Source organism: Elaeis guineensis, chromosome 14 (genome assembly GCF_000442705.2).
Source record: "Elaeis guineensis isolate ETL-2024a chromosome 14, EG11, whole genome shotgun sequence".
Classification (NCBI taxonomy): Eukaryota; Viridiplantae; Streptophyta; class Magnoliopsida; order Arecales; family Arecaceae; genus Elaeis; species Elaeis guineensis.
In genome coordinates, this window is record NC_026006.2 from 51756138 (window position 1) to 51896613 (window position 140476).

General features: G+C 39.2%; 3 protein-coding genes and 1 pseudogene across 4 annotated transcripts; 2 read left to right on the plus strand and 2 right to left on the minus strand.

Annotated features, from left to right (window-relative positions):
- Nucleotides 1-7046: 7046 nt before the first annotated feature.
- Nucleotides 7047-35001, minus strand: LOC105057569 (E3 ubiquitin-protein ligase KEG). Its single transcript, XM_010940212.3, has 16 exons — nucleotides 34027-35001; nucleotides 31777-32145; nucleotides 31468-31698; nucleotides 31006-31128; nucleotides 30565-30901; nucleotides 30311-30468; nucleotides 22504-22661; nucleotides 18052-18173; nucleotides 17776-17910; nucleotides 15148-15272; nucleotides 14685-14789; nucleotides 14281-14514; nucleotides 9584-9917; nucleotides 9261-9449; nucleotides 8859-9164; nucleotides 7047-8751 (listed from the first exon to the last, which is right to left on the minus strand). Exons 1-16 carry the CDS (start codon nucleotides 34770-34772, stop codon nucleotides 7498-7500), a joined length of 4926 nt encoding a protein of 1641 aa, XP_010938514.1. The 5' UTR covers nucleotides 34773-35001; the 3' UTR covers nucleotides 7047-7497.
- A 4762-nt stretch (nucleotides 35002-39763) lies between these two features.
- On the plus strand, nucleotides 39764-41252 carry LOC109506615 (inactive beta-amylase 9-like; annotated as a pseudogene).
- Nucleotides 41253-42546: 1294 nt separating this feature from the next.
- On the minus strand, nucleotides 42547-75197 carry LOC105057570 (mannosylglycoprotein endo-beta-mannosidase). 2 transcript variants are annotated; one of them, XM_010940213.4, is made up of 11 exons: nucleotides 74833-75197; nucleotides 69626-69764; nucleotides 66604-66831; nucleotides 65889-65947; nucleotides 64024-64072; nucleotides 61192-61422; nucleotides 53966-54135; nucleotides 53651-53855; nucleotides 44004-44672; nucleotides 43672-43899; nucleotides 42547-43578 (listed from the first exon to the last, which is right to left on the minus strand). In XM_010940213.4, exons 1-11 carry the CDS (start codon nucleotides 74976-74978, stop codon nucleotides 42781-42783), a joined length of 2922 nt encoding a protein of 973 aa, XP_010938515.1. In that variant the 5' UTR covers nucleotides 74979-75197; the 3' UTR covers nucleotides 42547-42780. The 2 variants fall into 2 exon arrangements, with proteins under 2 accessions (XP_010938515.1, XP_010938516.1); XM_010940214.4 differs by lacking the exons at nucleotides 53651-53855; nucleotides 53966-54135.
- A 56120-nt stretch (nucleotides 75198-131317) lies between these two features.
- On the plus strand, nucleotides 131318-132481 carry LOC140853623 (uncharacterized). Its single transcript, XM_073248276.1, has 3 exons — nucleotides 131318-131623; nucleotides 131916-132025; nucleotides 132274-132481. Exons 1-3 carry the CDS (start codon nucleotides 131318-131320, stop codon nucleotides 132479-132481), a joined length of 624 nt encoding a protein of 207 aa, XP_073104377.1.
- Nucleotides 132482-140476: the final 7995 nt, after the last annotated feature.

A 140476-nucleotide genomic window follows, 5' to 3' on the forward strand; every position in this document is an offset into this window, starting at 1 on the left:
TTTCAATGCTTGGATGAGGGATGGGGCCTCAATCACTGATCATGTACTGTACATGATCGAGATGATTGAGCACCTGAGCAAATTGGGTTTTCCTCTGCACGAGCAGCTCGGTAAGGATGCGATCCTTAATTCCTTGTCCAAGTCCTTCCTCCCATTCCTTACTCATTTTCGAATGACAAAGCCTGCAGTAAACTACCACGGGTTGTTGGAGTTGCTGCAGAACTTTGAGAAGGATCACCAGCTCCATAAGGAGTCGGTGAATGTAGTGGGAGGGTCTTCTTCTCGTCGTCGACCCTTTGGAAAGGGGAAGAAGAACGAGAAGAACAAAAACAAGAAGGTGCAGCCTCATGCTAGGATGGTTGCACAGGGTCAGACCAAGAAGCGCAAGCCCGACCAGAGCCAGGCGGAGTGCTTCTTTTACGAGAAGCAGGGGCATTGAAAGAGGAACTGTCCTCAATACATTGCCTCCCTGGATCCGAACAGGCCGAAGAAGAAGCAAGGTAGTTATATGATAACTCCTTGCAACTTTTCCATTTGTGATACTACTGCCTGGGTATTGGATATCGGAAGTCCTTATCATATTTGTAATTCGATGCAGGATCTGTAGGTCAGTAGGAGATTTGATGAAGGTGAGAGGTTCCTGAATGTTGGAGATGGAAGTAAAGTTCCAGTTCTAGCTTTAGGAATCATGAGTCTTGTAATCAATTCTCGTAATGTAATTCTGAGTGAATGTCACTATTGTCCAAGCTTTTTATCAAATATTATTTCTGTAGGCCTTTTGGCCATGTACGATTATGATTTTTTAATAAAAAAAATATATTTACAATATCATTTTGAATGGTGTTACAATATTTGTTGGATAATTAAATAATAGAATTTACTTACTATCACAGCCTGTTAATGTGGTTCAAAACTTCGGTAAACGTCCTAGAATAGATAATGTGTCAGAAGTCTACCTTTGGCACTGTAGGCTAGGTCATATCAATAAGAACAGGATAAACAGGTTGGCTCAAGAAAGAATTCTTGAACTTGGTGATTGTGAATCACTTCCAACCTATGAGTCTTGTCTTCTTGGAAAGATGATCAAGCCACCTTTTACTGGAAAAGGTGAGCGAGCTAGTGAACTCTTGGGTCTGGTATATTCTGATGTATGTGGACCTATGAGCTCAAGTGCAAGAGGTGGATATTTCTACTTCATAACCTTCACAGACGATCTATCGAGGTATGGGTATGTCTACTTAATGAAGCATAAATCGGAGTCGTTTGAAATGTTCAAACTATTCCGAAATGAGGTAGAAAAATAAACTGGGAAGTGTATTAAAATTCTTCGATCTGATCGAGGAGGTGAATACTTTTCCAATGAGTTTCTGACATATCTAGGGGAGAATGGAATTCTCTCTCAGTGGACTCCTCCTGGAACACCACAGCATAATGGTGTGTCTGAAAGGAGGAATCAGACCTTATTGGACATGGTTCGATCCAGGATGGGGTTTGCTGGTCTGCCGATCTCCCTCTGGGGATATGCGCTTGAATCGGCTTGTTACCTTCTAAATAGAGTTCCGAATAAGTCTGTAGTCAAAACGCCATATGAGATATGGATAGGACGTAAGCCAGTACTCTCGCACCTTAGGATTTGGGGGTGTTCGGCTTATGTTAAACTTTTAATTACAGACAAGCTTGGACCTAGGTCTGACAAGTGTAATTTTATAGGGTACCCAAAAGAGATCAAAGGGTATTATTTCTACCTTGCTGATAAGCAAAAGGTGTTTGTCAGCCTTAAGGCAATCTTTTTAGAAAAGGAGTTCCTTAGTGAAGGAACTGTTGCCTCTAAGGTCGAACTTGACGAAGTTCGACAGGTGAAAAATCCGACACATGTTACTGAACCCGAACCGGATTTGATTAGATCAGATCTGGAGCCCATTGATTATGCACCCTTAAGGCGGTCTGGTAGAGTACCACATCAATCGGACAGATACTATGGTTTCTTGGTCCGAGATGACGATCCTGTCGAACTTGATAAAAATGATGAGGATCCGATCACCTACATGGATGCAATGCAGAGACCTGACTCTGAGAAATGGCTAGAGGCCATGAAATCCGAAATGGAGTCCATGAAAGTCAACGATGTGTGGACATTGGTTGACTCACCCGAAGGAGTGAAACCCATAGGGTATAAGTGGGTCTTCAAGAGGAAAAGGGGGGCAGACGGAAAGATGGAGACCTATAAAGCCCGTCTGGTTGTCAAGGGATATCGTCAACGTTATGGTATAGACTATGACGAGACATTTTCTCCTGTGGCAATGCTCAAATCCATTTGGATTATGCTTGCGATAGCTGCCCATCTAGATTATGAAATCTGGCAGATGGATGTGAAGACAGCTTTTCTAAACGGAGAGCTGGATGAAGAGGTGATATGATACAACCTGAAGGGTTCACATCCACAGATGAGTCTAAGGTATGCAAGCTACAAAGGTCCATTTATGGACTTAAGCAGGCATCTCAGAGTTGGAACATACATTTTGATAGGACAATCAAAACGTATGGCTTCGTTAAGAACGGAGAAGAGCCCTGCATTTATAAGTGGGCTAATGGTCTAGTAGTAGTATTTTTTGTATTGTATGTGGATGACATTCTCTTAATCGGGAATGATGTCCCTGCATTACAGGGAATAAAGATTTGGCTATCGTCACAGTTCTCCATGAAGGATCTGGGAGAAGCTTCCTACATCCTAGGGATGAGGATCTATAGGGATAGATCTAAAAGGTTGCTTGGCTTATCTCAGTCCGTGTACATTGATACTATACTGAAAAGGTTCAGCATGCAGAATTTCAAGAAAGGCTATCTACCGATAGGCCATGAAATTTCTCTCTCGAAAAGGGATTGTCCGACAACACCTCAAAAGAGAGAGCGTATGGGTAGGATTCCATATGCTTCGACAGTGGGATCTATCATGTACGCCATGACATGTACACGACCAGATGTGGCATACTCACTAGGGGTAGTGAGTAGATACCAATCTGATCCAGGGAGAATCACTGAAAGGTTGTTAAAACCATCCTGAAGTATTTAAGAAATACTAAGGACCAGTGGCTTGTATATGGTGAATCGAACTTGAGACTTATAGGGTTTACAGATTCTAGTTTCCAGTCTGATCGCGATCACAGCAAGAGTGTGTCAGGATTTATTTTTACCCTTAATGGTGGGGCTGTCTGCTGGAAGAGTTCCAAGTAGCACACTGTGGCTGATTCAGTATGCGAGGCAGAGTATATTGCTGCATCAGATACTGTCAAAGAAGCGGTGTGGCTGAGAAAATTCATCACAGAGCTCGGAGTAGCACCCTCCCTTGTTGGTCCAGTTTTGCTCTACTGTGACAGCTCTGGAGCCATTGCTCAGGCGAAGGAACCGAAGGCACACCAGCGGATAAAGCATATTCTGCGCCGCTACCATCTCATCCGGGAGATAGTGGATCGAGGTGACGTCGACCTTCAGAAGATTGATGGGAAGGAGAACCTGGCCGACCCATTCACTAAAGCCATTGCGGTGAAGGAGTTCAACAACTACAAGTCGAAGATGGGTATTAGATACTGCACCGATTGGCTTTAGGCCAAGTGGGAGATTGTTGGGAATAGTGTCCCTAAGCCAATCGTCAGCCTGTTGACGGTTGTGCTCCTTTTGTATTAGTACATGAATTATAAATAAATAAAAGTTATTTTGGTATTTTTTCATCACAAATGTTTCATCTTCTAATAAACTCCTGTGTTGTGGTGAAGTCCTTAGGACTATTTAGACTCGACAAAGGAGGATTTGTCGCTTAGTCCTTAAACCTGTTCACGACCAAATGATACGTTGTTACTAAGGACGACAATGTTTATCGAGCATAGGTCGTTGTGTGCCATATGGGTTGGTTGTCCTCATAACCAAGGAGTGTGAAAATACTGGTATGGCATACAGGTGAGATGTAATGGTATATCTGTACTGAACGTGACTGACTCTGGAGCTATTTCTGTTGTCAAGATTTGCTCCGATGGGATATGGGTATAAATGTCCCTCCGACCTGAGACCGCCACGGTGACTTGCAAGCAACTCACTGCACTTAGGCACTGGACTACCTGAATTTCTAATTCAGTGACGGAAGGCTGCTGGGTGTAGTCAAGTACTTGACTTGTCGGTGCGTGTGTCAAGATGGGATTGACCACTCCAGTTTAGGAGCTGTGTACAGTCGTATTTCAATTTAGCAAAATCTTGACCAGGATAGTCCTAGTGAGGAGTCACAGGACTAATTGAGTTGAGCACGATTCGGATGATCTCATCAAGGTTGACAGTTTAACCCTGAGTCATCCTAAACACATGGGTCAAAAGGGATGAATTATACGGTAACCATATTCACGTAGGTTCTGAATGTTGCAATTACGACTATTCGACCAATCCGATCGTCGGGTACCATTGCTAGATGGTCACTTCGATTAGTACAGAAATTAGTTCCTGTGCTACCGACTTAGGTTCGAACCTGCGGGGTCACACACATTAGAGGTTTCTTTCTGATCTGATGGCTGAGTATGAGTCTTATGTGTTTGGGACTCTATGATTGAGAATTAGGATTCTTTGATTATGAGTTCCACACATTTTGGGTATCGGGGTCAAAATTTTGAATTTTAAATTTTGAATTTGAAATTTGAACTCTTTGATCAAAATTTCATATCGATGGTCTCTGATGCCTAATTGCCCATCAGATTTGGACTCAATAATTATGAGAGGTTTTATTAGTGATTTGATTGCTAATTAACTCAATTTGATTGAGTAATTATTTTTGGATCAAGTCCAATTGAATTGGATTCAGTTAGGTTTTACCCGATTATGTTAAGAGTTGACCTAATCGTCGAGATGGTTTGGTCTCTGATTTGATCAGGGGTTGGGCTTAGTCAATTTCTGATTTGATTAGGATTTTATTGAGTCTAATTAAGCCTAATTAAGTTGGGTTTAATTTAGTCTAATTGTGCTTAACCTATTTTGATTAGATTGGTTCAATTAAGATCAAACTACCATTTGAATTTGAATCCCTGTACCACCTTAAATCTCTGTGCCCATTTGAATTCACGAGAAGAAACTTCTCGTGAATTTTTTCTCACGCAAAGCCCTTCTCACGCCCACTCTTGTGCACCAATATTTGGATAAAGATGATTAGTTAGCCATTCAAATTCAAAGCGTGTTTGAATTTGAATGGATAACTTATCTCTTGCGCATACATGACATTATCCACTTTAGCGCCCCACATCTCACACAAAAAAGAGTTTCTCGTGAAACCTTTCCACATACAAAGTAGACTCGCACCTTCTCTTCTCACGCCCAAGTGGATAGGGATGAGTTGGTTTTAGTTTGAATTCAAATTTGATTTGAATTCAAATGTGTAACCACCTGTCTTTATCCTCTCACGCGGATAAGACACGTTTTGAACTGTTTTAAAAGAGATAGGGAGCTGGGGCGTGCGTAGAAAAAATTCTGAGAAAGAAAGTGGGGCGTGAGGAAGCCTTGTGCGTGAGGTGAAGGTCCAAAACCTTCAGAGAGAAAAAGAAAGAAAAGAAAGAAAATTGGACGCAGGGTTTTTGGTGTGTACCCTAGAATTTCTACCTAGGGTTCGGGAAGTGAGATTTGTGTGCCACGAGTGTCGTGAGTCCACCAAATTTCAGGAAGAGATCCATCAGCCTTTCAACCAATCGTGCAAACGATTCGGAGCATCCGAGGAGTCGGCACACATCGATCGAAGGAGTTTGATCAACATCAGCCATCAAAAGGGTGAAATCACGAACTAGCATTCGTGAGGAGCCGACCCCATCTCCAGGAGCATCAGGTTGCCGATCTATATCTTGACCGCTGGCCTCATCATCAATGGTCTCCAGACATCGGACATCAATCCAGATTTTGGGTTCCAACCCCCACGTTGGCTCCGACCATAGTGTCTACCACCGATTCTCATCTCCAATGGTGCATGTGGAGAGTCGTGGAACCATGCTCTTTTCGATGTCCTTTTCTTCCGACCTCTGCTTTGATTGCCGTATTTGAAAAGTTTAACAAAAAATCCTAAAACAATCCCATTAAATCACGTCACTGCTGAAAGCAGCTAACCACCAACTAGATAAAACTGCTGCAACCGCTCCATCTCGAGAAATCAAAACAAAAATATCGAAATAATATATCCAAAATAGTCAAAGCAATCTTCAATTACTCTCCCCCATGACTCTCACCTCTATAAATAAAGCCAATAAGATATCCTCAGGATCCGCCACTCTCTCACACGCTTCTTTTCTATTCCAAATTTCTGACCTAACATCGGAAGATCTCCATCGAAACCATTCTCAATCATGAACTTGATTTAGAGATCCGATCGTCATCATCTCTATCGAACACCGCCTCACTCCAGCAATTTCAACCCATGTCAAAAATCAACCGCAACAAAAATCATTGACAATATAAACATATTTGATTCATTTTTATTTTTGTTTTTACAATGAGGGCTGGCAATGAGAGAACAAAAGGTTGGGTCCGACGATGTAGTGGAGAATATTAAAAAAAAAAACTCAATATTAGATGGAGAGAGCCCGGAAGCAATGATATTGAGGACAACATTGAGCGGAAGAAAAGAGATTAGTAGAAGATTAATGAAATTCCATTTAAAATAATAAAATTAAAAATTTTCATATTCATATTTTTTAAAAATTATAAAAATTATTTTAAAAAATTTGCAACAGATAGATTAATCAAAAATATTTTCTACAATACATTTCATATTTCTGTTTAAAAAAAGAAAGGAAAAAAAAAAAAAAGGATAGAAGAAGACAAAACATCACACAGATATCTTCCACCGCTAGAGCAACAGATCATAACTGTGCTGGGACAAAAAAGGTCGAAGAGGACAAAACATCACAGTTACCTTCATACCTCAGAACAACGGACATCATTGTTGTGCTGAAAGTGTCAAACCATTTTGTGGCAACTACTATTGGGAAAGGATCTTACCATCACCTTTTATTGCACATGGGCCACACATCAAATTCACCGAATTTTCAACTCCCAAGTCTCCGAATATAATCAAAAATATATATCACAAGACTTCAATATAAAGCTACCATATACATCATGTTTTACGCGTAATGAATGGAAAACTTTGGCATCTAAAGAAAATTGTATCCTACCACATAAAATACAAGGGACCATTTCAATTTAACACCCATGTCTAACAACCTGTACATTAGTGTAATCTAGACAAATGGTCATAAAAGCTTACAGATAATTATATGAGTACAGACCCGCCGGACACACTTGACCTCTAAACCTTCATGAATTAAAACCGGCTTTCTTATTGCCAAAACGATGTCTTTGCAGCCACGATCTGATGGATGTGCCAGGAACCTTCTAAACCAGCTCAAGGTCGAGACAACAGCCGAATTAATTTTGACAATTAAACAAGGAACAAATAGAAGAGTAAAAGAACTACTGAATTCCCTAGGAATGGCAGTCACCGATGTTGCTGGTTGTGTTTGAACTTTCATCAAGAACAATATCTGCTGGATCCCCAATCCACAACCTTCCATCCCTCCACTTAAACTTGATCCGTAGCTTCCCATTGGCATCCACCCCCATCACCTCACCCTTACTCGCAAATGTCTCCATGCCCCATCCCCACCTAGGCATTACTAGACCTGGTCTTATCCTTACCTTGTCTCCCACCTTGAACGGTCGAACCTTTCCGACCTCCCATTCTTTGCATACCCATAGCCTTTCACTGAAACAGAATGCAACCCAAAGGTCCCCATCCTCTGCTCTGTGCACTACCCCTATGCTGGCATGGCTTACATCACCCCACTGGTATGTTGGCGTGGTAACAGTTTCTCTCACCTTTACCCAGTCTCCAACACACACTTCATCTTCTTCCACCACTCTGTCCACATCTGCTGGGTCAATCATCCATGCCTTGGATCCTGCTGGTGTGTATATTCTTAGCTTTCCATCTGCATCTACGGATGATATTGTTCCTATGCTTGCATGACTATGATTCGACCATCCAAATCTGGGCTGCTTCACACATTTCTTTATCCTAACCCGTTGTCCTGCAACAAGCCTATCTACCCTTTCAAGCTGGTTGGTCAGTCCCACCCACCTTTCCTGCTCACCACAAAATGCAACATGCACAGTTCCATCCCACAAGTCACCTTCGTACCCTATTCCATGAACAACCCCAATGCTTCCAGGTTTCAAGGACTTCCAGAAGTCTGCATCATCTCTGAGCATCACCCATTCCCCGACCTCAAACATTTCCTCCTTCTCAAGGTCGGCAGGGTCTCCTCTCCATAACCCTGGTAAACCAAAAAAGGCCACTCTCACTTCTCCATCTGCATGCACACCAGTTATGATGCCTCTAGAATCGGGTCGAGCATCTCTCCAGCCCCATCTGGGCTCAACTAGACCTGCGCGAAACCGGACATGCTGACCAACTTTCAAACATGGGACCTTCTCAACATCCATATAATGAGTTATCCATTTTCCTTTCCTAAAACAGCCAGCCAATTCCAGGTAGCCAGAGTCTTGAATACTATGCACCACAGCTATACTTTCCTTCCCAATGTTGTTCCAGTCATAAGTGGGTCTAGCCCCGAGGCTTGGCTTCAGACGCACCCAGTCTCCAACCTCAAAGCCTGAAAGTTTCTCAGCATCACCTGGAGCAACTTTCCACAAGCTGCTTCTGCCAGCCACCCTAACCTGCATATAGAACATCAGTTAACTTTTCATAAGCAAAGTCAAATAAACATGCCTCTAAAATTAAACATTAATAATATAGCAAAATAGAAAAACTACGTGTAACTAACATTCAAGGTTCCATCCATGTCTATTCTTGATATTGTCCCAATAGTTGCAGCAGTTTCATTTGACCATCCAAGTCGCGGCTGAGATATAGATGGCATCACATGAATTCTTTGGCCTACTTCAAATGGCTGCACCTTCTCCGTGTCTGCTACCGAGCAACAGAAAGGCTTGCTCCTAAAGCAGAAGGCAACACCCATATCACCGCCATCTTCTAGACTATGAATTATTCCAATACTATTTCGTGTGACATCTTCCCATCCATATTTTGGAGATGGTACCGAAGCTTTTACTCTAACCCAGTCACCCACCTATATGCCAGCATTGTTGGGGAAGAAAAGACTAAGAAATGCATATCTGACATAAGACAATAACAGCAGCAGGAAAAAATGATAACAGCATCATACCTTAAAATTCTCAACCTTTTCCATATCAGAAGGATCAGCTTGCCATGTAGTTGATCGATTTGGAATGTCGACTATGAGAAGACCATCATTCTCTATGTCTATTATTTTTCCCACACTGTGATGTGTCTCACCACCCCAAGCATATCTAGGCTCTGCAACAGATCTCTTTACACATACTTGATCACCAATCTGGAAGGACCGAGGATATAATCAGAAATAGAAACAAAATCAACAGATGAATAGCAGAATGTACTGAAAGAGGCAAAATAAAAATAAAAAGAAAATAAAAAAGAAAGCAAATGATACATTATACATCTCATTACCCTGAATGGTTCAACAGGTTCAACTTCTTCAGGTTCACAATGCCATGGATTGGACAAGTAGCAAAGACCCAGCAGAAGGCTACTATCTGGTCTGATGGAATATACTATCCCAATGCTTCCAGGAGTTACAGCTTCCATACCATGTATAGCAGCTGTCAGTGCAGGGCGAACTCGGACCCAGTCACCAACCATGAATTCTTCAACTCTTTCAATCTCAGCAGGATCAGCCCTCCATCCTCTAGATGCTCCAGGAAAGCCAACCCTTAGTATCCCATCATCATCAACACAGAGAACCGTTCCAATGCTATCTCGTGATGGACCACGCCATCCATACCTGATGAAAGAATAATAAGCATTCTTTCACTTGGGAATGCAAACTCGAAAGAGAAAACCACCATTGAGAAAATCGTAGTGAAGAAGTATATTCTTTAAAGCAATTCCATCACCTCTATGTACCAATAATTAGACATAGCATATTGGAAAATGTTTAAAAGCCCTTTGATGAAAATTACAGGATCACATCTATACTTACATATAAACAAAGTGCATAAATATATATGTACATATGTACATAAAGAAGGGCCCCACTAGGGTTCTTTTGTGGAATGCATCATATGTACATGTATATGTGTGTGCAGCATGCATGTGCCTGTGTGCATCTCTCATCTGTATTACATGCATGCATGCAGACACACACACATGCATACATACAGTCACAAACTCAGTCCAAAGCTTAAGCAGTTAGGAGAAGCACTAATGTAAATTAATAAACCCTTGTGACACCCCTTTTATTAGTCAATGTGGGACTGTGACAATCTCCACCACCTAATCTCATGACACCCTCATCATGGTCAGCTGCTACTCGAGAAAGGACCCCAGCCATGGCCATTGTCCTACTTGACCTTACCAAGTCCTCCTCGACCTTGGTATCCCTTAGTGAGGGGCCCACATGACAAACAAAGGTTGTGACATGTAATAAGCATAGCTCTCATACTACTTGTCATGGACTTGCAGCCCCAAAGGTCAAACTATTGGGACGACCTCCCTAGGCTAATAAAGCCATAAGGCACCTCTTTCATTAGTCAATGTTGGATTATGACAAATATTGATGCATATATATGTGCGTGTGCATGTATGTGTGTGCATACATATATGTATTTAAGTGTAGGTGCGCATACATATGTATGCATGTACACATATTTGACAAATGAGAGATGCACAGAAGCATGCAAGCACATGCACAAACATATACATATATACAAATACATTTAATGTACATATGTATAAACATTTACACATACATATGCATATTATGTTTGTATGCTCTCACAACTTCTCTTACAGTGACTGCCACACCCTTCAACACTGATGGCACAAACCAAATAACCAAAACAAAAAAAGCATTTAAAGCTATCTTATGTAGTATCATGGCTTGAAAAACTTCTTATTTACAGATATGTATGTTATCTATGTACATACATATGTATACATGTATATCTTCAATAGGGAGAATTAGATAAACATTATCTTTTTATAAAATATTTAATGCTTCAAAATCAATTATAGACCCTCCAAATTGAAGATTCAAACTATTAATCGTGATATACAATATGAAAAATGTCTGGAAACCAAAAATTACATGTTATAATGGTCTCTAACCTATGCATCAAGTAGGTGCAAAAATTAATTGCTTCATTGACAATGACAATGTGTTGTTATAATCTAAGCATTGAAATCTATTGATTTTCAATCAATGGATGTTTTAAGAAGGACAACTTAGATGGTTTGGATATGTACAACGTAAGCCAAAGGATGCACCAATATGAAGGAGTGATTGTGATGTAGTAGGAATGGACACGATATGTCTACATCTTTCAGAAAGTGTGGCCCTAATTGAGTGGAATCGAGGAAAAGGATTCGTGTAGCTGACTCCAGCCAGTTTGGGATTAAGGCTTAGCTGAGTTGAGTTGCATGTTTTATGATGCTAAGATCATAATCACAAAGTGGATTCTCAAAATAAATGCCCTTATCATGTATTTTAGAACACTAGTACAACAGACTTGATCATAGGTTTGATATCTCTAAAAGTTGTGAATTATTAATTATAGGTATCTTTGAGCTCTACATCAATATCAATAGTACGAATTTTATGTTTGAATGACCTATTATTTTTTTGAAATCACTAAATCATTTACCAAAGGTATGCATCCATACATATGTATTTGAGTATGCTAATAGAGAAGAATTCTCATTTATGTAGGGTAAGCTTTACCTATCCTATTTGACCATTGCTAAACATCTATGCCAATGGACAATCTTACCAAATGGAAGCATCTTCAATTCTAACTAATTCTATTGGATCCATCCAAAGTATTACCCTTTCACACGATCCTCTTTTCTCACACTCCAACCTGAATATAAGACCTCATTTTCTTATCATCATTTCTGGTCTATGCCCTTCGTGATCAAATTTTAATGTTCCAAGGCATTGTTTGGTTGTTGAAATTGCGAAAACCATCTACGTCAATATTGATTTTTTTCTATGAATAGGCTTTATAACAAGTTTTTAACTATTTTTTATTTTAATTCATGTTATTATTTGCTAGGACAAGGGTTGAGACATAAAAAAACAATAACAAATTGTGTTATTTTTATTTTTATCTTCACTGAAGTTTTAGGGGTTAAGACATAAAAACACAATAACAAATTGGAAGGAAGGAAAAAAAGAAGGAAGAAGCGGATGAAGTGGACTGGAGGGGTGGGGTGCTAGGGACTGGAGGAGGTTGGAGAGGGAGTGCATGGAAGATAAGGAGAGGAAGAGGGGGTGGAACTGTGGAAGGATGAGAGACGGAAAAGAAAAGGAAGGATGGAGGAGGAGGAGGAGGTGAGGTGTGATGGGATTTTTTTGAGATGAGAATGTATGATCCAAGGATGAACAAATGGTTACTAATAAGATATGATTTGAGACCATAGTGAGAAAAGAAGAAGGGCTCCTCGGCATCACACATATTTCAATTTTTAATTTTATGAGATGCTCGTCTTATCTAACGCCTGATCTGGTATTGCACCAAATATGACTAAACAATGGAAATTTAGATTTTTTATAAAATATCGTTACCATGCATCTTAATAACCATACAACTCCATACTCCCCCTCCCCACCCACCAAACACTTCCTCTGTTCTGAAGTTTTGAATGCATCCAACTCAATTTCCTAAGCTCTACTAGGTTAATCTCTCACATATGGCCTGCTAACCAAGCAACATATGCTTAAGTAATATAATGTTGGTCTTATAGCTGACAATCTTGCACAAACACAAGGCTAAACATTCTTTCACTAAAAAAAACTCTAAATGGTAGTGGATAAAAAGAAAGCAAAGAAACGTCTCGAATATTGTTGCTTTGTAGTACCTCGTACAACATTCTCCATTTCTTTGCATTTCTTTGGTACAATAGAAGCAAGGTAAGAAAAAAAAGATGCTATATTTAAGATATCTTTGTCCCTCAGTCCAAACTCTATCCTTTATTGTTTTAATTCTTTTTCCATTACACTGCACTTTGCTGGCATTGCTTGGACCCTATTTATTTTCAAAAACTAAGCATCAGCTATATCATTTACTCATTTGGTCCAATTTATTTTTCATCTTGTGCATACACTGATACACACACACACACACATACACATATATATATGCACTAGAAAACTCCAGAATTTGCTAAAAACAATAAATTTCAAACAACTAATGTTCAATAAGAAAAGATGATCCATATATGTACATGTATGTTTATGCATGTATTATGTATGTATATGTGGATGTATGTTTACAGTATGAATTACTGGTATACTCAATGAATTTTACTTATAAGCAATATTAGCTGCAGCATAAAATTATCAAGATATACATATAAAGAATACATAACATAATACTCTAAAATGTTGCATAATAACTTTTCTTGGTTTCTTTTATTGTTCTACTATTTTCAAACTCCTTTTGAAATTTTTCTTTGGTTTTTGAACAAAACTCTGAAACTGAAGCCTATCTAATCTGATCTTTTTTTATTCCTTTCTCCTTTCATGGCACGGGCCTATCAAGGTTCTGTTTCCCTCCTTTTGTTGTTTGAGTATTCTTTATTTTGCAATGGGTGAGAGGACATGAAATCAATCTGGTTGTGGAAATCAAGGTTTTAAATCCTGTGGGATGAGACTGTTCTGGTTTTCTCATGGAACGGGATGCGCTGCCGTCCCATCCTGTCCCGTCCCGATACTTGGGATAGAGGATGTCCCAAGGCATCTTGATCAGGACACTGGGACGGTAGCGGGATGGTCCTATCCCAACACATAGGATGGTATCCCGTCCCAGTGTCCCATAGGATATCCCGTTGGGACCTAAATCCTTAGTGGAAACGGACTCCAAAAATTTGCATTTTATGATAGAGAAATTATGGCCAATCTAGTCTTGAGGAAGCTAATTACCCAATTGAAGCGCACAAACTGTTGGAAACCATTTCTCTTAATTTAAGATACAAAACAGGAAATCTTAAGAATATTTTAGGGTAAGAGAAACTACAGTTACGAACAATAATAAGATATATTAATTTATGCCAAAACATGAAAACTGAATAACAATTACACTAAAAGTTGAATGTCATCACTGAGAAAAAGTTATGAATTATGAATACAACATTCAAAAACATACCTTGGTTCTTTAATATCAGCTTTTAGCTGTACATGTTGTCCCCTGTTCAAAGGAATCACTTTTATGACTTCATTTGCCAAAACACGAGCCTCTCCAGAGCAAAATGACACAAGAAGATTGTCATTATCCATAAGATCCTGGACAAAGCCTACACTCTTGTGGCTTGCACCTTGCCAACCATATGCTGGATTTTTAACACTTCTTTTGACTTTCACCCAGTCTCCAACTACATATCTAATTACAATATTTAATTAGAGCCAGATTGATTGCACATATTTTACACTAAAGCAAATGATGAGAAATATTGAAATGAATTTTACCAAATTACTAAAAGATATGATAGCAAAAAAAATAAAAATAACAAAAGGACATGGTTTGAAGAAGATAAGAATTCTTTTGCATACATGGTTGGAGACAGATATACTCCCTTATCTGCAAGTGCTTCCATCAGCTCTTCTGAAATCCATTCTCGAGGAAGGGCCTCAAGAAAATCACACAATGTCCAGCCCCTGTCATAAATTAACATAATCTGAATTTACTCTTTCCCTACTTCCATTGGAAAAAATTTCTAAAAGTTGATACAAAATCAAGTCTTAGAATCACTTGTAGAAAATGACAACTGAGCTATTAAACCATGTAATAATCCAAATTTTAAAAGCAAGAACCTAACACATACATAAGTACATCATTGAACCATGTCACCAGCCAGAGTAGTCCATTCAGAAACTAAAAACAAATGACTAACTATGTTGTGTAGTGCTATACGATCTTCAGCTAAACAGGTCGAAAAGCCCGCTATATCTGAGATATAGTGTGATGTGCCAACAATGGAAGAGAGTACAAGAATTTAAGTGGATAAGCACTTGCCTGTGGTTTCTCACTTCAACAGCAGGTGATGGATGTTGCAACATAACAACAATCCAATTAAAATTTTCACGTATCATCTTTGCTGCATCAGCTGCTATATGAAAAGCATTATCACCATCATCATCCTGTATCCAGATAGACAAAGCCATAATATTACCAGACTAGTAGCTAATAGAGCACGTCTCACAAAAAAGGAAATTTTACAACTCAGCAAGATCATATAAAAAACTGACTAGATATTCAACTTACGCAAATTACTCAATTAAAAGAAAAAGCCACCAGGATGCCGGATAAAGACAAACAGAAGAATTGGTATATGAATAAATAAAACCTTTAAATTTGAGCACCACTGCTTGCTTGATACAGATGACAATTTAACAATTTAATGATTAGAAGCAAAGGAGAAAATAAAGGAATAAAATCATCACGATAACATGCCAATATGAAAAGTAGTCCACATAAATTAAGAAGCAAATTTATGATTAGCAACACATCTTAAAACACAAACAAACCAGGATTTAACAGCTAAAGCCTCCAAAACTTTTCATTTTTGTTTATTAGACATTTTATATGTTGTAAGTTACTACATTGTAGGTTCTAAATTTAGACAGTCAATCATGTATTTTGCATGGACAAGGATTTGAATATCCAAGCTTCGTTCTAACATATAGATGCATAAACACATATATGGGCAGATACATGCCTGAATACTCAAACGGGCACGTGTAATGCGCATTCAAATTATCAGTAGGCATATGAAATAAACCTTATATGATCAATAAATGCAATCCCTTCTTGATAGTTGTATCTCTCTCTTTCACCCACAAGTGCAACCATTAACAAGGAATATACTTATAACTCACCCAATTACCCTCTAATGATAACATAATGTGGTAGTATTTTAAGAAGTGATAATGTGACTCCAAGAGAATCCTGGAGTAAGGATTTTGAAAAATAAAGTCAACACTGTTACTCTAATATGGATCATAGTTTCTAGGATACGAAATAGACATCATCAAAAACTTTAGCCCTGAACAAAAAAATAAATAAATGCACTCATCTTGATAGTTCACTGACGTAGCTTATCAACCTCACTAAAACACAAGCCAGAGATAGTGTTACCTTCATGTGGTGTCAGGATGTTAAGGTAAGAATGAGATAGTGTTAACCCACCACAGTCCCGCCCCCCACCCCCCCTCTCCCCCAACAAAAAAAATATATACATCTATATATATATATATATATAATGAACTGAGTTCAAAATAGAAAGATACATGTATGTATGATATATGTATCACACAATCATGGAATTTGAAGTAATGGAGATCCCTATTACATTTCACAAAGGCTGCATTACATAGTGTTAGAATAAAGATATTCATTTTCAGGACCGCCTTGCTAGAAACATAAATAAACCTGCAAAAACTACTTTATCAACATCCGAGGCTTCATTTGGCATTGCTTTTAGAGGGTCAAAAGTGTTTCCTGGAGGACTAGAATCTCTTTGAGTGATTCTGAGATGTTTGGAGAAAATTTTGAAATAACTTTCTACCTCCTCCAAGAACTGAAATATCTACTACGGAAAGCTCCAAAGTTGAGCTTTTGGACAAACGCTCTACTTGAGATGTGTCAAGAAGCTTTTCTTTTTAAGACAAGAGACCAACGTTCAAATCCCAATAATAAAATTGTTAAAAATTTAATTTAAAATAATGTATAATTTAACAATCTTTATAATAGCTATTTTTGATAGTACAATGGAATAATAATATAATATAATGATATTATATTATATTGTATGACATTATAATAATATTATATTACCATCATCATTATTGTCATATTACAATAGTCATATTCTTATAATATTTACAAGAATAATATTATAATGTAATACTTTTATGATATACTAAAACAATAATATCATATTATTATATTATAATGTGACAATATTATAAAAATATTGTTGTATTTTTAAAATATATCTATTATTTATCATATTATTCAGATTAAATATCAAAATAAATAATTTATAGATTAAGAATATCTTATAATAACAATTTTTTGATAGTGTAAATAGTTAGATAATTGAAAGCACTATATAATATCCTTTATTATCATTTTCCGACACTAAGAGCACTTTCTTAGTTTGGTTAACAAATATACGTTGAAGTTCCATGGCAATTGTAGTTACCAAATAGCAACAGCCTTTTATTTAAAAACTCTACTAGAGAAAGCTATACTGCCCAAAGCTTTGCAAATAGCAACTCTATTACTAACAGCAATGCCAAAACGAGGCCTAAGTACGAACCAGAATTCATTAATAAGATCATCAAAAATGTCTAAAGTTCAGCAAAACAACAGAATATGAAGAGCATTGCATATTCTGCAACTTTTTGAAGTCTGCACCATTGACATATGAGCATGATGCCCCATGCACAATGCTGTTTATGTTAATGTGCATCTATAATTATGATCTCATAGGCATACATACGCATGGAAGTGAATAATACAGCTTCGGTATTGTCATAAAAGATGGGTAAATTACAGTTCTGCTTGGATACATACATATAGATTGTCCAAAATTTGTCGAGTAACAAGCAGCTTCAATGCTTACATAAAGGACTATACCTGCAAATTACAGTCTGCTCCAGCAGATAACAGCATACCAACACATCTGTTTGAACCTCTGTTCAATGCAACATGCAGAGGTATTGTATTTTGTGCATTTCTTACATTGACATCAGCTCCGGCTTCCAAAATGATCTAACCATAAAAAGCAACAAAACCATTACATATCAATCTGAACCTAAAAGAGAAAATATATCCACATACAGTGCTGATAAAACTGCTACCTTTAAATTAAACTGAAAACTGTTTTATTTAATTTTAATTGATCTAGATTACCTTTACTAACTCTGCATCATTAATCATTGCTGCTGTATGCAGAGCTGTTTGGAAATTAATTTCATCTTGAGCTGTTGGATCTGCACCAGCAGCAAGCAATATTCTTACCAATTCTCGGCCCTCTGTCAAAAAAGAGTCAAAGTTTTAGAATTAACAGAGCAGCAGACAAAAAGCAACTATCGTATCATAAGATAATTCTAAGCTAAGGCTAATGCTAGGTGCACATTGCAGACATCCAGGAAGGACTCTCATTTTTACAAAGGGCATTGTAAGGAAAACAAGAAGCCAGCCTCTTCATGTATAAGAAAATGTCATTTCTCTTATTCTGCAATATCTACATACATAGAGCTACAAACAATTTCCAAGAGATATAATATAAGAAGCTAGTACTCATATAGCATAATAAATAGCTTTAATCAAAACTTATGGTTCAAAAAATTAAATGTACAGTTCTTTTCTCAAAGAAGATTTTATGGCTCAATTAAAAACTAATACAGACTATGGAAAGTGAGTGAGTTGTGATACAGGCCACAAAAAAATATTGGCCTTCACTTTTTTTCTAATTTTTCATCGCATCTATCCTTTTATCCTATTACTGGTCATATATGTAGTTATATAGCCTTTTGCTTTTTGTCATTACAATTTAACGAAGTATGGATGTCTGCATACTATCTTGAAGATGAGCCATCCTACACTAGTTTCATTGCAACCCATCCTTTTATATTTATAGAGCTCAAATTCATAAAAGATGGCACAAGCTGCTGCTACACATCCAACTGAGGTGGGGCAACTCTGTGGGTGCCATGCTTAGGGCAAAGCAGCCTACACAGGCAGCCACCAAGCCCCAGTGAGAGCACCTATGGTGAGACAGCCCATTTTGGTACTGGCAAATCACAGCCGAACAGGTTGTTTAACAGGTTAGGCATCCAATAATTCAGAACCCAATGCACCCCCAAGTCAGCCCTTGGGTTTGCACAAGAGAAGAAGAAAGGGAGAGGAGAAAGTGACCATGACTGTGGTGAGTTGGAAATGTGCTAACGGTGGCGACACTTAGAGGTAACAGTTGAGACAGTAATCAGCTAAGGTATCTATCTTTTTCTTGCATGTTTTCCTTAGCTGATTACTGTCGCAACTGTTACCACTAGGTCTTGCCACCATTAGCACATTTCCAATTCACTACAGTCATGGTCACTTCCCCTCTCCCTCTCTCCTCTTGTGCAATCCCTAGTGCTGAATTGGGGGCACATTGGGTTCTGAATTATTGGATGCCTAACCTGTTAAACAACCTGTTCGGCTGCGATTTGCCAGTACCAAAAATGGGCTAGCTCATCATAGGTGCTCACATTGGGGCTAGGTGGCTGCCTGCATAGGCTGCTTTGCCCTAAGCATGACACCCACAGAGAAAAACAGAGACCAAAGCACCAGAAGCTGCTGATGTCATTCCTAGTTTACCTCCATTGGCAGTTTCTGCAACCTCACAAGCTATGAATGCCTGCATAAGACCTAGGCACAAGACAGCCCTTTGGTTGCATGCCTGCTGCCTACAGTTTTTTAAAAACATAAGCCTCCCCAAAATACCCCTAACTCCTCAAACCTTAGTTAAGACAGGATTTGAAACTAGGTCCTGCTTATCACTTACTTTTTCCGAGTTTGGTAGGCTAGGTGATGAAATAACGATCATTTATCACCTTGCTATAAGAACAAGGAGAAGTTTCAATAAGAAACATTTAAAGCATCAATGCATTACCTATCAACAACCATCTCAAACCATCCATTTTGGGATGCACCGAGCTGAACCAGTCCGTTAACAGATGGAACAGTCTTTCAATTTGGTTTGGGTTCGGTGTTAATATAAGCCTCTCACTCTTATCTCGCTAGAGATATGGTTTCATTCGTAGAATACTGTACCACCCCATACCACCTGTACCATCCATATCGTACCGATCTCATAACGGTACGCCATCTCAGAGCGTACCGATATTACCGTATCATACCGAACCATGTACCGACATAAAGCAGAATTTTATCAGTACAGAGTCCGGTACCGAAACGGCGAACCTTGGTTTCATCACTGCCACCACCACCAACAACAACGGCAACAATGACAATGACGATGATGGATCGGTATGCATCCCTCTCTCTCTCTCACCCTCTCCATTCTCTCTCTCACTGGCTTGTCTTGCTCAGCTCTCTTGCTATGGCCAGGGTTTCATCACCACCATTGCTGCCAATGACAACGACACCATGATCATGAATCTGTACTTGTCCTCTCTTAGTCTCCTTCTCTCACCCTCTTCATTCTCTCTGTTCTCTCTCACCGTTACCTCTCTTTCCTCTCTCTGCCCCACCGCCCTCCCTCTCCTTCTCCCTCTCCCTTCTCTCCCTCTTCTTGATTACCATACACCTTGGGTTGGTATGGCACATGCTAGTACCCTACTGAACCAATCGCTGGCCAGCAGATTCGAACCTTGCTAACTATAGTTGTAACCTAGCAGAAATCAATGGAGACAGGAAAAAGGATGATGACTGCCACATCTCTCTAGGAGGTCAAACTTTCCTTCCACCTGCTTCTTCCTCTTTCCCCCATTATCTCTAGGGATCAACCAACATCAAGGGCCATTTTTGGAAGTTCCAAAATTCTCCCATTGGAATATGCAGGCCTGATTGTATTGTCTAAGGTTAAAGTCCTTAATAAGACGAAAGCCTTTCTTCTTCTTTGAGCCTCGTATGTGCTATTTGCTTCCTTATTTTTCTTTGATAGTTCTATTGTTCACCATCCACTTCATTTCTAATTATCTTGGATAACTATTATAGCGATTCAAGAACAAAATAATTTTAGAACCAACCCCTTATATTCGATGAGTTCATAAAGTGAGATAATTCAGAACACAGCTTTTGAGTCCTTTCAGCCACGTAACAGTCCACTATAAAGTTATAGTGACCTAAACAGTTTCAGGCAACAATATTACATGGCCTAACAACATCATCTAAACCAATGTTTAAAATCTCCACACTGTCATGTACCAGTCAAGTGCTGGTCCAATATGATACCTGTATGTATGATACAACACAAATGCACAGTATAGTAGTTGATCTCGGCACAACCAACACTATTTCTTTTTCATTTTTGTGCACTGGTATGAAGTGCATCCCAAGTACCTGTCCAATTTGGTATGGTTGACATAGACTACTAGTCAAATTCTTGACAAAAACCATGTTTTATTTCTTGAAATGTTGAAAAAAAAAAGTCAATATATATATATATATATATATATATATGTGTGTGTGTGTGTGTGTGTGTGTGTGTGTGTGTGTGTGTGTGTGTGTGTGTTGGTGATCCTTGTTCTAAATTGATCTAAGTGCAAGGCATTAGTGTTCCCAAAAAGAAAAGGAAAGGAAAAGGACATAGAAGCCATGGCATTGCCCCAAAAACACAGTCATATCATCTCACTAAACCAAAAAAATTATTTGGGTTCTAACTTTTTGTTGCCAAAAATTCTTCTTTATAAGTAAATTAAGTAATTATACTATAGAAAAGAAAAGAAAGTTGATGGGATGATTAGTAGTAATTAGGTAATTGAACACGGCAAATACCTAGTCATAGCAATATTGGAGCAAGTCAACTGAAGGGTGGGAAGCACTAGAAAATAGGAGCTAAAGCAAGAGTGGACGCATCATTCCTGATCAAGTGTGCCACCATGTAGAAGAATCTAAGACGAAAGACAACCATATTATATATTATGTTAACTTTTATATATCTGGTAATTTCCTTTATAAGTTGTTTTGCTGGTTCTTGTTTTTTATCACTTTTCTTTTTTACCACTAATGGTGTTTATTGTTAAACTATTGCACAGACTTGGATCGTTAGAGAAACAATAATGGACACATGAATAAGATGGTTTTAATAGAAGCACTACTAATTACTACTTTACTAGGTTACAGAAGGCGTCAAAAGCTTCGAAATTCATGGTGGGAGAAACAGTAAGATTTGAAAGCAAGGAAGTAGTGCTAGTTAAAAGTTTTCAACTACTGAGATCATGGTTTTTTAAATGAGTTACTATATTTACAGATAAAAATGTGGAGTATGTCTAAGACCTACTATTTCTGTGATAATGAATCTAGAATTACGATACAAGTCTTGTCTACATATTGGTCTATGTAAACTGATTATGCTGCAGTGTTTCTTCACTTGAGAGAGGTTTAATATCAGCATAATTGCTTCATTTATCTTCTATTAGATTTCACAAAGCATCATCCTCCTAAGTGTTTTTTCTAGTCTTATCTTTCACATTTATGGTATTAATTTGGGTTATCATGTTGATCTCCTCTTACGAATCCAAACATTTACAAGTTATTCACTTAATGCCTTAGGTGTTCAACAGCACCCTCACATGCTAATTAAGTCCAAAGATTGATGAATGTATGTTCTGCAATTCTATCAATGCACATTACCATTTTCATGATCTTTTTTAAGAGCTGCAGCCATGCATAATGCCGTTCCATTTGGACCTGGTACGTCAATAGCTTCATCTATCACTTCTTGTGATGCAAGCTCCACCCATCTCTTCACCACAGCCACATTCCATGTCTCGACGCACAAATGCAGAGGTCTATGCACCATAGAAAGTTCCAGCTTCACCAGTTAGAAACCACTAGGCAAAGTTTACACCAGATGAACACACAACCAGAAAACAAAATAAAATAAGCAACCAAAGCAGACCAATTATTAGATTCAAGAGGAACATCACTGAACACCGACATCAGATTTGGAATCTCAAGTTAACACCCCACCCTGATGGAATACCTGTTGGATAACTTACCATAGTAGTCTTTGATGGTCCAATGAAACAGGCTAACACAAGAGTAACCATTTCATAGCAGTAGTAACGTACTGACATTGTTATGTTTCAATGTACAACTTTCAGCTAACAAATTCTTTCAGACCAACATGGTAGCAGAGTACACAACTTCATTCTAATGAAAAATTCAACTGGGAAATGGGGCAAGTTGATGTGGAAGTTTCCTAAAGCGCATTATCCTCTGTTTGATGAGAAACAATCCCTGTTAGCATGTGAATGTCATTTTGACAGGCAATATATTTCCCTGAGTGTTCTCCTATAGTTTCTCGTGACTGAAAAAAAGAGACACAACATTTGTTGCTCTTGAAAATTTGTGAATATTTAATAAATTCCAATTATCATCCAAATTTGCTTCTTTTTCCCTTTAGTTGGCAGAGGGAGAAGAATCATATTTGCTTCTTGGCTAACCACATTTTGAATCATATAGGCTTTAATTTAATGATTTATGTTGAGTTTTTGCTACCATTTACAGTTATTTTGCATTCATTAGCTGAAGTAAAGTTTGTCAGGAATGTAGGGCCCACCACGTTTATTCATCAATTTTCAGTTTGTGAGTATTTTAGAAATATTGGTGTGAGTGTTAAGAGCTGCACAGCATGACAATCTGAACAACTCTTAGATGCCCTTGGTGGTTGAACTCCAGCTGCACCATTTCATGAGCTAATTTCAAGACTCTGTTTTGTGCCAGCAACCAAACAGCTAGTTTTATTATTCAAGAACTAGATTCCTGTTTCAGCAATCTGCTAACCACAGGAAACCAAATAATGAGTTTGTCAAATTGTCCTTACTATGAAAGAAGGCTGTTCAATGCAGATAAGCTTTCTTTCTTTCTCACTCCTTCCTTTAATTCTCTCCCTTCATTCCCTCTACTTCTTCCCCTTCTTTTTCTTCTTGCTAATTCTTTCCACTCTTCTTCCATTTCTGTAACTCTTATCTCCACATATACATAAACTTCACTGTCTTCATCTTCTCTCCTATCTTGAACCACCATATCTTATTCTCACTCTCTTACCATCTTAACATGTTGAAGTTGAAACCCAATAAACATAATGTATGTTGCTTGTTTAGTTCAAGGATTGGAAGATTACACGTACATGCTGGGATATGCTAACACTTGGCAAAAGGTGACATGGAAAATATTAGCTAGTTTATGAGAAAGATTCACCACTAGCACATAAGAAACAGCTATTTTGTTTATTTTTTTCTTAAATACAGAAAATTTTCATCTTTAACATCTTTCTACCAGTGTATAGACATCTGTTTCAGCAAACATATACACACACACACACACACATACATATATACATATACATATACCTATATTTCCACACCTACAATCATAAATTATCCTAGCTATAGCTATTGATTGTTGTCTAATAGATGCATTGCATGTTTTTAGGTAACTTGCCATACAAAACAATGACACATTATGTAAACACATACTACCACACTACAAAAATTATGGGAAGCACATATCCTAGTACTAGAAGAAGTCCACATATTATGTATCGCCATGAACTTTTATGGGAAAAACATATACTAGCAGTACCATGGTATATGATACCAGACCAAGCTGCATGGTTTGGTTTTGGATTGTATCATACTGAACAAGAGCCATCTCATTTAATGGTCTTGGTTCGAAATGGCAACTGAACTGCCTAGTACTGGTAAGTAGTTCAGCCCAACAAGGGCCTAGTTCGAACCCTTACAACCCCTCAATAATTGAGGGAGAAAAGGTCATGATGCCCTTTTCTTCCATTGTTTCACTAGGAATTAACCATAAAAGGAGAAAAAGAGGAGAAAGAGAAAAGAGAGAGAAGTGAAAGAGAATGAACGAGTGGCAGGGTGAGCAGGGGCTCAATTAACCAAGGTTTTTTTTAGATTTGAACCATCTCATTTCAACGTCTTGATATGAAATGGCAACTGAACTACCTAGTACTGGTAAGTAGTTCAGCCCAACAAGGGCCTAGTTCGAACCCTTACAACCCCTACTCAATAATTGAGGGAGAAAAGGTCATGATACCCTTTTCTTCCATTGTTTCACTAGGAATTAACCATGAAAGGAGAAAGAGAGGAGAAAGAGAAAAGAGAGAGAAGTGAAAGAGAATGAAAGAGTGGCAGGGTGAGTAGGGACTCAATTAACCAAGTTTTTTTTAGACTTGCTCCTCCATTTTCTTTTTTTATTCGATCAACAAGCACAAATTGAAAAAAGGGGAAATCATGCCAAAACTTTGAATTTCGGCATGATCTTATTTTAATATATTTTATTTTTATAAAATATATTTTTGGATAAAAATTAATAAAAAAATAAAAGAGTTGTTAGACCCCAAAAGTCTAGCATGCTACTGGCTATTTTTTTCTATAGCAATTTTCGATACATTAATTGCATCTCATACAAAAACCTAATTTTAAAGTAATTCGTAGATTTGTTAGACTATTAGTGCTAGACTATAATAGCCATTATTAAAAATTAATATTCAAAATTTATTTAAATTAACTATTTTTAATAAAAATTAATAGAATTGTTGTTTTTTAAATTTATGAAATTTCAATAGCATGCAAAGATATTTCAAACAAGTTTTTGGAGCATCTATCATATTTTTCCAACAATCATGCAATTTATATATTTTTAATAAATTTAATATAAAAGTTAATGAAATGATAATTTACAAAAATTAGAATTATATAAATATAGTTCAGAATTACAACTAGCAATTTTTTCAGAATTTTTTGAAATTTTTCTAAATTTCTTATCTAATTTTAAGTTACAAATTAATTAACACATTCAAAATCATAGATATTTTGCAGAAGCATCATGAAAAACTGATGGAATCTTCTTCTAGGGTCGATGATGAGTGGTTTTAAAACTTTCAGGATTAGACAGTCAACAATAGAGTCAACAAGCAAGAAAAGTAAGCAACATGATATCTAGTGGCAACACCATGAGATAGTAAGTGATCATCATCACTGAAGGTGCAACTGGTGTTCCTTCGAATGGAGGGGGTGATATCACTAATTAAAGCTGCACCTAGCTAATGGGTACCCTGATGTTACAACCTAGAAGGAATATCCAAGGATGGCGGTCAACTTTTCAAATAGGCTCTTAAAGACTTTGAGCAGAAGGAGATCACAAGAAAACCAGGTCAAGTTGGATGTGAGGTCAGTAGAGCCTCTAGGGATCCAACAGATTATGAGGTCACCAACCCAGATGACATGGAGAAGACCTATATTCAGGTTATCTATGGACCAATAGGGATGAGCAACGGGGAATAAATGAGGTGGCCAAGCATAGAGCTCAATTTAGACCCTCTAGTATGTTGGGGGTTTTGAGTCCAGGTCCGTTATGCCAAATCAATATTTGAGGAGAACCTAGTCAGTCAAAAAAACCTTATTTTTACTCAAACTAAATAAAGAAAAAATAAAAATCTTAAAGAAATAAAAACAAAGAAAATGAAGATTTGTTGTACCCATATAGTTTGGTATGGTATGGTGACGATAATGGCATCATTCCGATCACCCACCAATATGCAATCGGATATCCAGATTGCATAACTTGGGTAGTACCATATAAGAAGCTTAAGTATTATATAGTCTCATTGCCGATCTGATTTCACGTATGGTGAACCATTTTTGTCTATAATTTCTTTGGATCGAGCCTTAATGTTTAAAATATTAACAAAAAAAAATGTAATTGAAAGAACATGAAATTTCTTATCTTCATTTCTCCTTGCTTTGAGTGACATATTTAAATCCATACTCATGTGCATTGACATATAAGCTATCTTTACTCTTAATAACGTTTATTACCAAAGTAACAAGAATGTGAACATCCTTCAAATCTTAATTTTTAAAAAACAAAAAGAAAAGGAAAAGGAAAAAAAATCCCCGGCAAATCTCCCTTACATGAAGAAAAGGGGGAAATGATTTAAACCATTTTGTATGGAAGAAGGGTTGTTTGCGATGGTCAGACAAGGTTTAAAAAACTAGATAGCAAAGCACAAGCTTGAATCACTACATATCCATTTCCACTGGTATACAGCTTTAAGATATGATCTGCACTGGTATCCATTTGCAGTGACACAGCTAAGCCTACTGGCATGGATATCATACTCAACCCTGTACCGTGCTGATAACCCCTTGGCATGGTATGTATATGGTACATGAAGTATGGAATGATAAGCACTTTGATCCTTTAACATACACTGAACGATCTTATTAGGGTTATGTGATCAACTTTCTTTTCCTTTTGACTCAGATTCCCATGCCTTCTTGCATCTCTTCACAAGGATGAATTCTATCATATTTGTTTTGCAATGGTTAGATTTGTTGGATGAATCAGAAAAAATTAAAACATGACTATCTGCAACTAAAAGCCAATTAATAAAATAGTACTACAGATCTATTTAAAAAGAAAAAAGATTTTCTTAGGTTTCCAATGCTTAGAGTGCCAATCGTCCAACTTTGTATAGTATCAGACAGATTGAGGTTTTGTATATTGTTTTCAACCTTTTCACCCTTGGTCAACATAGACAGAATATGTGATACTTTAGTCCTCAGTTACATAGTTTAAAAGGTCTGGAGTATGAAGTGAAGATGAAAATGATGGTGAGGTTTTTCTATATTGATGATTTTCTTCGGATAAAATAGCAGTCAAGATTCAGAATTCATTATGGGATGTTACAATCAAGACTTCTGACACCTTCCAAATGATTCATGTTGCATGCTCTATGAATTCTTCAGGCTACAAATCTAGGGTTGAAAAGAAAGAAAGCAAAAGGGAGAGCAAGAATACGAAAGAAGACATACAGAGAAAGATGAGATGTGGAAACCACCAAAAGCAAATACTTTGTTTTATTGAAAAACCAATATCCATGATACATAATTTGGATCTATCTATAAGTCTATAGCAAAACATACCCAGGACCACACTAAATCATGAGCATCTCTTATCCAACCTATTAACTAACTTGGACATTTTTGACACAGACCTACAACAAACTGTTTTCCTAACTCAAAATTCAATTGATGAAGATAAACCAAATATTCTTTTTTGCAAGAGAGTCAATAATAATATTAGCTTTATGAACACATAGAAACTCTATCACTAGCTCCAAAAGGATCATTAGCAGTATTAGAAGCAACAATCTAATAATATTACAAGAATTCCTTCCTTAAATTGCATTAATTCTCATTGTAAAAACATCCTAAACAGTGCCTCTAGTTTTACATTGTATCACTGGTAAATTTGGTGATAATGAAGTGCATCTTTTAATGTCAGTGGCCCAAGTACTCAGCATAGGATTACAAAATCATTTTTGTATCAAGCGGTATTACCATAATACAGATTGGCACTTTTGATTAAATGCTACGCTACCCAGACCCTAATCTTTTTCTAGGTAAAATTAAAGAGTAGACTATGACACCTGCAATTTAGTGTGTAACTGTGTATAAATACTAAAATAATCGCTTCAAAGAAATACTTAAATAAAACTTTAACCAAGTATTTGAATGCCAGGTTTTGCATACAATATCCATGATCCAATACATGCACACCCCCTCATAGTGATTCAGAGGCGAGCTTGCCCAAATCAACCCCAAAACCAACACCGGATCAACCCCATGCGGCTCCATACCAACTATAGGTGTTCGTACACCATTCTCCATTTCTGCTTAAAATAGTATGTAATGCATCAACCATGGCAAACCTAGCGAGAATAATGACTAAAAAATATAAATTAGAAAAGCAAAATAAAAGTAACTTGGGTGACAGAATTGAACATGCCAAAAGGCAGTGTTACATGGACACAAATGCAACATGGGTCCAAGTTTCCTACTTGGCAAGAGACAAAAAAGGAGACACTGGGATGCATAGAAACAATAATTTTAATTCAATTATATATTATTTTTAAATATTGTATAAAAAGAAAATACTATTAGTTATTGCATGTGTTTCTCAAACTTCCTAATTTGCTGAGGGTACAAGAAAAAGGATACTTTGCAAAGTTATTTAAATATCTACATTCTTGACCAATATGTAAAAAGGAAAAAGATCACTGTCTACATTATTATGGTAGGCTGAACTCATCACTAAGAGTCAAATTTTCTACCGTAAAATCAGGGTAAAAAGAAAAGTATCCAAGTGTCTGATGCGTATCAGATTCAGACTCATGTCGGACACACATTCTCGGGACCAGACAGGAGAGTCCATGTAACACAGGCTAGAAGAGTGTGCTAGCTAGTACCTGTCTCCGTATGTATGTAACACATACCCTACTGAACATACATGCCCAAAAGTTGATTTTTAGAACCTTGTCTTACTCATTATAACAAGGTTTTTCCAATAAACATTGTATGAGGTCCAAAGTAAGAGCTATTAAAGTTTGAGAACGTTTATGCTGGCTCTTAGTCTAACATCAACCCTCTAGAAAAGTAGATTTTATCTCTTTGAAAACTAATGTGGACAAAAGAATGGTTCGCAAGGAACTTGAAAGGCCACTTGGTGGGGGAGATGATCTAGATAATAGATGATGAAATATAAATATAATTTAATGCAAATCTTGAGTAATACTCAAACCTCCGATACTTAGAAAGAAGATAAACAAAGATGAAGAAAGGGAATGTTTGGTATATGGAAGTTGCTTTCACGATAAGTTAGCCATGACCCCAACACCAAGATGGAACTAAATCTTCAAATGAAGCGATAGTATACATGATAGCTAGTAAATAACAAGTATGATGTAATCATGGCTGTCCAAACTGAGGCATCATGGATTATTAAGTTAGGTAGTATGCAAATATTCTAAAATAACATGAGGATGAACTATTCAAGAAACCTTGAAACTGCAAGTTCATGGGGGCACTACTCAACAGCCAAAAACAATTCCAAACTATGCCAAGTTGAAGTATACTATGTTTCTAGAATGGACTAGTTTGTTGGGTTTATCTGGCTCAATACTGATGGTAGCGCTTTAGTCAAAATATATTTATTTATGATTTGAATCAAGGTTTTCTGTACCGATGTGTATTACCCAAGACCAGTCATACCATAGCAGCCTGTTAAGATACCAGTATGTTAGTGGAGCTCAATACAGTACAGTACTGACACATGGTACAGCTGTTGTCTTACCTCCAGCAGCATACCATGTGTCATTGGGGGTGTACCATATTGACCTATCCCATATGATAAGCTATTGATACAGGGTTTGATAATGAGACTGAAATACTTGCTCTGAAACATGCTAATTGAGCATTCATTCAAGCAAATCAATAAAGCAAGAGACAATCAAAAGAAGAGGAGGAACTAAGTTTTCTACTTCGGTGCATTTCTAAAGAACAGCCAAGTTCTTAGGCTCTTGAAAGAAAAAACTAACTTCCACAAACAAAGAATTAGAGGATCTTACGTTTTTCTCTGTACATTGAGAAAACCCATTGATCTGCAGCCTCCATTTTCCAAAATGACAATAGCGCATTCAGTGTATCTTTTGGCAATGGTTTTATGCAAAACAGATTCACCTTCACCATCCACTGCATTGGGATCAGCACCTGCTAATAGTAATTCCTGTGATCATTTAGAATACATATAAGAAAACATTGAGGAAATAGTAACAGAAGAAAAGGACTATAACATAAAAGTTAATAATATATGTTGCCCTACTCGCATGCATTCAGGCTGGCCGTGAAAAGCGCAAACATGAGTTACAAATGGACCCAAGCCCTCTCTCAGCCTAGAACTAACATTAGCAGATCTATTGATGAGAGCACGAACACATTCTGGAGAACCAGCAGATAGAGCAAACACAATTGGGGGGTCCCCATCTTTATCTAAGATATCCACATCAGCCTCTTTGTATGCCAATATAGTTTCTACAAGGTCCACAGAGCCTCGCCTGCAGGCTAAATGTAAAGCAGTGTGGCCATCAGCATTCTGCGCTTCTAAAAGAGAACAAATTAAGCTGCTGTTTGTCTCTGATGCAGCCTTTGCAAGCAGATCCCTAGCATAAACAAAAAGATGATGATTAAGTATTCAAACTACATAGGAATTGCTTCAGTGTTAAAAAGCCATATAGAGATGGAAAGTTTTGATGGTCAGACTAACCTAGCACCGGTAATATCCCCTTCAGATACAAGTCGATGTAAAACATTTGGATTATCCTGAAAAACCTCAAGAACAGATGTTGGGGATGGCTCTGCTGCATTTGTTGACGAAACCTTTAGGTCACTGCATAAAACAAATAAGGCACGATGGTTTCAATAGATATACAAAAAAAATGTTTATAAACTCATGCCAACTAAACTTAGCTTGCTATAAGGAGATAAAGAAAAGAATTCAAGCGCATCAAGTGAAATTTTATAAAAAGCCGGTCGTACAACATTCTCTACAAGGTATTTAAATAAACCTCATTCACTGGACCTTGTCTTCCTTTTTTGTAACAAATCTATTTTTCATTTATGATTTCTCTGTAGTGGGTATTTCGGCATCAGAAAAGGAAAATCCGTCGAGTAATTTGCTATAGGACCAGGTTAGCACATAGATAAATAATAAGTTCAATGAAATTACTTATCCGGACTTGCAGGAGGGCTCCGAGGTATTTCTTGCAGATGCCGAAGAAATATTGCTAGCATTGCCTGGAAAGCTGGCCTCTTTGAAGCTTTGAACTGTAAGCAGTCCCCAATCATCTTCCATAGTTCCCTAGGAATACCAACACCTACTACACTTGCATACTGAGGAGGCTGCCTACGAGCCCTGACAACAGCTTGGTAAATCTCCCCTGCACTTAATCCAGCCCATCTGCATCAAAATAGTCTTACTATATCATTCATTGTGAAGAGTTACGAATAAGCACAAGGAAAGAATTGGACCACTTACGGAACAGAACCAGTGCACATTTCAACAAGGGTACATCCAAAACTCCATGCATCTGACTCAGGAGATATTCCAATTGCATCATCCCGAAATAGATTTAAAGATTTTTTTAATGGCTCCCATGCCTCCGGAGCAGTGTAGTGAGGGCACAACATTGTACAATCCATGCACGAATGCACACTTGAAGAAAATTCCTCAGGAGAAGATTGAGCATTTCGGCATGAAGATTTCTTAAGAATTGCTGGAAGCCCATAATCAGAAACCACTGCACGGCCTTTTTCATCCAAAAGAAGATTGGACGGCTTTAGACTCATACAAACAATACCTGCTGCATGGAGTTCTGCCACTCCACGAGCAATATCTGCTCCATACCTACAATAGCAGAATCAGATATCAAGATTGAATAACCACAAACTCTTCCAAAGAAAAAATGAAAATGGACAATTTCATTACAGTACGCCAGGCTTGACACCATGTTACTTGTCTACTCCAAGTGGTCACAAAGACAAAGGAGAAAGGGCACATCATAATAATTCAGTTTTTGAATGTCTTGGTGTGACAGAACCCAAGTAGCATGCTCAACAAACAAAATTAATGTGTTGGAAAGCTGAAACCGAATCAAATCCAATAAAACAACATGCCTAAATGGAAAGTAGCTCCATGTAATGAAAATATAGGACTATATTTGGCAAAACTACAGCACTTCTCTTTAATTCCCTCTTCATTTCCTCTTGAAATGTTAAACTGGAAATGATTACACATTCAAGAGGCTGAATTAGATCCAAAATGAATAACATTAGATACGGTACCAAGAACGATTCAGTATGGTATGGGGGGTACGGTATGGTACGGTCAATATAATGCGGTATGCAACCCCGCATCGAGACAAGTTTTCGACATCTTTTTTGACTTCCAGCCATGGTACTGCCTAAAACCAGGTGGTGGAGGGCAATTCCGCTCGGTTGGACTGATACAGATCAATTTGGCCAAACCTATGGTAGACCTTCGTGTGAGAGGTATCCACACCCACTTAAGCTGTGTGTGACTATTTCATGACGATTTAAGTGATGTGGCATATCAAAAAGAATCGAAGCGACCACTCTTCATGTCAAAATTAAATACATAGATGGACTCATAAGCAGGAAACTAGGGGTTGCCAAGACACAACTTAGATAGGTTAGTCTCACAAAATCTCCATTTGGTCCTCTCTTTTCCCATCCACATTTGACTTGTTAACCTATTTAACGCATACTTCACACCCTTTTCTCCCATCCTCATCCCCCTTCCTTTCATCTTATCTCTTCTCTTCCATTTGTCACAAGCCTCCTATTCATGTTTTCCTGTTTGTTCCAAGGAACCAAAATCCCGTAAAACAGATTACATAGCTAAAGGAAAGTTAACTAACCATGCTGACCTATAGAGATCACAACTTCTCCTTGACTTTCTTCTTCTTCTAAGTTGATACTCCACCTAAGATATTGGATCCAAAGAATAAGATATCCCAATGCAGGTCCTTTAGTCATGAGGACAATGATCCACTGAAAGCACCATTTCAAGCAGTGTTTTTCTTCAAATTAGTTGTTATATTCCTTGTCCCATTATCTCGTTTCTTTCATCCTTCATCTTTCACCTCTCTTAGAGGAATTTAGCTATTATCATGGTGTTCAATTAAACTTTCAAAAAGGCCCAAATTTGAAGCACCCTATATTTATTAAGAATGAGCTCCAAAAGCTCATGTCATTACATTCTTGTACATGGTTTTAGGGGTTTTTACAATAAGACTACAAGATGGTTGGAAATTTTTTATGTCTGTTGTGAATCATAATGGCAACATGTCCTTTATCGGTTCCATAATACTTTCTTCTTTTTCCACTCTTTATGTTACGGCAGGCTCAACATCCAAAATTTAGAAACTTCCATGTCAGGATGCGTTAACAATTATTATTGGCATCTGTACTGTCGTAGACTGGTTCTTACTATCTATTAATTTTGAGTTCATACTTTTCGATCCGACAAGACAAGTGCCTTATTGTAAACATCAACAAAGTTTTATAAACTAAAGAAACAACTTTAAAAATGCATCTAGTGTCGACTTCGAACATACAAAGAACAGGAAGAAAGCACAAGCAATATATACAACATGCGTGGAATTCGTATCATGGAATCGACAAAGGTGAAAAATTAAGTGAAAGCATTATCATTCAGAGTTTGTCTCTTTTCCCAGTATGGAAGAACAATTGGGAAGATTCAAACCTGAGGATCTGCTCCAGTGTGAGGCGGCCATTGTTCTGCTCCATCGCGGACTTTATGGAGCCTTTATACCCGTCCATAACAAGGCACAGACACCCATCCGTCCTGATTGCCCCATGGAAGGTGCATACATTCCGGCACCACATCGAGGCCCGTCGCAGGCTCTCAAGCCAGCTCTGCACCCACACCACATCCATATCATCGGTGACCCCGACCTTCTTCACCACCACCTGGTGTCGGCACCTCCTGGTGACGGTGCCATTGGCGGAAGAGGCTGAGTAGGAGGAGGAGGAGCTCCTGCATAACACGGCGGACCACGTCTCCTGCCCAGCCCTGGGGCCCTCCCGGAGCCGCTTGAGAAGCTTGAGGTCCTGGTGGGTCACGAGGTCGATAGCGCAGCTGGAGGCGGTGGTAGCACTATCGAAGTAGTCCTCCTCCTCCTCGTCATCGTCGCCGTCGCCGTTCTCACCGTCGTCGTCGTCGTCGGTGAAGTCGCAGTCGAAGGAAGGGGAGGAAGGGGAGGAGGTGAGGAGGGAGAGGATGGGGAAGTTCTTGCGGAGGGCGTGGACGCTGTTGCCGACGACGGTGGGGTGGCGGCAGCGAGGGCAGGAGAGGGAGGTGTCGGCGGAGGCGGCAAACATCCGGGACAGGCACGCCTTGCAGAATCCATGGCCGCAGTGCAGCAGCAGCGGCACCCGCTCCTCCTCGTCGTAGCGGCTGTGGCACACCGAGCAGCACGGCACCTTCATCTCTCTCTTCCCACACCAAAATTGAGGGTTTTTGGAATCAAACGAAGAAAGCTCCAAAGATTGGAGAGAGCAGAAAAATGGGGGATTTCTAAGCAAGCGAGGTCAGATCCGGGGAGAGGAAAGAGGTGGGAAGTTGTGGAGGAGAGTTGGATCACTTGATCGCGAGGTGGTGATGAATTGGATTTGGGAATTTGGGGAGAGGAATGGAAGAGTGGGTATAAGAAGAAGGGGAAGGAGCAGCGGGCTAGAGAAGAGGAGAGAGAAAAAGAGCTCTGTGAACCTGCTCTCTTTTCTCGCCCCCTTTTTTTTTTGTTTTCTTTTTCTTTCTTTCGCCCGACTTCCCCCGCCCACTTTTTGTTCCGACCGTGGTGGGTGGATTTATATTTTGGGTTTCTTCTATTTTTCTTTTTTTTTAATTCTTTCCATCTGGGGGGGGGGGGGAACGATAAAAATATTTCTGAAACAAGATAAATTTATAGGCGGGAGCTGACCACAGAGTGAGACGTACCCACAGATTTTGTAGAATCTTTTATTTTCTGATTTTATGAATTATATGCATATGATCCTCCGTTTGTAATAAAAAAAAAGATAAATTTATTAATAAAGCTTTAATTATTAAATTTTAGATTTCTATTCAAATTTGAAAGTTTATTCATTTCCCTTTTTTTTATTTTGAGATGATCTTTTTTTATTTCTAAAAATAAATAAATAAACTGATCTTATACTTTAATAACGAGATTTCATATTCCTATTCAGATTTTAAAAGTTTTTGTTATTTTCTTTTTACGTCGAGGTGATTTAATATTTCTAGATATAAATATATAAAATGATCTTATATTTTAATAATAAAATTTATTTTTTTACTCAAATTTGAAACTTGATATTATTTTACTTTTTGGGCGACTTCAATTCAGAGAAATATTTTTCAACTTAAAATTTTAGAAGTTTATTTTTTTACTTTTATGGTAAAATTTTTTTTTCAAAAAAATGATTTGATATTTTCCTATGAAAAATACTGTTGAGCCTTGTTAGATTATCCGATTAATTCAAGCAAAAGTCTGGCATCAATATATTGGTTATCCAAGCATATGATTGATTTTTAGATGAATTGATCTTATCACAATCAAGATGAAAACCATACAAAGTTGAAAAAGCTGAATTATTCCAAGATTTTGACCAATATATAAAAGTTGATGTATGTGTATATATATATAATATAATATAATATAATATAAGATCGGATTAGATATGATGAGATTGTATAACATAATATAATATATATTAACCATTTATATTTTGATAAAAATCTTAATTTTATAGATTAATATCATTTCAATGGATATCTTAAACAAATCGGCTTGCATTGTTCCAGATAATTAGTTGTAGAATCATGTGTTGCACAAGATTTAATATGCATATATATAGTATATAAATGGAGATAAGTCTTGATTGAATTGCATTAGAAGAATCATAAAATATTGAAAATAATTTTTAAGATGGATTTGCAAAAAGTTGAAGTTTATTAATACGTTTTATTTTAGTTTAGTAGCCTTTCAACAAATAAATTCAGAGCTAAGAGAAATATCTTAAAGCTAGACTTACTGTAAAAGATAGGATTATAAGTTACATGAATTAAAGTTGAAAATTATCTTAAAATAGGGATTAATTAAATAAATTATCTTAAAATGAAGATTATAATTTAAATGAATTAAAGTTGGAAATCATTATATTTTTTATTCGAAAGAAAAAGATAAGATTATATTCCTTTCATACCTCACTCTTGTTGAAATATTGTCATGGAGGTATACTTTTCTTTGGTGGTAAACTCATACAAAATATATAGTAACAAAAAATGCATTATCCTTTTCTAAGAATCTAGCTAATATGAATGAAGTAACATGGCCTATATTCTTGGTTATTTGACCATCTATTGCTGTATCGTCTTAGCCCAAGCTTCGGTCACATTTGTTATACTCTCTAGATATATATATATATTTTTGTTCAACCAAATGTTGATGTGTGGAATTTTTCAAGGAAAAAATAAAAAGAAAAGAAAATGTTACTAGACTTGCTGCAAAGTTTGAAGCTGAAACTTATCTGTGTGGTCTAAAAAGAAAATAATTGGTTCTTGGGCACATATTAGAAGCATAGACCGATCAACAAAACATAGCTTCCCTAAAAGCTAAAAGAATGAAGGTTACATGGTCCTTTTTTTCTTGTTCACAGCTAGGTAATAACCCAGGAAATCTATTGCAACTTATTGGATTTTCATTTTCCAAATGTAGAGGGATGTTGTCTAACTTGGTAAAAATAAATCTAGAATTTCAGCTAAAAAAGGACCATTCATCTATGCTTGAAATAACTTATGAAACAAATGAGCTTGATATGGCTCCAACATGTATAACTGAATCCAATTTATATCATGCTTGACTTAGGGGGGCACATCCCCATCTAAAACCTTGTTCTCGTATCACTAAAAATAGCAATTACTATCAAACAGTGTATCGATATAAATTCTAAGGAACATTAGATGAATCAATTTTTCCTCTCGAATTTCACCTCATCCAAGTTCTATCACCTTCGAAATTTTAATTCTGATATATGAATTCTTATGCCCATATACCATTTGTACTACCTAAGAAGGCTCAACCACTCAACAGTTTTATTATAGAATCGATGTGTGATAGTCATCCTACAATGATTAAACATACATGGTCATTGTTGTTAGTGGAGGACAAATTTAGCAATGGGAAGCTAGAGATTCACATAGAATCGCCCATATCATCCCCTCATATGTTACTTCCAAGGTGGCTTTGACATGGACAAAATAAAAACATCTTTATATGTTATAAATTTATTTCGGAGTATTCTATTTCTAAAAATAAAATTTGATTTTTTTTAAAAAATAATTAGATAATGATTCACTTCCCTAATTTATAATTTAAGATGTCTTGAGAAAGAATTCAATTCTCACAATAAGAGATTAACTAATTTAGAGATGTACACATGGTGAACATATGTCCACAAGAACATTTGAAATAATTCTATAAATTTTTATCAATGGTAGTGAAATATTAGACTATTGCATATTAGCTAATTAGATTTCCTTTTACGATAACTTCAGAGATTCTGAGGAAGAATTTACTTCTAATTCTACAGGTCAATATTATACACTAGTCACAGCTAGAAAAAAAGAGATACTAGGAGAATGATATTGTTTGTTCTGAAAGAAGAGATGATATTAAATTAAAACTTAATTACTAACTAGTAAAAAGTAGATGGTACAAGAAAAAAGGCATCCACGTAAGGACTTATAATAGAAAAACTATTCATGCTATCATAGAATAAAATCTCGGCAAACCATGGATAATAATATGTATGGGAGAAAACAACAGCTAGGCACGAACTTAATGAAATTTTTTTTCTTTTTCTTTATAGTAGCCAATAAGGAGAGAATTGAGATTTGAAAGAAAGTCATAAGAAGGGTGATGACCTTGTTCTCAATAAAGTAGGGATGAATGGCATTAATCTTTTGGGGTAGGAGATAGAGCAACTAATTCTACCTATACATCTCCCTCAATATTCTTAAGTTCTTTTTAGATAGATTACTTACCTTCTATTTATTATCAATATTCCCATATCTCTCTAAATTCTTTCTTATTTTAAAAATTTTTAAAAGTCTTTCAATTAAAGTTATATTTAGTACTACATATATATCTATTTCCAATCCATGTGGCAGAAATGAAGATATTTATAACTTCTTAATTTTCTTGAATACTTACATGCAGAATTTTCTTGGAAAAGATTAATAGATATCAATAATTTTAGAATTTTGTGCTAAATAGATGGCATACTCTTAAAAATCTTTAAACATCTTCCACTTAAAGTTCTATTTATCACTCTAAATAGGTATTTTTTCAATCTATGTAGTACAGATATAAAGGGTACTTATAGCTTTATAATTTTTCTGTAATAGCTACACATGGATTAATAGATGGCTTCATCTTAAGGATTTTTTGCTAAATAGATTATAGGCTTTTACAAATTTTTAAAAGTCTACCAATTAAAGTTATCACTTTAAATAGATATATCCTCAATCTATGCAGCATAAAAGACAAAGCTATTAGGAGGTTTTTAATTTTTCATAATTACTCACATGTGGAATTTCTAAAACAATTAATAGATTATTGTATCTTAATAATTTTTTTTTACTGAATAGATAGCAAGCTTTTACTATGTACCTTAGCAAGTTTCCTATATACACTTAATAATATTATATGAAATCCCTATTGAGATAACTAACTTTTATAATTTATAATATGATAAGTGCAATATTTTACAAAATTCATCAATAAACGAGGATATAGATTAAAATTAGTATGTCCATGAAAACTTATTAGTGTGGCATGTCTATATTCGACCAATGCTTTGTGGTCTTGTAAATCTTATCAATCCAAAATACCATGTAAGCACAATGAAGCAATAGCATTATCGAAAAACATCGCATAGCTTTATCGAGCACTTTATTTTTTTTTGATATTTTTAATAAAACCAAACCCATAGTTCATTATCATTCCTATTATTATATATAACAATAGGCAAAGTTATTATGAATTTAAAATATTTGTCAAAATATGTATACTTTAGATGCAATATTGTTTTGTAACAATCAACATAAATAATAACCATTCATTTTGCCTCGTTATTTTTCATGTTTAAGATATATGCTTTTTCTTAAATGCATTGTAGCTGTTCAAAATTAAACCTAACCTAGTATTACAAAAAAAAAAAAAGGAAAAAAAATCACATTAGACAAAAGAAAATAACTTGTATGTAGAACTTAACATGAAACTTAAATATTTCAATCCTTTTATAATAAGCAAGGGAAAGTGAAGAAGATATTCTATATGATTTTTGCTCATGTTGCATGTATATTCAATACACTTCAAAAATTTTCAATCGTCTCCATTATAAAATTCACTGAAAATTTGTTGCTTCCGTCCAGTTCCACCAACCACCCACTCGAGTATCATGCAAGTCTTTGTGTTGTTATACCTAAAATTCCCTTCCCCTCCCCGATTGGGTCGCTCGCCTCGTCGACACCGATCTCTACCTCCTGTTCACCAACTGCTTCGGTCGTCACCACCCCGACTGCTCTCCTTTGCTACCAACGACCTCCACATCTGCTCCGCATTTTGCGATTTCGTCGGCTCCACCATGATAAGCAAAAAGCTTCCACCTTTACGCTTCTTTTGATCAAAAGCTTCCACCTTTATACTCTTCTTCCTGTTTTGATGTAAATTTCATGATTATTTCTCTTTCCACCCAATTTTTAGGATATTTTCGTGAGTCTCGGATCCAGTGGCTCAATGGCGAGCTCCAGTACCCCTCATTCTCTCCATCATCTGGAAGCCATCGGTCTACGGGCATTGGAAAAACCTCATTCCATGACAATACGTGCTCGCCAATCTCAAATAACGCACAGAGGAAACAGGGAACAAATCTTGGGGCCTTTCTGGCCCCCATGATGCCACGAAGTACAACCATTCTCCAAGTTCCAGCAAGAACGCCTCTCGAAATTTCTTCCTCTTGTGGTATTCAAGGGAGCTTCTTTCCCATGGATCGCAGGCTCTCCACTGCGTCCAAAGTGTTGAATGACTTGCCAGGGATTATCTCTAAGGGTGTCACTTTTGCAACGGTGGCAGGACGCTCGGTCCCAACCAGCTTAATTGAGTGCCTGGTATTACAGAACACAAGCAGCAAGGATGGTTATGATGCTATTGCCAAGATATTTGCAAGACCTCTTGAACCAAGAACAGCTTCATGGCTGAGGTTGAGCCTGGTCACTGCTACCTGAAAGCATGAATGTGTGTGTTGGAAGCATGGGCTGATGGTGTCCAGGGAATATTCTTCGTTTATTGGCATTTGATGCAGAAGGTTTTCTTGAAATTAAGGATAGTCTATCTGTAGCGAATTCAAGTTCCGATTCTTTTGTGGATCTAAGAATGGGTGCTCACTTTCTTCTCACTGGAACACTGGCGTTTGTTTATGGAGTTTGTGAGAAGCATGACCCAACCTGAGATTGATTCAGATGATTTCCCAAGCAATGAGGAGAAGCTATCTTTATCATGGTTCAGTGCTAGAAAATGATTGAGAGATACAAGCAGTGTAAGGATATGGTTCTACTCATTGTACAGATGTACTTATAGTTGAGATATCTAGAATTGCCAAAATAGGTTGATAATATCAGTTTGTGGAGATATGGAGAACAAACTTAAGTCATATTCATATATTGCTAATTTATGGGGCATCTAGACTAAAATGTGTCAAAGCTGCCTTGTTGTGTTGTATGGTGAGTTAAGCTATCGCATATAGAATATTTTGGGAAGTGCTGTTGCCCATTTCTGCTCCAATTTTGGATAGCATATTCTTATGAAACTGGATGCTTCCTTTTTGAACATGTTGTTTGGTTGCTGTTGAGATTTGTGAAACAGAACACATGATAATTAATTTCAGCTTCTATGATAAACAGAATGGTCTTGTTTGAGAAAAAAAAAACTTGCTTATATTTGGCCACAGTAGCCTCATTTGTTTGAGGATACTAAAATGGCTTTTCTTTTCAATTACAAGAAGAGCTGTTGCTGTGCTAAGTGTTGTTATCAGTAAATTGATGCTTATCATTGTATATAGGGACCTCTTCATCTTTTTGCCACATGTCAGCCTTCTCCAAGGTGATGCTTTCATGCTTATGTAGACCTTGAGTAGCATTTCATTTTTAATTACACATTGATGCCCTGTTAAGTAGAGATGTGTTATCTATGCACGACAGATGCAATATGTTTGCACATTTGGAGCATAACAACGCTAGATGGCTCATGAAAAGTTCACTTGTTTCGCAGCCCTCAGTTTTCCTCTTTCGGCACAGACAGAGAGAGGGCTCAAGAACCTTTTTGGACTTCTGATTTGTGTTAAGCTTGCAAATGGATTGGATGGACTGCAATCAATTTGACTAATATCCGATCCATAACCAAAGTTAAGATTTATATGTTGATCATGTGTCTCGAATTATGATCCATCAATTAGGCTAGATATGGATCTCATAAAATCAAACCAGATCCAATCATCCACATGGAAAACTAGTTTGACCCCTGAGAATAGTTTAAAAATCTAGGTCTGGCCTTGTTTATACCCCAACTGAAAGGAGACATCACCCGAGCTAGACCCAGCAACTGTCAAGTCTAGGTCTAAATCTTTGACCTAGAGACAGTTAGGTTTAAGTCTAGGTCAAGTTGGAGGTGGACCTAACCTGATCAATTCGGTGCCAAATTTTGCACTTATGATCAGTTTATTTTGTTTATTTTTATGGTTTGGGTGCGAAACCATTTATTCTCATTTCATGTACCAAGCCTAACAGAAAGGGAGGTCTTTTAAATTTATTAATCAGCAAGTGTTCTGCACCAAATATTATTTTCCAAGATGAAGTTACCTCCTCCTTTGGAGAATTAAACAAGTTGGAAACCTCATAAAGCTGTATGGAAATTTGACCTCACATATGTTCCTTTTATTTAATTACTTCTATATGTTGGTGAGTGGGCACCTTGCTTGGGCTATTAGTGTATTCCGGTCATTGCCATCCTGTTATGTCATAACTCAAAAGTATCCCCGCTTTTTCTTTTGTGGTCCAGAGATGACGGATGCTTAAGGACAAAACAATCAACAAATGTGCCCCACCATGATCAAGCTAAGGCAATTACTTTATGACACCAGAAAGATATTCTTAGACATAAACTGTTCTCTTTTTTTTCTCTCTCTGGGAGAGTCAAACTTTATTGATGCTGATACATAATCAAGTACAATCATGAACTTAGGCCACAGTATGTATATGGTATCCACAAATCTTCAAAGTTTTCTCTCTATCAGGGCTCAACAATCAAATTTTCTTCATGAGAACGTTCTCCTAGAACAAACTAGTTGCAAAGTCTTTGTGCATTATAGACAGAATAATGCATCAAAATACCTTATGGTTTTTATGGTAGTTCCAGCCACTAAGAGTAATGGAAGGACTGATGCCCTGAGGCACCTCAAATGAGATGTCAACAGTCATTGCTTCACCAGGAACAAGTGAGAAATAGTTGTCGGAATAATGGACGGGAAGGATTCTTGTGTCTTCCCAATCTTTCTGATCTTTCTTCGCAGCATGAACAGAAAAATGAAGGAAAAAGGCAACTCCTGAATCAGTCCCATTTATCTTGACCATGTTAGGCGATGTTGGGTGACAGAAGCTCTTGCAAATCTTGCTTAATAGACCACCACCACCTTCCTGTTTTTCTGGAACAACTTGCTCAGCCAATTCAACTGAATTTATGTCAAAATCATTATCATCCTTTTTATTCTCGACTCTCTTCCAGGTGATGCTTCTGGAGTTCGAGTTCTTAGAGATGTTTTGCACATGCATCTGCGCCTTGTAGCTCGAACCCATGATGAGAACTTCAGATGTTATCTTCAGTGGCACTTTCTTGGTCCGGTATGGTTCCAACAACTTGTAATCATTGCCAGGCAAGCGCAACCAATAAAAGTTTCTAGATAGTATGGCAGTATTTGACAATCTAAAGAGCTTAAGGAGAAGAAAATAAACTGGTTTTGCATTTTTTGACTTTGGATACTTCATTTCGATGATTGGAAGTGTTGTCTTGGGTGGAACCTCGATTTTCTCGGTAACCTTGTAGTATGGACATGTACCCTCCAGATCCCATACTGAAACTTCTATTGCTATATTTGAAAGCTCATCGGACATAGTATTTACTACCTGGTAAAACAGAATATTTTTGTTAAATTTCTGTGAAGCTGAGGGATTATGTTATAATGATAACATGCTATGGGTTATGGTTGTTTACCATACCTCTATAAAGTAAGTGGCAAGATTGAGCTGGACATGAACTGGTTCAGCAGCACAGCGGCATCCATAGAAACCAGCAGTTTGGTCATGAAGATGATCGTAAAACTGACCTCGGAGGCCTGTCCAAGGATTCTGTGTCTTCCAGATTAGAAAACCTGTGAATTTGGTCCACATTTGAGAAGTCCAGCCCTCTATTAGAGCTCTATATTGGATGTAGTTCACAAGCTGTGCCTGATATGGCAATAAACGTCACTCAATTAATTAGAGGAATGACTATAAATGCAGCCAAAAAAGTGTCTATAAGCTAAACAATTAGACTTCAGTATTCAGCTTACCTTCTCACAAAAATCATCCAGGTCCCTTGGCTGTCCATACAGTTCAATCTGATCATGGACCTTCCCTGGCTTTGAGTATGAAATGTATTTATGGTACTCCCATATAGGGTTCGGAATTTCTTCGATATATCCATCAGATTGTTTCTTGAACAGTGGGATCTGCCATCCTTCTGGAGGCATTGTTGCTCTAATCGTAGCCGCAACTGGCATCCCCACTGAGCCAACCTCTGGGTTGAACCCATACATATAGAAATCATGTTTAAAGAAATCTTCCGGATTTTGTATTTCATAAGGGCCATCTGTAAAGTCTCCTTTTCCATTTGCAAAACCATCCCACATTGATCCTTGAACATAAGCGCGAGTTCCATCAAGATACTTACTTGGGTCATCTGAAACTTGAGGCAAATCCTCTTGTAGTGCAGTACTCCCAACAACAGACATGAAAAAGGGATGGAGCTTTAAATCATTCTTAAGAGCTGCATTAATGTCTTTTGGTGGAACTTGCTCATTGCCACCTACCCAAAGAGCAAGACTGGCATGATTTCTGAGGAGCTTGACAGTGTCCCTTGCACATAGCATGAAAAGGTCATGGTCCAGTGGCCCATTGGGATTTGACACTGGGTCACCTCGTCCATCACAATCTCCAGTTATCCAGAACTCTTGCCACACCTGTAAATTAAGGACATGTCTCTGATAAATTCCAAATGATGTGAATATTACTCCATAAGTAATCCTAATATATGTATCCATTAAAAAAAAAAAAGGGAATAAATGCATTTCAGAGGTTTGATAATTCTGAACAAGCAAGATAACTGTTGGAATAGGGCAAAAATTTTGTTGAGGTGCCTAGAAGACATTTATTTCATCAATGAAATTGAGATAATCTTTCAGTTGTTTCCTCTCTATGCAATTCTTTACCCTTTTCTCATAGCAACTGAGAGGAAATCTAGTAGCCACTTAAGCGAAGACCTGTGACTATAGTTGCCAAACAAATGAAGTATCACATTCTATGCTGGTGTGAGTGATGATTTGGCATGATATGCCTACTACCATTGTGCCACACCACAAAAACACACAGCATGCCCTAAAATTGAAAGATAAGCAACACTATGAGAACTATGCAGATGCTGAAATGCACCAAGAAATTACTGTATCTGTAAGTGGCATATTTTCACTTGTATTATATGGTTGAGGGAAGATATGTTTTTGAACAAAGACATGAATTTTCATCCATCTATTCAAGTGGCATCCTATGCCATACTAGATAGATGTGGTCCTTGCTAATAAATAGGTTTTAAACATGCAAACTGCATCATATGCAGCAGTCTAGAATACAACCATAAACTCCCACTATTTTAGGTTAAATATATAACATGAAACACAAGATTTTAATGTGACAACTGAAACTTACATGGCATGTTGTGCACAAATAGTAAAAGTTGAGCACAAAATGAATCCATGATGTTAAGTGTCGGTCAATACCATACTCCAACATTATATCGTGCTACAGACCGGTCCTATAAGGTAAGAGCTTATATTACTGGTAGATGATGGAGGCCTCATGTGCATTGCCAACTATTTACCTGTGTAGTATCACATGGGATATTTGAAGTGCTACCTTAATCCTTAATGTGGCTGGCCTTAGACCATCAAAACTCCTTATAGAAACATGGTTACACATCAAATTTAATTCCAGTGATGAGAATCCACAATCCCAAATGCTTTTTTCTTTGAAAGTTGAAAGTAAACATGCCTTGTTGTTGACTTCTTTATAGATGAGGAAGAAATAGAAGAGAAATGAAATAAGTGAAAGAAATGAGAGAGAGAAGTTTCCAGCCAAAATAGAGTATCAATTTGTCATTACTCTTATTTAGTTAATCTATCCACTTGGCCAAATAGCTGAAGTACCCTTTGGTCTGGCCATTCATTATAAATCAGTTGCAACCTTAAAAATGGTTGAAGAGTCAAAGGGAAAATAGAGATGACCCAACTAACCACAGAACTGTTACATGGTAGCTCATATACTTATTGAACATGGCTATAAACAAGACCAAACATGATTAATAAATGAGAAATCCTAAATATCATCAATAAATATTTACATTGAATTTAGACGATCAGGGTTGCAGCCAAGAAGTAAAACAATAACATAGTTGACTTCCAGAAAAATGAGAGCAAACATCAAAAGCTTCAAACAGAAGGGAACATTGCAATACAAGGTCATATAAGGACATGCATTTCCTAGAGTTAAAGGATAAACAATCATTGGGTTGTTGAAGTTAATCTTGAATATCTTGTTGTTACCTAAAGTTGATAAAGTCAAAAAGAACATGCTTTTTATCATGTTATGATAAGATGTAGACCAAGCCCTAAATATTTAAATAGCGACTAAAGAGCTAGTGGTTAGTAGGCTTGCCTAACCATCCCTTCACTGTAACTCCTTCCAACTGTCTTACACTCGTGGGTAAATGTGAAAGCATGGAAGCGTGTCTCTCTTATTTGGTCCTTCACCAACTGGTTGGCTTGCTTAAATATATGCTACTGTCTCTTTCCCATTATTTCCCCTATGTAAAGTTGGTGGTCACAGAACAGTCCAATATACTATCTAGATTCTAGAGTCTAGACCATACCTAAACTCAACCTGCCATTTTCCCTCTGATAAATTTCCCATAATGAAGAACAGAAAACAAATCAATCAGCATGTTGTGCTTTATGCTTATAGTGCAGAGAAATTAGTATGCACTTATTAATTTGCTACAAAAAGAGGATTTTGGCTAATTGAACCAATATAAAGCATAGATGAATCAAAATATGCCCAAAGACTAACTTATTTGGTGTTAAAAATTATTAAGAATAAAACATAGAATCATGGTAAATATCATTATGAGTTGTCAAGCTCATGACTATTATGGTAAGCATGACCTCAAGGATTCCAAGATCAAAATATCATGGCTATTATGACTAGAATATCATGGCTATTCTCAAGGATTCTAAGATCAGAATGTCATGGCTATTATGATTAAAATATTATGGCTATTATGATCGTAAATATCATGGCTATTATGGTAGTGATTACTATCGAGATTTCAGGATCAAATTTACCATACTTATTTGATTATTGACACAATTGTACAGCTTTCATATGTGTTTGCATACAATTGTAAAGCTACCATAATAGCTATTCTATTTTAGTCTATTTAAAGAGTTGTATTCATGAAGATGATAAATGAGAAATACAAAATTATCTTTTCCATTAACATAATATCCGACCCAAAACTCCCTTTCTCTGTCCAGCCGCCATCTTCTTGCCGCCTCTCATCATCTCCTAACCCTTCTGACCCTTGCCGACAACAAGATCTGCATCTTTCCAGCCCTTGCCGACCACCAGATCTGCCCTAGAACCGGATCTGCAGATCTGCCATACTGCCATCCAGATTAATCCTTTTACAACCTACTGCTTGTGTCTTTATGTGTTTACTGATTTGTGCCTTTCAGCGCAGATTTCTTGCAATGATTGTGGAGTTTGTTTTGATGGGATGTAGGTTGTGTGATAATAACCTATAGATTAGAAGTCTCTAATAGGGATGATTGGGCTGATCCCAATTATTTATGGTAGCATGATGCGAGTTGTGGAGATGTGAGGGTGTAGTTTGTTATGGTATCATTTAGTGAAGTGTTTGAGTAATGGCGTCAGGAGAGGCTCCTAAGAGTGTTAAAGTGGTGTCCTCACATCAGAAATTAATTGATATGATGCTAACTGATGATGGATCCAATTTTGTGGAATGACGTTTTCTTATCAAGGTCAATGTTGGAGGACTTGGCAAGGAAGAACACCTTACTGAGTTATGTCTTGAAGGAGAAAAGGAAGCCAAACTATGGTTGGCTGAAGATAAGAGATTGTTTTTGTAGATTGTCAATTGCATTGATAGAAAGATGGCTCTCTCAATGCAGCATGTTACGACGGTGAAAGAGTTATAGGAGTTATTGCATCAGCATTTTTCTGGGACTAGAAATATGAAAATGTTATATAGTTTGGCTCAAGAGGTGAGTCGTCCAAGTCAGAATGGGCGAAATATCATGGAGTATTACTATGAGTATAAACGAGCCACAGAAGATTTTTGTATGGCAATGCCGATCTTCACTGATGTAGCTATGATGGAGCAGTGTGAGAAACTGTTTATATTTGGTTGGTTGTCCGGATTGGATACAGAGTATGAGGTGATTCGATCATAATTGTTGGCCAACAAGGATGTAAATTTCTTGATCGTTGTCACTACTGTACTCAGTGCAACCCAGGAGAGTACCCTAGATACTAAGAATATGTCTGATGGATCTGCCCTTGTATCTCAGAATAATGATGGTGGTGGATATAAAGAAGGGAGAGATGGAGGACGTGGTGGTAGAGGAGGACGTGGAGGTAGAGGATATGGTGGTCGTGGGAGCTAGAGGGTGTGCTATAACTGTGGAGAACCATGATATTTTCGTCATCAGTGTCCTAAACCTCCACAGGCACAGCACATGCAGTCTCAATATCAAGCATCTAGATTTGCTCATGCTGTATCACATCCAATTGATTCAATTACTCATCACCCCGAGGGGCGCACTGTAGTTATGTCTGATGAAGAGTTTGCCAGGTACACCCAGTTTCAGCCATCTCAGCAGTCGACATCCTCCTCTAAAGCTACTCTAATCAAGACAGGTAACCTCGTCGCCTACCTTTCATCCTCATCTCGATACTGGGTCATTGACTTAAGTGCCACCGACCACATGATAGGTGATCAAGATATCTTATCCCATTATAAACCATCTGATGAGTGCTTTAATGTAACACTAGCAGATGAATCCACTACCAAAGTTTTAGATAGTGAAGATACATCCATTACCTCTTCGCTACCCTTGCCTTCTATTTTATATCTTCTTAAATTTTCTTTTAACTTGATGTCTGTTAGTCAAATCACTAAAGTCTTAAATTGCTGTGTTACATTTTTTTCTGACTACTGTTTGTTTCAAGATCTATCGACTCGGAAGATCTTTGGTAAGGGAAGCGAGTCAAATGGGTTGTATCTACTGGATGAGGTTGCTACTACTATCCCATCTGGTATTGCATCTATTGTCAGGTCTGACATCTCTCCATTCCAATTTCATTGTCGTCTTGGTTATCCATCCCTAGAAGTCTTGAAGAAAATGTCCTGAATTAAGTTCAGTAACTGCTAACTAGTTTGTCTTGTGAGTCGTGTGAATTTACTAAACACCATCGGGTGTCATATCCTCCAAGAGTGAATAAACGAGCCTTGTCTCCTTTTGATCTTGTTCACTCTGATATCTGGGGTCCATGTCCTATTACTTCCAAGCAGCGTTTGCCATACCGTATCGAACCGACCGGTACACCCCGTATCATACCGGACCGACGGAAAACCGACACGATTCGATCGATAAATTCGGTACACCGGCGGTACAGAAAGAAAAAAAAAGTGAAAAAGAGAGAGAGAGGAGAGAGAGGGAGGTGGGAGCCGTCGGAGGCCGACTGCGGCCGTCGGAGGGCTTTCGAGCTCCGTATCGCCCGATAAGACTTTCAAGAGAGTGAGAAAAAGAGAGAGAGCACTCGGAGGGGGGAGAGACCTACCGGACGAACAGTGCCTCCGTCGCGAGGCTCCCGATGGCCGACGAGCAGATGCCGATGGCCTGAGGGCGGTGGCGTGGGCGGAGCCGCGCCCTCCGCGGCTCCGCCCCTTCTTCTTTTTCGAAACAGACGGTCTGTTTCAATTTTTTTTTTTTGATTTTAAACTCATGAAGTCGGCAACTGCGTTGCGGACTTAATAGATTTTTAAAAAAAAACAAAAATCATGAAGCTGGGAAAGTATTTGCCGGCTTCACTTAAAACTATCTTTTTTAAAAAATCGTGAAACAGGGACGACGCCCCTGTTTCACGTCCGCGGCACCGCGCGCGCGGACTGCGCCCTCCGGTGGCCACGACGACAAGCCGGAGGCCTTCCGACGGCCCCGCCGGCTCCTTCCCCTCCCTCTTTTTCTTTCTTCCTCCTCTCTCTCTATTTCTCTCTCTTTCTTCTTCCGATTCGGATCGCCTTCGTCGGTTAGATATGGTATAAAACCATACCGAACCATACCACCGGCCGGCCGATACGACCGGCGATATCGGTTCAGCATACCTTGCTTCCAAGTCTGATTTTCGATATTTTGTAACTTTTGTTGATGATTATTCAAGAAGTACTTGGTTATATCTAATGAAATCTCGATCTGAGTTATTTTATACTTTCTCTACTTTTTATTTCAATGTTCATCTCAGTATAATTACAATGTTTGTATTCTTCGTAATGATAATGTCAAAGAATATTTTTCTGATCAATTTAACACATATATGACACAAAATGACATTATTCATGAAGCATCATGTGTTGTTACCCTGCAATAAAATGGAATAGCTAAGAGGAAGAACCATTATTTTACGAAAGTTGCTAGAGCCTTAATATTTCAAATGAGAGTACCTAAAATATTTTGAACAAATGCGGTTCATACTACTGCATTTCTTATAAACCGCATGCCATCCTCTGTTCTTAATGGTTGTGCACCTTGTATAGTTTTGTTCCCTACTCAATCATTGTTTTCCATTCCTCCAAAGATACTTGGCTGCATTTGTTTTGTACAGGATATGAGATCCCAGGTCCATAAGTTGGACCCTCGATTATTAAAGTGTGTCTTTCTTGAATACTCCTATACACAAAAAGGATACCGATGTTATTCTTTTATGTTAGGTCGATACCTTATGTCTCAAGTTGTCACTTTCTTTGAATCGAAGCCTTTGTTTGCTAGTCTCTCTCCTTCTACTTCTAAGATGGATTCTATGGAGGACTTTCTGATCTACACAATTAGTTATCCCATCTTTACTGCTTCATCTGGTCCACCTCGTCCTCCCATTACTTATGTTTACACCTGTCGAGATAAATCTTCCCAGTCAGATGTTGCAGGTCCTCAACCAGCAGATTCACCAGTGGCTATCTCATCCCTACTGGCTTCCGCATCGTCTAATTCTAATCTTGATCTATCTATTGTTCTCAGAAAAGGTAAACGCAATTGTACCCATCCTATTTCATCCTTTGTTTTCTATAACCATTTATCACAGTCAACCCGCTCCTTTGCTACCTCTCTTGATTCTATGACTATTCCTAAGACATTAGATGAGGCGTTGTCACACAATGGCTAGAGGACAGCTATGGAGGAAGAAATGCCGGCTCTTGAGGCTAATGGCATTTGGGACCTGGTTTCTCTCGCATCAGGTAAGCATACTATTAGGTGTAAGTAGGAATATGTGGTGAAGATGAAGGCTGATGGTTCTATTGATAGATTGAAAGCTCGTTTGGTAGCTAAGGGATATGCCCAGACTTATGGTATGGATTATACTGATACTTTCTCTCCTGTGGCTAAGATGACATCTATCCGCATATTTATTTCTTTAGCTGCTGCTTATTGTTGGCCCCTGTATCAGTTAGATGTCAAGAATGCATTTCTTCATGGTGACTTATAGGAAGAAGTGTATATGGAGCAACCTCCTGGGTTTGTTGCTCAGGAGAAGTATGGTAAAGTGTGCAAATTAAAAAAATCATTATATGGGTTGAAGCAGTCTCCCAGAGTTTAGTTTGGCAGGTTCAGTGATGTGGTGATAGAGTTTGGCATAAAGAGGAGTTCATGTGATCATACTATATTTTTCAAACATACTGACAGTGGTTGTATTTTGTTGATTATGTATGTTGATGATATTGTGATTACAAAGAGCAATGCACAGGATATTTCTTCACTAAAAGAGTTTCTTCAGGCAAGTTTTCAAACCAAAAATTTGGAACAACTGAAATACTTTTTTGGGATTGAACTAGCTTATTTGAAGAAAGGTATATTTCTTTCTCAAAGTATGTTCTAGATCTTTTGACAGATACTGATCTACTTGGAGCAAAGCCTTGCGAAACTCCTATGAATCCAAATGTCAAACTTGTAGCAGATGAAGGGGAGATGTTTACTGAACTAGAGAAATACAGAAGACTTGTTAAAAAACTCAACTACCTCACAATCACTCGATCAGACATTGTATTTCTTGTGAGTGTATTGAGTCAGGTCATGTCTGCACCCACTACTGTACATTGAGATGCCTTAATTCGTATAGTGAGGTACTTGAAAGGAACCCCAAAAAAGGGTATTGTGTATGGAGATCATGGTAGTATACAGATTGAGGGGTTCACTGATGCTGATTGGGCAGATGCGCCTAATAATAGGAAGTCTACAACAGGATACTATGTATTTATGGGAGAAAATTTAGTATCTTGAAAAGTAAGAAGCAAAATATAGCCTCTTGATCAAGTGCAGAATCAGAAAATCGGGCCATGGCACATACAACATGTGAATTGATGTGGATTCAACATCTTCTAGAAGAGATTGGTTTGACAGATTCTTCTCCTATGAAACTGTGGTGTGATAATCAGACAGCTATGCATATTGCATTAAATCCAGTGTGTCATGAGAGGACGAAACACATCGAAGTTGATTGTCATTTTATGAAAGAGAAGATTCAGCAAAAGCTCATTTCCATCAGTTACATACACTCAAAAGATCAACTGGCCGAGTTGTTTACAAAGAGTCTTACCCAGACTAGGATTGATTACATTTGTGATAAGCTGGGCATGATTATATCTATGCTCCAGCTTGAGGAGGAGTGTTAAGAATAAAACATAGAATCATGGTGAATATCATAATGAGTTGTCAAGATCATGACTATTATGGTAAGCATGACCTCAAGAATTCCAAGATCAGAATATCATGACTATTATGGTCAGAATATCATGGCTATTCTCAAAGATTCCAAGATCAGAATATCCTGACTATTATGGTCGTAAATATCATGGCTATTATGGTAGAGATTACTATAGAGATTCTAGGATCAAATTTACTATACTTATTTGATTATTAGTCACAATTGTATAGCTTTCATATGTGTTTAGATACAATTGTAAAGCTACCATAATAGCTATTCTATTTTAGTCTATTTAAAGAGTTGTATTCATGAAGATGATAAATGAAAAATGCAAAATTATCTTTTCCATTAACAAAAATGATAAAAACAGGATTTTCCTTGATGCATGTGAGGTACTTCATGCGGTTAGTTTTTCCTAGGATTAGGATTGCTAATGTGAGGAAAACTCCAATGCTTTTCTTAGGTAGTTGGAGCTTGTTGACTGCATTTTATGATATGTCCAATAAATCATATAAATTACTTAAAAAACATACCAGCAAATAGGTTCCCTATCTCAGTAGCATGCTAGTACGGTGCCTAAAATGGGGGTCAGATTGGCGTACCAAAACTCTATGCACCACTCGTAATAGGTCTCAGTTTGCTAACAGTATAATGGTATGGCATGATACTCCCAGTACGGAGTGGTATGCACCGGTATGGTGAACCATGCAGCAAACTATATCCGTCTCGTATTTGAGGTCAACAAGTAACTAATACAAAATACGATGGAAGTTCAGGTATATGCAAGGAAGAAAGGATCTATGCCACTTCCCTGCACTCGTACACAAACATTAACTGGAATCCCTTGATCTATCCCAAAGTAGAATCTTGAACTACTAACTATCCATATTACCAACAAACCATAGATATCACAATAGTGGTAGAATTCCGGTCTTTCAGCCAATCCACCGCCCCAACAGCGAAGCATATTGAAGTTCATATCTGCATGAAACTTGATATCTGCCATGTATCGTTTCTTTGAAAGTCGCAGTAGCCCATCTGACAGTATCCAGTTGCCCCCACGAATGAAAACACGTTGACCATTCACGTTGAACAATCTGAAAATATGGGACATTGACCAATATACATATTAATTGATCTGAAAATGTATATAAACATTGATGAACAGCAGATAGGGATCAGAATGTAATTAATTGTAATTGATTACCTTCCACCAGTAACACTATCTATTATGCTTTCAATCTTGCGAAATCCAAAATGATGGCTCCATGAATCGGACTCTCCGAATCCCTTTACATCAACTGTAATCCCGACATTGTATAGGGATTGCTTGCCCATGCCATTCGGCCACCACAAATTGGGTTTGTAAAAGAAAAGCTAGCAAGAGTGATTCAATAGTAATGTTAGAATGAAATAAAGGGGCAAAAAAGAAGGGGGCAAAAAGATGAAAAAAGGTGCTTCTAACCAAGGCCCCAAAACCAGCTTTCAGGATGCTAGATGCATGACAATTTCAAAAGTTACTTTCAAACAGTCAGCCTTCCCCAAAAACAAGAGCCCACCTCTAATATCATTATTGTCAGATAAATTCACTGTTGGAAGATTTCAACTCTCCACCAATATACAGAAACTGTAATCATATAATTTAATAAGAAACTAAAATATTTGACTTGTATCCGACTCGCTGATACAGATCCAGCATGAATTCCTCAAAGTTGATTGGAGAACGCATGAAGAAATACTGATAGAGAATTCTAAGCAATGCTTTATGTGGACACATGACAAGTGTGTCAAGTGTCCAAGAGTCCAAAAGCATTGGATACCAAAACCTTCAAAAATCTGGACAGGAGAACATGTTCATCTTATATAGATGTGCTTGTAGATATGTACAAATATATGTATATCTTGAATAAGTTGTTGGATTAATTGCTTTGTAATTTGATAAATTTACAATACTTTTACTAAATGTTATGTTAGACTGAAAACTTCAAGATATAAGAATCAACAATGGATGTGTCACCATGATAGTATTATGTTTGTTGATTTGAAGTTTTAAGGAGTGCCCTGAGGTGTCTAGATATCCAAGTGCCCCGACATGTCATTCATATGTCCTACTAGTCTCGATATATTTGATTCTACAGGATAACTTCTCTCAGTTCAACTTCCTTTCCCATTTCACCATAAATGAGCGTGTGTCCTCGAAGATGGCCGGATCTATACTTACAAATATATGCTGATCCCCTCTGCAGTAGAAATAGCATCCCTCCAAACAATTTGTGGTGTAGCTCCAACTGTCATGATTTTGAACTGACAGAATGATTACAGTTAAACTAGCTTCCAGCTAGTTCACAATCCCAAGTGTATCAGGCTTTAGCCAGAATGATTTTGACTAAGTGTAAAATTTGGCTTTTCATGAACGTGTCAACATAGATTATATACCTCAAATCTATGCAAGGGAATAGAGACATGAACTAAGACCATAAAGCAATTACAGCTGTGCTATTAAACTATGATAATGTGTTCAAGACAAGGTCAAGAACAATATACATGCTGCAATATTCAGATGGTTTTGCAGGTTCTGTTGAACAAATGACTGTCTGAAATAAATGGATGTATAAGCATGTATTTCCAGGCACAGACTTTAGTACTAGTGCTTGTCTGAAACTTAAGAACACCAGAATGTGAAAAGAACTGTTTGAATTTTGAAACAAACATTGCACTTATCTGTGCTCTCAAATAAGTAAAGAACTCATTGAAGACGCATTATCCACTCCTATTGGAAGGAAGAATATGTATGGATTTCACATTCTTTCACAACTTCAGCCCTGTACATAAATTTATACCAAGAAACTAGTCTTGCAACTCATTAACAAATCACAGCAAATAATCATCGTGAATAAGACGAAGTACTCACAACTAGACCTAAGCAAATTTTGTGATACCCCAATATTTCGTTAGATATGAAAATAATGACAAATAAATAAAACTTTAGGTTGCATTTGGTAGCTGGCAATCTGGATGGCAATTTAAAGTGAGCCCATTGGATTGTTGTGTTTGGTATACTTTTTGGGTGGCAATCCAAATTGCCTTGACAATCTACATTGCCTCTCATGAGATAATCTAGATAGCCTTGGGGAGGGGTGGCTATGCAGATTACCACTTCTTTGACAATATTGCAATAAAAATTTTGGACAGAATTATCTCTCAAAAAAATCATACAAAATCCATCACCCAACCCTCCCCCCTCACCACCCGCGGCTCCTTCATGCGCCCCCCCCGGCCCATGGCTCTTCCATCTCCCTCTACCTAACCGCCGCTCCTCTGCCCCACCGCCTGCCCGTGACTCCTCCATCTCCCCCCCGGGCGACCCGTTGCTCCTTCGCCCCCTCGCCTACCTGCGACTCCTCTGCCCTCATCCCCCACCACCCCCTACGGCTCCTCCGCGCTCGTCCCCACCACCCCCACGCTCGTCCCCACCACCCCCACAGCTCCTTTGTGCACACCCGCCCCCTCCCCACCTCGGGGACCCACGGCTCCTCTGCCCCCCACCTGTTTGCGGCTCCTCCACACATGCCTGCCTCCTCCCCCCGATCCCATGGTTCCCACACCCCCCAGCCAGCTGCTTCCCCATGCCACCACCACACCCACACCACTCCCGCCACTTCTCACCAAGGAGAAAGAAGAGCACTAGGACAAAATTACTGAGAATATTTTGAAAATTTGATTTCATATTATTGGTAATCTAATTGTCATACCAAACATGTCAACCAAAATTCTCAGTAATTTATTCTCAGTAATTTTACTGCAATATCACTTGCGTGTACCAAAAACAGTAATCAACATTACTGGTAATTTAATGGTGGCAATCTATGTTAAAGGTAATCCACATTACCTTCCAAGATTGCCCGGTGATGCACCAAATGCAACTTTAGGGAAAAGAGTTATGGTTAATAGCATGGTTCGTCATACCGGGCCGAACCGCCCGATACGGGGCATACCGAGCCGGACCGGTCCCTTACCGGTCCGGTTCGGGCCTGTTTTTCGAAAAAGGACCCCGAACTGCACCGAACTGCCCGATTCGGTGCGGTTCGGGCCCATACCGCCCGAAACCGAACAGTACGGCTCGGTTCTGGACCGGTTCGGGGTGAACCGAACCGTACCGCCCAGGAAAAGGGGGGGAGGGGGGAAGGTGGGGGCCTTTTCACGTGGGTGGGGGGAGGGAGGGGGGAGAGAAATGGGCGTGGCCCACTTCACATGGGGGGGAGGGCCTGATGCTTTAATAAGCACCAAGCCTTCGGTGTTCTTTGAGAGTTCTCAGAGAATACCCATGGTCGTGGACAACTTAATCGTTGAGACCTCCAAAAAATTAGAAAAGAAGGCAACATTTCGTGAAATTGGAGTGATTTGAGAAGAGGCTGATCTTTGGCCGGAGATAAGATAATCTGTTATTTTGTTAGTAAATATTTTTTTTATTTTTATTGTTAGAAATAAGATAAAAATGAGGTAAAATAAAAATAGGAGAAAATCATGCCAAAATCTTATGATTTTGGTTATGATTTAATTATATGTGATAGATCTTTGGAAGATCTACATGATGACATCAAAATTATTAATTTTCGTTAATTATATATATTTTAAATATTTTTAAAATTTATTTATTTAAAAATAAAAAATATAAATTTTAGAAAAAAAATTAGAGTTTGAGAATCGTGTTTAGAATGATTCAAGCTACTTAAATCTAATTTCAATTTTTTTTTTCAAATATTTAAAATTAAAAAAAATATTTTTTTAATTATTTAAATTAAAAAATTTAATTATAAAATAAAAAATATATAAAAATAGTGTTATATTTTAGTTAATTTAAAAATATTATTTGAAGCATATAACATATTTATTTTGAATTTATAAGTTTTTAAATAATTATTATAATTATTTTAAAATTATATATAATTATTTTAATTATCATTAAACTATCGAATTTTGTTATACTTGCATATATTTTAATTATATATATACTATGGACGATCTTGCACGTGGAGTAGGGTCCATGGATGTATCTGGATTATTCTCGCATTATGGATCCTATTATCCACAGCCACCTTATGATCCATATGCATATGGTGCATCCGAGGCATCATCTTCTAGTGGTTACTATCGTATACAGCCTGGAGCATCTTATGGATCAGATTTTGCTACTGGCATATTTGGATGGGCTCCTCCACAACCGTACCATCATCTCGAGGATACTTCTCAGAGTCAGAATTTTAGCGAGAGGTCTGAGATGTCTTACAATTCAGAGAGGATGCCTTATGGGATGATGAATATTCGAGAGTACGGTGCAGCTTGGCTAGAGGGTTAGACTGATATTCCTTCAAACTATGTTGATGATCCAGACATTTACGAGCGTCACAGACACTCGACAAGAAATTAAATGCAAAGTACATCTTAAGATTCGTATATCAGTTATTGCGCTTTGTACTTAAATATTTAGATACATTTTAATGCGTATTTTATATATTTTTTCTTTAGTTTTAAGATGACATAGTTGAAATATAATGTAAATAAATATATGTTTGAAATTTTGGATCAAGAGTCTTTGTACCGCAATCTAACTCCAAATTGAATCCAAATATATCAATAATATGCAATATAATACCATATTGAGGTTGTATTTATCAATTATTAACTTCAAAAATTCAAAAAAAAAATTAAAAATCGAAAAAAATATTGTGCACCGGTACCGGACCGGTACGCCTAGGCATACCGTGTGTCGGTACGGTATGGTACGGTACCGTACCATACCGGTCTGGCACCGGCACGCCGTCCGGTACCGGTACAGCGAATCTTGGTTAATAGTCTTTATTTTAGCTGCTTGTTTGTGGCCAAGAAGGCACCTGCTACGTGCTGAGACTCATTGTGTACCATTATATCAATAGATGTCCATATTCTAAAGAATTTTTTTTGAGCAAACACATTCGTAGTAACCTAGTAATATGATAGTTGTCCTAGCTAGGATAGGAGTCACTTTGGACGTGAGTAGGAAAATGCATAGACATTAGGAATGGCAATGCGTGGGGTATGGGTTAGGTCGGCAGCATCGGCCAATACCCATATCTGCCCAACAATTAAAAACCTACCTACCCCATACCCATCTCCGGTCCGGTTCGGCCGAGTAAAGTAGATGGGGAGGGTCGTGGCGGCCCGATTTAGGTAGACAAGATATGTTGGGTCAGTCACGTTGGGTCGGATAATTATAGCTTATAACTATAATTAAGGAGATTACAACTGTTATATAAATAGGAGAAGCTTCTAGCTTATTCACTTATGACCCAATTTTTAATTTAGATAGAAGAATCTTAGCATGCATCGATAACTACACCATATTCTAATAAGAAACAATTCATACGTAAGTCAAATTAACTAAGAGCTTAGAAACAAAATAAACAACAATAATCGATTGTTATGATTTTCACAGAATATATAAGTTTTCTAAGTTTCAACCATAACAAAATTCTACGTAAAGAGAGGAAGGGATAATTGAGGTGAGCAGGGTTATGATGGCTATCATCTATCAAGTGAACCGGACGGGATTAACGGTATATTATATTGGGTCAAGGTTGGGGCTGGGCATACCATTAGTCGTCTATGACCCAAATCTGCTTCGGTTATTACATCTAAAACCCATACCCGCCCCATTCGAGTTGGGTCTGGTACCGATAAGTCGATTAAAATTACCATCCCTGATAGACATGTTAAGAATATGAATTAGAACTAAACTTTGTCATGTCAATTGTTTAGATAGGAATAGCATTGATTTGTTGGATGAAGTGGAATGTATTTTATATTATAGACATTGACATGAGATGGATTTCGGTAGTTATTGTCCTTTGTGTAGGTATTGTAGATGACTTCTTGGCAAGGTCTACTATATCGACTTGTACTACTGCATACCAACCATACCATACCATATCATATTGGTAAAGTACTGGTACAATACCAAGGTTCAGGTTGACATATGAGCCAATCGGTCTATATTAGTCTGAACAGAGCGAATCTGCCCCCTGCCACTTGACTCTGATCTGTACCACCTAGTTTTGAACGATACCATGGTTGGGAGTAAGAAAAAAAGTGTAGGAAGCCTATGTCGATATGAGATGCATACCGTACTGTATCGATCATATCGTACCAAACTAGTAACATACCAGTAGAGTAGTCGATACTGATTTTATGGACATTGATTCTTAGACATGCGATTCCTTCAAAATTTTGGATTTAAAAATTGATAAAAAGTGCATCAATTGGCTTGAAGCCAATGAAGTTCTGATAAGCAGTGTGGTATTTCATTCGTATTTTGTTTATGAAATGACATGACTACATATATGGTGGTCCAGTGTCCTATTAGAGGGATTAGTTTAATAATATAAATCGGTGGCATAGCTTGTGAGTTCAGATATTGGAGCATCTCATTATAGCACATCATTTGGGTGGGGGTTATGAAGGGCCTTAGTCCACATCCATCATCTTTGGAAGGAGTGTGAGTCGAGAGTAGTGGCAATGGCTCAACTTGAAGGTTTCATAAGTTTTATTATAAAATAATTTTCTTTTCTCTCTACATTATTTTAAATATGCAAAAAAAAATCTGCATATGTTATTTTATTTTAAAAAAGAATTATGCATAAAATAATCTCTACAAAATTTATTTCCAACCCAAAAAAAATCTGTTTTGGATTTCTGTAATTTAATGTCTGAACATAGTACTCAACTCTTTAAATTTCTGTACTAAAATTCTCTAAAATAAAACAAGAATTGTAAAACATACCTATATAATAAATAGCAGTAATCTAAATTTCTAATTGTAATATTCTGTATATTATAACTTCTGAACCAACCCCCATACTGGCATACCGACACTATATTAGGATAGCACTTGTATGGGGTCCTACCGAGATGGTGAACCTTGTTAATGACTATTATTTCTCAAGAAAAGATATAACTAGATTTCATATACGCGCATCAAAAACCATGAAATTGACTATCTAGACTACTTTGGTGCACTAGTAACCCTAAATCACTCAGTCCATATTCCCAAGTGATGACACTGATTGTTACCAACAGATTTCTTTGACCAGGTTCTTCAAAGTTCAAACCTGAGGTTAACTCAACTATCACAACCATGCAAGGGTTTAAATCCTGCTACCATGGCCCATCACACTAGAGGTCAATCAGTACAGTACTAGGATGAACAGAAATAACCATTAAAAACAAGAACCAAGAGAAAAAAATAATAAATTCAAAACTAGCAATGGTGTCCTGGGAAGCCAAGCTATCCCAAGTGCTGGGATGCAATGATCCTGGTCCTTTCAGGGTCCCAGAGGAGCTGTTCTGTCAAAGAAAAATCCAGCCAATAAGGCATTTAAGAAGATATAAAACACTCACTGGAGGAAATGTGTACTGAAGGCTTGTTTTGGAAGGAATTGACAATTCATAAGTCTGAAGATGCTCAACCAAGGAGAAGTTTCCCTCTAGTTCAGTTGCCACTTGGAGAGTCAAAGAGCACTGAGCAAGCCATGAACTCTTATTTTCCAGTTCAACAGTTGTATGAAGATATGTCCTCTTGAAGTTATCGAAGAATGATGAAACCAGGTGAGGATCAGATATCTTCACAGGCTGCATTCATAAAAAAGAATGAATATGCATCATTAATATGTAACAAGTTTGATACAACATGCATTGTATGTGTAGATTGCATCTTAGAGTAAATGAATCGCAATAAATAGGTATAATATGAATTTTATGGAAAGATTTCTGCTGGTAATACACTATGATTATCTTTTTAGTTGCCACCAACTGTAATGTCTTTTATTGCAACCAACATGTTTGTTGAATGATTGGTGATCATATTCTTATTTTGAAGAGAGATCGGTGATCAGATTCTACCCATAGCTTGAGAACATACCCTACAATTATAATGTTGGTGCCAATTAAACATGGATTACGATGAGCAAGCACACGCATCCCCATACATAGAAACCAACACTCAAAGATAGCTATTCATGGTTTAAAATTGTAAAACATATATATATATTGACTAATAAAATATCAACACTATTCATGAAATATAAAATGATTGCTCTATAAAAATATAATAATGTTATTTAGTTCAAATAATATTTAAACAAAATCTTTCACACGATTATCTTGCTATTATTGTCTATCATATCTTATTAAAAAAGGCCTATATAGATTTTAATTAATTAATGGATAATAACAATAGTTTGATTAACTGATGGAAAATATGGACAAGATTTTCATAATAGCATCACTAATTCGCAACAGCCATTGCCTGAAATAATTGCAAATTGGAAGCAATTAGCAACTGCCATTTAGCTTGAATATTGACAATATCATGTAAGAATTGTACATCTATATTTAACACTATCTGTTTATAACTAATTATTAATGTAATTTCTGTTAATATTTGAAATGTAAAATATCAATATTTAATAATAAATGATATTATGTAAACATGAAAACTCCATGATTATGTAGTTGTGTTGCCATATCTTAATTTTCATCATTGTAGTATTAAAAACTGTAACAAAAGAAATATGTCTTCCTTTCTTTTTGATGCTTGCGCCTACATGTGTTTCCCATTTAATCGGATCAATCAATAAATGATGGCTAGATTCCAATTTTCTCAAAAGAAACAAAAAAAAAATATTTATAGTAGTTTATACAAATGAAAAAGAAAAAAAAAAAACTATCTTTTGGAAGAAATTAGAAGGTTAACCAAGTGCTATTATTTTGGTAAGGTAATAGTTGTTTTAACAGGATTATATAGGCATAAGCTAATGACCCTTATAAAAATTTCAGAGGTAACTTACATTACCTTATCCAAGATAACAGGCTTCCAAATAACAACCATTATCTTGTTATGACCTTATTGTAACAACCATTGAACATGAGGATATTGTCCATAGTTTGATATTTGCATTTTTCATTTGATCTACAAGCAATTATCTAGTGATTTTTTTTTTCCAAATTTGAATATTCAACCCAGATAGAAAAGTATATTTTAATTTACTGATTTGTAGCAAAATCATAAAACACTGTAGTTTTGGTGTTGTTAGATGTCATTTCCCATTATAATCCACGACAATGAGTATCATAATGGCCGATTTTATTGCCAAATAAGCTCAATGTAGACCTGATTTGAACAAATAAGGTTGTTATTTTCATTATAAAACGAAAAAAACAATGGTTTTACATAAGGTTCACCATCTCGGTACTGGACCCCATACCGGTAAAATCCTATTGCAATATCGGTCTGCAGTTCGGTACAAGACGGTAGTGTCGGTATGAGATAGTAGTATCGGTACATTCCGAAATGGTGTACCGGTGTGAGACCAGTATGATTCAATATGCCCCGTACTGGGCAGTATGGCATCCCATGGTTTTGCGGGACTGCACTTCAGGGAGATCGGCAGACTTGAAGTCATAGATCTAGTATTGCTATGCATCCCAAATCATGGTACCATAAAAAGTTTCCATTCCATGTAGCCCAAGGTGATTGGCAAGATAATGTCATGGGTTGTAGTACAGAGCACTCAGTCCCCACATTGCACCTGGCAATTGAGTTTTCAAAGCAATTTTTCATAATAACAAAGGGCTTCTTTTACAAGGGCCAGATAAAGTGTCCAAATCCCTATATAAATATAGAATAGATTTGACACTCAATAATACATTTTTATGGTCCAATGCAAACATTAAAGACACAACTAAGGTGACCAATTGAACTAGCCAGACCAAAATTGCAGCTAGCATGAAAACATTGGGAAGGGAATATTTTCTTCCTGCTTTTATATGAATGTGCAGAAACCATCTATATATCTTTTTATCGATCAATCTATCTACCAGGAAAAACTAATAAAAAATTCTTATATAAAAAGATCCAACTTTTCGTGCAATGGACATGCATAACCACAGAAAGCACACTGCAAAATTACTTACTATATCTCAACAAATTTTGCTCAATACAAGCAGTTTAAAATTTAAATTATATCTATGTGAAGACTATAACATAAAGGGGAGAATTAAAAAATGAAACAAATGTAACAGAACATCCGAATAAATTAGCATTGCACTTTACTGCAGCAAAAATCATGGGCCATCATCACGATAACTTGCACTATATTTGATCTCAGCATTAAATTAAGATTAGGATCTTAAAATAGAAAATTGACCCTTCCATACTGAATCAACACTCACCCCAGTAATGGAAATTGACACTTCATCCCAGATCCCAGTGTTCCTGTCCCTGCAATTTTCCATAAAACAGATATTTTGGTAACTCTTGTAGCATTTAATAAGAAAGAGTCGGCATTGTTTTTAAAAGGAATAAGAGGCATCAATTATAGAAAGATATTTCCAAAGTACAGAATGGAAGGACGTGTGAGAAAAATATGTTGTGTCATCTCAAATAATTTCATCGCAGATCTAAATATTATTATTGTTATCACAAAATTACACTCATGTCACATTATATCTAATAAGTACAAATGATCCAATCAGGGAAAAGAAATTTCCTCCTCCAATCTGCTCAACTATATCATAATCAATTAACAAGGATAAAGGTGAGTTCTAAGGGCATGTTTGGTTCCCATAAGTGGGTGGGCAGGAACCCACTTCACCCAAGTCACTTCGGTGCCTTGCCAGCCAAAATCACTTAGGGCATTTTTTGAACTAGTTTCTCTCAGAGTAGCAAGCGACTTCAAGCCACTTCTCAGCAACCAAACAATTGCACTAGGCTCTAGCAACCTAAAGTGACTTCCAGGGCCCACCTACAGGCAGCCAAACACTCCAAGGAAAGTTAAAGTAGTTTTCTCCTCCCTTTTCATAAAATCTAAGAAGCCCTAGTTATGGTTTCAAAGATGCATCTTTTAAACAACAAAGGTGAGGCCATCTTTTTATGTTAATGAAGTAGGCAATTTCTCCTAGTCAAAATAAGTCAGTTTTTCTATAGATGATAAAATTACAATCAAGCAAAAATCCTGGATTAAGTTGAAATTCATTTTGCCTTCTGGATCATCTTTGTTGTCCTAGACCACAAATTATGCCCATGATAGAATTTATTGCAAGCAGCAACTTTAGTTTGACTAGAACTTCAGTATGAAAGATTCCAATTGTGGCAAAAAATTAGACTCAAGAAGGTAAAGTCCCTTTCTCCCTTTCATAGTGCTCATCAGGTGTGTTATTTTGAGATCTGGAATGTCCCTCTAGAAACTAACACTCAAAGGCAGAAAGTGTCAAAGCTTGCACTCCACCTAAAGGAAGCAGTCTAATAAATCCACAGAGATTCAGGTGACATGCTCAAATATGCACTCTCCTGCCCAAGAAGTATAGCTCTTCATAAGCCAAAAGTGAAAATGGTCAAATTCTTGCTTTTGCAGATTAAATTTCCTACTTTAGCTAGTGTCCTTTTTTGTCAATTGAAAAGCCTTTATCTTCACTTGCTGTCTTTGTAACCTGCTCCATCATGCAATGTCTAACCAAGGGCTTCTCCTTCTCCTATAGAAGCAGACTGTCATTTTTCAAAAATAAGGTGGAAGACAGGTGAAAAGTTTCTTTCTCCATTTTGTCAAGATTACGAACGAGCTTGTAGATATTCCCACAAATAATCCATCAGTGCTCAGCATCAGATTATGTGCTGATGTTCCCTGATGAAACATGTGGCTCTTCCCTTAACTAGCAGTATCTTTTGTAACTTATGCATAATAAATAATTCCCTAGTAAACAAAGAGAAGTGCCTGGTCTAGTACTTTCATAGAGCAATTTTTCTTCTTCTTCCTTCCCTCATTGTCTTTCTTTTATATTCCTCTATTTGTTTTATCTGACATATCACAAGGCCTATGTCATATAGCAATTTCAATAAAGTATAGCCAAACAAGTCGGTTCAAGTTCATGAAACAGTGGAGCAATCTTAAAGTCTCTCCCGTATTTATAAAAGGGTCCAGATGAAAAGGAGAATGGCAAGTAACGATATAGCGATTATCAGTCAATTAGCCAAACCACAATGAAATCCCAAAATGAAATGCAGATGTAAAAAATTTATTATATGTAACACTTCTGGCTACCTTATTGGTGTCATCCAATCCCAGCCTTCAACATATTGAGCAGCGACATCTTTTCCTATCTGATTTGAATCATATAAAAAAGATTTAGCATGCATTTCTGTATATGAATGCAACTATAATCATTCTACAAATATGTAATATTATCGGACAGAAAACCAAAAGTGTTTGTGGTTTTTCAGTTGAGCAATGTACCGATGCACTCATGCAATTCATGTAACCAAAAAAAGGGTAATGAAGTAAATAGGACAAAATTATAAATATTGCAACAGACAAATATGCTATATGCATAAAGCAGCATATAATTGAACTTGTATATAATTGACATTCAGGTGCAAGATTAAAGTAACCGGGATTATACTCTAATCCCCATGATCGACCTACTTCATAATTCATATATTAATTCACGTTCCATGTTGTGCCTTCCACTGTATTGTTATTGCATAAGTAATTCTATACTAACCTAGAGGACATAAAATAATCAAGTTCATGTGCTTTCATCACCAGAAGGTATCAAATGAACAACATTTTGCTTGCTCATGAGATGAAATAGATTTGCATCTTCTAAAAGAAATCCTTAAAGCATGCATCAGTATAATAATTGCATACATTCTGTTAAAACAACGAAGAAAATTGGGTGGGTTTAGATTGTGAAGCTATAAGATATGCTTCACTGTTGTACAGTTCTGGGATTAGTGCTAGGGAAAATGGCACTAACCTCATGATCACCACCTTGGCCTCCGTCAGGAGGAATGCTGCCAGGATGATCAGGAGGATAAACAAGGACAGCAAGCAGATTTTTCCCATCAGGGTGAAGAATATCAGTGACATCAAGGGAGTGTCTCCGAAACATCCCTTTTGGAAGGATCTCTTTGTGACCATTTAAGTACACCTCCGCCGAATAGTTAATTGCACGGAAGTTGAGATTTACATGCTGATTTCCTGTCTGAAAAAACAAAAATACAAACAACATATAAATATTTAGAAGCATGCATAATTACTTGTAGCATAAAGCTCTGAAAATGCAAGAAAAGGCAACTATGATAGCATATAATTAGGAAAAAAACTTGATGGGGTCATTTGAAGTTATCATTCAATTTCTTGTTTCTTAATAGCCACAGTGAACAAAGGCATAAACTGTGGTGCTTGAATCAAATTTAGATGTAAATTAATCATCTCTCTTTTTTCCTTTAAAGTTAATTGAAGATGATGATATACAATCAGATTTCTTTGTCATCTTTCTCAGATATCCAAAGTTTTAAATCCCATGGGATGGGGGTCTGTTTCGATTTTTTCATGAAACGGGACACACCGCCGTCCTGACACTTGGGATAGAGGATGTCCCAAGAGTCCAAGACATCTCAATCGGGATGCTGGGATGTTAACGGGATGGTCCCCTCCCGACACATGGGATGGTACCCTATCTCAGTATCCCACAGGACGTCCCGCTGGGATCCGAATGCTTGCAGACATCTATGCCTCTTAGATATCTAGGTATCAATAAACAACTTTGAACATATCTAACATTTTAAACCACTGGTAACTTGCGTACATCTAACACAAAATAAAAACAGCAAGCATGAGAAATTGAGCTTCAACAACTCCCTGGAAGACTTCAACAGTCTTCACTACTACTCTCAGCCCCACAAGCAACATGAAGGATGAATCCAGGATTTTCTGTAACATGCCAAACCGGCCAGTACACCCCGTAACGTATCGGACCGACAGGGAACCGGCACGGTTCGGCCGGTTCAAACGATATACAGGCGGTACCGGGAGGAAAAGAGAGAAAAAGTGAAAAAGAGAGAGAGAGGGGAGGAGAGGGAGGGAGAGAGGCGGGAGCCGTCGGAGGCCAGCGGTGGTCCGCTGCGACCGTCGGAGGGCACTTGAAAGAGCGAGAAAGAGAAAGAGAGAGCTCGACTAGGGGGCGCGATGTACCGGACGAACGGCGCCTCCGATGCGAGGTCTTCGATGGCCAATGAGCCGACGCTGATGGCCTGAGGACGGTCAAGTGAGCGAGCGGAGCCGCGGAGGCGGTCGAGCGAGTGGAGCCCCTCCGCGGCTCCGCCCTGTTCTTCTTTTTCGAAACAGGCAATCGCCTGTTTTCATTTTTTTTGTTTTAAACTCATGAAGTCGGCAACCCAGTTGCTGACTTTAGGATTTAAAAAAAAAATCGGCCGGCTTCACTTAAAATCCAATTTTTTTAAAAAAAAATTCATGAAACAAGGGCATCGCCCTTGTTTCATGCTCGCAGCGCCGCGTGTGTGGACTGCACCCTCCGGCGGCCATGACGGCTAGCTGGAGGCCATCCGGTGGCCCCACCGGCTCCTTCCCTTCCCTTTTTTTCTTTCTTCCTCCCTCTCTCTCTATTTCTCTCTCTCTTTTTCTTCTCCCGATTCGGCTTCGGATTCCTTCGTCGGTTTGTTTCGATTCGGTACGGTACGGAACTGTACCGTACCGTTGGCAGGCCGAAACGGCCGCCGGTACCGGTATGGAAAACCTTGGATGAACCTATTGACAAATTCTCGTGCTTTTACAGAATATTGCTTATTCGCACCTATTAGGAGATAGTGAATTTGGACAACTTTTGCTCAATTACCAAAAACAATTAGATAACTCATAAAATGATTATAATATTGTTGTTTGGCCTTCTATATGTAAGGTCTGGAGTTATATTTTTATTTGACTCTTTAGCATACTAATGCATCAAAGAAAAACTCAAGTTCCCTATATCAAACCTTATCATCTTCTCTCCTTATCTAAACCCTTTACAAGTTTAGCAAAGATTCAAAGGTTTGCATCTAATTGCAATAGGTTAAGTTGCAGCCAATAAGATAGGTCTCCATGACCCTAAGTGACCTCGTGTTTGTGAAAACCTCTCTTGCACAAACTTTCCTAGTAACTTTCCAGGTTAGGAATTTGACACTAATTCTCAGAAGACTGGTCATAGAAAATATGTTCAAGTCTTCCCATAACTATGGTTTTAAGTGCTAGTCCATGCCAGGCCAATACCAGCACTAGGTGGAACAAGGTACTGGCATGCCAACCTATATCGGTCCATGCCATTGGTCAATATGGCTTAGTATCAAGCCAAAAGTAAACTCTCTCTCTCTCTCTCTGTGTTTTGTTTGGTTTGGGGGGGGGGGGGCGGTGAGGGGGGTTGTTATTAAGGCATGCCCCATGCTAGTGGTTCTTAAATCCTAGTCATAACTAAATTCTTCTGATGCAAAATGGCTGGTGCTAATACTAACGATGATGCACATATGATGGGGTTCAATCAATAGAAGGTAATGTTCTTTGCCTCTTCAGAGGTATAATTTTGCATTTGAAAATCTTTTAGAAACTTTTCTTTCTAAATTATTTGTTCTATCCTGCATCCATCCCTAGGATAACCCTCCAATCACCACACACACCCATCCAAAAAAAAAGGTGTTTCCCATGATTGGTGAGTATGACGTTTTGTATACATATTCAGTGCATGAAAGGAAAGTTGGAACACATTTGGTCCAATTCCAATAAAGATGAATGTATTAGAAAAACAAATTTATCACCTCACTTATCACATACTCCAATTTCAATTAATAAAATTTAAGAAGTGCAGGAGAGTTTTATAACAAAACCACATGCCACAACCTATCAATACTAGGTAATCAGAACAATATGAATGCATAAGTTATGCTATCTAAATATATTAATGATGTATAGAATGCCAGACAGCCTTTGGAAAACATGTTACTTACCATTGCACACTCAAAAGTTGTGAAAAACCAAAATGTGTAATACTCCCTCCCAGAATCAGCAATATCTAAGATTGCTTCGTTGTTCAGCCCATAGAAAGGATCTGGCACCAGCTTGTTTTTAGTTAAGGTTCCTAAAACACTGAACCAATACAAGAACTAGTCAGAATGAAGATGAATTACAATTCATACAAAATGACTGTCAAGAAGAAAACAAGTAATGATTAGTGGTTTATGTCGCTCTTCATTCGCAAACAACTGCCCATAAAGTGAAAAATGGGCAATTAAGAACATCTAGGGGAAGCATTAGCCAAATTTGAGGTGGTTATAGTTGTTCGCATATAATAGAACTTTAAGAGACCAACTACAATACTGATCTATCATACCCATGCACACTATTTTATGTATTATGCATTCACTAGATCAAAAAGCTAGAACCCATTAATAATAGAAACAATAAGGTTAGTATTGAATCCCATTGTATTTTTGTAACCATCAGGCATTCATGTAGGCTTTCCAGTATCATATTTCAACCATTATGCACCTCGGCTGTACTGAAAGCATCATGTTACTCTCCAGCCCTACAGATCGAAGAATACCTGGACTTTAATGCTTGCCCGTGCACTAGCCACCAAAATTTCATCAGCATTTGGTAGAAGGTATGACTTTATTGGACTATGATTGTTCTTCCTCATGGTACTAATTATTGATTATACACTGCATTGGATAGATTTCAATCTTGCTTCCTAAATCCAGTGGATAATATCCAGAATGCCTACTTTCTGCCAATCTCTGGGACTCAATGTCAACAACTTTATGGCTTGTTGGCCTTCCCTTCTCTCCAATCCTTCCCTTTGACTGTTTAATCGCAAGGGTGGCATGTTATTAGTGGTTATCAGCCTCATATCTTATGTTAGTGTTCAACCCAAGGATCATCGACTCAGAACCAAATCTCGTGCTAGCTGACCAGCGGTATGAGTCAGTACGCCCCTGTAACGGGCCATATCGGGCCCAAACCGACATAGAAACTAGGGATGAACCGGGGAGGAAAAGAGAGAGAACAATAGAAGAAAGAAGGGAGAGAAGGAAAGGGAGGCCAACAGAGATGCCAGTGATGAACATCGGAGGGCCGCAGAGGCCCTCAAAGGGCCATCGAGGCCTCCTAGACTCTTCGGTCCTCCGCAAGAAGAAATGAGAGGAGAGAGAGAGGGAAAGGCAGAGAAGAGGAGTGAGAGGAAGGCAGTGGGGAGGCCATCGGAGGGCCACCGGGTGGCCACGGGTTTGAAACAGAGGCGATGCCCCCATTTCATCACATTTTTTTTTTTAAAAAATACATTACTGGCTTCATTATTTATTGTATTAAAAAAAAATGCGATGAAGTAGAAGCATCACCCCTTTTTCAAACCCACAATGACCATGGGGGAATTTGGGCCATCCAGTGCCCACGGCGGCCTCCCCGCTATCGTCCCCTCCTCTTTTCTCCCTTCCCCTCTCTCTTTATCTCTCTCTTTTCTCGCATCTCGCGGAGAACAGCAGAGCCCCGGAGGCCTCGGTGGGCAACCATCGGCCACCTCCAGCCTTTCCCTCCTTCCCTCCCCTCCTCTCTCTCTCTTCCTCTCTTTCATTCTCTCTTGCTTCGTTTTCACCGGCATTCCAAATCGAATGCCCAAACCACACTAATTAGCCACCGGTATGGTTCGACATGCCCCTAACTATCCAATTTGGGGTGGTTTAGCGAACCATAGTTCAAACCCTTGGCCTTCCTTTCCCCTCCAATCCTTCCCTTAGCTTGTTTAATCCCAAGGGTGGCATGTTATTCATGCTTATCACTCATGTATCTTATGTTGCTGTTCAACCACAACCATATTTAAGTTTTCTTCCTTTCTTTCTCATCAAGCTAGCTCAATCTCCTAAACTTGCCATCAAGGGAGTGGTAGTTCAAGTTTTTACACTCCTTTTGACTGCTTGAGGCAATATTTTTGGTCTTTTCCAATGTTCTTATATGTTTTTAGATGATATATTATGGTTTCGCTTGACTTGTTTTTGTTTCATTTTAAGTTTGTTTGCTTTTCTCATTCTCCACAAAAGTTCTAGTAGTTTATGTTTCTACTAACTTCCAACAATGTCTTCAGCCTATCATTCCAAAAAATTCGGTGCTTCTTCATGCTCTTTACTAGCAAATTGGCATTGGATCTCTTTGAACAATACCTAACATACCTATTGAGTTTCAATTTAGCCTCTACTGCTCCTAATGCTCTCTTCTTCGGGTATGGGCAGTTAGTCTGACTATAATGTCATTGACTACTATCTCAGTCATTGGTACACAACACTAGGTCATGTTGTCTGTTTTTATCTGCATCCGCCTCATTGTATATGATATGTGGAACCACCTTGTTGAAGACCAAATCCAAATGCTGTACCTTTCACAATGCTAAGCTTGACCTCCAAGGTATCCAACTTTATCTCAATCCCATCTTAAATCGGCCCCAAATAGCAATTTTTGTCCACTGCCCTACCTTCACTGATAGCTATGCAACTCTCCTACTCCTTTTGTCACTAATGATTCTTCCATCATTTCTTGTTTGAGTAGCAACTTTAATGTCAACCATGATAATTCTTGTCCTCCTCGATGGGATATTGATTTCAATGTTGCTTACTCCCTAAGGTGGCATTTGTTAGGCAGAATAAACTAAGAAGTTATCAAGACATAAAGGAAAGAAGTTCAAGATGCTAGTGCTTCTAAGAAAGATTATATTTTACTAAAATAGATTCCATATTCAAATCTTTGAGCCTCCTAGCATCAACAAGTGGCATTCAGAATTATCTTTGTAATTGATCCAAGAAAGACTTCTAGTCTCTGTTTAAGGTACTGAAATTACTACAGATGCCTAGGAAACAGAGTTGCCTAAAGATCCCGATCCAACCAGCAGAATGAATTCTGGAAGGACTTGGGACTCTTCAAATACTTCAAAAGCTGTGCATATATATTTTGATTACTTTCTTACAGATAGACTTCCTACAGATAATGATAATTTTACAGCAGCAATGAAGAAGTGGACTCAAATCTATCTAAATTGGACATAAACTACATCCACTCATGCGAAATAAGTGGTCTTTTATCTGAAACACAATTTAACATGTTCAGAGGATGGTCTTCAATTCCTTAGCAAAAGTTTTTTGCAAAAGTATGGTAAAAAAAATAATAAGAAGAAAGGGCATCAAAATTTTATGTAGGAACAATAAAAAACTAAGCCTAGCTGATACTAGGAATTGGTCCAATGGCAATCCAAATTTTATGTGGTACCAGACACACCACTGCACATGTGATTAAAGAGAACAAAGTCTACCTATGATAGGCCAGAGGATGTTATTAAAAACTACTTGGGATAGCTAATAGGCACCAACTCTTTTCTGGAGGATGACTCCATGCACCTTTTTGAGCTCCCAAACATATATTTGGAGTTGTTCTTTGCTAATAATCAAATCATAGCTGGTTGTAACAAGGTTTGGATAATTAACAGCTATGCTATCAATGGCTATTCGGAAGATGTCCATCTCCTTTGAAGAATCATTGTTAACATTAACAGTATTTTAGACAAACTCGAAGGGAATATGAATACTTGAAGTTGGTAATATTTATTGGAGGCGGTAAAAAAGCAGTGAATCTTATGGCTAGGTCCAAATTTTCCCAATCCTCTGACTATAGTGACTAATAAGATCATTTTTTGAAGATTATCTTGTCTCACTAAAAGTTATTGTAAATGTTACAACAAATTATCAATGGCTCCACCTTCTTGGTATCTTTTAGTCAATGACAATCCCCAAAAAGTAAAGGAAAAGGAAAAGTATCAATTGTAAAATTGAAAAACACACGTGATGAATTTTGGTGAGATATGGTTAGGCACAAGAGGCAACTAGATATACAATTCAAGCTTGCCCATGTTTGGATTATGGTGAAAAGTGAAGATAATAGAGAAAAACAGGTATGCTATTTTTAGAAATTGTTGAACAAAGACTGGAATAATTTCAGAGTTAAGGAGCGTTTGACTAGCATAATTATGAGTCAAGAAGTGTTTCCTCATTCAATATAAAAAGAGTAAAGCAGAGGTAACTTAGAAAATATTGCAGAAGCACAAGCAGTGGATGGAATACCGGTTGAGTTGGAAAAGTATGATTACCTGTAGCTTATTCAAGGTGGTCTTGTAAATGAAAAAAAAAATCAAAAAATTGGAATTATTTCATTATGATTTAATTTATAAGAATGTAAATGATGCTTGAGGTAGCACAAACATTTTGAATCAAACTTATGAGGTTCATAATTGGGGAAGATTATATTGCTGAGGTTAGGGAATATGACCACAATTTCCCCTGACAAATTTACATTGGAAAGTCTTTACTAGTCCTTCTGAATACATAAAACCATTAAATAGTTATCGCTAGTAAGGTGCTTAGGAAAAATTTAAGCTTCTCAACAACCTCAGCAGTAACACAAATAGTGGCCCTTAATGAGAAGAATTAACAACAAAGAATTACAAATCTAACCCCAAATATTTGGGACGAGGTTTGATGGTTATAATTACTTGCTATTTCAAGCCCCCAAATGCATCCGAATCAAACACATTCGTAAGTAATTGTCTGTGCTTAATAAGACTATCGAATGAAAGCAATCCATCAATTAGCATTGCCAAGACAGCTTCAATGACTCTTTAAGAATCCATTAAAATATATGCTAAAATAACTACCCCACAAATGTTAGAAGTGGCAAAATCCAATGGAGTTGGACAACGTAAATTTCCTTCCAAAAGGCGCAATAAGTTTGTCTTCACCTCGTTGTAGATTCAACTGAAATCCCAAGTCTAATTGTCCACTTCAATTCGATTGCAGCTTCCCAACGCATACAAGCTTAACTATCAAATACATCGATTCCTTCTCATCACCCATCCAAAAAGTACGACCTGAACAACCGCACGGGGTGATTTTTACCCCATTGCAATTCCATTTATAGAAGAATATTTGGAAAGCATACATGAACACAACCAGCTTAAAGCCAAGTAGGATCCCACCCAGAAACCTTTTGTACAAATTACACACCAGATCTTGGATAACCAAAGAGTGACTCAACGGCACCACCAAAGCCAACAACAAATAGGACCCTTCCTTCGATTAAAATAAGGAAAACTTGGATACTAGGTGAAAGAGAGATCACTCACGTGCCGGGAACTGCGGCCTCCATCCATGGGGCGGAGGGGCCGGATGGGGGTTGGGTGGTGGTCAGCTGGACGCCGGTGGCTGCCACTTCCGTCGATCTCGCCGCCAGCCATCCTGAGTCCAGCACCCTCTTCCCCATTTCCACCATCTCGCTCTCTCAGTCTCCGTTACTCGATTTAATGCCGTCACGGTCGGTCGAGCGGTCGATGACTTCTAAAAGGTGTCAGCAACCGAGTGAGCGAGACCAATTTTGTCTCCACTCACTCCATGGATTGCTCGCTGCTTGAAGCGGTGGGCGTCGGCCTGGCGCTTATTCAGCGTCCTCTTCTTTCTTGATTTATCCCGCTACGTTCTTCCCCTGTTTCTCTTCCTCTGATAACTTTGAGACGCACATGGTGAATCTGACAAAGGAAACTGCTGTCAGCTTGATGGGCTACAAATCTATGAGTTTTTTCTTCTTTTCTTTTTTTAAGTAAATAACAAATTCCACACCCAAGTCCCAACCAACCCAACCCTCGCCCCCAAGAAAGGATATGCTTATTTTTATCCAAGATTGTGACCCATAATTTAAAAAAAATTAATCAAATCATTGATTTTAAATAAAATAAAATATAATATCAATAAAATTTTAAAAATGATTAAAATAATTTTAAATGACATCATTGCTATCCAAGAATATTAAAAAAAGATACACAACCTCATCTTCACTTAAAAAGCAATATTGATTTTTCATATGATAAACGGTTTTACAAACGGCAGGGTATTGGAGAATGTATGCACCATTTTTACTATTTAAAGATAATTTTATTTTTATATAAAATAAATAATTTTATTAAAATTTTAATTTAGTTAATATAAGAAGATATTTGGTTGGTAATCAGAATTGGAATCGAAATTGAAATTGAAATGAGAATTAGGATGGATTGGAATCGAAATTAGAATGTTCAAAACCTTTTTAGCATTTGGTTCGTGTTTAGAATCGAAATGAAAATTTGAATATTTAGAAGGAAATAGGAATTAAGATTTTGATAGATTAGACTATTCCTATTCTGTTTTGAAATTAAAATCTAAATAAAACTCCTTCCAACCAAACGGCTAGAATAAAAATCATCCATTTCTATTTTGATTCTAGACCTTAACTTTTTCTAACCAAATATCCTCTAAGTATAGATTTTATAAATTATTGGATATAAATATTAGCAAGTTTAAAGCTTGGGATTTTTCTCTTTTTTGCTTCAGCACACGTATCTGTCATATTATCTAGGTAATTTGGTGATTTTATTTTTTTCTTTTGACCGAAGCATGTCTCTTGGATCCGAAGGATGGAAATTGTTGGGGGTTTTGAAACAATGACTGTTGTATCTGTTCCATTGGTGCTTTGAGATTTGTGCTTCATGACTTCTTCGAGTGATCATCGACTATCGGACGGGATGCAGTGGTCGGCAGCGCCAGAGAAAACGACGGGCAACTTGGAAAATCGTCGAGGGGGCTCGTAAGGGGGAGGATGGCCGGAGTCGGCAAGGAGGATGGGGAATGGGTGCCCAATTTGGGTTTCATCGGAATCGTCACCGATGAAGGTAAAGGAGCTCGTCTGATGGTTCTCAAAGGTGGTAGAGCTCCTGGAGGAGGAGGTGCGATCGAAAATGAAGGAGCTGGTGGCCAAGAGCTTTGGCTGATGTGTGGTGGCGGAGGCTGTGATCAGGAAACTCCTACGAGCGAGCATGAAGGGGGAGGTGGCGGGCTACAATCTAGAGCTTGGCCACCTCTTGCTTCATTTTGTGGTGGCCGGGGAAAGGGAGGTGATCCGCGGACGGTCTTAAGTGATAGTCGACCAAACTCTGGTGGTGGAACCATGGAGGCCAAGGTTTCTTCCATCAGAGGAAGCAATCCGATAGTCTCTGGTATGGGTGCGGCTGCCACAGCTCCCGATGAAGCTCTAGGGAGAGGTGGTAATCTGAAGCATAGTCCGCTAGGCCGGAGTGACTGTGGATGCATGCACAACGGAATGAAGGCAGCTGGGTTTCGCTCGTGCCTGCATCCAATTTGACCTTGGCCAGCCGTTGAGGCCAGGGGTTTTAATTGATGAACCGAAGGGCCCCCGATGGCAGAGATTTGTGTACGAGAATCTCGACAGGGTTTTTTTTCGGTGCGATCGATTCCACATGCCAGTTGGATGCTCGTCGGGTGGAGAAGAGGGGTGCTCCACGGTCGGGCTTTGGTCAGACAATATGGTCCATGCTAGCGAAGATGAGGCGCTGGGGATATGGGCAGTCATTGTCCGATGGTGGCTACCTGAGCCGGAGATGGGTGGGACTGTTGGGTTTCGACAGGTGTCATGCATGTAGAATTTTTAAAACTATTTTGAGTACGCATCAGAAGTTAGATTAAAACTACTTTTAATCTACACATGCATAGATCTAATCTTACACCTACGGATCTATTCATATGATGAAAAATAAGAGAAGCATACATCTGATTTCATAAACAAAATTTAACTTGGTGATCGAATCACCCATCTAAATCGCAAAAATATTTCTTCAGATCTGGATCTGAGGATGTCTGCAAGTTCTGTTGAAAGCCGCACACACATCCGACTTCTATGGGTATCCACACGGGACTGAAACAGATCGAAAGCATCAGAGACCATCGAGGTGCTAGTTCTCTTTCAGATCTCTACTTCACTAGTTTGGATCTGATTTTCTTTTTTGACCATCGTAAAAGATGTTCCTACGATCTATGTGCGAACTGTCATCGTGCAGCACTGGAGGAATGCAGAGAGGCAATGGAGAACTCCTTCTCCTTCCCTTTTTCTCTCCTTTTTGATCTCTCCCTCTTTATTTTCTCCCTCTATATGGCCAACCAGAATGGGGAGGTTTTGGACGTGTGGATGATGAAAAGAGAGGGGGCGGCATAGATAAAACAGTGGTTTGATTTTTGATGTGTTAATCACCACACCCAAAAACCCTACCCTTTTTATAGGTGGTGTCTAGGGGATCAAATAGAGTTCAACCAAATTTAAACTCTTATCAGATAAGGAGTTTAAATTTATATTGACTTAATCCAATGCCATGTGGCAAAAAGAGAGAGAATCTCAGGTTGGCGCCCTCTTTTCTTTTTGTCGCATGCCAAAGGAGGAGGGAGGGCATCCCCATGCATACCCCTCCTTTCTATCATGAGAGAGGAGAGAGAGTCTCAATAAAATTGAGGCTCTTACATTTTTATCCTATTTGGCTTAATCTGAATTCAATTCGAATCTAATTCGAATCTGATTCGAGCCCAAACTAATCCAGACTCAGTCTTAATCCAATTAGGACTCAAATCTGAAATTCAGATACCTAATTAGACTTAATTAAGTCAAGCTCAAATAAATTAAATTTGATTTAATTATTTAGGACTTGATCTCCAACTTGATCTCATTAAATTGGATTACAACAATTGCAATTAGGTCCTCCTTACTAACTATTAGCGGATCCCATGTTTGTAATTTTTATAAATTGATCTAAATTATCAATCATATTGATAATTTGATCATGATCCAACTGTTTGATCTAATCAACCTCTTTTGTGTGTGACTCCATAAGTTCAGTTCTATGTGGTAGTGAGACATACCATGATCTCTATCATAGTATCATCGAAATACTTTTTAATGGATTGAAATATTTTCAACTTTCACTCATCGAGGATCATCGATCCAGAACGATCCAAGTGAGCTCTTGCAATCCACTAATGATGCCTAACAGCATGTGATGGCAATCCAATAGAATAGAATAATAGAATCCGTAGGTGTAGTTACCGTATGATTCAGTTTCTCTATCATGAGTTTCGACAAGATAACTGTTATGAAAACTCGTCACACCCCAACATCTGTCACATGAAAGATCGACTAGCTCAAGTTCAAATTGTGATACCGATGGAAACTCCTTTCTATCAATAATCTTACTGTGGCCACAGACTTAAGGACTCAGCTTCTCAAATCTTATAAGACTACTCCTTATCTACTAAGATCGATAGATCCTATTTAGATATGCATCCTACTCCTACAATGAACCTACTGTAGCCAATATATACTGAAAAGATTAAAATGGCTAAGAGACCATATTTATGTGTAGTCAAACTACAGCAATCTCACTATGAGCAGTCGAGATACCGTAGGTCAAAGAACTACTCACACTACTACAGCATTGAGAAGATCACTAACGAGTGAGTAGACGTCCATGTAATCTCTCATTTGATCATGTTCAACACTAATATTTTCTAACAACCGCCCACACTCTCACTCAGCATCTCCACACTGTAGATTAGAGATTTATCTATCCTGAAGGAAGCGATCCATATGTCGATCTAATCAGATCAATCATCATCTCTGTGATGATCCATCGATCGAAAATAATTTTAAAAATTAATCATATATGTCTCTAAGTCTCAACTCTTGAGAATATATATCTTTGATTTATTAATTTCTAGGATGATTCTTGAACACATTAAACAAGAATGGATAGAAAATATCCATTTTATTGATAAATCAATAATTTAAGTATAAATATATATCTTAGAACTATTACAATGTGTTTGCCATATTGATTTTTAGGACATACATCTAACAATTTTTCATTTGATCTAAAGCTAATTGGTCACTAATTTAAGTCTCAACTTCTCAAGATGGGCTTCAGTCTTCTGCTGGCTTAACTGTTTTATCAGTGGAGTTGCTACGTTATCTGTGAAGTCTACTCTTCATAATTCTACATACTTCTTTTTGAGGTAGTCGTGTATAATATGATATCGCCGCTTGATGTGTTTGAACTTCTGATGAGATCTGGAATTCTTAGCTAGTGCTATGATGTCATTGTTGTTGTAGTATAGAGTGATAGCATCTGATGTCATTACGTAAAGTTCTGCAATAAATTTTTCATACCAAAAAGCTTTCTTTGTAGCATCTGAGACAGTGACATACTCAGCTTCTATCGTTGAATCCGTAATGATGGACTGTTTGGAATTCTTCCATCTAGTAGCACTGTCATTGTATACGAATACACATCCTGATATAGATCTTCTGTCATCAGGATCAGACATAAAGTTTGAATCAATGTGTCCTTCGACCTGCAACTCTGATCCTCCTCCAGAGATCAAGAATAAATACTTAATTCTTCTCAAGTACTGAAGGATATTCTTTACAGTTATCCAGCACTCTTCGTCTAAATTTGACTGATACCTGCTTGTGACGCTCACAGCAAAAGTAATATTAGATCGAGTACATAACATGACATACGTGAGGCTCTTTATAGTTGAAGCATAAAGGATCTTACTTATGCACTCGATGTTCTCAGATGTGCTTGGACACATCTTCTTGGAGAAGGTGATACCATACCTAAGGGGCAGAAGTCCTCTTTTAGAGTTTTTCATACTGAACCTCTTCTGCACTTCCTCTATGTATATTTTCTATGAATGATCAAGTATCCCTTTAGATCTATCATTATAGATCTTTATTCCTAGAATATAGGATGCTTCCTTTAGGTCTTTCATGAAAAATTTCTTGGACAATCATTTTCTGATCGAGATCAGCATGAAAATATCATTTCCAATAAGAAAAATGTCACCACGTACAATATGAGAAATGTGACAGTGCTCCCATTGACTTTCTTATAAACACAAGGCTCCTCTTCAGTCTTGATGAAATTAAATATTTTGATTGTATCATTGAAATGAGTGTTCCAACTTCGAGAGGCTTACTTTAATCCATATAAGGATTTTTACAGCTTTTAGACTTTGTGATCTTCATCACTGGATGTGAAACCCTTAGACTGTTCTATATAGATATCTTTCTCAAGACATCCATTCAGAAATACTGTCTTTACATCCATCTGTCAGATTTTGTCATCGTAAAAAGCCGCAATGACAAGCAGTGTGCGAATGGATTTAAGCATAGCCACATATGAAAATATTTTCTGATAGTCTACGCCTTCGTGCTAACTATAATCTTTTGTCATGAGCCTAGCTTTATAGGTCTCTACCTTACCATCTGCATCTATTTTTCTTTTATAGATCTATTTATACCTAATGGGTACTACACCCTCTGGTGGATCTACTAAGATCTATACTTGGTTCAAATGCATTGAGTCAATTTTTGACTTCATAGTATTCAACCATTTCTCGGAGTCAATGTCAGACATCACCTCATCATAGGTTTTAGGATCATCTCCATGACCTTTATCTCCTATGAGGAACATTTTCTCTATGTCCTTTGTATTGGAAAAAAAAACTTCGAATTTGACCCACAGGAGCAAAAACTCAGATATGGAGAAGTCCAGATCAAAAAGTACATCACAAGGAGCCCAAAGGCATGAAGTAGTGTGGCCTGCAACATGTGGAGCAGCAAAGCCCACAGTGCGCAGGCCAGAAGGTAGGATAGGTGGGCCTGCAGCATGCCGCCCAGCCAAGGCGTGTGCAGACACACGCGGGCCAGCCGCGGGTGCATAACCCAGGCAAGCGCGTGGCCCAGCGTGCGGACATGCGCAGGTCGGCTGCGGGTGAGGCCCAGCTAGTGCATGATCTCTTCACATGGTCCATGCATGGTGCATGGACTGGCAGTGTTTCATGCATTTCACGTAGTGTATGGTGGATCAGAGGGCATTTCGAGTTCGTTTCTCATGGTCCATAGGAAATTCTGTGGATTGATGCATGATCGGATGGCTTGGGCATGATCTCGGGCTTGATCGAGTAGCTGTGGAAGCTGGGAGACTTGATCAAGTGGCTGTTGAGGCTGGGATGCACGATCAGGCTACAGGATGCTTGATCAAGCACGATCGGACGGGCAGTGATGCTTGTAGCATAGATTGGGCAGCCATAGGCTTGTTAGAGTCCAATCAGGAGTAGCTCTTCGATCAGATTTGGGTTTTAAGACTTTAAGAGCCCTGTGGGCAATAGAACCATGAAGAGAGACACGACATAGAGCCATGAGCGGAGGCATCAGTACGAGGGAGGCTCAGGCAGCAGTCGAGAGAAGTTCGACAGGCACCAAGTACATGCAGCGGGCAGAGTAAACACTGCAAAGCACCGACAGGGGATCAGAGGTAGAGCAGAGCATTAAGCAGAGCAGCTACGGAGAGGCACGATATAACGGTTTGCTCCACAAGAAGTGTCTATGGGTGTTGAGGACCCTGGTACTGACAGATCTGTGAGAGAGACTCCTTGGGAGATTTTGAGAGAGCTTTTGTGAGGGTAACTTCTAGGTGAGAGGGTTATATACAGAGAGTTAAGAGTGGATGTTTTCCTCTTATACTTGTGTTCTCTTTTTCAGTGAAGCTTGCATGCCCCGTAGAAGCAGTACTTGGACTGTTCCACATACCTGATTGTGTATGTATTTTTTTCTTCGTTCTTCCTGCTGCAATGTGAGTGATATCAAAAAGATCCTGTAATGGTAGTGTCCTGACCAGACATACCCAATAATTGGTATCAGAGCAAGTGATATCACAATAATTGATATCAGAGCGAGGTGGTATCAGTACAAGATTGCAGCGGTGGTGGTCAAGATTGAAGATGGAGAAGATAGGTGCAATCAAGATGGTGATCGATTGTGGAGGGTTAATCGATGCTCTCTTATGCAAGGAGGAGCCGTCTACATAGAAGATGCCAACAGGAGCCCAGTGCGAGGTGGAGCTCCAGATGGAGATGGATCAAGCATGGGATGGGAGACTCAGGAGGAGGATATGCGATGTCGCCAGGAGGCTACCCCGAGCAGATCTTAGGTTAGGAGGTGCACAGCACGTGATGGAGATGGGATCAAGTGACCTGGCTCAACTCCCATGTTTGTCCATCCATGAGTAGTAGGCGATTACCTTAGGGCATGGGGGCGAGAAGATTCAAAAGCTCTCAAAATTAGATGGAGGCCGAATATCGAATTGAGGTGAAGATTGTTAGAAAAAAATATCTCGAATTCGATCCATAGGAGCGAAAATCCAGATACGGAGAAATCTAGATTGAAGAGCACATCATGAGGAGCCCGAAGGTATGGAGCAGTGGGACCTGCAGCGTGCAGAGCAGCAAGACCCACAGCACGCAGGCCAGAGGCAGGGCAAGTGGGCTTGGAGCATGCAGCTCGACCCAGGCCAACGTGCGGGCCAGCCCAGGCGTGTAGATGGTGCGGGCCAGCCACGGGCATGCGGCCCAGGCGAGCACGTGGCCTAGCATGCAGGCATGCACGAGCTGACTGCGGGTGAGGCCCAGCAAGCGCGTGACCTCTTCACGCAGTCCACGCATGATGCATGGACTGACGGCATTTCACACTGCATTTCACATGGTGTATGGTGGATTGGAGGGTGTTTTGGGTTGGTTTCTCACAATCTATGGAAAATTCTATGGACCGAAGCACGATCGGACTGCTTGGGCATGATCTCGAGCTTGATCGAGTGATTGTGGAAGCTGGGAGACTTGATCGAGTGGCTGTTGAGGCTGGAACACACAATCGGGCTATAGGATGCTTGATCAAGTGCGATCGGACTGGCAGCAGTACTTGCGGCATGGATCAGACGGCCAGAGGCCTGATAGAGTCCGATCAGGAGTAGCTCTTTGATCAAATTTGGGTTTTAGGGCTTTAGGAACGCTCTGGGCAACAGAACCATGAAGAGAGATGAGGTAAAGAGTCGTAAGCAGAGGCATCAGTGTAAGGGAGGCTGAGGCAGCAGTTGAGAGGAGTTTGGTGGGCATTGAGTGCGCATAGTGGGCAGAGCCGACACTCAGAGCACTGACAGGAGATCGGAGACAGAGCAGAGCATCAGATAAAGCAGCTGCGAAGAGACATGATGTAGCGATTCACTCCACAAGAAGCATTCAGGGGCATCGAGGACCCTGGTACTAGCAGACTTGTGAGAGGGACTCCTTGGAGGATTTTGAGAGAGCTTTTGTGAGGATAGTTTCTAGGTGAGAGAGTTGCATACAGAGAGTTAAGAGTGAGTGTTCTTCTCTTGTACTTGTGTTTTCTTTTTCAGTAAAGTTTGCATGCCTCGTAGAGATGGCACTTGGATTGTTCTACGTAACTGATTGTGTCTGTATTGTTTTTTTCTTTCTTCCTGCTGCGATGCGAGTGGTATCGAAAAGGTTCTATAGTGGTGGTGTCCTAGCCAGATATCTCCAACACTCTGTAAGCATACCTAAGTATTTTTCAAGAGGATGGAAGATCTTAGTTAATCTACGAGGTGGAGGAGGAACTACTATTTGCTTAGTATTAATGGGTTCATCATGTTCCGTAGCTCGTTGCTCTTCAGAGACTTTCTCTTGGAGTTCTATCAATCCCCATTGCCACCATCCCGGATAAACTATTTTTTAAGTAACATGATGTGTCGACTCACAATTACATTATGATCGTCTAAAAAGTAAAAGTAGTATCTTATTGATTATTTAGGATACCCTATGAAGTGAGCTTTCATGGACCTAGTCTCTTAACTTGTTAGCCATCTGTTTTTTGACACAGGCTAGACAAACCCAAATCTTGAGGTGACCAAGATTTAGTTTTTTATTATGCTATATCTCATACGATATGGTAGGATCAAATTTAGAGAAAATTCTATTCAATAAATATACAGCGGTTAATAGGGCATGACCCTAAAGATACAAGGGTAAGTCAGTGAAGCTCATCATGGATCGGACCATATCTAATAGGATTTTATTCCTTCTTTTGGATATCCCATTAAGTTGAGCTGTATCAGGAGGAGTCCATTATGAGGCTAAGATATTTTCACTAAGGTATTTTCCTCATCAATCTGATCAAAGAATCTTAAGAGATTTTTCTATTTATTTTTCTATTTTATTTTTGAATTTTTTAAATTTTTTAAAGGCTTCAGACTCGTATCTCATCAAAAATACATATCCGTACTGTGAGAAATCATCAGTAAAGATAATATAGTAGTGGTAATCATCCCTGGTCTGCACATCAAATGGGCCACACATGTCAGTCTGTACTAGGATAAGTAATTTAGTGGCCTTTTTTTCAGTCCTACAAAGGATAACTTAATCATTTTTTTTTAAGATAGAATTCACAAACTGGATATGACCAAGCCTAAGGTGCCACATATATTTATGGTTAATGTCATCTCTAGGTTATTTATTACCTACGGCACTGACTAATTACTCGTTTACATTCATACACACATCAACATGCAGGTGATAAAGACTGTCAATTAAAAAATTTTGTACAATCAATTTATTTTGTAAATAAATCTAATAATAGTCTTTATTAAAATTGAATATAAATTTTTTTTTGTACTAGTATAAATATGAAAATCAGATTCAGACTAGCTACAGGTATATAATAGCAGTCTTTTAAAACTAATCTAAAGCCTGATGGTAGTTGAAGAGGATAGATTTTAATGGCTTCAGTAGCAATCTTTGCTCTATTAATGATCTGAAAGATCATCTCACCATGCTTCAACCCTCTACTGTCTACTAGACCCTGTATAGAAGTACATATATGAGAATCTGATCCAGAGTCTAATATCCAACTAGACGTAGAGGAAATCATTAGGTTAGATTCAACAACGAGCATATCTTCTGAAGGTTTATCATCCTTCTTGATCTTCAGGCTCTCCAAATACAGCAGATAATTTCTCTTCCAGTGGCCATCATTCTGATAGTGAAAATATTTTTTATTATCTACAACCTTCTTCGGAGTGTCCTTCTTCGACTTCTTCTCCTTCTACTTCTTCACAGGCTTACTTTTCTTCTTCTCAGAAGACTTTCTCTTTAAAAATGGTGCTTGCTCCACAGCAAAAATGGAGTCCTTTGAACTCTTCAAAGTTGCCTCAGTAGTAACCAACATATTGACAAGTTCGGATAAGGTGTTGTCCAACTTATTCATATGGTAATTTACTATAAATTGACTATACGAAGCAGTAAAGGATTGCAGAATCAGATCCACTTGCAATTTCTTTTGTATCGTCATGCCGAGCTTCTCAAGCTCCTCTAGGTCCTTGATTATAGTCAGACAGTGATCGTGGACCGACTGCCCTTTGTACATTTTAGAGTTAAAGAGTCTCTTCGATACTTTAAAATACGTAGTGTGGCTCTACTCACTGTACAACTCTTATAGGTAAGTGATCATAGTCCTGATAGTTGGCATGTGCTTATGCTGGTTCTATAACTCATTTGTCATAGAGGCCAGTATATAGCGCTTGACCCAATTGTTATCATCCATTCACTTTTCATGTGCTGCACTCTATTCAGTACTTGGATGGTTTGGCATAGCAGGGGGATTTTGATCGAGCACATACCCTATTTTTTCTAAAATCAAGACTATGTTGAGATTTCTGAGCCAATCCTTGAAATTGATTCCGATCAGATGGTTGGACTCTAGAATATAAGCTAAAAGGTTTGGAGCTGACATGGTTAAACTGTGAAAGTAGAGATTTTGGTTAGACATTTGCACTTAATTTTATTTTTATTCTAAGAACTTTAAGAAATAAATAGGCTTCCACTATTTTCTCGGATCTCTTACACTCCTCGGGTGGAGAAACAAAAACCCTAACATGACATGGATTTCAAGTAGGTGTTAGATGTATATCCTAGAGTCAATATGGCTGACACATTATAATAAATCTAAGACATAATTTTATACTTAAAATATTGATTTGATCAATAAAAAGATAAATTTAATTTTTATTCAAGGGTGATTTATCTTTGAATCATCCATGAAATTAATACTTTGATACATATTCTTAAAGTGTTGAAAATTAGAAGCATGCATAAAATTTTTAAATGCTCCCGATCATAGTATCATCATGAGGATGGTGATCGATCCAGATAGATCGATGCATAAATCATTTTTTTCGAGATAGATGAGTCTCTGATCGACAGTGTAGAGATATTAAGCAATGAGTGTCGATAGTTGTTAGAGAATAACTAGTACTGAGTATAACCATACGAGAGATCACTTGAATTTCTACTCAATCAACAGTGATCGTCTTGATGCTATAGTTGTGTGAATAGTCTTTTGACTTATGATGGCACGATTGCTCGCAGTTAGACTGCTGGAGTTTGACTGACACATAAACATGATCTCGATGAGACCTTGTAGTGGATGTTGACGACAGTTGATCCGCTACAGAAGTAGGATGCACATCTAGATAGAATTTATCAACCTTGATAGAGAGTAGTCCTATAAAATTTGAGAGGTTTAGTCCGAGAGTCTGTAGTCACAGTAGTGTGATTAATAAAAAAGAGTTTCTATAAGGATCATAATTGGACTTGAGCTAATCGAATCTATCATATGACTGATGATGAGATTTGATGATTTATCCATAATCTACCATCTAGTCAGAACTCATGATAGAGGGACTGAATTACATGTGAACTACACCTTGTGGTTCTTTTTCGGTTCTATTGGATTGCTACTAAATACTGCTAGGTGTTACTGGTGGATTGTGAGAGCTCACTAAGATTGCTTAGAATCGATAATTCTTAATAAATTAGAGTAGAATCATTCTGATCTATTGAAAAGAGTTTCAATGATACTATGATAAAGATTATGATATATCTCACTACTAGATAGAATTAAATCTATAGGGTTACATAACAAAGGGATTAGACTTAAAATAAGCAATTGGGCTTATACAGTCTCAATTGGGTTTAGAAAAATTCTATCGGGTTCAGGATAACCTTGCTAGCATATGGTTGAATCCAATTTTCGTTTTGTACTTGAATTACTTATTTGATAAGATTAATTCGAGTTAATTATTTACTAATAATCCAAATAAATTAAATTCATTGGGCTCCAATTGTTGGATACTTAGGATTTTGGATTATATGCATTAAGGGTTCAAAACTTTAATCAAATTCTTTGATTGTTTGCATTGGGGCGCCACTTGATTTGATCAAATTGAGCATACCCACATGATAGAGGGCGTGTGGGACTAATATAAGGCATCCCCTAAGCTCTCATATGGCGTGTGAAAAAGTGGATGAGAAGGCTCCAATATTTGGCTCCTTATGGATCTCCTAAAGGGGGTCAAATATCTAAGACTATAAAAATTCTTAATGTAAGTAGGACTTATACTAAGGGGTTATTTGATTTTGAATAGAATTCAAATTTTTTACCTATTTAAAGGAATCTTCTCTAAGGCTCTAATCATCAGATTTTCAGTAGCCCCATGCCTCCCACAAAGTCCCCATGGCTCTTTCTCTCTTCTCCCTTCTAGTTCCAACGCCCAAGATATTGGGTGTCCTCCATCTCCATGCCTAAAAAGAGTTTGGGCATCATCTTTGGTGGTTGATTTTCAGACCTTGGTTACTTCATAATCAAGAGAAGGAGAGCAAGAAAAGAAGAGAAGAAAAAGATCACAAAAAAAATCAAAGAGTTGATCACAATCTAGACTTCGTTCAGATTCGCAGGGTGATCGTTCTTGGAGAAGAAAGATCAACACTATAGAAGGCTATTCCAGGCTGATCCTGAGTGAATACCTATAGAGATCGGATACTTACATAGCTAAAGGAGAGCTTACCTTCTTTCAGATCTAGATTTGAAGAAATAAATTACAAAACAGGTATGTGATTCGATCACATATTTAATTTCAGCATAAAATTTAGCATGTGCTCAATTTCAGTGTGTGAAGTAGATCCTTGTATTCTATATTTTATACATGTATGATTTAAATTAAAAGATATTTTAATTTTTTATTTTATTATATTATTTAGAAAAAAAAATTTGAAACATACATGCATATCCCTACACGAAATTCTAATAGCGGTATCAGAGCCACGGATTTCATATACATAAAATTGACATATATATTTTTGAAAAAAAATTTAAAATTTAATTTTTCTTGATACATGAGATGTATATATGATTACTTTAAATTTAAAATTTATTTTAGATTTAATTTTTAGTTCATATATTCGATATGTGAAGGCATGCATAGATCTGAAATTTATTCTAGATAGGATTCTAGTTCATGTATATGTGATATATAGATGCATGCATAAATCTAAAAATTATTTTAATCTAATTTATGATTCATATATGAGATATATAATTACATATTTATATCTAAAAATTAATTTTAATATGATTCATAATTTTTATATGAGATATATAATATCATGTTATGTTTTAAATTTTTATTTAGATCTGAATTTTACATACATATATGAGATATATGCTTATATGTTAAATCTGAAAATTAGTTTCATGATTTAAAACTTATCTTTTATATAAAAAATTTAGATCTAAAATTTAATTTTAGAATCTGAAATTTATATTTGTGCATGAGAATTTTGGTCATGAGTAAATTAAAAATTAGGTTATATAATTAGATTGCATCTAAAATTTTTGATTTGAACATAATGGGTCTAATTCAATTAAGTAATTGATCAAATCGAGTCAAGTATTGATTAAGATTAGATCAATTAAGTTTTAAGATCATATAATTGTTGTTGATTAAATCAATTAAATCTCATATGTAAAATTGATTAACCTAAAGACTTAATTCGGCTCGATGGCTTGAGTCCGATTTGCTTAAGCTAACCTATTTGGATCAATTAACTTATTAGTTTATAAGGTAAGTAATTGAGAGATAATTATTTAATTAGTTTCATTCACTGATCTGACCAATTTATTGGTGTCTAAGAAAAACAACGGGAGGATCCTCACCGATCTTCACTTACCTGGATAATTTGAAAGATTGAGTTTTGAATAAGGTTGCTTGATAGTTTGATTTAGCCCATGTCAATTAGATCAGTCATATGATGACTGATTAGATGAAACCTAAATCTAAATCTTCTCATAAATATTAAGTTCATAGGTCTTCCACTGTTATAGATGTGCGGACGTGGTATCGGTGTTGATTGTTCTCGACTGGTCACAGTGGTTCAGTTGCACTGGAAACATGTAACCACTTTATTAGTAAAGAATTGTTCCAGGATAAGGATTGGGTTGGGTTCAATAAATGTTAGGTGAGAGATCCAATAACGGCTTTGCACCTACTTATGAACAGTGGATCAGATTTAACTAAGGAGTATGGTCAATAACTGTTAGGTGAGTCCACATACCTTAGAGATTAAGTCACTGCAACATGCTTAGAGAAGTATCTGGGCAAAGAGTTATCCATACATCGATGTGCATATTACCAATAACTGTTAGGGGAGGTGCATGATATTGGTGGGATCGCAGCATCTACTAGAAATTCAGTGATCGTGTTTGGGTTTTCGCTTCCCACCCAAAGAGTGTAGGGATTCAAAAAAATAGTGAGAGTCATTGTTTGCTTCTTAAAATTTTTAGAGCAAATATAAATTTAAAGTACAAAAGTCAAACTTGAATCTCTACTCTCACAGTTAAACCATATCAACTTCAAACGCTCTAGTCTGCATCCTTGAATTCAACTGTTTGATCAGAATTAATTTTAAAGATTGACTTAGAAATCTTAAGATTATCCTGACTTCTAAAAAATTAGACCATATACTTGACTAGGAACCCCTAGTGTTACCAAATTGTCCTATTGTTGAGCAAAGAACGGCATATGAAAAGTGGATGGATGAAGATAGTCGGGTTAAGTACCATATGCTGGCTTCCTTGTTAAACGAGTTATAGAGCCAGCATGAGTGCACATCCATTGTTAGGGCTATGATCACTCACTTACAAGAGTTGTATGGTGAGTAGAGCCGCACAGCGTACTTCGAAATATCCAAGAGACTCTTCAATCTGAAGATGTACGAAGGACAGTCGTCCATGAGCACTATATGATAGCGATCAAAGACATTGAGGAGCTTAGAAAGCACGGGCTTGATATGCAAAAGAAATTATAGATGAATTTGATCCTTCAATTCTTTATGAGTTCATATAATCAATTTATTGTAGATTTTCAGATGAACAAATTAGATTGCACTATATCCGAACTGGTCAACATGTTGGTCACTGCTGAGAGAATCTTGAAAAATTCATAGAGTACTATTCTCACTGTAGAGCGGACTTCTTCATCCAAGAGAAAGTCTGGTTAGAAGAAGAAGAGTAAATCCATGAAAAAATAGAAGAAAGAGAGCAAGCCAAAGAAGGACATTCCAAAGAAGGTTGAAGCAAAAGAAAAGTATTTCCATTGTGATGCTGAAGGCCATTAGAGGAGGAATTGTCCACTCAATCTAGAGAGTCTAAGACTAAAAAAAATGATAAACCTTCAGAAGGTATGCTCGTAACTGAATCTAACTTTATGATTTTTTCTACTTCTAGTTAGATATTAGACTCTGATTCGAGTGCTCATATATGTACTTCAATGCGAGATCTAATAGAAAGTCAGAGGTTGAGGAAAGGTGATATGATCCTTCAGATCGACAATGGAGTAAAAGTTGTTGCAGAAATCGTTGGCATTTATCCTCTTCGATTAACGTCAGGGTTTAGTTATATTTGAAAGACTGTTATTTTATTCCTGTAGCTAGTCAAAATTTGATTTTCGTGTTTGTGCTAGCACAAGATGGCTTTGATTTTAATTTTAATAAAAATTTTTATTTTATTTATTAATGAAATAAATGGTTACACATGGTCTTTTAATTGATAGTCTTTATCACTTGCATGTTGATACAAATGTAAATTTAAACGAGTAAGTAGTGAGTGCCATAGGTCAAAAGAGATCCAGAGACAAAATTAACCAAAAATACTTGTGGCATTATAGACTAGGTCATATTGGAGAGGATAAGATAAATAAACTGAAAAAAGATGAGATCCTTGGCTCTTTTGATTTTGAGTCATACCCAGCTTGTGAGTTTTGCCTTTGAAGAAAAATGGTTAAGTTTTCCTTTGTAGCATATGGGGAAATGACCATCGAGTTACTTGTCCTGATACACATCGATATGTGTAGGCCATTTGATGTGCAGAGAAGAGATGGTTATAGCTACTTCATCATCTTTACTGATGATTTGTCATGATAGGGGTATGTGTATGTGATGAAACATAAATTTGAAGTCTTTAAAAAGTTCAAAAAATTCAAAAATAAAGTAGAGAAATAAACAGACAAACTTATTAAGGTTCTTCGATCTGATCAAGGAGGTGAATATCTTAATCAAAAATTTTTAAAATATTTTAAGGATAATGGCATAGTTTCTCAATGGACTCCTTCTGAAATACCTTAGCTCAATGGGATATCCAAAAGAAGGAATAGGATCCTATTAGATATGGTCAAATCCATGATGAGCTTCACTAATTTACCCTTATATCTTTGGGGACATGTCTTATTAATTATAATTCATTTATTGAATAAGATTCTATTAAAATCTATTCCTACCAAACCATATGAGATATAGTATGATAAGAAGTTGAGTCTAGATTATCTTAAGACTTGAAGATATCCGATCTATGTCAAAAGACTGATAGCTGATAAATTAGAAGATAGATCTGTAATAGCTCATTTTATTGGATATCTAAAAGAATCAATGGGATAGTACTTCTATTTTCCACAAGATTACAATGTGATTATGAATTGGAACACCATATTTCTAGAAAAATAGTTTATCCATGATGGTGGCAATGGAAAGTTAGTTGAGCTTGAAGAGAAGGTCTCTGAAGAGCAAAGAGCTATGGATCCTCAAGAACCCATTATTCATAAGTCAGTAGTTGATATTCCTCCACTATCTCGTAGATCTAGCAGGGCCTCCCATCCTCCTGAAAGGTACATGAGTATGCTTATAGAGAAAATAAAGGAAATATTCTTAATGGGAGATAAAGGTCATGGTGATGATCTTAATACCTTTGACGAGATGATATCTGATATCGATTTTGAAAAATGGGTAGATGCAACAAAGTCAAAAATTGACTTAATGCATTTAAACCAAGTATGGACCTTAGTAGATCCATCCGAGGATATAGTATCCATTGAGTGTAAATAGATCTACAAAAGAAAAATAGGTACAGATGGTAAGGTAAAGACCTATAAAGCTAGGCTCGTGGCAAAAGATTATAGTTAGTGTGAAGGTATTGACTATCAAAAAATTTTTTCGTCCGTAGTCATGCTGAAATCTTTCGCACTGTGCTTGCTGTTGCAGCTTATTATGATTATGAAATATGCCAGATGGATATGAAAACTACTTTCTTGAATAGATATATTAAGGAAGATATCTATATAGAGCAGCCTTTGGGTTTCACATCAGGTAATGGTGATCATGGAATCTGTAAGCTGCAAAGATTCATATACGGATTAAAGCAAGCTTCTCGGAGTTGAAATCTTCATTTTGATGATGCAATCAAATCATTTGATTTTATCAAAAATGAGAAGGAATCCTATGTATACAAGAGGGTCAGTGAGAGCACAATAATATTCTTCATATTATATGTGGATGATATTCTTCTTATTGAAAATGATATTCCTATGCCAATCTCAGTCAAAAGATAGTTGCCCAAAGAAATCTCCATGAAAGATCTAGGGAAAGCATCCTATATTCTTGAAATTAAGATCTATAGAGATAGATCCAAGTAGATGCTTGGCTTTTCATAGAAAAGTACAAAGAAGAGATGCTGAAAGGGTTCAGTATAGAAAATCTTGAAAGGGAACCTCTATCTTTTGGGCATAAGAGTATGCCATGCTATGTGCTCAATCGGATATAACCATTACTGTGCATGTCACGAGTAGATATCAGTCGAATCTAGGTTGAGAATGCTAGATTGCTGTGAAAACATCCTTAAGTACTTAAGAAATACTAAGAATTTATTTTTGATCTTTGGAGAAGGGATAGAGTTAGGAGTGGAAGAAAACATGGATGTTGATGATAGAATGTTTACATCATGATGTGTTCTTGTGCTATGTTGGTTCGATATGTTCCAGGCAATCGATAAATGGAAGCTGAGTATGCTATAGATGTGTAGGATGCATTCTAATTTTAATATTAGTTATAGAATAAAAAATCATACCATTAGATGCTATGACTATGTACTGCAAAGATAACGACGCCATAGCTTTCACTAAGGAGCCTAGATTTTATCAGAAATTCAAGCATATAGAGCAGCGGTATACGCGACTACCTCGAAAAAAAATATATTGAGGTGCGAAGAGTAGACTCCGCAGATAACATGACAGATCTGCTGACAAAACAATCGAGTCAGCCAAAGATGGAAGTCCATCTTAAGAAGATGGAAGTCCATCTTAAAAAGATGAGACTTAAATTAGTGGCCACTTGGCTTTAGTCCAAGTGAGAGATTGTTAGATGTATGTCCTAGAAGTCAATGCAGCTAACATATTGTAATAAATCTAAGGCATAATTTTATACTTAAAATATTAATGTTATCAATAAAAGAGCAAGTTTAATTTTCATTCAAGAATGATGTATGCTTGAATCATTCATGGAATTAATACTTCGATATATATGTTGGAAATTATGTCCCAAAATCAATCGTCAGCCTGTTGACGGTTGTGCTCATCGATATAATTGTCTATGAATTAATTATTAATAAAATATTTATTTGATAATTTTCATTATAAGCTTGTACATCATATGTATCGAACTTCTGTGTTGTGATGGAAGTCTTTAGGACTATTTTAAATCGATAAAAGAGGATTTATCGTTTAGTCCTTAAATAAATTCGCGACCAAATGATATATATTACTAGAACGATAGCTATATCAAGTGTAGGTCGTTGTGTGCCATATAAGTTGGTTGTTCTCTTAATCAAGGAGCGTGGAGATGCTGGTATGGCATGTAGATGAAATATAGGAGTATATTTCACTGAGCGTGACCAACTCCAGAGTGCTCTGCTGTCAAAAGTTACTCCGACGGAATATGGGTATAAGTCTCTCTCCGATCTTAGATCACCATGGTGACTTGAAAGCAACTCACTATGATTTGGTGTCAGACTATCTGAATTTTTAATTTAGGGTCGAAAGATTTTTAGACACAGTCAAGTACTTGTGAAGTCGGTGCATGAGTCAAGACAGAATTAACCACTCCAAGGGATTGGAGAGAATGCATTATGTTTCAATTTAGTATGACCTTGGCCAAAATAATTTTTGTGAATAGTCACAGGATTTATTAAGTTGAGACACATAATGGATGCACTATTAGGAGTTGACAGTTTAAACTCTACGTCATCCTTGCATCAAGGATCAAAGGGATGAATTATATGGTAACTGTATCCAAGTAGATTTTTGAGTGTTGCTTTGCATACATTCGGCCTATCCAGACATCAGATACCATTGCTAGATGGTTTGATTGGTATAGAAATCTATTTCTGTGCTACCGACTTAGGTTCAAACCTATAGGATCACACACATTAGTAGTTTCTCTCCGATCAGATGACTGATCTGAAGAGTCTCACTGGATTGAGATTTTACTAAAGAGTCCCACTAGACTGAGACTCTGGTGAAGAGTCTCACTGGATTGATCTGTGATTAGATCACTAATTAGCTCAATTTAATTGAGCATTAAAGTCTGGATCAAGTCTAATTAAATTGGATTCAATTAGATCAAGTCCGATTAGGTTATGAGATAATCTAATCGATAAGGGAGAATTGATTTTGATTTGATAGGATCTATGATTTAGTTAATTTGCTGATTTGATCAGGTTTAATTGAGGTTATGGGAGCCTAATTAGATTAGGTCTCTCATATTTTATTTGGATCTAATTAGATTGGGTTTAGTAAAAATCTAATTGGCTAAACCCTAGAGTCCCAAATGAATGGGACTTACTCCCTCGTGCTATCCAGAAAGGCTCATGCCATATCTCATCGCACAAAACTAGTTTGTGCATGAGAAAATTAGAAGCTAACACCCTTTTGTCGCCAACTTTGGATAGATATTAGTAATTTGGGTTTGAGTTCAAGTAGGACTTTGAATTTGAATCAAACTCCTTATCCTTGCCTACCCACCCGTCGACCCTTGTGAAGATGCCTATTTTGTGCGACAAAAAGGAACAGCTTCTGGTTGTTTTTCATGCCCAAAACCCTTTGGTCAGCCCCTCTTTTGGTCAGATAAGGATGAGAAAAAATTGAGGTTTAATTGAAATTCAAAAGAGTTTGAATTGCAACGAACTCTGGTTCATATCCTACCTAATCTGATGATGCTAGTTAACCTAAAAGGATGGGATTCTTTTGTGTGCCAATAATCAACCTTCTTTCACCATGAGAAAAAGAAGAGAAAAGGGTGTGCAACCAGAGGGGGAGTGGGATTTTGTTGAGCATGTAAAATAGAAAAACATAACCTCTGTGGGGCGTGAGATCAAGGGTGGGTATGAGTTCTAGATCTAGTGATTGGGAGAGAAAAAAATAGGAAAGAGTTCTTTTCTATTTTTTCTCTACCTTTCAGTAGTAACTTCTTTGATCTATCTTCAACATCAAAAAGATTTGAGGCAATTGAAGAAGAAGATCAAATCAGATCCACCATTAGAAGCCGACTGCACGAGCTAGCACTCCCATGGATGGTTGATTAGTCCGAGGGCTTCACGTGGACCATCCGTAGAGGCTAGATGCTTGTGTGGCTGCTAGCAACCAGCAAGAGCTTTTAGATTTGTGCTCTCGATCATAGAGTTTGACTATCCACTCTCAAGTATTGGGTTTGGAATCCTAATAGTGATAGATTAGATCTATTATAGTGTGCTGATTTTTGTTCACATGCTTGTTGTTTTAAATTTAAATTTTTATGCTTGTAAATTCATGTCATAGATCCATTTATGAGAGTTTTAAGATTAAATCTTAGGTATGCATTTATAAATTAACTAGTTTAATCTAATATTCTTCCATTGTAAAATTTTGAAATGGATGCATAAAATCCCTGCGCATCCTAATAGTGATATCAGAGCCACGATTCTATATGACATGATATTATATATATTTAGATTTATTATTTAATTTTGATTAGATCTGATATATGATATTTTAGATCTAAAATTAGTTATAGATCAGATCGCACAAACTGAAATAAGGTTGTCATGTTGTAAGAATTATCCATTATAGTGCAAAGATTGTCTTAATTTGTGCTGATCTTTATAAAATCTGATTTTAAATTAAAATATATAATATTTATTTATGATAATTATTATCTAATTTTGATATAGTTAAAATATAATAATTAAATTTAAAATAATTTATATAAAATTTAAATTATTTAGATTAGATGATCTGAGTAGCGAAGTCATCGGATCGGGTTTGTCACTAAGCTATCCGATTATAGGACATAATAGAGATTAGATCTCTCTTTTTTTATTCAATTGGATCCTCTTATAATGTGTAGAGGTGCCACAATAACTATATCCCATAAAGATAAATACAAAAAAAAAATTATTTTTCTGTAAAATCCTAAAATTTGAAACCCTAGATTTGTGTATGTGATACATTATATGAAAAGTAATTGCTTCTAATCATACAAATAAAATCTAGAATCATAAATATATTTAAAATAATTTATGATTAATTTTATTACTATTTATGTAGAATTATTTTGATATAAAATTATTGTAATTATTGTAGTTCGTCCGTTGAGTCGACTCAGTTTTGTTTGGGTTGACTCAGGATCCTGGTTAGTCAGCTCAATTTCTGTTGAACTGACTCAATAAAATATGATGAAAATATGATTTATAATTCATTATCAATGAGTCAACTAAATCTCAAAACTTAGTCGACCCATTATAATGAGTCAGCTCAATCCAGAGATGAGCCGATTCAAGTTTCAGATCTAAATAATCATGCATAAAAATTAATTATAAAAATATGTTATAAAAATTTAAAATTATTTTTAAATACTGAACCCCTATCCACAGTCTCAAACTTAATTAAAAATTAAGTTAAACATATTAAATTTAGAATTATGAATTTAAGATCTAATGTTATTCGCATAAGACATGGGTGTTAGATTTATGGGTTAGCTTGATCAGGTTCTCCTAATTGGGTTAAACCCTAGGGTTAGAATTAAAGATTAAATAGACTAAGAAGAGAAATTAGATTAAATTAAAATTTTTCTAGAGCCAATACAATAGTTGTAGTTGATCGAGTCCATATCTTTGATCAGATCCAAATGGATTTTGATCTTGAGTTCAGCGGTCGAACCCAAATCCATAAGTTGATCGAGTTGAAACTGATTAACTAATTGATGTCTAAGATAAGTTTAGCAATCTTGATCGATGGTCTTTAACTGAGAGCTACTAGCATAGATTTAGTCTATGATCAGTTAATAGCATATCCCTCCCACTGATCTCACTTACCTAGCCAACATGGTAAATCATATTTTGATCAGGTCGCTTAATGATTGGAGTTTGATCCATGCTTTCTAGAAAATTAGTTGTGACTGATTTAGGTGCTCCTAGTTTGTCTTGTCTTGATTCTTATCATGATTTGGTGAAGTCAGTGGGAGGATTGATGACTTATCAGTTGGACCGGCTTGTTTCTAGTCCATCCTGATCTGACTTGGTGAAGTCAGTGGAAGGATTGAGATTAGCTGATCAGTGTATTTAATTTTGTTAAATTATGTTAAGTAAATTTTTTAAATTTTTAGATCCATAAAATGAGCTGGTTATGATGATAACTAGAGCATAGCCTCCCATTAAATGATAATGGATCCATTATTTTTGATTGACATTGTAGGCACCATCCATCTGATGTTTCTCTGAATGATAGAATTATCAGTTATCATATGATGATTCTGTTGTACTATCTGATGAATGGTTGGATTGGTTGAGCCATCTTCAGACCTGATCATTCATTAGTTAGAATCACTGAGTAGGTTCATGTTAATGGTTGGACCGAATCGGGACTTTCAATGGAGGTCTATCGCCTACTGAAATGAAACTTGAGAGGAAATTAATTACTTAAAATTATTTAAAAAAATAATTAATTGAGAACCTACCCATAGATGCACATGAATTGATCGAGTCATACTCGGATCCGTATGCAATCTGTGTGGATTCTAGCACCTACTAAGAAATTAAGGTAATTTCTCGAATTAGAGGTAGAAGCTAACAATTCGTATAAAATAGTGGGATAACCTTTAAACTAAAGTTTGTGTCTTTAGGCTTAATTAATTCATATACTAATTAGGTCTGTATTTTTTTTTTCTTCGAAATGGCTAATATTTTATTGCTCCACTCATTATGTGACAGTGATGAGCTTATTGAACCCAACTTCAATAGCTAGTATCAGAAGTTGAATATTGATCTTGAGCCCAGTCTAGCTAAAAAGTTTAAGATTAAATTGAGTCAGACAGACTATGACCTAAATAGGCTAAAGAAAAATGAGCAATTAGTTGCTGGTCAAGATGCTTATATGATAACGTCTTGTAATTTCTCTATATGTGACACTACTACCTGGGTATTGAATATCGAAAGTCCAATTCATGTATGTAATTCATTGCAAAGACTTCAAGTTAGTAGAAAATTTGAGAATGATGAGAGATTCCTAAATGTGGGAGATGGAAGTCAAATTTCAATCCTGGCCTTTAGGAGTCGTCGAGCTTGTTTTCAAATTCAATAGTGCCATTTTAAGTGATTATCACTATTGTCCATCATCTTGATGAATATAATCTCTGTTGGCCTTTTGGTCAAAGATAGTTATAATTTATCAATAAAAAATAATTATTATGATATAATTATGAATGATATTACAATAATGTGAGGACAATTAAGAAATGACATCTATATTTTGTCACAGCCTATGAGTATAATATACACTCCAAATAAATGCCCTAAGTTAGATAATATCACGGATGCCTACCTTTGGCATTGTAGGCTCGGTCATATTAACAAGAATAGGATAAACAGGTTAGCACAAGAGGGTATCCTTAATATCAATGATTGTGAATCATTACCAATCTGTGAGTCTTGTCTTCTTGGAAAGATGACTAAGTCACCTTTTATTGAAAAAGATGAACAAGCCAATGATATTCTGGGTCTAATTCATAGTGATGTATGTGGATATATGAGTATTAGTATCAGAGGAGGGTATAGCTATTTCATTACATTCACAGATGATCTATCTAGGTATGGGATATTTACTTGATGAAACATAAGTCTGAATCATTTGAAATGTTCAAATGATTTCGTAATAAAGTAGAAAAATAAACTGAAAAGATATTAAAATTCTTCGATCTGATCGAGGAGGTGAATACTTTTTCAATGAATTTCTAAAATATATAGGAGAGAATGAGATTCTCTCACAATAGATCTCTCTAGGGATACCACAGCATAATAGCATCTCAAAAAGAAAGAATCGAACCCTTTTGGATATGGTTTGGTCCATGATGGGGTTTGCAAGTCTATCGACCTCTTTTTGAAGATATACACTTGAGACAGCCTATTTTGTGCTCAATAATATTTCGAACAAGTCAGTTAGTAAAATATTGTATGAGATATGGTCAGGATGTAGCCCGAACCTCACTTACTTTAAGATCTGGAGATATCTGGCTTATGTCAAATGATTACAGACCGATAAGCTCGGACGTAGGTCCGATAAGTATTATTTTATAGGATACCCCAAAGAAATAAGGAGATATTACTTTTACCTTCCTACTAAATAAAAAGTATTTATTAGCAGTAAGACATATTTTTTGGAAAAGAAGTTCTTTAGTGAAGGAACAAGTGCCTCTAAAGTCGAGCTTGACGAAGTTTGATAGGTAGAAGAACCGACACCAGTGACTGAATCTGATCTGAATTTGATTAGATCAAACTTGGAGCTCAATATAGAACTATCCTTAAGGCGATTCGGTAGAATATCGCGTCAGTCGGATAGATACTTTGATTTTTTGATCAAGAACAAAAATCCTGTTGAGCTCGATGAGAACAGTGAGGATCCAGTCACCTACATGGATGCGATGCAGAGGTCCGACTCAAAAAAATGATTTGAAGCCATGAAATCCGAAATAGAGTCCATGAAGGTCAACGATGTATGGACATTAGTTGATCCACCTGAAGGGATAAAATCCATAGAGTGTAAGTGGGTCTTCAAAAGAAAAAAAAGTGCAGACAGGAAGGTGAAGACCTATAAAGTTCATTTGGTTGTCAAGGGGTATCATCAGCATTATGATATTGACTATGATTAGATGTTTTCTCCTGTGGTAATGCTCAAGTCCATTCGGATCATGCTTGCGATAGTAGCATACCGAAACTATGAAATCTGAGAATGGATGTAAAGACAGTTTTTCTAAATAGAGAGTTGAACGAAGAGATGTATATGATGCAACCTGCAGTGTTCACATCCATAAATGAGTCCAAGGTGTGCAAACTTCAGAGATCTATTTATAGATTGAAGTAGGCATCTCAAAATTGGAACATACATTTTGATAAAGTAATTAGAACGTATGGCTTCGTTAAGAATGGAGAGAAACTCTGTATATACAAGTGGACTAATGGTTCCATAATTATATTTTTTATTTTATATGTGGACGATATTCTCTTAATTGAAAATGATATCCTTACATTACAGAAAATAAAAGTATGGCTGTCGTCATAATTCTCCATGAAGAATTTGGAAGAAGCAGCCTACATCTTAGAGATGAAGATCTATAGAGATAAATCTAAGAGACTGCTCGGGCTCTTCTAATCTTCGTACATAGATACTATGCTGAAATGGTTCAGCATGAAAAATTTTAAGAAAGGCTATCTTCCGATAGATCATAGAATTTTTCTCTCGAAGAAGGATTGTCCGACAACCCCTCAAGAGAGAGAGCGTATAAGTAGAATCTCATATACCTCGATAATGGATTCTATAATATATGTCATGATATGTACGAGATCGGATGTGACATACTCACTAGGAGTAGTGAATAGATACCAATTAGATCTGGATGAGAACCATTGGAAGATTGTAAAAATCATCCTTAAGTATTTGAAAAATACTAAGGACCAGTGGCTCGTTTACGAAAAATCTGACTTAAAACTCGTGGGATACATTGATTTTAATTTTCAGTTAGATCGTGACGATAGCAAGAGCATGTCGAGATACATCTTTACCCTAAATGATGGAGCAATCTGCTGAAAAAGTTTCAAGCAGCACACAGTGACCGACTCAGTATGCGAGGCAGAGTATATCGCGGTATCTAATACTGCAAAGGAAGCTATGCGGCTGAAAAAGTTTATCATCGAGCTTGGAGTAGCACCCTCCATTGATAGTTCAGTTCTGCTTTACTGTGATAGTACTAGAGCCATAGCTTAGGTAAAGGAGTCGAAGGCACATCGACGGACAAAATATATTCTGTCGCTGTCACCTTATCTGAGAGATCGTGGATCGAGGTGACGTCGATCTTCAGAAGATCGATGAAAAGGAGAACTTGGCCGACCCATCCACTAAAGCCCTTATGGTAAAAGAAGTTCGAAGATCAAAAATTAAAGATGGATATACGATACTGTACCGATTGATTTTAGTCCAAATGGGAGTTGTTAGAAATTATGTCTCAAAGTCAATCGTCAGTTTATTGACGGCTATGCTCATTAATGTAATTGTATATGAATTAATTATTAATAAATATTTATTTAATAATTTTTATCATAAGCTTGTATATCTTATATATCAAACTTCTGTGCTATGATGAAAGTCCTTAGGATTATTTTAAATCGATAAAGGAGGATTTATTGTTTAGTTCATAAATGAGTTTGCAACCAAATGATATCTATTACTAGGATGATAGTTATATCAAATATAGATATTGTGTACCATATAAGTTAGTTGTCCTCTTAACCAAGGAGTATGGAGATGCTGATATGGCATGCAGGTGAAATATAAAAGTATATTTCACTGAATGTGACCAACTCTGGAGCGCTCTGTTGTCAAGAGCTACTCCAAAGGGATATGGATATAAGTGTCCCTCCGATCTGAAATCACTATAGTAACTTACAAGCAACTCACTATGCTTTGATGCCAGACTACCTGAATTTTTAATTTAGGATCGGATGGTTTTTGGGTACAGTCAAGTGCTTGTGAAGTCGGTGTGTGAATTAAGATGGAATTGACCACTCCAAGGGATTGGAGAGAATGCTTTGTATTTTAATTTAGTAAGACCTTGATCAGGGTAGTTTTTGTGAGGAGTCACAGGATTTATTAGGTTGAGACACAAAATGGATGCACTGTTAGGAGTTGACAGTTTAAACTCTAAGTCATCCTTGCATCAAGGGTCAAAAAGATGAATTATATGGTAACTATATCCAAGTAGGTTCTTGAGTGTTGCTTTGTATATATTTGATTGATCTGAATGTCAGATACTATTGCTAGATGGTTACTTTGATTGGTATAAGAATCTGTTTCTATGCTATCGAGTTAGGTTCGAACCTATGAGATCATACACATTAGAAGTTTCTCTCTGATCAAATAGCTGATCTAAAGAGTCTCATTAAACTGAAACTCTGGTGAAGAGTCCCACTGGACTAGAACTTTATCATTAATAGAAGATTAGTTAGTGATTAGATCACTAATTAGTTTAATTTGATTGAGCATTAAAGTTTGGATCAAGTCTAATTGAATTAGATTCAATTAGGTCAAGTTCGATTAGATTATGAGATGACCTAATCGGTAAGAAAAAATTGATCCTAATTTGATCAGATCTATGGCTCAGTTAATTCATTGATTTGATTAGATTTAATTGAGATTATGGAAGCTTAATTAGATTAGATCCATCATATTTTATTTGGATCTAATTAGATTGGGTTTGGTAGAAATTCAATTGGCTAAATCCTAGAGTCCCAGATGAATGGGACTCTCTCCCTTGCGCCACCCAGAAAGACTCATGCCATATCTCATCACATAAAATTAGTTTGTGCATAAGAAAATCAGAAGCTAACACTTGTCACCCACTTTGGATAGGTATTGGTAGTTTGGGTTCGAGTTCGAGTAGGACTTTGAATTTGAATCAAACTCCTTATCCTTGTCTATCCACCCGCCGACCCTTGTGAAGGTGCCTACTTTGTGTGACAAAAAGGAACAGCTTTCAATTGTTTTCCTTGCCCAAAACCCTCTGATCGGCCCCTCTTTTGGTCAGATAAGGATGAGAAAAAGTTAAAGTTTAATTAAAATTCAAAGGAGTTTGAATTGCAACAAACTCTGACTCATATCCTGCTTAATCTGATGATGCCAGTTAACATAAAAGGATGGGATCCTTTTGTGTGCCAATAATCAACCTTCTTTCATCATGAAAAAAGAAGAGAGAAAGGTGTGCAACCAAAGGGGATCTGGGATTTTGTTAAGCATGTAAAATAGAGGAAAATAACCTTTATGGGGTGTGAGATTAGGGTGGGTGTGAGTTCTAGATCTAGGGTTTTAGATCTAGTGATTGGGAGAGAAGAAAATAGAAAGAAGTTCTTTTCTATTTTTTCTCTATCTTCCAGTGGTACCTTCTCTGATCTATCTTCGATATCGAAAAAGTCTGAGATGATCAAAGAAGAAGATCAAATTAGATCCGTCATCAGAAGCCGATTGTATGAGCTAGCACTCCCACAGAGGGCTGATTGATCCAAGAGCTTCGCGTAGACCATCCTAGAGGTCAGATACTTGTGCAGCTACAAGCGCTTAGCGAGGACTTTCAGATCTATATTTTCGATCATGGAGTTCGACTTTCTACTCTCAGGTATTGGGTTCGAAATTCTAATAGTGGTAGATTAGATCTATTACAGTATGCTGACTTTTGTTCACATGCTTGTTATTTTAAATTCAGATTTTTATGCATGTAAATTTATGTCATAGATCTATTTATAAGAGTTTTAAGATTACATCTTATGCATGCATTTGTAGATTAAATAATTTAATCTAATATTCTTTCGCTGTAAAATTTTGAAATGCATGCATGAAATTCTTGCACTTTCTAACAACATATTCTTAGAGTATTGAGAATTAGAGGCAGGTATAAAATTTTTAAATGCTCTCGATCATTATATCATCATGAGGATGGTGATCGATCTGGATAGATCAGTGCACGGATTACTTCTTTTAGGATAGATGAGTCTTTGATCTACATTGTAGAGACACTGAATGACGAGTGCAGATAGTTGTTAGAAAATAACTAGTACTGAGCATAACCATATGAGAGATTACTTAAATTTCTACTCAATTATCAGTGATCGTCTTGATGCTGTAGTTGTGTGAATGATTCTTTAACTTGCGATGGCACGATTACTCGCAGTGAGACTGTTGGAGTTTGACTGACACATAAATATGATCTTGATAAGACCTTATAGTGGATGTTGGTGACAATTGATCCACTATAGGAGTAGGGTGTGCATCTAGATGGAATCTATCGATCTAGATAGAGAGTAGTTCTATGAGATTTGAGAGGTTTAGTTTGAGAGTCTGTGCCTACAACAGTGTGATTGATGGAAAAGAGTTTTCATGAGGATCGTAATTAGACTTGAGCTAATCGAATCTATCATATGACTAATGATGTGGTTTGATGATTTATTCATGACCTACTATCTAGTCGGAACTCACGATAGAAGGATTGAATCACATATGAACTACATTTTGAGATTTTTTTTTGGTTCTACTGGGTTGCCACTACATACTGTTAGGTATCATTGGTGGATTGTGAGAGCTCGTTAGGGTTGCTCAGGATCGATAATTCTTGATGAGTTAGAGTGGAATCATTCCGATCAATTGAAAAGAGTTTCAATGATACTATGATAGAGATCATGGTATATCTCACTATCAGATAGAATTGAACCTATCGGGTTATACAACAAAGAGATTAGATCTGAAGTAAGTAATTGGACTTATGAAGTCTTAAATGAATTTAGAAAAATCCTATTGGGTTCAGGATAATCTTGCTAGTACATTGTTGAACCCATTTTTTTTTTTGCACTTGAATTATTTATTTCATAAGATTAATTTGAGTTAATTACCTACTAATAATCCAAATGAATTAGATATATTGGGCTCCAATTATTGGATGTGTTGGGTATAAAATACCCCCTAGCCGAAGTTGGTGATAGGAGTGACCCTTCGGGGATTCTACCGACTTTCGACCTTCGGCGGCATCTCTCCGAACCTCTCTGGCGGTCGAGCCTCCGCAACACTCCCAAATTTTACCGACGGATAAGCCCCCCACCAGCGTCGATCGAATTCTTCGCGACGGACGGACTCCACCCAAGTTTCCACGATGATCGACCACCTTCTAGACTTCGTCCGGACTCCTACGGGAGCCGGACTTCGTCCCTGACTTCAATTGCAGGTAGACTTCGTCCGGACTCCTATGGGAGCCGGACTTCAACCCCGACTCCGACTGCAAGAAGACTTCGTCCGGACTCCTATGGGAGCCGGACTTCATCCCCGACTTCAATTGCAGGTGGACTTCGTCCGGACTCCTACAGGAGTCGGACTTCGTCCCCGACTTCAATTGCAGGTAGACTTCGTCTGGACTCCTACGAGAGCCGGACTTCATCCCCGACTTCAATTGCAGGTGGACTTTGTCCGGACTCCTATGGGAGCCAGACTTCATCCCCGACTTCAATTGCAGGTAGACTTCGTCCGGACTCCTACGGGAGCAGGACTTCGTCCCCGATTTCAATTGCAGGTGGATTTCATCCGGAGTCCTACGGGAGCCAGACTTTGTCCCCGACTTCAATTGCAGGTAGACTTCGCCCGGACTCCTACGGGAGCCGGACATCGTCCCCGACTTCAATTGCAGGTAGACTTCGCCCGGACTCCAACGGGAGCCGGACTTCACCTCCGACTTCAATTGCATGTAGACTTCACCCAGACTCCTACGGGAGCCGGATTTCGCCCCTGACTTCAATTGCAGGTAGACTTCGCCCGGACTCCTACGGGAGCCGGACCTCGTCTCCGACTCCGATTGCAGGAAGACTTCGTCCGGACTCCTACGGGAGCCAAACTTCGTCCCCGACTCCGGCTGTAGGAAGACTTCGTCCGGACTCCTACGGGAGCCGGACTTCGTCCCCGACTTTGACTGCAGGAAGACTTCGTCCGGACTCCTACGGGAGCCGGACTCCGAGCTCCTACTGCAAGCGACCCACTTCGAGTTTTCGCTGCAAATCATCTACTTCAAATTTCTACCACGAGCGGTCCGTACCGGATTCCCACCGTAAGCCTTCACCCGAGCTTCCATTATGGACGAATTTTTTTCGAATTTCTGTTGCAGACAGGCCTTGGCCGAGACTCCTTGACAAATGATCCCCATCCGGGCTTCTACGGAGACCGGACTCTGACCGAACTTCGATAAGCGGGCAAATGCCGTGCTCACGAAATCCAGTAGCTGGACCCCTCTGACGGACGAACCTCTCCAGCACCATCCGACATCCACCGCCGGTCGGCCCTCTGCCAAAGTTTGCGCGAAACTGGGCTACGCCTGCGGGAAGCCTCTGACCGAGCTCCTACGACAAGTGGTCCTCGCCTGCCGCCTTAACGCCCAAGGCACCCAACAGGATTTGCAGCATCCGAGCTCCTCTCAGATGGGTAGCTAGCCACCTCTCTCCGCCAGACACCCCAATCGAACTTCGGCCGACAGGCCTGGACCCCCTGGCAGGCTGCAGTAACGGCCACGACTCTGCTCCACTTCCTGCAATGGATTTCGCATGGCTCTATCACTCCCTGGCAGGCCGCAGTAACGGCCACGACTCTGCTCCACTTCCTGCGACGGATTCTGCGCAGCTCCATCACTCCCTGGCAGACCACAATAATGGCCACAATTCTGCTCCACTTCCTGCAACAGATACCGCGCGGTTCCTCCACCCTCTGGCAAGTCATGACAACGGACGCCACTCCACTCCCCGCGACAGACTCCACGTGGCAGGTCCCGGTGAGGGCCACGATTCCACTCCACTACTCTTCACAACAAACTCCTCCTGACCCCGAACGGCCCACGGCCAGATGGCTACAAACGTCGCTATCAGTCCATTGCACCCTCCGCATACAAAAGGGGGGGACCCCAGATACGTTATTCTCTAAGCTTTACTTTCTATCTCAAAAACTTTGCTAAAATTTTTGTTCGAGCACTCCATTTTTGTTGAGACAGAGAACTGACTTGAGCATCGGAGGGTCTTGCCGAAGCAACCCCAACTCCTGTTTAGACTTCTTTTGCAGGTCCCGACGGCGACCGCGACTCCCTCGACTCCAGCTTCTCCGATGCAGGCGGATTTTTGCACCAACAAGATTGACGCTAGAGGAAGGGCTGTGTCTTCGCAGTACCCTTGTTCTTAAAGGAGCGCTCAACGAGACTGCCTCCGGTCATCTTTTTCGACGTCCTCTCCTCCTTCCCCCGCTAGGTCTTCGCCCGATGCCTCCCCACAAAGCATCCACACGGTGATCCACGGCCTCCGCAGTCAGATCTCAGGCTCTGACCTCACCTCCAGTTTCCCAGCCTCCTTCCCCTCCTCCGGCAATGGCGGTTGGTGCGGAGCAATTCGACCTACTGGTGCAGCAGGTCAGAGGCCTCACTGAAGTTGTGCAGGCCATACAACAGCAGCAGCAGCCGCAGGCATCAGTGCGACTAGAGAGAGCATCACCAGAACTCCAAAATCTAATGGTAGGACGGGCCACTTGGGCCAGCCGCCCCGTCTTTCCCGAAAAGATGAATCCGAGGGTGGAGAGCCCTCAGTCAGATCATGATTCCATCCCTGGAAGATCTCTACCTCCATTCTACTAGAAGATCCTTGAGACCCGTAGTCAAGAGGATTTTCTGGACCGGAGGTTCCAGGAGATGAATCGGCAGATCGAAGAACTCTGCCACGCTCCCCCCGCTTATGGTGAGGATATTTGTACTGACCCTCCCTTTTCTCAAATGATCATACAGGACCTGATCCCACCGAACTTCAAACTCCCTCAATTTGAAAGCTACGACGGGACTTCGGACCCAGTTGACCACCTGGAGGCCTTCCAGACAATGATGCTGCTTCATGGCGCGCCCGATGCCATTCTATGCGGAGCCTTCCCATCCACCTTGAAGGGAGCGGCGAGAAACTGGTACTCGGTGCTGAAGCCGGGTACCATCTTTTTTTTTGATCAGATGAGCCACCAGTTTGTGGCTCATTTTGTTAGCAGCCGGCATCCCCGGAAGGGTTCGGAGTCCCTCATCAACATCAAGCAGAGGGAGGGGGAGTCCATTCGGGCCTACATCAACCGTTTCAATATCGCCGCATTGGAGGTCCGAAACTTGGACCAATCGGTAGCGATGGCCGCCCTGAAAGGCGGCCTTCAGAAGAACGACCTTTTATTCTCTCTGAAAAAGAAGTACCCCAGGGATTTTGCTGACCTGTTGGCTCGGGTCGAAGGGTACGCCCGAGCGAAAGAAGCCTTCAAAATGAAGGATGAGGAGACCGCGAGAGAGTGGCAGGCAGAAAACTCGAGTAAGCCCACAGTTGAAAAAGGGCCGAGAGAAGCTCGGCCACGTTCTCGAACTCCTCCCAGGCACAAGCGCATCCAGACTCCTCCCCGAGCATGCAGGCAGGGAAGCCCGGAGTGCCGGGCTCAATGGGACTCTCCCCCAGGAAGATTCCGCAGCTATGCCCCCCTCAACGCATCGAAAACCCAAGTGTTGATGGAGGTCAGAGAGCAGCTCCCAAGGCCAGAGAGGATGCACACGCATCCCGGAAAGTGCAATCCTAACAAGTTCTGCCTCTACCATCATGACCACGGCCACGACACGGAGGAATGCATCCAGCTTCGAGATGAGATCGAGGAGCTCATCCGATGAGGTCGACTCGATAGGTTCATTCGGCGCCGGCCTGAGGGTAGAGAAGATCGGCCAAGGGCCCTGCCGCAACCTGAGCCGCCAAGGAGGGAAGAGCAGCCCGGATATCGACCTCCAATTGGGATCATCAACTCTGTCTCTGGAGGACCTTGACAGGAAGCAGACCTTCCACAGCCCTAGGGTTTGAAAACTTGTAAATGTATTGCGAACGATCCCGCTTTAAATCAAGATTTCTTTCAGACTTGCACATCTTTCCTTTTTTGGCATAGACTTGTAATGACAGGGGACGACCCCATCGGACAACAAAAACAAACCCCAATGTGGGCAAGGTCGAAGGCCCGGTTATTTGTAGACCGGATGGGGGGAGAGGCCATACAACGCCCATATGCGCCCCCACAGCCATGTTAGGGACAGGAGGAGATCCTCGTCCTAACATGAGCAAGGTCGAAGGCCCGATTATTTATAGACCGGATAGGGGAAGAAGCCGTACAGCGCCCATATGCACCCCCACAGCCATGTTGGGGACAGGAGGAGATCCTCGCCCTAACATGAGCAAGGTTGAAGGCCCGGTTATTTGTAGACCGGATGGGGGGAGAGGCCATACAGCGCCCATATGCGCCCCCACAGTCATGTTAGGGACAGGAGGAGAACCTCGCCCTAACATGAGCAAGATCGAAGGCCCGATTATTTGTAGACCGGATGGGAGGAGAGGCCGTACAGCACCCATATGCATCTCTACAGCCATGTTGGGGATAGAAGGAGAACCTCGTCCTAACACGAGCAAGATCGAAGGTCCGATTATTTGTAGACTAGATGGGGGGAGAGACCGTACAGTGCCTATATGCACCCCCACAGCCATGTTGGGGACAGGAGGAGAACCTCGCCCTAACATGAGTAAGGTCGAAGGCCTGATTATTTATAGACCGAATGGGGGGAGAGGCCATACAGCGTCCATATGCGCCCCCACAGCCATGTTAGGGACAGGAGGAGAATCTCGTCCTAACATGAGCAAGGTCGAAGGCCCGGTTATTTGTAGACTGGATGGGGGGAGAGGCCACACAGCGCCCATATGCGCCCCCATAGCCATGTTAGGGACAGGAGGAGAACCTCGCCCTAACATGAGCAAGGTCGAAGGCTCGGTTGTTTGTAGATCGGATGGGGGGAGAGGCCATACAGCGCCCATATGTGCCCCAACAGTCCCGTTAGGAACAGAAGGAGAACCTCGTCCTAACCTGAGCTGAAACTGATTACATCAGAAATAGGAGAAGAACCTCGTCTCGACATCAATTAAGGTCCGACCATTCGAGACCCGATAAGAAAGAAGAAAACCTTCTCGATGACCCTTCTACGCTACCGCGACTCCGTAAAAAGCTAGGGAGAACCCTTGCCTAAAAAAAAAAAAAAGGAGGGAAATATGAAGGAACAGCGGCGAGCTACCCTAACAAAAAATGAAGGTCGAACTACACTAAAAGCACAAAGGACCTCATCTCTATGAAGAGGGAGGAAGAAAAAGTAAGATCTACGGTCGCGAACAAAAGGCAAATCGACACGGCGATGTCTAGGAACCTCCAAGCGGTGTCGACGTCGAACCAATCAAAAGCATAAGAAACTCGGTAATGATGACCTAATACAAAGATGAACAAAGAACCTTCGAACAACATCGACATCGCATGGGACAAAAATGAAAGAAGTCTGACGCATGACAATTCAACACGACGTACGGGTAAGGTAACAAAGACCTTTTCATTTCACTAGCAAAATATGCGTTACAGAGCCTGGAAGACCGAAAAAAAAAAATAACAAAAACAACAACGACAACAACAACGGCGACAACAAACAGACAAGCGGCAAAAGAAGACACTTAGAGGGACGAAGGACAAAAAGAGCCCTAAGGGGGCCCGACTTCCTCCGACTTCGAACTTTCGGCTTCGACCCTCATCAGGGAGTACCTTAAGCTCTCGACTTCTTCTTCCAATTTCTTCTCTCTCATTAGCATTTCCATATATCTCCGATGAAGCCGCTGGCTTTCGTTCTCCGCCTCTCGATGCTTTTTTCTCAGGACCTCAGATTTTGCCTCTGCATCCTTGACTGCCCGCCGCTCGTATACCAGCTGGATCTTCAATTGCTGCAGTTTGGCCTTCCCCTCCCCAAGGACGACAGATAGCTCTTCTACGGTTCTTCTCAGGGATTGGAGTTCGTCGGAATCTCAAACGGGAGCAAACTGAGCCCCTTCAGCTAGCTGCCTTTGAAGGCGGGCAACCTCGTCGGTCGCCATCCTGAGCTTCCCCCTATATTCGTCCACCTGTCTGCACCAGCTGGCTCGGTATGCGTCATAGCTCGCTTCGGCATCCTGGAGCTGTTACTGAAGGTCGGAGAACTTCTTCGACCATTCCCGATCGCAGTCGGCCTGAGTCGGAAGCCGGGACGAGCTTCCTTCCAACTGGCTAATCCTTTCCTGTGCAGCCGATAGCTCCACTCTGAGAGAACTGATCTTGACAGCTTGAGCCCAAGATCGATCGCTGGCGCACTTCTTGTGTTCCTCGAGCTCTTTCTCGAAGTTCGCTTTTCTCCGACTGTACTCCATGATCCCCTTCACGTGGAGGTTCCGAATGCGGGTGGCCTCCGTGGTGGCTTCAGAGTGGCTCTCCCTCAACCTGCGAAGCTCACCATCCATCTCCTTCGACCTTTTTGTTAAATGATGAACTTTCTTCTTCAGACGTTGGATCGTGGACTTCAGCGGAATCCCCTGTGGCAGGGAAAGCGCTTCGGCAGGATACTGCCATTGGGAGACAAAAGCGTCAAGGCGCATCTCATTGCATAAAGCAAAACAAAAAAAAAGGGGGAGCAGAGTGGAGAAGCCCTCCAAAAGGAGAAAATCAATTTTATTGATTGAACGTTTCTTAAAGACAAGAGAGAACAGAAAAATTACAATAAAAGAAAAATACAAAGTCAGAGGTCTCAGACCTCTGAAGTAGGAGTCGGGGAGCTCGGTGTTCTTGGAAGGGGTGCTGAGGTGGCAGTGGTAGTGGGAGAGGACCCGACTTCGTCTTCAGATGCCTCGTCCAAGAAGCTGAGATCGAGCTCGAAAAATTTTCTGACCACCTTCTCCTGACAGAGCTCGAATCCTTTGATGAATGCTTCTTGACTGAACTTGACGTTCAAATCCTTCATCTCCGCAGAGGCCTTAAACTCCTCCACCGCTAGAACCCTGGCCTCCGAGACCAGGACCGGGATCTGCTCCACCAAATTTGCGACCTTGACCTCCGCCTTCCTCACCGTCTCCTCCGAGGTCTGCTTTTCTTTCTTCAGGGCCTATTTTTCTATCTCCAGGGCCTCTTGGAGGGTGGCTACCTCGGCTGCCTTTTCTTTGAGGCGAGCAACTTCGGCCCGGTGACTCTCCTCCGCCTGGATGGCATTCCTCCTCACTCGGTTTGTCGCCTCGATATTGGCAAGGAGCTGGTGCCCAATCTACAAGGACGGCTAGGAGGTCAGAACGAAGGTTGAGAATTAATAAAACGAAAGAGCGAGGAGAAGGGGGAAGGTGAGTCTGTTTACCTCGAGAAAGGATCCTAGGGAGTCCCAAACCCACTGTTTGGGATCGGCGCGATCAATCCTCTGGACGACTTCGGGCAGGATGCAGCCGTCGATCAGTCACTTTATCAGATCCCTATCATTAAAGGGATTCTCCCCTGGCTCTTCTTCGGAACCGAGGGACTCTTCGATGGCGGCTCGGCGGCTACTCACCCTGCGGGCCACCGACTTCCTTCTCCTCCCCCTCTCAACCCCTGGCGCCTCCTCGAAGCGGACCCCCGAAGCGGAAGCCTCAGTGGGGGAACTCCTTGCAGAGGCCCGGGGAGCCGGAGGTTCGGCGTCTGAAGGAACGTCGACCGCGAGGGCCGCCTGGGCAGACGTGGCCGAGCTCGTCTCCTCTGTTCTGGCCTTCTTTGTCGATCCAGAGACCGCGGTGCCTTTTCTTTTGTGAGCCTTGAGGCCCCTGACGAGCATCCGTGCTACTTCGACGTCCATTCCTAAAAAAAAAGAGAAGAAAAAAGAGAGAGAGAGAAGAAGAGTGGGAGAAAAGAAAAGGAAGGGAAAGATGGGATACACGCAGGGTCCAGGGGGCTCAAGCCAATGTTGAACAAAAACTGCTCCTTCAGAAGATTAGGAAGAGAAGGAGTTGAGTAACTAAGAAGTTTTCGGGCGGCCTGAAGGTCGTCCTCCCCCAAGCTAGGAGCCCTGCGGACAGAGTCCCTTAGGGAGCCCCAAGGGGGCAATCCCAACCTCAAGGTCGGGCATTGGACGAAGAGGTACTTTCCCTTCCAGTTGTGGATTGAAGAAGGAGCACCTTTCAGCAACCCCTTCTTACCAAACTGGGGGGAGAAATACCATCAGTCCTTCATCGAGGGGTGACGCTTGAAGGTGTAAAAATACTTAAACAAAGAAAAAGATGGCTGAACTTCGACTACATGGCAAAGGAAGAGGAATCCTATAAAAAACCTAAAGGAATTTGGCACAATCGAAGCTAAAGAAATGTCTAAAAAATGGAAGAAGGCGACGACGAAGGGCGAAAGCGAAAGCCGGAGTCCGACGTGGAAGGCCTCCTGATACAGGCAGAAACGGCCAGGTGGGGGGTGCTAGCCCGGTCGGCGGGATCAGGAAGCTCCAGATCGTACTTCGGAGGAACTCCATACTGAACCCTTATCAGTAAAAGTTCATCCAGAGTCAGGGAACAGGGAATGGCATCCGGCGCAAAAACTGGGCGAGGCCCAGCCCTATATGTGGGTTCGTCCACAGTGTGGGGGTTCTGGGGGGCTGAGGCGGACGAACTCCTGGAACCACTGGAGGCGGAGGTGCCGGAGGACATTTCAAACAAAGATCCTAAAAATCCTGGAGAAATCAGGCGGGACAAGAGGCGAAAGGTTTGCGGGGGACCAAACCAGAGGAATGCGGCAGAAGAAAAATGGAGGAGAAAGGGCACCTAGATGGCAAGAAGAGAAATGAAAGTTTCGGGACTAACCTAGATCGCTCCAAAGGATGCAGACGGGCGAGGACAGGGATGACTCGAAGAACGCTTAGGGCCAAGGTGGACGCCAAAGAGGGTCAGAGCTCTCGGAAAGAAGGCAGACACCGACAGAACTCTCAAACGAAATGAGGCTCCTGAAGGCGAAAAGGCGGGTTTAAATAGATCCTGGGATCTGATGCTATAATGATCGCGGATCTCCCCAGGTCGACCCACGCTCGCCATGTGTCCCACTCGCCACCGTAGGCGGCTAAAAGTGGCTGACAGTTGACAGAGCCATTACTGCACCGTACCTAGGCCAACGCTCCAGCAGGAATTTCGAAAGGTCCCTTCAGATCGCCCCTATTTAAAAAGACTCTAGCACGCGCGCATTAAATACCAGAATATCTGAGGACGATCGTGCACAGGATTCAAGGGGACAACTTCGGCTGTAAAAATTTCTCTGTACTTCCTTCATTCGAAACTCAAACTCGGAAGTAGGGGGACTGGTGTTGGGTATAAAATACCCTCCAGCCGAAGTTCGTGACAGGAGTGACCCTCCGAGGATTCTACCGACTTCCGACCTTCGACGGCATCTCTCCGAACCTCTCTAGCGGTCGAGCCTCCGCAACACTCTCAAGTTTTGCCGATGGATAAGCCCCCCATCAGCATCGACCGGATTCTTCGTGACGGACGGACTCCACCCAAGTTTCAACGATGATCGACCACCTTCTGACTTCGTCCGGACTCCTACGGGAGTCGGACTTCGTCCCCGACTTCAATTGCAGGTAGACTTCGTCCGGACTCCTACGGGAGCCGGACTTCATCCCCGACTCCGACTGCAGGAAGACTTCGTCCGGACTCCTACGGGAGCCGGACTTCGTCCCCGACTTCAATTGCAGGTGGACTTCGTTCGGACTCCTACGGGAGCCGGACTTCGTCCCCGACTTCAATTGTAGGTAGACTTCGTCCGGACTCCTACGAGAGCCAGACTTCATCCCCGACTTCAATTGCAGGTGGACTTCGTCCGGACTCCTACGGGAGCCGGACTTCATCCCCGACTTCAATTGTAGGTAGACTTCGTCCGGACTCCTACGGGAGCCAGACTGCGTCTCCAACTTCAATTGCAGGTGGACTTCATCAGGACTCCTACGGGAGCCGGACTTCGTCCCCGACTTCAATTGCAGGTAGACTTTGCCCAGACTCCTACGAGAGCCGGACTTCGTCCCCAACTTCAATTGCAGGTAGACTTCGCCCGGACTCCTACGGGAGCCGGACTTCGCCTCCGACTTCAATTGCAGGTAGATTTCGCCCGGACTCCTACGGGAGCCGGACTTCGCCCCCATCTTCAATTACAGGTAGACTTCGTCCGGACTCCTACGGGAGCCGGACCTCGTCTCTGACTCCGACTGCAGGAAGACTTCGTCCGGACTCCTATGGGAGCCGGACTTCGTCCCCGACTCTGGCTGTAGGAAGACTTCATCCGGACTCCTACGGGAGCCGGACTTCGTTCCCAACTTCGACTGCAAGAAGACTTCATCCAAACTCCTACGGGAGCCGGACTCCGAGCTCCTACTGCAAGCGACCCACTCTGAGTTTTCGCTGCAAATGATCTACTTCAAATTTCTACCACGAGCGGTCCGTGCCGGATTTCCACCGTAAGCCTTCACCCGAGCTTCCATTATGGATGAATTCCTTTCGGATTTCTGTTACAGACAGGCCTTGGCTGAGACTTCTCGACAAATGATCCCCATCCGGACTTCTACGAAGATCGGACTCTGATCGAACTTTTATAAGCAGGCAAATGCCGTGCTCATGGAATCCAGTAGCTGGACCCCTCCGATGGACGAACCTCTCCAGCACCATCCGACATCCATCGCCGGTCGGCCCTCTGCCAAAGTCTGTGCGAAATCGGGCTACTCCTGCGGGAAGCCTCTGACCGAGCTCCTAGGCAAGTGGTCCTCGCCTGCCGCCTTAACGCCCAAGGCACCCAACAAGATTTGCAGCATTCGAGCTCCTCTCAGATGGGTAGCTAGCCACCTCTCTCCGCCAGACACCCCAATCGAACTTCGGCAGACAGGCCTGGACCCCCTGGCAGGCCACAGTAACGGCCACGACTCTGCTCCACTTCCTGCAACGGATTCCGCACGGCTCCATCACTCTCTGGTAGGCCGCAGTAACGGCCACGACTCTGCTCTACTTCCTTCGATGGATTCTTCGCGGCTCCATCACTCCCTGGCAGACCACAATAATAGCCATGATTCTGCTCCACTTTCTGTGACGGATACCGCGTGGTTCCTCCACCCTCTGACAAGTCACGACAATGGATGCCACTCCACTCCCCGCAACAGACTCCACGTGGCAGGTCCCGGTGAGGGCCACGATTCCACTCCACTACTCTTCACAACAAACTCCTCCTGACCCCGAGCGGCCCACAGCCAGATGGCTACAAACGTCACTATCAGTCTGTTGCGCCCTCCGCCTATAAAAGGGGGGACCCCAGATACGTTATTCTCTAAGCTCTACTTTCTATCCCAAAAACTTTGCTAAAATTTTCGTTCGAGCACTCCATTCTTATTGAGGCAGAGAACTGACTTGAGCGTCGGAGGATCTTGCCGGAGCAACCCCAACTCCGATTTAGACTTCTTTTGCAGGTCCCGGCGGCGACCGCGACTCCCTCGACTCCAGCTTCTCTGACGCAGGCAGATTTTTGCACCAACAGGGTGCTTAGGGTTTTGGATCATATGTATTAAGGGTTCAAACTCTTAATCAAATTTCTTGATTGTTTGCATTGCGATGCCACTTGATTTGATCAAATTGGGCGTGCCTACGTGATAGAGAGCGTGTGGGACCAGCATGAGATGTCCCCTAAGCCCCATGTGGCATATGAAAAAGTGGGTGAAAAGGCTCCAATAGTTGGCACCTTATGGATCTCCTAAAAGGGGTCAAATATTTAGGGCTATAAAAATTTCTAATGTAAGTATGACTTGTATGAAGGGACTATTTGATTTTGAATAGGATTCAAATCTTTTGCCTATTTAAAGGAGCCTTCTTTAAGGCTCTAATCATTAGATTTCTAGCAGCCCCACACCTCCCACAAAGTCCCCACACCTCTCCTTCTATTCTCCCTTCTAGTTCCAATGCCCAAGGTATTGGCGTCCTCCATCTCCATGCCTAAAAAGAGTTTGGACATCCTCTTTGATGGTTGATTTTTAAATCTTGGTTACTTCATAATCAAGGGAAGGAGAGAAAAAAAAAAGAAAAAGATCAAGAAAAGGATTAAAGAGTTGATCGCGATCCTGACTTCGTTCAATTTGTAGGGTGATCGTTCTTGAAGAAGAAAGATCAACACTATAGAAGGCTATTCCAGACTGATCTTGAATAGATACCCATAGAGGTCGAACACTTGTATGGCTAAAGGAGAGTCTATCTTCTTCTAGATCTAGATTCGAAGAAACAAATTATGAAATAGGTATGTGATTTGATTATATATTTAATTTCAGTATAAAATTTAGTATGTGTTCAATTTCAGCATATAAAGTAGATCCTTATATTCTATATTTTATACATGCATGATTTAGATTAAAAAATATTTTAATCTTCTATTCTGCTGTGTTTCTTAGAAATTTTTTTTTTAAAACATATATGCAGGCCTCTACACAAAATTCTAACAATGGATACTGCGATCCCACCAATGTATGTGCATCTCACTTAATAGATATTGGTTACACGTATATACCGATAAGTGGACAACTCTAGTCCAATGCTTCTTAAGCATGTTGTAGTGATTCGGTCTCTAAGTTAAGTAGGCTTATCTGACAAATATTGGTTACACTTCTTAGTTAAGTCAGAACTACCATTCAATGTAAGAGTGAAGCTATCATTGGATCCCTCACCTAATAGATATTGGGTCCAATCCCATCATCACCTTATTGCAACCCTTTGTTGTAGAGTGATTGCATATTCCTGATACAATTGAACCACTGTAACCAATCGAGAACTATCAACACCAGGAGCATGCCCGCACATCTGTAACGGTGGAAGACTACTAGACTTAATATATGTGAAGAAATTTTGATTTAGATCTCATCTAATCAATCATCACTATGACTAATTTGATTGGCATGGGTTAAACCAAATCACCAAGGAACCTTATTCAAGGCCTAATCACCAAATTGGCCAGGTAATAGAGATCGGTGGGAGGCTCTCCCTTGAAGGATCAAGGGTTCTAATTAAATAACCACCTTTCAAGCACTTGCTTTAGACATCAATTGGTCAATTGGTTTCAAATAGGTTAGCTTAAGTGATTCAGGCTCAGACCACTGAGCCAAATCAGATCTTTGGATCAATCGATTTAATATATGGATGTCAATCGACTCGACTAACTACAACTATTAGTTTGATCCTGAACACTCTTGATCTAATCCTAATCAACTCTTGACTTGATTTGATAAATCACTCAAATCGATTGGATTTCATTATGTTCAAATAAAAAATCTTAGGTATAGTCTAATTGCCAGACTTAACCTGATTTACCCATGTCCAATTAATCATGCATTAACTTAAATTTCAGATCTTACTTCTTAATTTCAGATCTAAATTATTTGCATAAAATTATATTTTATGATCTCAAAACTAATTTTCATATCTAAACTAATATTCATACATCTCATGCATGAATAAAATCAGATCTAAACATGAAAATATATTTTACATATATTTATTTCAGATCTAATCATAACAATTTAGATCTAATCATGTAAATTCAGATCTAATTAAAAATTAGATCTCATCTGATGGAAAATCAAATTTCAACTTATTTTTCAAGCATATGAATCCATGGCTCTGATACCACTATTGGGTTTCGACAGGTGTCATGCATGCAAAATTTTCAAAACTATTTTGAATACACAGTGAAAGTTAGATTAAAACTACTTTTAATCTATGCATGTATAGATCTAATTTTACACCTACTGATGTATTCATATGATGAAAAATCAGAGAAGCATGCATCTAATTTCATAAACAAAATTTAACCTGGTGATCGGATCACCTACTTGAATCGCAAAAATTCTTCTTCAAATCTGGATTCGAGGATGTCTGCAGGTTCTGTTGAAAGCCGCACATACGTCTGACATTTATGGATATCCATATGGAGCTGAAACAGATTGAAAGCATCGGAGACCATCAAGGTGCTAGCTCTCTTTCAGATCTCTACTTCACTGGTTTGGATTTGATCTTCTTTTTCGACTATTGTAGAAGATGATTATAGCATCTACGCATGAACTGCCATCGTGCAGCACTGGAGGAACGCAGAGAGGCAATGGAGAACTCCTTCTCCTTCCCTTTTTCTCTCTTTTTTTATCTCTTTCTCTCTGATCTCTCTCTATGTGGTCAGTCACCATCCCTATGATGATCTATTGATCGGGAGCAATTTTAGGAATTAATTATACATATCTTTAAGTCTCAACTCTTGAGAATATGTATCTTTGATTTATTAATTCGTAGGATGATTTTTGGACACATTAAACAATAATGGATAGAAAATATCTATTTTTTTGATAAATCAATAATTTAAGTATAAATATGTCCTATAATTATTACAATATGTCTGTCATATTGGTTTCTAGTGCATACATCTAATAGGGACGGAGAAGGATGGGTCAACTCGGGTCGGCCTGGATCGAGTTAACTCAGCAGTGAACTCCAACGGCTGGATCAAGCTAGCCAAGATCGCATGACGGAGATCTCCCCCCATCCAACGGCTGGATCGAAGGCTAGGAACAGCGTGGATATTGGTGTGGGACTGGGTGCGGAGACGGGCCTAGGCGCTGAGTGGGAGATCCTTCGACCCACCAACAGGCTAAACCTATTAGCGGCAGGCCGCATTGGAGAGGAGGGCCCATGCATTGAGGATCCATCTGGCCTAGAGAATCCACTTGAGGCGGGCCCTAGCCAGCCCAAGAGAGCCTGGTACAGTGAATTTGATGTGGGTCAGGTGCCTGAGAAGCCAAAGAGCCGAGGAAAAGGGCCCAATGACTGTAGAAAGGGACTCTTAAGTCTACACAAGGCCAAGGACAAGGGCCCAGCCGGTCCAGAGGTCCAGATGGAGGTGGTTGCCTCCTTAAGAGGCCTTGGGGACTTCTTCTTCTCAATTGGAGCCCTAGGGGAGGGAGAATCAGCCCCGTTTCAGACAAGCTTGCTTGCAACAAACTAGGGCGGGCCAGCAGCAGTCAAGCACTCTGAGCAAGAGATGGAGGCTGAGATGGTTGGTGGCTATGCTCTCGCATCAGATGGTGAGGGCTTGGACTACGATGAGGCTGTGGTCCGATTGCAACAGGCCCTCCAAGGGGAGGAGGAAAGGCCAGATGATATGGACTCTTCGATGGTTGAGCTGGAGGTTGACATTGAGATGGAGGAGGGTACTGATGTGGAGCCCCTTCCTTGTCAACCTCCCCAATGAGGTTACTGATTTGGAATACCCAGGGGGTGGGGAAGCCCTCATTCTGGATGATGTTTGGAAGGATCATACAATAGCACAGCTCAAAGATTTGTGTCCTGCTTGAGTTCCGACTATCGGAGACGAGCTTTACGCAAGCCAGAAGATGGATTCCACCGACATGGAGCACTTATGCTGTCACATCCCAAATCCGAGATATAACACGGCCATGCTACCGAGGGATGGGCCCGCGATAATACGAAACCAAAATTCATCTTCTTAAATATAATAACAGGTGCATCATAAATAAATATAATAATAAAGTTTAATTAAAATATTTAATTAAATCAAAACTGGTTCAGAGTATTTAAATCCAAAGATAAAATAATCTAAGCCTCAAAATTCATAATAGCTACAATATAAATATAAACTGAATTTTTAGTACAAAATTTTCAAGCTTGCTTTGCCGATCTCCAAGCCTGGATTCCCTTTTTACCAGTTCTAGCCTTATTTCTCTATACATAAAAAAGAAAATAAAAAGAATATGAGCTTCACTAGCTCAGTAAGTAGACTTTCGCTTCCTTATCGGATCAAGCATAAAATTTCTTATGATAATGCATCATTTCGCAAATAACAATTATTGTGAAAATAAATATTTCATAGAGCATGTAATAAAACAAGTTATAAGCTCATCATGCATGCATAAATCATGTATATTTCACAATCATAAATCATAAATTATTTTTGTCATGTATTCATGTCATGTTTCAAAAAAAATTGCTTACAGATGTTCGTGCTAAGGTCACTATTACACCCGTGACAGGGTCATGTTTCTTAATCGACAGAATTCTTAATTCATGTACCAACTTTATACCCACTGGCAGGGCCATATTTCGTGTGGATGCTAGCTCCGGATGTCGATTTTCCCGAAGAAATTCATTCATAGCTATCTGAGAGCCTTTGAAATCTTTATATCTTTTTCTTAAAACATACATATACATAGATGAAAAATAATAAAATCTCATGCTTCATAATCATGCAACTTTTTATAAAATACATTCATGCAATCAATGCTCATAATAAAATATACTTTTTTATATCACATATGCTGATCCTTATTTTATAAAAAATATGACTTCATCAATAAGAGATCTTATGCATGAAAATCATAGAGATTTAAAAATAAATAAAGAGTGTGAGATCTACATACCTCAATCATCCTAGACCTTTTAATCTTTCTTAAATGAATCAGACAGTCCTATTTAAAATATTAAATCATCATTAAATTTTATTTCATATATGTAATAAAATTACATAATATAAGAAGATGACCGACTTGATGATTAGTCTAATAAATCTCTCCCTTTGGCTCTAAATCGATTTAAGATCATAGGTCCCTAGAAGTGGAGAAGATAGCCTAATAAGAGATCCATAGGGCTTCTTAGAGAGAAAAAATTTTTAGAGAGAGAAAGTCTAATTCTAGAGAGAGAAAAAATAATTTAGACTTAAGAGAGAGATGAGAGAAACTTTCTCTCATAAGTATTTATTTATCTTTTATTTTCTTTTTCTTTTCTTTTTCTTTTCTTTTTCCTATGGCCTTCTTTGGCCGAAACAGGGGATCTAGAGGTCCCCTTGCCTTTGACCGACCGATCACTACCGTACCTCGCCCGACAGTGGCCGACGGCAAAGGGCGACCCTCCCGAGCTTGGAGAGGCCAAAGCTGGCGGTCGGTGATGACTGTCGGTGCCATAAAAATCAAGGAAAAGGGAGAGGCCGAACAGAGCTTTCTTTTCTAACGAAATTCGATGACTCCTGTCACCGACAGTCGTGCCCACAGGTATGAGAAAGAAGGGAGAGAAGAGAGGAAGAGGAAGAAGGACTTACCTCAGCCTTCGATGACCCCCACCGATGAGAAATCGCAGCGAGCACGAGTCGAGGGACCGCGGCTTCAATCAAAAAAATTGGAGAGGAACACCAACGATCGTCGGTGATTGCTATGTCCTCTCTTAGAGGAGAGGAGGGGGTTCTTATAGGGCTCATCCTAGAGTCCTTCAATGGCCCTAGGACTCCGATTTTAATCGAAACTGGAGAAGGAGAAGACTCCGATCGAGAGTCTTCTTCCTCTTTTTTTTTTTTCTGGATGGGCTTAGTGGGCTTTAGGCCCAACGGATCAGGTTATCACATTCTACCCCCTTAAAAAAAAATTTCATCCTTGAAATTTAACATACCTTCATTTTCAAATAAATATAGATATCTCATCTTCATATCATCTTCAAGCTCCCAAGTAGCCTCTCTCTCTTCATGATTACTCCAATGAATCTTCACATATGGAATGATGCACCGTCTTAGAACTTGCTCTTTTCGATCAATAATTCAGAGAAAAAATTTTTCATAGGTTAAGTCTTCATGAACTTGCAATGGCTCATACTTTATCACATTATTTGGATCAGGTACAAACTTTCTCAGTAGTAAAATATGAAAGGCATTGTGCACTTTGGATAAATCTGGTGGTAAAGCTAGTTCGTAAGCAACATTTCCTACTTGATTTAAAATTTCAAAAGATCCAATATATTGCAGACTCAGTTTGCCATGTCTCTCAAACCTCATGACACCCTTAGTAGGTGATACTTTTAGAAAAATATGCTCACCAACCTGAAATTCTAATTCTCTTCTTTTTCTATCTGTCCAACTCTTCTGTCTATCCTGTGTTGCCTTGAGTTTTCTCTTGATCAGATAAATTTTGCCTCTAGCATCTTGAACTAACTCGGAACCTATTAATTTCTTTTCACCCACTTCATCCTAATACAAAGGAGATCTACATTTTCTTTCATATAGGGCTTCATAGGATGCCATCCGGACACTAGAATGAAAATTGTTGTTATATGCAAATTCAATCAGTGACACAAGATTATCCCAATGTCCTCCGAAATCAAAAGCACAAGCTCTTAACATATCCTCAAGAGTTTGAATTATCCTTTTAGATTGGCCATTGGTCTGGGGATGGAAAGCAGTACTAAGCCTTAATTCTGTCCCCAAAGCATCTTGAAAACTTTTTCAAAATCTAGATATAAATTGTGGATCTCGATCAGACACAATACTTATTGGAACACCATGCAGGTGTACAATTTCATCAATATACATCCGAGCTAACTTATCAAGTGGAGTACCAACTCAAAAAGATAGAAAGTGAGCTGATTTAGTAAGCCGATCAACAATCACCCACACTGCATTATTTTTTCTTACTGTCTTTGAAAGTCCTGTAATGAAATCCATCGTGATATGTTTCCATTTCCATTCTGATATTTCTAATGGTTTTAGCAAACCAGCAGGTCTTTGATATTCGACTTTCACTTGCTGGCATACCAAGCATTGAGATATAAATCGAGCTATCTCTTGCTTCATTCCATTCCATCAGAAATTTTGTTTTAAATCTCTATACATCTTTGTATTACCAGGATGAAAGGAGAAATGAGATTTATGGGCTTCTTCTAAAATTTTTTTCTTTAGTTTAGGATCTCCTGGTATACATAATCTATTTCCAAAATAAAGAGTTCCATCTATATGTAGCCTAAGCTCAGTTCGTAACCCTTTCTCCATGTCTTTCTTAAACTGACACAAACGAATATCATTCTGTTGGGCCACTTTTATCTGTTTGATCAATGCTGATTGTACCATTAAATTGGCTAACACATTCTTAACATCGGTGCAAGTCACTTCAATTTGCAAATCTTCAAGATCCCTCAGAATTTATTGCTGAAAGGATAGCAGAGTCATCACATTTGCTAAAGACTTCCTACTAAGTGTATCTGCCACCACATTGGCTTTTTCAGGATGATATTTAATATTTAGATCATAATCTTTTAATAGTTCAAGCCACCTTCTTTGTCTCATATTCAGCTCTTTTTGAGTAAATAAGTATTTTAAGCTTTTATGATCAGTAAAGATTTCACAAGATTCTCCATATAAATAATGTTGCCAAATCTTTAAAGCAAAAATAATAGCTGCTAACTCCAAATCATGTGTCAGATAATTCTGCTCATAGGTTTTTAGTTATCGAGAAGTATAAGCTATGATCTTATCGTTCTGCATCAATACACAATCTAATCCCTTCTTGAAAGCATCACTATAAATGACAAATCCTCCATTACTAGATGGTAAAGTAAGAACTAGGACAGATATAAATTGTTACTTCAAATCTTGAAAACTCTACTCACATTCACTGCTCCATTCAAATTTTATTCGTTTCTGAGTTAAGCGGGTTAGAAGACTTGCAATTTGAGAAAATCCCTTGACGAATCTTCTATAATAACTAGTCAAGCCTAAAAAGCTTTTAACTTCCGTCACATTAGTCGGACGAGGCCAATTCACCATGGCTTCTATCTTTTTTGGATCGACTGAGATTCTTTCCTTAGATATTATATGATCGAGGAAGACAACACTATCCAACTAGAACTGACACTTGCTAAGCTTGGCGAAGAGCTTCTCTTCTCTCAAGGTCGGAAACACAATCCTCAAATGTCTCTCATGTTCCTCTATATTTTTAGAATAAACTAAGATATCATCAATAAAAACAGCAACAAATTGATCCAAATACGACTTGAAAATCCTGTTCATCATATCCATAAAAATAGTCGGTGCATTGGTTAGTCCAAAAGGTATTACTAAAAATTTATAATGGCCATACCTGGTTCTAAATGCAGTCTTAGGTACATCTTCATCTCTAATTCTTAGTTGATAATAGCCTGATCGTAAGTCAATTTTGGAAAAAATTTGTGCACCCTGAAGTTGATCGAATAAGTCATCTATTCGAGGAAGAGAATATTTATTCTTTATGGTTACCTTATTCAACTCTCGATACTCAATGCATAAACGCATGCTCCCATCTTTTTTTTCACAAATAACACAGGAGCTCCCCAGGGTGATGTACTTGGTCGGACAAATTTTTTATTCAAAAGTTCTTACAGTTGATCCTTTAATTCTCGTAATTCTACAGGAGCCATCCGATAAGGAGATTTTGATATAGGTCTGGTCCCTAGTATGATATCAATTTTAAATTCAACCTCACGATCTGGAGACAGTCCGAGTAGTTCATCTGGAAAAATATCAGAAAATACCTTGATAATTAGGATATCGTCCAACTTTATCTTTTCCTTCTCGACGTCCACTACATGGGCCAAAAATGCTTTGCATCCTTTCCTCAAAGCTTTTCTTACGTTCATGATTGAGATAATACTCAAAGATTGTTTGGATTTCGTATTATGAACTTCGTCTTGAAAGAAGAATTGCAGTTCATCCAAAAATTTAAAATATCACTCTTTTTCTAAAACAATCAATATGAGCATGGTACGAAGATAACCAGTTCATCCCAAGAATAATGTCAAAATCATGCATATTTAACTGAATTAAATCTGCTGCTAATTTTTTTTCTTCTATTTGGATTATGCAATTCTTAAAAATAATGTTAGCAACAATATTTTTTTTTAAAGGTGTGCTAACATATAATGGTTTATTTAGTTTCTCAGGCACACAATTCAAAGAAATAGCAAACTTGAGAGATATAAAAGAGTGAGAAAAGTCGGAATCGAATAGCACACGAGCATGAATAGAATTGACTGTGATAGTACCTGTCACCACTTGATCACTTGCGTTGGCCTCCTATTGGTTTAAAGCAAACACTCGTGCATTCCCTTTCTATTTTTGATCAACTGGTTTGTTAGGTCTAGAGTCATTTTTTTTTATTTGGACAATCACGAGCCATATGTCCTTTCTTGCTACATAAGAAGCATGCTCCTATCCTCTTGAGACAAGGTCTATTATGATTTTTCCACAATAGAAGCAGGATATAGATTCTTTCTTCTTATCAGAGTTATTATTTTTAATTTTTTTCTGCTGATCCTTTAAATTTTTTGATGATCTAGGTCTCTTCCTATCTCCTCTTTCTAGATCTGCTCTTTTCAATTCAGACTTTACTTTCAAAGCTCGCTCCAGTATATCCTTGTAGTTATTTAAAATATGAGAAGACAGACATGACCGAATTTCATATCTTAGATCTTGTTCGAATCAGTTAGCTTTACTCCTTTCGAACTCCATAAGCTGGGGGCAGAAGTGGCCTAGCTCATTAAATTTGTTAGCATATTCTAATACTGTCATATCATCCTTTTGCTTTAAGGCTAGAAATTCATTTTCTTTTACCAATCTCATTATCCCAGGAAAGTACTGATCATAAAATATCTCTTTGAACTCTTTTCAAGTGAGCTGATCATCATTATTTCCATAGGCAGCTTTTATTGCAGTCCACCAAAACTCAGCATTTTTTTTTAATATAGGAACGGCTAATCTGACCTTCACATTCTTAGGGTATTGCAGGGCATCAAACATCTTCTCCATCTCTCGAATCCATGTCTTTGCAGCCATAGGATCAGATCCACCCTCAAATAGAGGTGGGTTGAGCCTTCTGAATCTCTCGTAATATGACTCCATAGATAATGTAGGTCGAGGAGCAGTTTGTGCCTGCTGCTGGATAAGCTGAGCCACCACTTGACATACACCAGCAATATCTGCCTGAATGGTCAGTGCGTCTGGAGCCCGCTCAACTGGTTGATTGGCAGCTCCCCACGACGTCAATCTTGCTCTTCTTGTCCTAGCAGCCATATTTGCCAAGGTCTCGCCCTCCCTGTCGCTCATCGCTTCCTAGTCAAATACTAACATTATTATATTTTTTTTATAACAGAGCTGTAGTACAGTTAATAATTTAAGTCAGAGTCTAACTATACGTAACCTAACTACCCACTGTTATGTTTTAAGTTCTACCCATGATTAAACCTATTACTTTGATACTATAAAATATCACGCTCCAAATCTGGGGCATAACACGATCATGCTACCGAGGGATGGGTCCGTGATAATAAAAAGCCAAAATTTATCTTTTTAAATATAATAACAGGTGCATTATAAATAAATATAATAATAAAGTTCAATTCAAATATTAAATTAAATCAAAACTGGTTCAAAGCATCTAAATCCAAATATAAAATAATTCAAGCTTCAAAATTCATAATAGCTACAATATAAACATAAACTAAATTTCTAGTATAAAATTTTCAAGCTTGCTTTGCCAATCCCCAAGCCTGAATTCCCTTTTTACCAGTCCTAGTCTTATTTCTCTGTACATGAAAAAAAATAAAAAAAATATGAGCTTCACTAGCTCAGTAAGTAGACTTCCACTTTCTTACCAGATCAAGCATAAAATTTTTTATGATAATGCATCATTTAGCAAATAATAATTATTGTGAAAATAAATATTTCATAGAGCATGTAATAAAATAAGTTATAAGCTCATCATACATGCATAAATCATGTATATTTCACAATCATAAATCATAAATCATTTTTGTTATGTATTCGTGTCATGTTTCAAAAAAAATTACTCACAGATGTTCATGCTAAGATCACTATTATACTCATGACAGGATCATATTTCTTAATCGACAGAGTTTTTAATTCATGTGCCAATTTTATACCCGCTGGTAGGGCCCTGTTTCATGTGGATGCTAGCTTCGGATGTTGACCTTCCCGAAGGGATTCATTCATAGCTATCTGAGAGCCTTTGAAATTTTTTGTATCTTTTTTTTAAAACATACATATACATATATGGAAAACAATAAAATCTCATGCTTCATAATCATGTAACTTTTTATAAAATACATTCATGCAATCAATGCTCATAATAAAATATGCTTTTTCATATCACGTATGCTGATCCTTATTTTATGAAAAATATGACTTCATCAATAAGAGATCTTATGTATGAAAATTATGAAGATTTAAAAATAAATAAGGAGCACAAGATCTACATACCTCGATCATCCTAGACCTTTTAATCTTTCTTAAATGAATCAGACAGTCCTATTTAAAATATTAAATCATCATTAAATTTTATTTTATATGTTTAATAAAATTACATAATATAAGAAGATGACTGACATGATGATCAGTCTAATAAATCTTTTCCTTCGGCTCTAAATCAATTTAAGATCATAGGTTCCTAGGAGTGGAGAAGATGGCCTAATAGGAGATCCATAGGGCTTCTTAGAGAAAAAAATTTTAGAGAGAAAAAGTAGAGAGAGAAAGTTCAATTTTAGAGAGAGAAAAAAATGGTTTAGACTTAAGGGAGAGAGATGAGAGAAACTTTCTCTCATAAATATTTTTTTCTTTTCTTTTTCCCGTGGCCTTCTTTGGCCGAAACAGAAGACCTAAAGGTCCCTTTGTCTTTGACCGATCGATCACGATCGTACCTCGCTCGACGATGGCTGACGGCAAGGGACGACCCTCCCGAGCTCGGAGAGGCCAAAGCCGATGGTCGATGGTGACCGTTGGTGCCATAAAAATCAAAGGAAAGGGAGAGGCCGAATAGAGCTTTCTTTTCCGACGAAATTTGACGACTCCTGTCACCGGTAGTCGTACCCACAGGCACGAAAAAGAAGGGAGAGAAGAGAGGAAGAGGAAGAAGGACTTACCTCAGCCTCCGATGACCCCCACTGATGAGAAATCGTGGCGAGCACGAGTCGAGGGGCCGCAGCTTCAATCGAAAAAATCGGAGAGGAACACCGACGATCGTCTGTGATTGCTATGTCCTCTCTTAGAAGAGAGGAGGGGGTTCTTATAGGGCTCATCCTAAGGTCCTTCAATGGCCCTAGGACTCCGATTCCAATCAAAATTGAGAAAGGAGAAGACTCCGATCGGGAGTCTTCTTCCCTTTTTTTTTTTTTTTCTGGGTGGGCTTAGTGGGCTTTAGGCCCAACGGGCCGGGTTATCACATATGCAGTGGAGTCTAGAGGTCTCTCTGGGGGGATCATGGTGATGTGGCGTTATGGCTTGATCAGAGTAGACATCTTCCACAAATGCGAGCAGCAGGTTATTTTAGTCATCTCGATGCAGATCGATGGCCCTTGGCTTCTATCCGATGTCTACGTAAGCACTGAGTATAGGAAGTGGAGGATCTTTTGGTTTGAGATATCCAAACTAGTGATGCAGAGCCTACCTTCTTTCATTGCTGGAGACTTCAACTATATTATGGGGCCCCATGAGAAGATGGATGACTGACAATATGTGGATACTATTGATTTCAGAGAGTTTAGAGACTTCATTGGCAACTTGGGCTTGATTGACCTTAACTACACCTGACTCCGGTTCACTTGGTGTAACAACTATCTTAGGGGGCTAGGATTTGAGAGAAGATTGATCGGGCACTTGCGACCGCGGCCTGGCTCCAACAGTTTCCTGGCCATCAGGTGCGGTACCTTCTGAGGATCGCTTTAGACAACTGTACACTCTCATTACTACTGATGGCCCACAACTGCCCAAATTCTCATTCAGATTTGAGAAGTTCTGGACTTTCTACCCGAGATCATGGGATCTAATCAAAAAGGTTTGGAGGATGTCGATTCCTGGTGATGCAAGGTATTGGGTGATCAGGAGGCTTGAGCTGGCGAGATGCAGACTCATCTAGTGGAACCATCTTGAGGTTGGAGATATCTTCAGACGGCTCTAGGAGGTAGAGGCAGATATTACTGTGCTCTAGAGGAGAGAGGATCAGGAGGGAGATTTTTTAGATCCTGATCTGAGGGAGCTTCGCCATAAGCTCTCAGAGCACCACTCTTTATTGAGACAGTAGGAGACATTTTGGAAGTAGAAGTTCAAGGTGCAGTGGATCAGGGAGGGTGACCACAACAGCAAATTTTTCCATCAAGCTACGATGATCCAAAGGTCGATCAATCATATTAAACAGCTGAGGGAGAGCGATGGTGGGTTGGTGGAGGATAGTGAGGAGGTTAGAGACCAGATTTTTCAGTTCTTTAGATCTCGTTAGACTGCCCTCTTGGGTGAGGATGACCATCTCCAGGGATCCTACCCTACTTGTAGTATCTCTGATGAAAAGAATATGGCTTTGACTCATCAGTATCTGCTACTGAGGTGCGTGGAGCCCTCTGGTCCCTTGGTGAGGATAAAGTCCCAGGGCCAGATGGCTTCCCTCCCCTCTTCTTCCATGGGTATTGGCCGATTATCGATGGCGAGGTGATTGAGGTAGTGTAAATGGTGTTTGTTGCCAGAGGCATCCCAGAGTAGTGATAGAGGATCCTGATCACCCTCATCCTGAAGAGGCCTAAATGCATGGGCTCTTGGGTACTTCAGACTGATCAACCTTTGCACCACTCTCTATAAAGTGTGTGTGAGGGTCTTGATTGATCATTTGCAGCTGATTGTTCCTCATCTGATCAATCAGGAGCAGGATGCTTTCCTCAATGGCCACTGCATTATCGACAACATCCTACTCGCCCAGGAGTTTATGCATGATTTGTGGCACGTCCCCATTCATTAGAGCTTGATGGTGATCAAGTTGGATATGGAGCAGATGTACAATCGGATGAGCTGATAGTTTCTGCAATGCACACTTCTTGAGTTCGGATTCCATGATAGATGGATTGATTGGGTCATGGATTGTGTGGAAGCTCTAAGTTATGCCATCTTGATCAATGGTTTTCCAATGGAGTTCTTTTACTCAATGGACGGTCTTCATCAAGGGTGCCCTCTCTCTCCATACTTATTTATTTTATATGCTGATGCTCTTTCTCGTGCTCCTCGAGTGGCAGTTCAGGAGGCAGAGCTGGAGCCCTACTGGCCTACCCTAGGGATGCAGTCACTCTCGCATCTTTTGTTTGCAGAAGATTTCTTACTCATTGGCCAAGCTTCCATGCAGAATGTGAGATGCTTTGCATCCATTGTTAAGGCCTACTGTTGGGTATTGGGCCAGCTCGTGAATCTATAGAAATTCAGTATCATCTTCAGTCCCAAGATGAAGGCCTAGGTGAAGCAGATGATTCAAGATATACTAAGAATCTCTAAGAATACCAGGACTCTAACCTACCTTGGGGTCCCTATCACTAGACAGAGACTTTGGAGGGTTGATTGTAGGCCCATGGAGCAGCGAGTTCAGGAGCTTCTTGATGGCTGGCAAGCTAACACCCTTTCTATGATGGGGAGGATCACTCTTGTGAGATCTGTCCTAAGTTCCCTTCTGACATATCTCCTAGCGAACACCGTTGTTCCATGCTCTTGCCTTAGAGATCTGGAGCAGCAACTATGGAACTTCCTTTGGGGTTCCAGACATGGCGGTCGTAGGCTTCACCTACTGTCTTAGGAGGTTGTTTGCCAGTCGGTGTAGGATGGAGAGTTGAAAATTCAATCCTCACTGGTCAGGAGGGAGGCTATGATCGTCAGACATGCTATTAGATTTCTCACTCAGCCAAACTATTTGTAGATCAGAGTGGTGAGGGCTCAGTATGGGGTTTGGAGGCATTTATCTAGAGGGAGATCTATATCCAAGCCCCTACTGTGATGATTCAGATCAGATGATTGATTGGTGACGGAATTTCTGTTAATGTGAGCCAGGATACTTGGATTTCTAGCCCTCCTATCTCATTGGCCGACCTATATTAACACGGAGGTGGATGATGGCTTGTGGGTCTGTGAGTTGATTACTGTCGATGGCAGGGGCTGGAGGGCCTCGGATATCAGTCGTCTCTTTAATGGCCAGCTTGCTGATAAGATCCTTGCTATGTCCATCCTCTTGCATCAGAGCCATGATTTAAGGGTGTAGGGCTGGTCATGCTGCTCCAACATCCCTATCAAAGATCTTGTTGCATTGTGCAAGCCTGCTCCTGAGCGAAGAATCAATGCTGCTTGGATCTGGCGGGTGGCGACCCATCCTAGGTCAGACTCTTCCTCTAGAAGGTTGCCTGGGATCGGCTTCCAACTCGAGCACTTCTCAAAAAGAGAGGCATGAAGCTTCTGATTGCTTGTCCGATCTATGGATTGGAGGATGAGAAGATTGAGCATGCGCTGCTTCACTGTCTGTAGGCATACTTGATTTGAGAGATGGTAGGAGGCAAACCCTGGGGAGCTATGACTGACTCCTAGCTTTTCTCATTTTTGGACATGATCCATCGATGCATGGTAGAGGGTCAGGCCGTCGGTGGCAGGATGGCGTATATTGCTTATCAGATCTGATTGTCCAGAAATACCTTAGTTTCGACACCAAGGTTGTGCCTGCATATTGGGTGTTGGAGAGAGCCTACTACCTTGCTAAGGAGTACTACCGGTTTGATATTGCTAGACAGTCCCTTATCACCTTGAGTCTTTGGGGCTCCCCTGCTGTGCTTGCTGTTAGAATTTGACGTCTCAAGATTCAGCCTATATTGAGCCCACAATAAGGTTTGCGGTGAAAAATGGAGACCAACGAGACCAAGATCACCTGAAACGGAGCTCGGATGGAGGAGATACGATCTTTTGAAGTCGGTATGAGATTTGAGGCGGCGGAGGACCACTAGCGATGGGCGGCAGCGGTGCGGCCGCAGGCGGCGGCGAGCGGGACACGCGACCCAGGCCCGCATGGGACGCGCGACCCATGCGGGCGGGAGGCCCAGGCCCAGGCCCAGGCGGCCTACTGGCCATTTGCCCCAGTCCACCATGGACCGGGCGGTCCACGGCTGGGCCTGTGGACCGTGCGAATGTTTCCCATGCATTTTGCACGGTCTACGACACTATTTCGTGGACCGGTCGCAATCGGAGGGCGTGGGTTGATTTGTTTTTTGATCCGACGGTTCAGAACCTGATTTGGGTTGATTAAGGACTCTTAAACCTAATCTAATTAGGTTTTAACCCTTTAAAAGGGCCTGTGGACGAACAGTAAGGTGGTGGTTCAGTTTTTCTGCTGAGGCCGCGTGGAACCCGAGAAGAGGAAGGAGAGAGAGGCGAAAGCACTGAGAGAGAAGGAGCAAGAGGCTCCTGGACAGCGGTCGTCAGGCACTTCAGGGGTTCAGGGGGCCTTCCAAGAGAGAGAGCTTTTGTGAGGGGAACTTCTAGTGAGAGAATTGGGTGTACAAAGGTTGAGGGTGAGGTCTCCTCTTGTAAAATTTTCTTTTTCATAGTAAAGTTTGCATGCCCCATGGAGGCGAACCCTTTTGTGGCTGATCCACGTATTTTGATTGTTTTTCATTTTGTTTTGTTTCTTCTTTCTTCCTGCTGCATCGCGTGGTACTGAAAAGATCTTGGGAGGTGGTGTCCTGGCCAGACATCCACCCAACAAGTGGTATCAGAGCAAGGCGGTACAAGGACGCAGATTGCAGTGGTGGTGAGCAAGACTGAAGATAGAGAAGACAGGAACAATCAAGATGGAGATCAACAAGTTCGATGGTAAGAGCAATTTCTCCTTGTGGCAGGCAAGGGTGAAGGACATGTTCATCCAACAAGGGTTGATCGATGCTCTCTTGTGCGATGAGAAGCCGACCACCATGGAGGTGCAGGATTGGAAAAGGCTACAGATGCAGGCGGTGAGTACCATCCGCATGTACCTGACGGATGAGGTGGTGATCCATATGCTGAGCGAGACTTCCCTGACGGTGCTGTGGTCGAAGCTCGAGGAGTTATACATGGCGAAGTCTCTCACCAACACTCTTTTCCTTTGGAGACAGTTCTACCAACTGCGGATGACTGAGGGACAGAGCGTGCAGGAGCATCTGAGCCACTTCCAGAAGATCCTCACCGACCTCCTTAGCGTTGGCGAGAATGTTGAGGAGAAGACCAGGGCGCTGGTTTTGCTGGCGTCGCTTCTCCCTTCATACGAGTCCTTGGTGACTGCTCTTCTAGTAGGGAAGAGCACTATCAAGATGGACGAGGTCACCGCGATGATACTCAAAAACGATGTTCTCAGGAGGGAGAACCTAGCTTCGAGCTCAGGTGGCGGTAGCTCAGCTTTGGTGGCTTCTGGAGAAGCAGGAGGCGGTAGACGGAGCGATAGGAGATCGCAACGAGGGCGGTCCAAGTTCAGGAGGGACTTGAGCAAAATCAGGTGTTACCGGTGTGAGGAGTTAGGGCATCTAGCCAGAGATTGCCCTCAACTCAAAAATCGGACGGTGGCTGCTGTAGCGATGGCCAGCAGCGATTCAGATGGAGATGTCCTGGAGATATCTGACGAGGTATCTACTTCTTCCCAGCAGTGGATATTAGATTCTGCATGCCCCTATCATGTATGTTGCAGAGAGGAGCAGTTTGACTCCTTGGAGAACAGTGAGGGCACTGTATATCTGCTGGATGGATCGAGCTGTGCGATCAAAGGCATTGGCATGGTCAGCTGGAGGATACATGACGGTGCAGTGAGGAGATTGGGGGAGGTCCGATACATTTTCGATTTCAGGCAGAATCTTATCTCACTTAGCAGACTGGATTCGATAGGCTACAGGACAGTAGCTGGTGGAGGAATCCTGAGGGTGTTATGCGGCGATAGGATTATGCTGGAGGGGAAGAAGAGGAGCAGAGGACATTATTACCTAGCAGGGAGTCCAGTGCGAGGTGGAGCTTCGGGAGTCAGGTGGAGCCCAGAGCAAGGTGGAGCTCCAGGAGGTGGATCGGGCACGAGATAAGAGACTCGGGAGGACGAGAGGCGACGTCGCAAGGTAAAATTCTTATTGCCACAGGATGATGCCTCGAGCAGATCTCAGGTCAGGAAGAGCACAGCATACGATGGAGATGGGATCGAGCAGCCTGGCTCGACTCCCATGTTTGCCCATCCATGATCAGCAGGCGATTGCTCCAGGGCATGGGGGCGAGAGATCCAGAAGCTCTCAGAGTTTGGAGGAGGCCGAATATCGAGTCGAGGTGGAGATTGTTAGGATTTGATGCCTCGAGATTTAGCCCACATTGAGACCACAGTGAGGTTCGCGGCGAAAAATAGAGTCCAACGAGACCAAGATCACCTGAAACGGAGCTCGGATGGAGGAGATACGAGCTTTTGAAGTCGGCACGAGATTTGAGGCGGCGGAGGACCACCGGCGACCGACGGCGGGCGGCAGCGGCGCAGCCGCAGGCGGCGGCGTGCGGGATGTGCGACCCAGGCCCTCGTGGGACGCGCGACCCATGCGGGCTGGCGGCCCAGGCGGGCGCACGGCCCAGCCGGGTGCGCGGCCCAGGCGCGCGCAGTCCCGCACGCGCGGGCCGGCCCAGGCCCAGGCGGCCTGCTAGCCATTTGCCCCGATCCACCGTGGATCGGGCGGTCCACGGCTGGGCCTGTGGACCGCGCGGGCGTTTCCCACGCGTTTCGCACGGTCCACGGCACTATTCCGTGGACCGATCGCGATCGAAGGGCGTGGGTTGATCTATTTTTTGATCCGACGGTTCAGAACCTGATTTGGGTTGATTAAGGATTCTTAAACCTAATCTAATTAGGTTTTAACCCTTTAAAAGGGCCTGTGGACGAACAGTAAGGTGGTGGTTTGGTTTTTCTACTGAGGCCGTGCGGAACCCGAGAAGAGGAAGGAGAGAGAGGCAAAAGTGCTGAGAGAGAAAGAGCAGGAGGCTCCTGGACAGCGGTCGCCAGGCACTTCAGGGGTTCAGGGGGTCTTCCAAGAGAGAGAGCTTTTGTGAGGGGAACTTCTAGTGAGAGAGAATTGGGTGTACAAGGGTTGAGGGTGAGGTCTCCTCTTGTAATTTTTTTTTTTCATAATGAAGTTTACATGCCCCGTGGAGGCGAGCTCTTTTGTGGCTGATCCACGTATTTTGATTGTTTTTCTTTTTGTTTTGTTTCTTCTTTCTTCCTGCTGCATCGCGTGGTACTGAAAGGATCTTGGGAGGTGGTGTCTTGGCCAGACATCCACCCAACACTTGCAGCAATCCGGAGAGTTCTTTTCATCGCTTGAGAGACTCCCCCCTTAGGGTTTATTAAGGTCAACTTCGATGGCAGTATCAAGGATGGCAGAGGTAGTGCGGACTATGTTATCTGAGGCTCGGATGGTAAACTCTTGGCTGCTAGAGGCTCATATCTATTCGATTCATCGGTCCTAGGAGCAGAGCTCCAAACAGCCTGGGCGGGCATCTCTTGCACACGACGGGAGCTAGATACATGTGGAGAGCATTTTCATGGAGGGCAACTCTATCACAGTCATTGGCTGGATACGGGATAAGATGAAGCAAGTGGGAGCTCACCCATTGCTCCATGATATTTGAAAGTCCCTTGGCCACTTTTCTGTGATGACTATTCTATATATCTACTGGAAAGTGAACAGTGCTGTAGATTGGGTTACACGTTTGTTACCGATCACACTGAAGATTGGTCATGATGCTATAGAGATGTGTGTCTATAGGTATTTCGTAATTTTTTGTATGCTGTTTTTTTGGATTGTACTCACATCAGAGTGATATGATCGTTCATTTGTATATATATATAAAAAAAAAAAAAACACATATCTCCAGCCTTTTCTGCTTTTAGAAGAATTTTCAAACAAGGAAGTCGTACTTTGGATGAATGCACGGGAGGAAATTAGTCTGGTCATATGACCGACGTCGGAGGTGGAGTTATGAGGCCTTTCGTAAAAATAATGATTTTGAAATTAATATGCGTAAGGAGATGAGAGAAGGTGGAGCAGGCTATGAGAGTTTGCACATGTAAGATGAAAATCCACACGGATAGGAGGATGTTGATCTATTGGTTGGTGTCAGTTCTATTTTTTTTCTCAATTAGATATGATAGGTTAATGACTAGCTGAGGAGTATCATTTAGAAGAGTAATTTGGAAATTTCTATTTATTTATTTGAGTATCTTTAATTATTTTTTTTTTTTTTCATTTGACTCTGTCTCGATCCAGCATTATGTGCTCTTTTCAATATTTCATCCTTAGACGAAGGCATTTCAGTTTTATTCATAATCGCTCAAGTTATAGATAATCCTCTCCTTTGATTGATGAGGAGTTTAAAAATTTAAACCAAATAGGTTGTATATTAGACAAGGGACCATAGGAAGACAGGATAGTCTGATTAAGGGGCCAATGGGTGGGTTGGAGTCCAAGTTGTGAGGGTTTTTATAAGGCAATTGTAATAAACTACAAGATAAGTTCATGTCTTCTTCAATGATGACCCGGAAATTAGTAGGTGGAAGATAATGACTGATGGTTGAGCTTCAATAGGCCATGGAGTAATGCGCATAAGCAGTTGAGATGCTTGATTAAGGGGCCAATGGGTGAGTTGGAGTCAAAATTGTGAGAGTTTTTATCAAACAATTGTAATAAACTACAAGATAAGTTCATGTCTTCTGCAATGATGACCTAGAAATTAGTAGGTGGAAGATAATGATTGAAGGTTGAGGCTCAATAGGCTATAGATTTATGTGCATAAGCAATCGACGTGCTTGACCATGAACTGTTGATTGTTGCCTGAGAAATGGGTGAAGACAATGACTTCATACCTTCTTGGGTACTCACATAGCTTGTTAACGGCAATTAGAGTCAAGATTTGCAATCTCGATATCAGACTCGGTATTGGTATCCTATGTGATAAATTTATTTTAAATTGGTTGGACCGGCCACAGACTCAAACTCATATTTTACATGTGCCTAGCACGTGGTGGGAGAAAAGAGGAGAAAATATTGCTTGTATTACGTGCACGATCATACTGATGCACCCGCCAATCATCGAGATGTGGGAGTGTGGGTTCCATTCATTCACACATTCATCTCAATGATGGCCCACCATAGTACATGGTGGAGATTGACGGTGTGCATCAGCATGGCCATGCATGCAGTGCACTTGATAAATTTTCCTGTAGGAATCCATCTTCTTTCCTAGTTTATTTGGGAAGAAAGGGCTTAGGGCTGCTAAATTCAATCAGAGCTCTAAGAATCCTCTATAAAAGAAGATTACCTGTACTCCCTTAACATTCCATCATGTTTTTCTCTATCACTGCTATTTGTCACAGTGACTTTCTTTGGAGATTCAACATTGAGATCAGCCTTCCTACTTCACTTGAGTCAAGGAAATGGAGTCGAACCCTTCTCCTCACTTATTCTGGTCCTAAGATCCATAGCTAGCCAGATTTGAACCGGTTGGTCATCGGATTCTGTCGAACATGCCCTCCCTTATTTTAGCTCTTCCCCTCATTTTGCCTTTTTCAATGTTGGCCATCACTGATGTAGTTGTAGTTGGGGTCAAAATCCTCACTGGAGGATTCTCAACCTCTAGCTAACACCTTCATCATTTTCATCAGCTCCTTGCTCCTCTGTAGTTATGCAACCTATTATTTTTCTTTGTTTTGTTCATATCCTATTCTTATCTGTCCGCCGACCATCGTTGCTGGCTGTTGTTGCCATTAGTTGCAATCATGGGCTACCACCCTCTCACCGTTGTAACCACTCGACCAACTCTTTCCTTCCCTCGTAAAAAAAATTAATTTTTAATGCGAAAGTAATTATACCTTCAACCATTGTTATTTAAGTCCACGTATGAATCAATGATCTAAAATCTACAACGATCTATAACTTACAGCCATAAAAATCAATCCTCGATGCTTGTCACTGTCGACGAGTCTTGATTTTTTTAACCCTAATCCAAGTATATCCGATAGAAAAGATTTCATAAACTCTCGAATGAGTAGAAGACTAAATCCATAGATGTATCTTTTTTTATAACGTATCTCACTCATCCGAGACAGTATCATCAGAGACAGTATCTGAATCAATCTCAAAAACTATAAGATAGACATTATTCACAATGGTTGTATAGAGGTTAAATTTTATCAAATCATCAAATATATTCCTATCACTTTATTAGAAGTTTATTATATAAAATAAATCCCAATATATGTTAGTTTATACCATCAAATAGATAAATTATAATATTCTCCCACTTGGCCCATCCTAACACAAGCATTTTTGTTTTAATTTTTTAAAGCATTTCAAAAATTTTTAATAAAATTTTACCTAGATTTGATAATTGAAAAACTAATATGGCCACATTTTAAAAACTTAATTCCTTCGTAGGATATATATATATATATATATATATATATATATTATACTTAATTATAAAATAATCATCAATACGAATTATAGTGGCAAATGATTATCAATCAACACACGATCTTCCATATATCACAATACTAATGACATCTCATTACCAAGTTCTTTATGTGAAACTTTATTTTATGAATAAATGAAATTTTATGTCTATGGTCATCTTTATATGACGTAATAAATAGTTGATTAGCATAAAATAAATTAAACTTTATCATAAAATCTAATATAATAACTTTATACATAATGTCCAATACATGTCACAAAATAAGTTATATCCTATATGATCCACTTGATCCTCAAAATCTCGAGAATGAGTCTTTAGTTCGTGGATCTATAATTATCAGCTTTTCTTTAATATATTTCATAGATACTATATTACCTTTTATTTTTTTACAAAGAGCAAAATATTTAATATCAATATATTAGTTGGTACTTGCACTCTTTGTATTGTAGGAAAATCTTATTGTAGAATTATCATGGTATATCTTTATCGATCTGCTAATAGAATCAACAACTCTAAATTTTACAATAAAATTCTACAATTTTATAGCTTGTGAGAAAATTTCATATAGGCTACGTACTCTAGTTTCATAGTGGATGTAGTAAATAAAATTTTATTTTACATACATCTCTTATATAGCACCTCCTATACCTACAAATATAAGATTGATAAATTTTAAACGAGCCCACTTGATGTCAACAACCTTAACGGCAAGGTTGAAATAGCCCAGTCCATGGAATTAAGGACACACGAA

Coding starts and splice junctions, on each gene's coding strand:
- LOC105057569 (XM_010940212.3), bottom strand. CDS start 34,772: ATGAAGGTGCCGTGCTGCTCGGTGTGCCACAGCCGCTACGACGAGGAG. Junction 9,165..9,260: donor AAAAGGTTGAGAATTTTAAG/GTATGATGCTGT, acceptor GCTGGCATATAG/GTGGGTGACTGGGTTAGAGT. Junction 8,752..8,858: donor ACATGGATGGAACCTTGAAT/GTTAGTTACACG, acceptor TTCTATATGCAG/GTTAGGGTGGCTGGCAGAAG.
- LOC105057570 (XM_010940213.4), bottom strand. CDS start 74,978: ATGGTGGAAATGGGGAAGAGGGTGCTGGACTCAGGATGGCTGGCGGCG. Junction 53,856..53,965: donor GATAGTGTTACTGGTGGAAG/GTAATCAATTAC, acceptor CCATATTTTCAG/ATTGTTCAACGTGAATGGTC. Junction 43,900..44,003: donor TGGATGATTTTTGTGAGAAG/GTAAGCTGAATA, acceptor TTGCCATATCAG/GCACAGCTTGTGAACTACAT.
- LOC140853623 (XM_073248276.1), top strand. CDS start 131,318: ATGGATTGTGTGGAAGCTCTAAGTTATGCCATCTTGATCAATGGTTTT. Junction 131,624..131,915: donor TTGTTAAGGCCTACTGTTGG/GTATTGGGCCAG, acceptor CATATCTCCTAG/CGAACACCGTTGTTCCATGC. Junction 132,026..132,273: donor TTCACCTACTGTCTTAGGAG/GTTGTTTGCCAG, acceptor AATGTGAGCCAG/GATACTTGGATTTCTAGCCC.